The 116,123-nt window shown below is 38.8% G+C and overlaps 1 protein-coding gene across 5 annotated transcripts; it reads right to left on the bottom strand.

Annotated features, from left to right (window-relative positions):
- Positions 1-8,085: 8,085 nt before the first annotated feature.
- Positions 8,086-115,115, bottom strand: slc8a1b (solute carrier family 8 member 1b). 5 transcript variants are annotated; one of them, XM_059520216.1, is made up of 7 exons: positions 115,042-115,115; positions 97,269-99,115; positions 32,493-32,605; positions 27,648-27,793; positions 26,645-26,744; positions 22,951-23,226; positions 8,086-12,007 (listed from the first exon to the last, which is right to left on the bottom strand). In XM_059520216.1, the coding sequence occupies exons 2-7, from the start codon at positions 99,086-99,088 to the stop codon at positions 11,631-11,633; spliced, it is 2,832 nt and encodes a 943-aa protein (XP_059376199.1). In that variant the 5' UTR covers positions 99,089-99,115; positions 115,042-115,115; the 3' UTR covers positions 8,086-11,630. The 5 variants fall into 5 exon arrangements, with proteins under 5 accessions (XP_059376199.1, XP_059376200.1, XP_059376201.1 ...); XM_059520217.1 differs by lacking the exon at positions 115,042-115,115 and adding an exon at positions 113,548-113,669; XM_059520218.1 differs by lacking the exons at positions 32,493-32,605; positions 115,042-115,115 and adding exons at positions 32,849-32,955; positions 100,425-100,819.
- Positions 115,116-116,123: the final 1,008 nt, after the last annotated feature.

The raw sequence follows: 116,123 nt of genomic DNA, 5'->3' as shown, positions 1-116,123 counted from the left end.
CACATCAGATCATTTTAAACTGTAATGAAAAGCATTTAGACATACTTTGTGGACGTGTGGGTGTTTATGATTATTTGGAATATTCTGCCTCTCATATGGCAGTATTTGACTAAAGACTGGAGTAATGACTTCCTGTTTGTTGCTGTCATGTGTATTGAGTTTGGGCTCTGTCACGTTATTTTTTATTGACTGTTTTTTATATTAAAAATCTATTTTATAGACCATCATTACCATTTCTATAACGTGTGAATATTTTTATTGTAATTTTTATCTTTATCGTATTCTACAACAAAAACAATCAGAGCACCATTTTTCACCAGTTTTATTTTACAGTTTTTATTTTCAGAGTCCGCTATTTAGCTTATAGCCTGTAGCATCGCTAGCGTGGTTGCCGCTAATCCCGCTTGCATTGCTAATACTTTATTTACACATATTACCATTGCTTTATCCACTGTTACTTGCTTTAATGACGGATGTATGTCTACCTTTGAGTGCAGGTGAGGAAACTTTAGCGCTGCATTTGGTGCATCCACAGCGGAGGACACAAGCCAGGCCCCGGGTGACGAGATCTCCACCCGGGACCGCTTCGATTGTCGGAGACTCCTTCGTCCAACGTGTCCGAGTTATGCTAGCCGAGGGTAAAGTGCACACTCATTGTTTCTCTGGTGCTCGTGTCGTGTTCTCAATGTTTCTGTGCAGATACCTGCTATCCTGAAGGCTGATGAGAGCCCCAGAGCGGTCGTGCTTCATGCCGGGGTTAACAACACGACGCTGTGGCATACAGAGACACTGAAGAGGGACTTCAGGAGCCTGATCGAAACATTCACGGACCACTGCCAACGTTTTGACGAGGTCACTGTTGTTTAAATTAATGGTTGCTGTCATGGTGTAAAGAGCAGAAACTGCTCTTTGTTAATAACTGGAATCTTTTCTGGGAGCGTCCTAGGCTTTTTCGCACTGATGGCCTGCACCCCAGCAGAGTCAGAGCAGAACTCCTGTCGATCAACATCTCCAGGACACTTCGCTCCATGTGACTAGTAAGACAATTAACTACTCAAATAACTACTGTGATGACTTTTGTTCTACTTGCTTAAATGATAAAAGTACTTGCACTGTCTAATCTATGAAGACTGTATCTGTTCCCCGAATAATGAGGTAAAAATATTAATTTAATGTAGGACCTAGAAATAATCTGATCGTGATTAAACCAGAAAAAAGTAAAATAAATGAACAAAAACAATTTTTAAAGTTTGGACTCATAAACATTAGATCACTCACACCCGAAGTGTCACATACCTGGACTCATTTTGTGTGTTTTTGCCCCTGTGTTCCAGTTTCTGTCTTCCGTGTGTGGTTTGATTAGTTCCCAGGTGTGTCTATTCATTTCTCCATGTGTTCTATTTCCCGGTTAATTTAGTGATTCCATCCACCTGTGTTTCCCCATTATCCCTTGTATAAAAGCCTTGTCCTTTCAGTTCTGTTTTGTCGGGTCTACTTGTTACTTTATCCTTCGACTTCGTGTTCCTTCCAGCAGCGTAAGCCGTGACAGAAGACCCAAAAGTTTAAAAACTGCGTGTTTTCCCTCCGTTTTGTTTTTTCGTTTTTTCAGTCTTTTTCTTTCCGTAGTGTGTCATGGATCCCCTCTATCGCCCCAAATTCCTCCTTCTCCTGCTGAAGCAGGAGGAACTTTCTCTCGAGGACCATACCAGACGGTTTTTACTGCTAGCTAATGCCACCAGCTACCCGGACAGCGCGCTCTGCTGCTTCTATCATGCCAGCCTGAACTCCAAGTGCAGAGCGTTGTCGAACGAAGATGGTCCTCAGGAGGACTTCGCCACGTTTGTAGAGTGGAATCTGGTGAGAAATGGGTCACCTCTCACGGTCTGCCCAATGGAGGATCTCGCCAGGTCCACTCTGGACCCAGAGCCCAGCCTACAATCTCCCCACGGTACGGGGCATAAGCCCGAGCCCACCAATGACGGAGAGACAGAGAGCAACCCGTCAGACCAGGTGCGAGAGCCGGCGACACTGCCCACCACGAGGGAGCAAAATGTGGAGCGCCAGATGGGTCATAATGAGGGGGTTTTCAATCCATTGAGCCCATTTCAATCCATTTTTTTCCCCCGTTGAGCCCAGGACGGGCTCCTGATCCCCCGTTGAGCCCAGGACGGGCTCCTGATCCCCCCCGTTAAGCCCAGGACGGGCTCCTGATCCCCCCCGTTAAGCCCAGGACGGGCTCCTGATCCCCCCCGTTAAGCCCAGGACGGGCTGCTGATCCCCCCCCGTTAAGCCCAGGACGGGCTCCTGATCCCCCCCGTAAAGCCCAGGACGGGCTCCTGATCCCCCGTTAAGCCCAGGTTGGGCTCCTGATCCCCCGTTAAGCCCAGGACGGGCTCCTGAACCCCAGTTAAGCCCAGGAAGGGCTCCAGCCCCAGAGCTCACTCCAGTGCCTGCTCCTCCGAAATTCCCACCCACTCCTGCCTCCTCCTCCGCTGTCGTCTGGCAGCCCCTCTGCTCGCCCTCAGCCTACCATCATTGTGGTGCGAGCTCAGCGGGACCGCCATCCTCCAGCGACGCCTTGGTCGGCGTCTCCCTCACCTCCGCCTCCAGCCTCTGAGGCCTGTAGATACAAGGCTTGTATAAAAGCCTTGTCCTTTCAGTTCTGTTTTGTCGGGTCTACTTGTTACTTGTTACTTGCCACCGGTTACCAGTTACTTACTACTAACCTGTGTCTTCCTTCTGAGATCCATGTTTGGATAATGCCTATGTTGGATTTAATAAAGCCTTGTTTCGTTTATCCTTCGGCTCCGTGTTCTTTCCAGCAGCGTAAGGCGTGACACGAAGCAGTTATTGTAAATGAAATGATCACAGATAATAGTTTTAATGTACTCTGCTTGACTGAAACCTGGCTAAAACCAAATGATTATTTTTGTCTAAATGAGTCTACTCCACTGAACTACTGTTATAAGCATGAGCCCCGTCAGACTGGTCGTGGAGGAGGTGTTGCACCAATATATAATTATATTCTCAAGTTACCCAGAAAACAGGGTACAGGTTTAAATAATTTGAAATACTTCTGCTTAATGTTACACTGTCAGATGTGCAAAAGAAATCTCATGTATCTCTTGCTTTGGCTACTGCCACCAGGGCCGTATACAGAATTCCTAAAAGAATTAGCAGATTTCCTCTCAGACCGTTTGGTTACCGTTGATTTGAGATTTTAATATTCACGTTGATAATACAAATGATGCATTAGGACCTGTTTACCGACCTAATAAACTCCTTTGGAGTCAAGCAAAATGTCACCGGGCCCACTCATCTTTTTAATAATACACTAGATTTAATTTTATCGCATGGAATCGATTTTACTGCTATAGATATCGTACCTCAAAGTGATAATGTTACAGACCATTTCCTTGTATCGTGATATTAACTAAATGGCTCAGCGTTACCGTCTGGGCAGAACTATTGGTGAAGCCACCAAAGACAGATTCGCAAATAACCTGCCTGATTTATCTCTGCTATGTGTAGCCAAAAATACACACAAACTAGACGAAATGACTGGCAACATGGGCACTATTTTCTCTAATACATTAGAAGCTGTTGCCCCCATCAAATTGAAAAAGGTTAGAGAAAAATGTACTGTGCCATGGTATAAATGTTATACCCACTCTTTCTCAATAAAGAAACTTGCAGTATTGAACACAAATGGAGAAAAACGAGCTTGGATGTTTTTAGAATTGCGTGGAAAAACAGTATGTCCAGCTATAGACTGGCTCTAAAAACTGCCAGGGCTGAGAATATCCACAAACTCATTCAAAATAACCAAAACAATCCAAGGTTTTTATTTAGCACAGTGTATAGATTAACAAATAACCAGATGCCACCAGAATTAAATAAACCCTCACAGTTTAATAGTAATGTGTTTCATGAATTTCTTCACTGATAAAATAGATAGCATCAGAAATACAATATTGAATGTAGATCCTACAACGTCTAATACTTCAGTTTCATCCATCGCACCCAAAGATAAACTGCAGTGCTTTACAACTATAGGACAGGAAGAGCTAAATAAATGTATCTGCCTCTAAACCAACAAAAACTTTATTAGATCATCTACCCACTAAATTCCTGAAAGAGTTGTTACCTGTAGCAGAAGAACTGGACAAAATGCTGGACTTCTGGTAGTACCTACGATAGCAAAGTCCACTAAAGGAGGTAGAGCTTTTTTGCATTTGGCTCCCAAACTCTGGAATAGCCTTCCAGATAATGTTCAGGGTTCAGTCACATTCTCTCTGTTTAAATCTAGATTAAAAACACATCTCTTTCGCCAAGCATTCAAATAATGCATCTCATAATTTGTGACTGCAGTTGTATCTGATCAAATGTGCATTATTATTCTTTAGCCTGGGTTAAACTAACAAATTTTACTTGGTTGGGACAGCAGCTACACTAATTATGTCTCTATTTGTTTCTCTGTTTTTCTGTAACTAGGATTTACACAAGCTCCAGTCTGGATCCAGAACACCTGAGAAGAGATGATGCCAACCCCTCAGAGCACCTCAGATGATCCTAACCCTGAAACAACATACAGAACTAACAAATTTTGCTACAAGTGTGATTGCATCATATAATAATTGCTGTTAATAGTGTTCATCGTCTAGTTGACTACGTCTTGTTTTCATTTTTCTGAAAATTTCTGTCATAAGCACATAAACTGACAGTCACAACTGATAAGCTACTACTAAATATTGTAGAAACTCAATTTTCTGTAAAGTTGCTTTGCAATGATTTTTATCGTAAAAAGTGCTATACAAATAAACTTGAATTGAATTGAATTGAACCTAAATGACTTAAAAACATAAACATTCTGTAGGTTTTTGAAACATATGAGGCATAAGAGCAGAAACACAGCTGACACTTGTGTGTTCTGGATGATGGATGAATCTATGTGGATATTATGAAGTTGTACAGTCTTTAATCTGCCCTCCTGTCACATTCTACACTGCAGTGCATTTCACACCAGCTAAAGCTGATGGAAACCCAGTGAACAGCCTCGGGCTTCCCAGGCTTTCACATGAGGCCAGACGCGCTATGCGTTTCAAATGAGGGTGCTTATCAAACACAAATAAACAATGAATTTTTAAAGCATTCTGACTCCCAGTTGCAAATGCCTGTGCTACCCTCTTTAAGGGATAGTCCACCCAAAAACAAACATTCTCTCATGATTTACTCACCCTCATGCCTCTTATTATTTCTATCTATCTATCTATCTATCTATCTATCTATCTATCTATCTATCTATCTATCTATCTATCTATCTATCTATCTATCTATCTATCTATCTATCTATCTATCTATCTAGCTTTATTTGCACATTTAGTACATATACTTTATATTTTAAAATAATGTATACATTTCTGTCCAGTAGTCCCTGTGAATTACAATTTAATTATGGTCCTTCTAAGAAATAAAAAAAACACTGCAAACATTTTACGAAATACAGATAGGCATACTAATCTCCATACCAATAAAGTGTGCAACACTTTACATTTTACATATACTATGTGATATCTAATTAAATTAAACTTCACTACAAGTTTTGACATATTTCTATTTCAGAGCATCTGAATTCCTAAACGTGAATTATGGAATACAATTACCATAAAGTAGCAATCTGAAAATGCATTCGAGAGTGTGGATTTAGTATGTGTTCAGACCTGGGGTCTTACGCACTTCCTGTCGCATGTACACCAAGACAAAACCACAAGTGTGGGTACTGGGATAGGCACATAAGCCACTGTGCTTCAGCGTCACTTCTTAATTGAGCTTCAGAACACACTGACATTTACGTCAATCATGAACTCATGAATCTGCATTTAACAATTGGCAGGAAGTTTATGTTTTGAAACATTAGTATTTTTCTATCTATCTATCTATCTTCAGAAGATATTGACAAATTAACTGTAGTTGTATGGATTATCGTCATATTTACTTTGTGTGGTTTCTGAAGAGTGGGAGTACCAAACATTTATATTACAATAACTTTACACAGAGGGATATTTTTCTAAAATCTGAAAAAAAACCTAAAAAGTTCCTTAACATCTGGGATGGCTTTCTGAGTGTACTACCCCTTGGACGCCTCGTGGTACCATCACAGAGAGGCTCAAAATCACTTTCCAGAACATTCTCGTTCACCATTCCTGGCTGGTGGAATGATCTTCCCACACCATCCGGAATGCTGAAATCCTGACAATTTTCAAGCGACAGCTGAAAATTCATCTCTTTCGAAGCTACTTGACTTCATCGTAAAAAAAGAAAGAAATGTATTTATCTTTTTTTTATTCCCTCTCTTTCTAGCTTGTACTTATTTGAACAATGGGTAAAACATAGCATTACCGGGCACTTCTGGTGTCTGCTCGCCTCTTTAAGAAGAATCGCATTGTTTAGCCCAAATCTAAGTTGCTTTGGATAAAAGCATCTGCAAAATGTCTAAATGTAAATGTTAAAGAAACCACCTTCTATGTAGCTATTCAGTACAATATAAGTTGATATTTTGTCTCATATTGTTCATGCAGAACTGAAGGATGAGTGAGTGTGCCCTCTTATATTTGGTCAGTAAAGCCTTGTTTCCTTCTTGTTTGTAAAGAACTGACAAGTGAAACATTTGAATTTTATCTGTTCCCGAAGGCCATTTTTAACAGACAATGTGAGTCCAAGTTCAGTTTCACCAGAACCACCAGAACAGAATTATGGATTGACTCATGGACTGCCCCATGGGTGTCCAACAGTGACGAGAGAAAAGATTTAAGCAGTCTTGAGTGTGCATTGTTACATTAATGAATGTGTGGTTACATTAATGGCACTGCAGTGAAATTTCTTGAAAGATCGACCCATTGTCAGTAGCGATTCATGAATCACAACTCAAGTCACAAGCTAATCTGTGTGACTTCCTCCCTCAAGCATTACAGCATGGGTTTCTATTGAAATGATTAAATTTTGCATGCGAAAATCCGCTGAGGAAAATTTGGCCGTAAGGTTGTCAACCATAAGGGATTCAATAAAAAAATAAATTATATAAAATACTGAGCACCTTTAGATAGTGTAGTTAATTAATATTTGTTAGTAACTACTAAGTGTTCAGTTGCCCAAAAATTTTAATTCTGTCAATAATTATCCTCATGTTACTCTAAACCCAAAAGACCTTCATCTTCGGAACACAAATTAAGATATTTTTGTTGGAATATGAGAGCTCTCTGACCCCGACCCTTACATGAGGGTGAGTAATTACTGACTGAATTTATATTTTTGGGCAATCTACCCCTTTAAATTATGCAGCGTTGCAGTTGCAAAGAAGTTTCCACAAAACCATTAAAGATGACACCTTCTGTCTGCTGGACATCAGTAACGTATGTGTGTGTGTGCTTATTCAGAACCACAATCATAAAAAGAGACACACTGCAGCCACTTGGCTCTAAACAGGATATTCCAAACTTTATTTCCTGATTAGAGGTGTACTAGGGGAGCAATCACAGTTAGGTGGACGTCCATTTTATTAGATTGAGTGCAACACAAAAATAAATCAAAACAAAAACGAAAAAAAAAATCTCATATTTACTTATTCCAATTGAAATTAAAACAACCTAACAATCAAAACAAATCTGTGTGAAATAAAGCGAAAATTGCAAGAGAGAAAGAAGAGATAGAGAGAGAGAGAGGAGGAAAATAGTCAGCTTTACTAAGCCCATGACAGAGGACTGTGTAAGACACACTATGCCACAAGGCCACACACTCTTGCATTAACATGACTCTTAGCATTAGCTTACAGCGATCAAACACACACAATGATTTGAGCCCCTCGGTCTGTACAAGACAGATATGATAATAAAACTTACAGCCTTCATTTAGACCAGCTATTACATTACATACAATACATTCAATCCTGCTTTGGCATGGGAGCTTTCTGCCATGTTGTTTACACTGCAAAAAACTGCATTTTGTCTTGTTTTCCTGAATAAATATTATCTTCTTAACATAACATTTTTACCCTCTGGTTTTTAAGCATAAACCTCATGAAACAACAACAAAAAATAATTATTTTAGATTTCTTACTGGAAAACAAGACAAATTACTAGTTAAGAACAATATTCTCTGCAGTATAAGTGGTTTTGCAAACCTTTATACATGCTATAAATTTATACATTATAAATAAGTGATATGTAGACATTTACACACATATACGCACTGTTCAGGAATACCAGGAACATCGTTACACATATACACTGCGATTGTTTACAACATACAGCCTACATAATTTCACTGGACATATTAATGCAAGATGTTAGTGAGGCCTTGGATTAGAGAGAGAGAATGAGAGTGAAATAGAGAGGGGGAGGAGGAGGAAATAATATTATCAAAGATTAGTATTAAACCCCTGAAAGACTAGAGTCCATCTGAGCAGTGAGGAAGAGAGAGGAGATTTAGGAATGTAAGACATACACAAGGCAAACCCTGACAATTCACACACATTCTCCTAATGTTTTACAGACATTTTCCAGATGGTTCACTGATTTTTGCAAGATAGTTTACAGACTTGGAGCAGATAAATAATGGACTATATGTTCCCTTAATTCTTACAAATATCACAGATTGCTCCAGACCGACCAAACAAACACACACAGACTCGCACACACACACACACACACACACACACACATTTACACACGCTCACACTGCTCAGCGAAGAAACTAGAACAAAACAAGCTCTATGCAACAATCAATTCAAAAGGCAATATTTGTCATTCTGAAGTCTCAAATAAATACGTTGTATTCTCTCTTTGATAACGGCAGAGCTGTGACTCTGCCTTCATTCTCCTGTACAGTATATACATACATGCCTGAACGCTTCGGTGATGAAATATTTCATATTGTTAAATAATATAACCATTGGGCCTCGATATATTGCTTCCTTCGTTTGTACATGTGCTCCTGTACTAAATGACAGATACTGCCTTTTTAATATACATGTGCAAGTAAAAAAAAAACAAAAAAACTAAACCAAACATTTAAATGAAATTTATGGACAGGAAAATCAAACGAACAAGCAAACAAAACAAAAATCTGAATATCTAAACAGCTTTCAAACTTCTGTCAACTACATTAATGAAGGGGATTCTGCGTACTATATACAGACAGGTTAGCATCCATGCACTGTCAACACGAAGCACATTAACATTCCAAATATGGACATGGCAAACAAGGGGGCGGGGTAAAGGGAGGGGCTAGGTTCCACAGGGGGGCGGTTCCAATGCAGCCACACCCTGATTTACAGACCACAGAGCACAGACGCACAATTGCTGACCCCTGCTCTGCCAAAGCAAATACATATACAGTATAAACCGTAGAGACCATGTACAGTTTGAACACCCCGTACAGAGAGGCGCACCTGCGGTCGGGTGGTGTGACGGCTAGAGAGCAGCACGTACAGCAAGAGTCTGTGAAAGTTTTCTCGGCAGAACTTGGTATGGCTGTAATTCACATGATTTCACCAACTTCACTCCAACTTCACCTGTTTGTTTGTTGGTTAAATAGATATTAGGCTTCAGGAAAAAGTCTTTTATTGATGTTTTTTTTTTTACTTTCTTTGTTTGTAGTGTCTTTCTTGTGGATCTTAGAATTAGCAAGCAACAGCGGACCATCTTCATCAGGGACTGAAGGTCATCATCAAAGGCTTCTTACAGAAATGCCCTGAAGCTGGTACAGTATAGTTTCCCTTCATTCAAAATGTAAAACATAATAAAACAAGCAGAACAAGAAAGAAAGAATAAACAGCTTTTTCTTCTCTTTCTAAATCAAGCTTCTGAAACTACAAACCCCAACACAGAATCCCTTTAAAAACTCTTCCGTTACAAGAAAAGGTGTTCAGATGCAGTAAAAGAGCTGTAGGCTGGATCCCTTCAGTACAAACACCTATAACAAACGTCACCAAGGCCTCTTTATCCTTGCAAGGACATTTTTGGTGTGGGTAAAAAAAGGTACGATTGGAAATACAAAACCCACTTCAAGGGCTGTGTGGCACACTGCAGTTCTCCCTTAGAAAGATTTTTCCTTTGGCAAATTTGGCGCAAACTGCACAATAGATGAAGTTCAAAATATCAACGTCAGATCTACTGTGCTCAGTCCAGAAACACGATTTTATATATTTACTGACCCACTAAGACTGAAAATCGACCTTGGGAAAGTAGAGTGAAAAATCCTGGAATTGCATTTTTAAAAACAGAGCTAATTTTTTTTTTCTTCAGTTAGTTTGTGTTAATCCATGCTAACCTAAAGATGTTAAGAGTCAAATTCAGATTAGTTCTACAATGTCTGCTTTTAAAATCGACCTACGTCTAAAATTGTGACTACTCTATGAGATTTACCTTACATCTCCGTATGCAGCGAATCTACAAAGTACAAAGAAGCAATCTCAGCAGGGTTGGAGGGAAAGCGTGCCCTCGTAAACTCCACATAGATGAGTGACTGACTGTACCTGTATGAGCAAGTCAATCAAGCAAAAGACTACCTATTTTACATGCTTGCAAATTGTGTGTCTGAGAACTAATCGCTGAAAGAATGGCCACTGGTTTTGCGTAATTCTCATAATGTGTGTCCGTAAATGTATGCGCGTATGTTTGGACGGAAAGTAACAGTCGTAATTGTAAACTCTCGATGTGATGTTGGCAAAAGCATGTCACATGCTGGATTATCTTCACTACGCTGACCTCACACAGGGTCCATCGATTGCATAATTTAATAATCAAATCAGTAACAAACCGCAGTGTGTTTGTATCAGAAAACTGAGCTCTTTCGATAGCACTTTAGGATCTTTGAGAGTGTCAGATCAAGGCTTTTAAATCAAAGTCTTGCACTAGTGCACCTCTGGTCTCTAAAGCTTCAGCGCTGGGAGATATTAGAACTGGCATACTGCACTCTCTTTATTGTTATTCTCTTTCTGAACTGGAATGAACTGCACCAGTGCAAGAGCGGGATAAAAACTGGCCTTCACAGGAACTACAAGCTGCTCTTGAGAATAACAAAAGCTGTTTAGGACCACTCCGATTACATCATCTGTAAACACAAAGTAGTGTGTCTGAAAAAATCACCCAAGCAAAATTACAGTACCGCTCGGTCCCAGTTAAGACAACAGACCTATAACACACAGCCACATTACCTAGAGTTCCATGGCACTATGAAGGGAGCTTACAGATTCCACAGTCCCACGTGGCTTTTATACTGGTTCAGGTTAAAAAAGCACAACTACAGTAGTTAAAGGTAACAATAGTAGCTTTTATAGTCTAGATTTGATGTTTGAACATTGTGGTCAAACCCCGTCCAATCAGATGCAGTCACACAACAAACAGAGGAAGATGAGGATGAAGGAATGGCATATTGAGAGAACAGAAGAACGGGCCGATGGTCTGCAGAAAACAATTATCCTCGTGAACCCGGAATCGAGTCCGCCGCTGTTGCCTTCCTCTGCAGTCTTTAGTCTTTGCAAATTTTTCCACAGAATGCATGATGGTGTGTGTCATTGTGTGAAGGTGTGTAGTTCTGTGTGTATATGCGTGTATGAGTGCGTGTATGTGTGTTTAGAAGCCCTTGATGTGGCAGTAAGCCTCCAGAGAGGAGAACAGGATATAGAGGAGCCAGAGGCTGATGAAAAGCATGGTGGTCAGCCCTTTTGCAGTCCGTGGACCCCCCAGCTCACCACCGATGTCAGGCCGGCGACGGTACATGAGCACCGCCACGCAGATAAAGGCGAAAATGGTGAAGAGGGTGACAGAAAAGGCCAGGTTACCCGGTTCCACCTTGAATTCGTGACCCTTTGAGTTATGGTAGATGGCGGCAATGGACCAGGCCACTCCGATGCCCAAGAAGACATTCACGGCGTTGCTGCCCGTCACGTTTCCAATGGACGCATCGGCGTACTGATCCTGTATCGCTGCCACTTTACTGGCGAAGGTGTCTGAGAGGAAAATGAGGAAGAGAAAAAAAGAGAGGTATTAGTAGAGTAAATTTTTTTTATCATGATAATAAATAAAAATAATAACGTAGTATTATAATTGTTAAATAAATGATCAAATAAATAAGAAAGTAATAAGAAAAAAGGACTAAGCGCATACTGAGCAAGTTTATATTGTCTATTGTGACAGGTTTATACATACAGGTGTATAGTAACATTATACTTGTAAAATAAATAATCTAATAAACAAAATATTGCAAAATTAAGAATTTTTATGTTTATGCAAAAAAGCATAAATGCAAAATTTTGTGAGTCTTATGCTTAAAACAGGAAAGAAAGATGAAAACAAGTAATTGAAAGTATAAATTTAACATTCAATAATTAAAATGAGTAATTAAAAGAGTTTTACTTCAAGTACTTCTTGCTTGTCTAAATATATTTAGATCTTTCTTCAGAAAACGAAACAAAAATAATAGTTGAGATTTTTTTTCTCGCAGTGCACACGCAAGTATACATGTATGTACACACTGTACTCATCTTCTGTCTCTTGCTCATCTCTCCTTTTTTGGTGAGGATATAATTTTGTTATAACAGCCTGGTTAACCTCTGATTTGAGTTGAAATCAGAGGGCTGTCTGCTGTTTAAACAGTGTGGTTTCTCTTGATCAGAGACAGCTGCATGCTAACAGGGTGATCTATTGCAGACAGCTGAGAAACCATGAGGATGCTGATTGTGCGTTCTGTCTGGAAAGGCCTCTAAATAATCCTAGATGCACATACACTCCCTTACTAACTCTTTCTTCCTCTCTGTCTCATTTAATCTTCCTCTCTCTCTTTCGTTATGCTAATATAGTCCATGACACATTATCCTGCCAAAGTGCACTGGATATGTTGATATTATTCTTTGCAGCCTGTGGTCACAAAGAGCCATTATCTTCATTTAAAGGTCTTGCTATCCTGCGGATTAACACTTCAATATTCACACATTCGTATTTACATATTTGTGTTCCTGCAGTGCATCTCTATTGAAAATATATCCCCAAAAATTTGATCACTAAACATTACATCCAACAAATAAACAAACAACAACAAAAAAGATGATAAAATATATATTATATATACTAGATTTAAAGCCATTTTAGATTCCCCAAAAATATTAAGCAGCACATGTTCAACATTGATAATAATAAGAACTGTTTCTTAACATCAAATCAGTATTTCTGAAGGATCATGTGACACCTGTATCCTTGAGTAAGAATATTTTTAATTGTGAAAAAGCATTTATTTTAAAAACATAATAATATTTCACAATTCTTGTTTAAACTATGTTTTTGATCAAATAAGTACAGCTTCAGTGAGCAGAAGAAACTAAAAATCAAAATGTGTTTAATATGCATATTATTATACATAATGTCACCAAGTGCTTTTTAGTTCCCTTTCGAAGGGAACTCTACACTACGTCAGAATGACGCTTTGGGGAACGCCTCAGGCGTGACAGGTGTCTGAAATCACTATCAAATCACGGCAATCATAATGACCGGCGACAGCCCGTGAATCATTAACGTGAATGATTAACGTGCGACCTGCAAGTATAAAAGGGAGCCTTGCAAACATGACAAACATCTTTTCGTCTTCAGGGACTGTCTGTTTGATATCGCTGGAAAAGTCGGCAAAGAAAATGAAACGCACGGAGAAGGCTGAAAGCTTCAGGAAGTGTGCGGATCCGTGCCCAAGGTATTTGACGCCGGGTGATTCACACGAACTGTGCGTTCTCTGTCTGGGCAAAGAGCATGCACAGGCGGCTCTTGAGGGAGCTGTCTGTGCAAACTGTGAGCGTTTTGCTTTGAAAACGCTCCGCTCTCGTCTAGCCTTCTTCTCGAGTGAGGAGGGCTCACCATCTGTACCTCGTGGCTCAGGTCCCGCTCGCGCTGAGGCAGAGCGGCGACTCGCGTCATGGGGTTCCCAAAGGGATCTCGCCGATCGTCTTGAGAGGGGTGTTAACCTCTCAGATGATTCGGCGGATGACGAGGGTGAGTTGCAGGTGGATGACGAAGAGGATTTTTCTCCTACTGTTCCTGCAACAGATGCTCTTCAGGACGGGCAGGTGATGGATGAGGAGGAGGTCATTCAGGTGGACCCTGAACCTTCTCAGCCACCCTGCCCCGTGTATGCTGAGCTGCTGGATGTAATGGAACGCGCCACTGACAGGTTGCAACTGCCATGGCGGCGCGTTAGGGGAGAAGTTGTTCGTGGCAGGCTGGACGATAGATTTCTCCCCGGCCATAGACCACCAGCTCAGGCGAGCCTTCCATTTCTTCCTGATCTCCATACTGAGATCGAGAGGGCATGGAAGAACCAATACTCTGCTCGGATCCACCGACATCAGCGGGCTAGTTTCGCTGATGTTGAGGGGATCGGCGAGTATGGGTATGTGTCGATGCCGCCCATTGACGAGACGTTTGCGAACCATCTCGTGTCTGGGCGGGCGTCGACACTGAGTGCTCCAGCCCTGCCATCCAAACCGCTCAAGACCACAGCGCGTTTGAATGGCAGAGCATACACGGCAGCGGGTCAGGCCGGTGCTGCCCTGCACACTATGGCGGTGTTGCAGGCGTACCAGGCCGACCTGCTGGGGGATCTCGACCAGGGGGCAGGGCTGTCCCCTGAGGCGGTGGCTGAGCTGCGCCGCACCACAGATCTTGCTCTCCGGGCCACTAAACAGACTGCCGCTTCGATCGGTCGATCGATGGCGGCAATGGTGGCCACGGAGAGGCATCTGTGGTTGAACCTGACTGGCATCGGGGAGAAAGAGAAGGCCTTTCTCCTTGATGCACCGGTTTCGCCCTCTGAACTTTTTGGCACCTCCGTGGAGGCGGTGGTTGGAAATTTCAGGGAGGCAAAGGCGCGCTCAGCGGCGTTTAAGACCTGTATACCACTGAGATCCGGATCCGAGCCCAGACAGGCGGGAGAGCCTGGTCCTTCACGACCTGAGGGCCGTAGACAGGGCCAGAGAGCTAGTGTCGCCTCTCGTGCACCCCCTCCATGTAGGAGCAGGTCACAGAGGAGGCGTGACTCCCGCAGGAAAAAGAAGGATCTGAGGGAGGTGATCCAGTACAAACGATCACAGCGTTAGTGATGGATCATCTCCTGGAGGGCTGTTACTATCCTAGCCCTCTCCTCTTTTTCCCGACTCCCCAGGCGTTTCTTACACCAGGCCTGGGGCTGGGTCTAGGATGAGAACAGGGTTCTGATGGCCCGCCTCGGCTTGGTTGGTGAGAGCGCCTCTTTCAGGCATGTAAAGTGATGGCCCCCAGGTTCATAGAGAACTCTCTGGCGAGTCTTCACTCTGCACGCCGCAGGTGAACTGGTTGGTTTTTAATATAATTTCTGTGTGTATACTAACACTGATTTGTATTTCTCTACAGACCTTGTTCCCTGTATAGACCTAGGGAGTCATTCTTAGAGGAGCAATGAGGTAAGGTATTGGAACTTCAGGGCCCTGAAGCCCCCCCCCAACTTGTGGCTAGAACGATTTAGGGAGAAGCTCAAAAAAAAAGATTTGACTCCCGTGTGAGTAGGTGATGGCCTTCCTGTCATGACATTTTTATGCGTGGTGGGCCACCACTCATTTCTATGTTAGCCTTAGGGCTTTAAGCCGCCTAGGGGTAGAGTAGTTGGTCTTCCTAAAAAAAAAAACTTTTTTACTTTAGGTTTAGACTGACGCTGGCGCTTCAGATAGATCTTATGTCCTACCTTTCGGTTTGTGACATTGGTATCCTGAGTACTTCGCTCCCCTGGCAGTAGGTTGAGTGTTTCAGAGCCTCTCAATCAAGTAAGCTGTGGCTCCTCCGAGCCCTCAGGTAGATCTATGCTTGTAGGTCGGCCCTAACCCGGGCCGCCTCTGTAGCTGGCCTAGGCTATGTTTGGGATGTTGGAGGCGTTTTGCTAAGTATAGCTGCCGCATTTTATTATGTGTAGGCTTCCTCCCCGAGATTTCAGCCTCCTCCCTTAAATGGGAGTTGTTGGCCAAAGCCCGCCCCTTTCACTGCATTCAGGGGTGATAGAGTAATGCAGGGTGGTAGTTGAGGTATGATCCTTCAGGCGGGTCAGGCTGTCTTTCGCTCTGCGATGTGATAGTTTGCCAGACCCTGCCGAACAGAGCTACTTGTTTTTAGGCCTCTAGAGCTGGCTCCACTCAGCCCGTTGAGCTGAACCGCTCGGACGATGGGTGAAAGTTGGTTGGCTTGCAAGCAAGCTCCGCTCCCCCAGGCTGGGCACAGGACAAATCCCTGTCACCCTTTGGAGCCACTTGCAGGCCCGCTCCCTGTCTAACATTTCAGGGGCATATGGTGTTACTCCCCCGCTAACGCAGGGTAGTTTTGAGTAATCCATTCTCAGCTCTGTATTATCTACCTCACACCATGATGGCTCCGGTTGAGCAGGGAGTTCTAACTACATTTCATTCCGGTATTTGAACTCCGCTCCCTTGAAGCCAGAGCATTGCCATGAGCTGATGCCCTTGCATTTAGTAGGTAGGCCCTTAAAATGGGGCCTCCACTAGGCAGAGTGGCGTATGTTGTACTCCCCTGCTATGAGGGTATTGCTTTTTGCTGAGTACACTGCCTTTGGCAATGTGATTAGGTACCAGGATGCTGTAAGCGCTGTAGTAACAGTTTTTCTGCCTTGAAGGCTGCACAGTTAGGTATTAGGTCCCAGCAGGCCTCCTTGACTGGGTAACCCCTAAGATAGGGCTCCTAGGCCAGCTCACCTTTGGTGGTTGGCCCTGGTAGTTTGGGCAGAAGACTCACTACCGAGTAGTAGGTCTTAACAGGCCTCCTCGGAGGTGGGTCACAACATTGTGGAGCATACACTAGGTCAAAACTTTAGGAAAGTTTTTTATTAGTATGGTTCCAGCAGTGTTCATTAAAGTAGCAGAAAGACTCGCTATCAGCTAGTAGGCTCGACCGGGCCTCCCTGTTAGGCGAGTCCCCAGCAGCAGTACACATCCAGCTGATTAGACCGTTTCAGGAAGTAGGCCTCTTCAGGCCTCCCTGAAGATGGGCTCCCACATTTTTTGTGGAGATCAGGTAGTAGGCTTTACTAGGCCTCCCTGAGGGCTGAATCCCTCATACTGTGGTACTAAGTGGCCCTGGGGTTGAACTATCAGGTAGTAGGCCTCATAAGGCCTCCCTGAAGGCAAAGCCCCATAGACAGTCAACTGGACTGCCAGTCTGGCCCACTGTCAGCTGTGGTTTTCAGGTAGTAGGCCTCTCCAGGCCTCCCTGAAAGTAAGCTCCTTCATGTCATGGTTCTCTGGTAGTAGGCCTCACCAGGCCTCCCTGGAGTTGAGTTCCAACATACTTTGAGTTTCCACTTAATGTGGGTTTTCTGGTAATGGGTAGTAGGCCTCTCTAGGCCTCTCTGTAAGCGAACTCCTATGTACTGTGGTAGGCTTCACTAGGCCTCCCTTAAGTTGAGCTCCCAGGTTTTGTTGTTGTCATGTAGTAGGCCTCTCCAGGCCTCTCTGTAAGTGAACTCCCATGCGCTGTGGTTATCAGGTAGTAGGCCTCACTAGGCCTCCCTGAAGTTGAGCTCCCACATACTGTGGTTATCATGTAGTAGGCCTCTCCAGGCCTCCTTGGAAGGTTAGCTCCCACTTACTGTGTGTTCCACTGAGCATGGTTTTTCAGGTAGTAGGCCTCTCCAGGCCTCTCTGAAAGTGAGCTCTCACGTTTTATGGTTATCAGATAGTAGGCTGCACCAGGCCTCTCTGATGGTGAGCTCCCACATACTGTGGTTGTCAGGTAGTAGGCCTCTCCAGGTCTCCCTGAGTAGTTTCACAGTGGTGCTGGGTTTTGTAAGCTAGTGGCCGCTTACTTTCAGTTTAGCAGACCTTATCAGGCAGCTACCAAAGGTGAGCTTGCGCCCTGGCTCGACTCAAGTTTTTATTCTCTGCTACGGGTTCCCTCCTGGAACCTCTTTACCTTGCTACAGCCTGGTTGCCTACCAGGTAGATCTAATGCTCCCCTCACTGAGGGTCAGTATGAGTATGTGGTCTCCTGAGTCTGATCAGTCGGTCGTAGGCCTCTCATGAGGCCTCCCAGTTAGATCAGTCCTTAGGCCCTCACAGGCCTCCTTAGTGTTTTGAAACACAAACACTGGGTTGATCCGTGGATCGAGTAGAGAAACTCCCCTCGCTGGCAAGGGTTGTAATGCACTATGCTGAGTCATACTCTCCAGGATATCCCGTCTCTGAGATCCGATCCGAGTGGTTCACTGCCTGCTTCGCAGTCCCTCGGGTTGGATGCCTTCCTAAAGGCAAGTGTCCAGAGGCTCTGTCTTCGGACAGACAGGAAGTGGCCAGACTATAGTGTCTTGTATGGTGACACCAGGTCAGGCCTGCCTGGTGGCATTTCAGGTGGCACGTTCCCCTGAATAGTGACTGGCTGGGGTTCCCTCAGGTTCCCTAGCCACATTCCCTAGAAGGGACCCCTTCTAAGAAGTTGAAGTGTGGTCCTAGGCCCTTGAGCAGGCCCAGGTAGACCTTTCACTAAAACTATGTTTATGGAGGTTTTTCTGTGGTATCATATAGCTTGGGCTATGACCGTAGGGAGTGCTGTCACTGACAGCCCAGTGTGACCTGAGGGTGAGTGGTTCTAGCGTTTCATTTGAATTTGCTAGTTCTGTCAGTTGTCACTGCCGCTTGGCAGGCACTCCCCTTAGCATGGTGGCGTTGGTATATCGTTCCCCAAAGCGTCATTCTGACATAGTGTAGAGTTCCCTTCGAAAGGGAACGTCTCAGGTTACGACTGTAACCTATGTTCCCTGAGAACAGGGAACGAGACACTACGTCTTCCTGCCATGCCTCGGGGCCTGCCTGCAACAGTCCCTTCAGACGATAGGATGTTTGTCATGTTTGCAAGGCTCCCTTTTATACTTGCAGGTCGCACGTTAATCATTCACGTTAATGATTCACGGGCTGTCGCCGGTCATTATGATTGCCGTGATTTGATAGTGATTTCAGACACCTGTCACGCCTGAGGCGTTCCCCAAAGCGTCATTCTGACGTAGTGTCTCGTTCCCTGTTCTCAGGGAACATAGGTTACAGTCGTAACCTGAGACGTTTTTGCTGTTTATCAAAAGCTTAATGTCACCATGAGGCATCTTTCCGCACTCAACAATCAGCGTTCCCTCAGAAATGAATCAATTCTGAGTCCAAGGATGTGAACAGCTCAAAACTGTCATCTGGTAATTATGGCAGCACTCAACATCTGCCTAAAAGTGAAGGTTAGAGACTCTACCGGCAAAACTGAAAAGTATCTGAGAACAGAATCAGCCATTAAAGTGCTTAAAGGAAAAAAATTAACTCAACAACACAGCATTATAAAGTGAAAGCTGGGTTTACTGTTAAGTACTTATTTCTGAAATAACATTTTCCTTCTCGTTATTCATCACTGTCCTGTTATGTTGTTGTAAACAACAGCATGGATGGAGCTGTTTCCATAGCATTACCATGGAAATTCTCAGTTAAGGCTCAGCTAACACCCAGTCTGGTGTAAAGTCCTGCCAAAGAGCCTAGCAGCGTGCGGACGACAACTGCCGTTAATGTGGGTGTCATGGCAATGAAAAGCTTCATCCCAGAAAGACGCTCAGGAGCAGTTAATCATTATGGACTTAAACGGATCAGCGTTCCAGACTGTTATAGACTTTGAAACTGTTATAAACCTCAACCTGCTTACGTTTGCACATAGACGCAAATTTGTATTACAACAACGACCACACATATAGTTTTTTATTGACAACAAATGTCTCTGCGGCTCAGCCAAACAGCCGATGTATGTCTGCTCTGGGAAATGCAAAGCGCACTAAATAACATTTAATCATTATAATTAACTTTTTATATTACCACACTTTAGTGGCACTGCATTCAGAAGATGCACGTCAGTCATTAAACCCATTTCCATTTTAAATTAATCAAGCAAATTATTCATTCAAGATACTATATGCTGAATCTAAAGGCTTTGTGTTCTTTTTAAAAGCATTGGAGAACGTCATCTTATCACAGTCCTTGTACGTTTTCCTTTGCCTGGTTTCTGGCTGCTCACTTGGCTAATTGGAAGTTCAGTTGTTTTCCGAGGACTCAATACGGCTTTCATCTCCCACTAAAGATTGGCACATTTGCTAACTGATCAATAACGCTCCGTTCAGTATGCAATGTGCAGCATTTGTTATTTTGAATTTGTGCAGAAACAGCAGAAAAACAATTAATGGATGTGGTTGTAAATCTTTCACTAGAAGTGTTTGCTTCATTTACTTTACTAATGACTTTGATTTTTAACCTGTTACTAGTTAAATGTGTAAGTACCTCATTGTTTTTGGCACCTGAACCAGACTTTGTGACTTTATCAAGATCTAAACAAACATAATACTTAAAAAATAAAACATAATCATTCTATTACATTTTTTATTGTTTAATAGAAATTAACTAATTGGACCCTATTTTAACGATGTAAACACAGTGTAAAGCGCACGGTGCAGGTGCACTCAGGGCGTGTCCAAATCCACTTTTACTATTTTAACGACGGAAAAATGGTCCGTTCGCCAGGGCGCATTTTTGGAATCGGTTGCAGTGATTGTGTCCTCGTCTTCTGGCATCATAAGAATGGCTTTACAATGCCGAAAAAGGTACAATGATATCAGGAGACGGGAGCTGATCATTTCGCTAGATAAGACCATTATTCCTCTGCTGGGATCGTGTAGAGCCCTTTGAAACTGCAATGAGACTGAAATTTGGACCTTCAACCTGTTAGCCACCATTAAAGTCCACTGTATAGAGGAAACTCCTGAACTACTCCTTTAAATAGTTTTCAACAATTAATCAAACTTGACTATGTAGAAAACGATTTTCTAAGCTTTAGGCCCTTGAACAAATTTTTCTCTAACACTAAGGAAAAGACATCTTCTCATAGATTAAATAGTTTCTTCCTCACACATACACATACCCATAAACATACACATACACATACACATACACATACACATACACATGCTCTCTCTTTCTCTCTCTCTCTCTCTAACACACACATACACACACACACGCAGTTGTAAGCAACTAATGGTGGTTTTATCTTTTTTGGCCAACGAATAAAAGAATTTAATGAATAAAAACATTTGCCTTCAATAGCATGCAGTGATGCCTGGAATAACTTTAACAATGAAAATACATTTAAGTGCAAGATGTGCAGTACCAATCTGTCAAAAACATAACATTATAATGAGAACACTATTAAAAACTGAATGTGTTTTCAAAAAAGCTCATTCACAGCATGAATTAAAAATTGTAACTAGCACAGTTAAGTTTACTTGTGCATTTGCATTGTTTTGTGAAGATGTAGGTCCTAATATGTTTATAGTATATATCTGATTAATCTCAAACAGGATGCATTTGTGTGTTATTAATTCGCTGGCAAAACACTTCAGCAAGCTGCTGTTCATTAGCTTCCGCTCATACACATCAAATGGCAATACCCAACATTATTGGCTATGATTGAATTTAAAGCAATCATATTAATTTTAGATGTTTCTTTTTCAAAACATATCAACACATTAAAAAATGTAGCAGTGCTATTTTTTTTATATAGTCATGTGTAGTATTAACATGATATCCTATTTGATGTCAGGCCTATTTCCTTTTATAAACCCCACGCTTATTGCCAATAAACAATGTATATTGCAAAATCCCTATTATAATGATATCAATATTTAATTTCTTAAATATCAGTTAAACACTGGTATATTGCAACACTCCCAACTTCCACAGATTGTTTTGCATTAATGCAGAGAATTTGATTTTGTTACCAGAACAAATTAAACATTTATTATAAAACAGAGTTATAAAATGCTAAAAGTGATTTAAATAAATATTAAAAATGGGACACTGTTTACTAAAGTTCTTCAATACTGGTTTTAACTGTGCTACTCAATCAATATTTAATGTATGGATCTTTTTTTTTTATTGCAATACAATTTAGGGCCAACAAAATTCTTAGGGAAATTTATAATATTGTAATAATAATATAATAATAATATTAATAAGACATAGCTCACCTAAAAATAAAAAAATCCATATTTTTATGACTTTTTATTCCATTGTTGTTTTGGACCTTCAATGTATGGAACAAAAAGCATTATTCAAAAAAATCTTCTTTTGTGTTCCACAGAGTAAAGGAAGTCAAGCAGATTTGGATCGACATGAGGGTGAGTAAATAATGACAATAATAACATTTCCGGGTGCACTATCCCTTTGAGGATGTTTTGAGAAAATACCAATTAAGAAAATGATGTCCTTGTGTGTGCATGTCATTGTCCACGTATGATGGCTTTTACTGGAAAGCAAGACGCAAATGCAAGAAAATGATTTTCTGGGGTGAGATGAGAAGAGCAAAAGGGCGAGGAATAGAGGATGAAAAGAAAAGAAATGGGGTGAGTGAGGTAAAGAGGGAGAAGGACGGCATTAGAGAGAGAGAGGGGAATGCTTCTGCGTCTTGCTCTCTCAGCGTTTTCTCTATGAGCAGTCCAGTGTGTCTGGAATACTAAACATGGGGAACATGCATTGCTCTTCCAGTGTGTGTATGTGTTCTGTACATGAACATAGCTGTGTGTGTGTGTCTCCTGTTTTAAATAACAGTTATCCTGACTGATGGAGGTAATACATCGAGGTGCAATGTAGAAAGGAGCTCTACTGTGCATAATTATATGATATATCATAATCATAGCCTTGCACGTTTGCACACACACACACACACACACACACACACACACACACACACACACACACACACAAGTGCTTGGACATCCTCATTTTATGATAAATGACTATATGTAAATAAAAACATGGGTGGCTAAAACACAAAAATCGGAGGCACATATGATTTTTTTCTCTCTCACCTGGCACTGAAGTTCCCAGCGCTACAAACACCACTGCTGTGACAGAGTCCTTGAGTCCGATGGTGCAGCCGAAGTGGGATGCCAGGTCTCCAATGAAAGCCGTCAGAACGCCAATCATAATGATTGACACCACGAAACACGCCCACCCGTTCCAGTAGTCAGTGGGCGGGACAAAGGCAAAGAGAACTTTCCAGAAGACAGTGAGGAAATGCATGACATAATCGAAGCAGGAGGGGAGCTTCTCCTCTCCGCATTCTTCATCATCATCATCCTCACCTGCAAGAAGGTAATGAGAAATAAATAAATATGACTTAATAGAAGGTTAATAACCCCTAAGTGCTGAAATTTGGCACATGACTCATCCACATGACTCCACATTACCCCCTATCAATCACCCATTACTTCAGCATCCTATCAACTTTATAGAAGTGCACCTAAAATGCAGCAGCGACCTGTCAACTGCCTAAAAAAAACATCAGAGAGTTTTGCACAGACCAGGCACACTTTTCTTTCCAGAAAATATAAAAAAACGTATATTTTGTACCTTAAAGAATCACACCAGGTCAGCTGTCGTGGCAGTATAGCTGAAACCTTCACATAGACACACAAAGCCTTTATCGATATGTAGAGCACACAGCGTGTGTGTGTGTGTTCAGGAAGGTTGCAATCTGTTTGATATTCTGTTGGTGCTGCATTTCCTTGAAAGCGTAAAGAGAGCAGCTTCCAGATGCCCAACAGTGCTATCTGACAGGTGAGGCTGTTCCTTTAAAGTGTGATTAGATGCTACAGGATGTTCAGAAACCTCACCTATTCACAGCAGCACCTGAAGTCTCTGGCTGGGGATTTAGACATTGTTTTACTAAGACATTCATTCTGATCACAGGCAGAAACCTGATTGCGCACTGTGATTAAAAAGGATTACTGATAAAGTAGATGCTTAGGCTAGAACATACACAAAACACCCACACTGATCTGTATCAAAAACTAATTTAAAAGATTTAAAGAAGACTGAATCATTATGAGTCGCTATTGAAGATTCAGACAGAAATGTCAGCTGATACTAATGTATGTGTTTATGCATGTGTATATGTTTATTTCATCACAGCTCAGGAGTATTTGAAGGTCACGATGATGTTTGCTGTCACTGCAACACGTGTGTAAATATGCACACATCTGTGCTACAGAGACAGAGAAGTCCATCAGTGTGTCTGAAGGGAGTAAACACCTCATAAAAGAGCATCGGTTTGCTTTCAGACCATAGTCAGCATACATAAATACACAATTGACAATGCAATTAAAAACTTTAAACAAGATCAATTGACTTAATAAGCAAAATTGTGTAACATACTGTTCTATCTATCTAAATATAGTTTATAAAGACTGACCTTTACAGATTTCTTTACAGATTTTATTATTATTATTATTATTATTATTATTATTATTATTATTATTTTTTTTTTTTTTTTTTTTTTTTTTTTTTTTTTTTACAAATGTAAATACTGTTAGGCAATTCTTTTTCCCCTAAATGAGGACATACTATATAGACTTATAATGTAAATTTTTGAAATTATTATTGTTAGTGACCTATTATTTATATACTAAAATATAGTGTATATTAATAATTTGAATTGTAGTTGAATTGTGTGTGTGTGTAATTTTCTAGCTCAGTAGCTAACTTCACTTTTAGCATTAGTAATTTTAGCACTTCAGCTTTCTTATTATCCATTTTAAATCTAAAATTTATATTACATTTTATTTCCGCTTTATTTCAATTACTGAAAACATTTTTAAACGCTTTAGTTAACAACAACTCTGATCTTAACCTTCAAAGATTAATTTGAATGTTTTCGTTTATTATAAATTATTTATGAAGAAAATGCTTCATTTATCATTTGTCCAATTAAGGACATCCCCAAATGTCTCCAAAAGGAGGTTCGCGTCACATGTACCTTCTGGCGACAATTTTGTGTCCAATCTATAGATAAGTAAACCCCACACACTCAGTGCTCATGCTGTGTTTACTCTCTCCTTTTCTTTCGATATAAATCATCTCGCTGTGCTGTAGAGTCTGACATTTAGCAAAGCTTTTAAACTTTAAACTCTTCAATTTACTGCCATTAGCTGCAGACCTTTTATGCTTCTTTGTCCCTGTCCGTGTACAGTTGCGTATGTGTGCATGTGTATATCTGTGTGTCCTGATAAAAAGTCATGGCAAAATTTCTGTTCCGTTCTCAGTGCCAGTAGATAATAATAATAAAATAATACATTTTTCCATTTGTCATCTGTCAATGATGGAAATGATTAATGCATGTTTAATGTTAGGTAGAATGTACATGCAGCTTTTTTCCATAATAAAGGTAAATGGTGACCAGGGTGCTACCAAAGTCCATAAAATGTCTTGACACTACAAATCTGAATGAGATTTGAAGGAAAATGCTCTCAAGAACAATTCCCACTTAAATCAGATACTTCATATGTAAGTAATATGGGTTTAGAGTGACATGAGGCTGAGAAAATGATGCCAGAATTTCACCTTTCAACTAATCTACTTCCATTAAAGAATGTATAACATGCAAAAAAATAATTTATTGAAAACCTATTTTGAAAACAACCAACATCACTGTAGATACTTTATGAAAAGACTTGGTCAGTACTGGTGGTTACAGGTCAGTTCTGACAGCAGACGTGCAACATACACACACACACAGGCACACACACACACACACACACACACAGGCACACACACACACACACACACACACACACACACACACACACACACACACACACACACACAATGGCTTTTAACCTTGCTTTGCCCCAGAGCACAAATTGGCACACTGAGAGGTGTTCAAGTGTGAATCACTAAGTCACCCACACCTGATCCACACAATCAGACACACACACACACACACACACACACACACACACACACACACACGCACACACACACGCACAAACACACACACACACACACACACACGCACACACACACACACACACGCACACACGCGTACACCGCTAGAGAAGCAGCCTCTATGATCCCCAGTCTCTGTGAGGTCATGCTGCGAGTGCTAATTACTTCACAAAAAACAAACCAAAAAAAATCCCTCTCTCGTTTTTATCTTTCTCCGTCTCTATCTAATTTCTTTCTCTCCATTGCACAGAGAATGGAGACTCCTTTGTGTAGTCCTAAGAGAGGTGAAGCTGTACAACTGATTTTTTTTTTTTTTTTGAAACACCGCAGCCACCAGGGGGCGCTTTACAGTGCAGTAATTTCAACTTAAATTTTCAAACTATAAACTACAACATATTGATGCAATGTATATAACCCAAGGATGCCTGATCCTACTCCTGGAGGGCCACTTTCCAGCAGAGTTTAGCTTTAACCTTATTAAACACACTCAAACCAGCTAACCAAGCTATTTAGGATTACTAGAAATGTCAGAGCAAGCTGAACTCTACAGGAAGAAGTGCCCCAAGGAGCAGGATTGGACACCCTTGATAACCCAATCGAAACAACAGTTAGTAGTATTTAATTAAAAATGTATTTTATAACAGCAATAATAACATAAAAGTCTTGCAGGCACTTCTGGCAACACTTACAAGTGATTAGCACCTCGAACGAGATGTTCTTTTTTAATGAATCACTAAATCAGTCCTCCAAATGTTCCTCATAAACTGAAACACTCACCAGCGCTGACTGTGATGGCCTCGATGAACTGGTCCCTCCAGCTGTTGGTGCCAACCAGAAGAGCCAAGTTTGTCTTTTTGATCAGCTTATCAACTGTGTTCTATAGAGAAATGTGAGAGATGGCACACAAAGAAAATGAATGACTGCTTTATTATATTCCAGTGCAACTTAACAGGAATAAACAAACAGACACACACTTCAGACGTGGTGGACCACAGTTCATCGAGTGCTCCTGACTGCTTCTCTCTGGACTGCCCTGCTGTGTAGTGTGTGTGGGAGGAGTGTGTGTATGTTTTAACACAGCAAGTGTGTGAGGGCTAAAGTGCATGCGTGTGCATGTGGATCGTCCTGAAGTGTATGGAGGAGATTGATGAGATGCCAACGTTTAGACTTCTGCCAGAACCCTAGTATCTTGTGTTTCCATAAGCAACAAGAAGGAACCTTTTTCTACAGAAAAACTGGTTTTCTAAATCTAACAACCCAGAGTCATGTTTGTGCAATGCAAATATGAACAAACTTTCGTAACTGAAAGTGATCCTTAATAAATAATAAAAAAGTACACGTTTAAAGTATATAGCAGTTAATAACTTAATGGGAGCTTATAATTACCATTTGCCATTATAATTGGCTAAACTGGTAAATTTATACCAGTATACTATACACATGGAAATTAATAGTTCATTAAAAAATGAAACATTTTGTCATTATTCACTCAAACTTCATGTTGTTACAAACCTGTTTAACTTTTTTTTTCAGCGGAACATAACAGATATTTGGAAGAACTGTGTTTGTGCAAGCAATGAAAGCCAAGAGGGGTGCAAAACAACATTGAACACATTTTTTTACGGACAAATGTACACTATTACATTCTTCAAAATATCTTCTTTTGTGTTTTACAGGTTTAGAACAGCATGAGGTTAGTATATGTGACAGTCATTTTTGGGTGAAAGTTGCTTTAATGTGATTATGAATAAATGGGAAATGTGTAGCTAAATTAACACACCTTGAATTCATAAGATTCCTCAATGATAACCTCCAGTTTAGGGTGATCTCCAAGCATTGGCTTCCCCATTTCAGCGATGCGTCGTTCCTCTTCCTCTTCACCTGTCAGAGGCTCCGCCTCTTCCAGCCCCGCCTCTTTCTCCTCCTCTGAAAACAAAAGCTCCAGTCAGAGAGTAGAAAACAAACTTGCCAAACCAGCCACCTTATATTTCAAATGATCATCTAGAGCGTGTTTGTGGATCAGTGGGCTTCTGTGGATAAACTGGATTGTGTAAACACATTTCATGAAAATGCTACCGTGGACACAAGAATATGGCTCTGTGGTGGAAATTTCTATAAAAGGTCAAAATCACAGATCTTAGTTGATAAATGTAGAAAATTAGTCCATTTCATGAAACATACTTTTATAATAGAATACACACAGACCACACTATGACCCTGTATATGAGAAATATGTCAGGGGCAAGATTTTTCCTTCATTTCTTTCATGCAGTGAAGCTTCTATTGTCCCAGTGGGATTCTGGGTAAGTAAGTGTGTGATATAAGCAACCCCTGACCATGTGACTGGGTTTAGCCCAATCAATCACCCACATTCACACACACAATGAAATGAGAGGGTCAAAGGAAAGCAGCAGGCGCAGACCTGAGGCCAAGGAGGTATGATGAGGTTTGGAAAGGAAAACAATTAGGTTACAGTAGAGACACATGCATACACTGATGTGGACAGACAAAAGGGAAGGCCTGGGAAAGGAGAAAATGAAAATCCTTTGGGCAGCACCATAGTGATTTTAGCGGAAATGTAATTCTTTGAGTCCCATCACATGTATTATCTCTATCACTTTCTCTTTCTGTCTCATTTATTTCATATTTCTTCTCAGTTCACGAGCTCAGCTGGTATAATGGCTACGCCAACCAACAACAGCAATAGTCATAAAACAATGTTATGATGACTACATTCCCAAGCTCAACACAAACATGAGCCTCATAGACAGAAAAGGCTGCATAAACGAATGAAATATCTAATGGAACAAATAAATCTCAAGCCACAAATGAACCCTGAGGCATTGGTGGAGGATTCCAGCTCAAATCGACGGCAGAGCAACTCAGAGTCTCTCTCTCTGTCTTAATATTTTACGTTCATCTTTTCCAGGGTAATCTGTTCATCTGTTAGTTAGAGCAAGTTCTTTTTTTTAAGAATCACCACGTTTTCCTCACTCTTCTGCCTGTTGGTTTGTGAGGTGACAAAATTCTCACACACCACTTCTGTTTCTGTCCCTCTGGTTGCATTTTATCCACAAAAAATGTGTTTATTTTTTTCTTTTACACGAATTTGCCTCTGCATTGTTTAGTTCTAGCATGTAGAGTACAACAGCCTCTCCTTTTAAAAAGTTGTTTTATCTTGTTTGGCTGATTGTAAAGGACTCACTAAATCAAAAACAAGAACTAATGGGCCAAACTGTAATGGACCTGTTTGAACAATGATTAAATATTAATAATTAAATCCAATAAAATAAAATAATAGTTTTTAATTTCTTACATGTATTGGGGGTTTGAGACAACTGAGATTTGCAAGCATCACTGAGATGCGAGTGTGATACATCCACAGAAAAAAGCTGAAAGATGCATAGGAAGTAAACTGAAAGACCAACAAAAAATGTGGCACATCTTTGGTGTAATAAAGTAAGGGCAAGTAAAAATTCATTGGTTACATTTTGTTACTGTGATTAGTTTTGGTAATTAAATGAGATGCTGCAGATTTTTTCTATTGTCTGTAGATGTGAAACACAACATGAAGATTGTCTGCGTGTGTAAACTGATATTGATTTAACAGGCTAAGGTTCCCTCTTCCTTGTTTTGTCCTTGAAAACAGAGCTATCATTTTCTAACAAACACTTGGTGCTACACATCTCTCATGAGCACACACACACACACACACACACACACACACACACACACACACACACACACACACACACACACACACGTAGTCAATCCAGCCACCCGTTCCTTTCATTTTCATCCAACCATCTCTTCAGCTGTCCTTTATATTTCTAGTCTTTTCTTTTCTTTTTTCTTTCATGCTAAACAATCTATTTTCAATCTATTACAGTATGAAGGTTTCGAATCATCCAGGGTATTTTCACATGTCTTACAAGTAAAGTTACATAATCAAAGGCAACTGGACTTGATTATTAATTATTTTGAAGACGATTCGCCACTCATCTGAGTGTCTTAATCAGCTTTTTTGTTAATCATTGATGAAGTCGTATGGATGAGTGGCAAAACATCATCAAAAAATGTATAATCAAACCCAGCTGCATTTGATTTGAACTCTACCCGATGTTCCTCTCTCTTTTGTATTCCAGGCTTTAACCTCTCAATCTCTTTTTATTGTTTTTTTTTATATTAATCATGCTAAAACACAGCATTAATCAAAACAACCGAATGTCAAGAAGTAAATCTAAATATGATATAAAACATTTGATACACATCAAAACATTGAGGTGCTGGGAAAAAGAGCCGTTTTTTTGTTTCCTGGAAAATAAATGTTTATCTAAATGTGAGATGAAACACACTCGAACAGCCTTGGCTTTGAAGACAGCACACAATCTTGAGCTCAGAGTCTTTTTTAGCTCCCCTAATCTCTGCTCATGATTTACAGCCCAGCATCTGAACTCATTTGCTAGCATGTCTTGACGTTTCCTTTGTGTCTAGTTACAGTATAAGATTATTGCGAAGAAACAAAATTAAACAGTTCACTTTGAAGATTTCTTTCTCAACCTGCAAGTATCCTGAGCACACCCTATATGGTAAACTAGAAAAAATACTGCTTAAAAGATGATTATGACAATAAATTAAAGGGTCATATCATTCTTATCAAGTGTTTTGTGTACAATGCGTACAAGCATCAGAGCTCAGAACTCTCAAACACAAGACCATTCAAAAGTTTGGGGTCAGTAAACATTGCTTTTTTTTTTTTGGAAAGAAATTAAAGGATTAGTTCACTTCCAAAAAGAAAATCTTCTGAGAATTTTCTCACCCCCATGTCATTGAAGATGTTCACGTTTTACCTTCTTCAGTTCTCCATAAAGTGGACTTCAAAAGCGACCAACAGATTGAAGGTGCAAATTGCAGTTTCAATGCAGGGCTCTAGATGATCCCAGCCGAGGAATAAGAGTACTATCTAGCAAAACGATTGGTCATTTTCTAAAAAAATACAAAAACAAATGTATAATCTCTAACCACAAATGCTTATCTAGCACTAGCGCAATGTGTGTCCACAACTTCACACATTATGTAATCACGCCAGAAAGGCACAAACAAAGCAAACGCGCCAAGACTAAATCATGATTTTGAAGTTGGAGGAGAAAATAGATGGAGTTCGGTCCTCCTTCTGCCTACGTCATGCGCAAGCTTTTCAATGTGTCTATTTAATGTGTGAAGTCGTGGATGTGCATCTTAGAGCTAGAGAAAGAAAATGACCAATCTTTTGCTAAATAAGACACTTATTCCTCAGCTGAGATTTTGTAGAGCTCATTGAAGCTGCACTGAAACCGCAATTTGGATCTTCAACACGCTGGTCTCCATTAAAGTCCACTAAATAGAGACAATTGCTGGAAAGTTTACCTCGAAAACATTAATATCTTTGCAATTAAAGAAAGAAAGACATGAACATCTCGGATGACATAGGGGTGAGTAAATTATCAGGACATTTTTATTATGGATGTGAACCTATCCTTTAATACATTTATTAAGACAATAAAGCCATTTATAATGATTCAGTTTCAAATAAATGCTGTTCTACTGAACTTTCTGTTCATCAAAGAATTCTGATAAAAAGTTTCGAAATCATGGTTTCCACAAAATTATTACGCATATAAAATAATAAAACATTATCAATATTTAGAATAATAAGAAAAGTTACTTGACACTGAAGACTGGAGTAATAGATGCTGGAAATTATGTTTTGCCATCACAGGAATAAATTGTAAAATGTATGAAAATAGTGCTGTCAAATATATAGACAGTACACATACATATATTATCTAAACGAAAACTTTTGGATGTGATTAATCACAATTAATCACATTTGACAGCACTTAAACTAGAAATCAATAATCTTAAAATGTAATAATGTTTCACAATATTATATTATACAATAATATATTTCTTTTAAGAACATTATAATATAAACTTTGACTCCAAACATTAATTGGTAGTGTATACTAAAATAAAGCTGTTAATATGCACATAACAATGCCTTTTATGATACATGTTATTGCTCCCAAACACCAGAAGACAGCTTTACTTAAAAGGGTAACTAAACTAAAGTCTAACTAAAGACAAGAGCAAGATATGGAGAAGGTCTAGCAAAACGTTCTTCTGATTCTGGCAAGGCTTTTGTAAAAAAACAAAAAACAAAAACAAATTCCCTTGTTTTAGAGCAATTACTGATTGACAGGTAAGAATGCGATCCTTCATTGGATTAATAAGCACAGATTAGCACGTACATTATGAATGCGATATGGCCACATTGGTTTTCAACTACCTCTGTTTATATTTGCTTTTAGCTCTGTCCACTTCAAAACAGTGTTAACTGTGATAATGTCAGTTTTGGAGTAATAATCCTTGAGAAACATTAAAACAAGTACAATCTGGCTCCTACTGTATGTGTACGTTATATGTGTTAATGTGCTAGAAGTTGTGTGTTCAGCGAAAACAAATAAATGTCATTAAGTTAGTAAGACATTGCACCGACTCCAGGACAGAAAGAGAGAAGGTGAGACTCTGCCCAGAAGAAGAGAAGAGTAAAAAGCAAAGGAGACACTGTGAGCGGGAGAGAAACCTCTGTATACTGTCCATCCTCTCCTTCTCCAAATTGGCGTCTGTAGCTCTATGCAAAAGCTGCACTGCTTATCGTACTCCTCTCGATTGAGAACCCTGACTGATATCATCTTCCTGCAGAAACAAGACAACAGGAGGGGGGTTGGAATAATGCATGCATGATACACACACACACACACACACACACACAAGCAAGCACACGCGAGGGCCTGGCCGGAGGGCTGTCGATGGTATAGTTTGGCCTGTAGTTGATCTCGATGATGATCTAGAGCAGAGAAGGTTCAGATTGGAGTTTTGTTTAGTGTGTCTGTGTTGTATTTGTGGTTTCCTCTGCAAGGCTCAGGCCACGCCCCACACCTTTCTTCTCATTGGTCTCTACGAGCTGGGGTTCTCCGATCTCCAGGAAGAAGCTCTTGTTCTTCTCGTATTCTTCGTCATCAATTATCCTGACTTTTATTGTTTTGCTGGAGAGAGGGGGAGAGAAAGAGAAAGAGGGAGAGGAAGAAAAGAGTGAGGAAAAGACAGGCCCAGGGAAAACGAAGAAAGATAAATGGCATGCAGTCATGCACAGGCAGACCATCAGAATAAGAGGATGATGCAAGAGAGACAGAAAGAGAGAGAGAGAGAGAGAGAGAGAGAGAGAGAGAGAGAGAGAGAGAGAGAGAGAGAGAGCAGCCTCACAAGTCTGACTGTAAATACACATTCACAAACAATGATACAATCTATAGTCACTCTATTTTTCTACTCACTCCACAAAATCTATTTATGTTGGGCAGATCCTAATTTATTACATCAATAAATATTTAGAAGCAACCTCATATACTGTTTTACTACATATATCCTTTCTTGAATAATTATATAATTTCATATTTGTACATTTGTTAAATAAAAAGGGCTCATTGAATTCAAAATTCTAATTACATTATATATTTATTTTCTTGATAAGCACATTTATTTGATAAGCAAATTCATCAATATATGCTGAGGAAAGGCACCAAATGAATTGATTATTCAAATCATAATGCAAAGACATTACATTACTGTAGATGAAAGAATTGAATAAGCTTCACAAAGTGCTTTTACAAGTCAATATACTTTTTGTTTTATTTCCATTTCATTAAACATCACTGGCCAACATAATGCATTTTGCAATCCAGTTTGCCAATAAGAATTTTTAATTAATCACACAAATTTAATTTAAATCGACAGCCCTGTAATTAAATAAATAAATATTTTGTTAAATAATATATATATATATATATATATATATATATATATATATACAGTCTGTACTGTATATATATATATATATATATATATACAGTACAGACTGTATATATATATATATATACATACATACATACATATATATATACATACATATATATATATATATATATATACATATATATATATATATATATATATATATATATATACAGTACAGACCAAAAGTTTGGAAACATTACTATTTTTAATGTTTTTGAAAGAAGTTTCTTCTGCTCATCAAGCCTGCATTTATTTGATCAAAAATACAGAAAAAAAGTATAAAAAATATATATATATAATACAGTAAATATTAATATATATTCCAGCTAATAGTTATCTAGAGGCCATCATATTATTTACAAAAAGAAAATTCCAGGATGTCGTTAATATAAGAATAAAAATAATATTGCATTGCTTTTGTGGGCTTGTGTATGAATTTAAAATCTGTACTGTTCTAACATGCAGTCAGTATCTTGTGAATTAGTCAGCGCTGCATATTTACAAGATTTATAACAGCTTCAGCTTCATGTGCAGATGGACTCCAGTTTAAATGGTCATTCATATAGCTCTGACTCAAGAACTCTCAAGCTTATTCTCACATTTTTTGTTTTGCCTGAATTCTGCACATGCAGCCCTGTATGCTTGGAGGGAACACTGAATCAAAACCTCCATCTCCAAGCTAACAAAATCAACCATCATCAGAATTAGAAACAAAATCCTTCATACACACATTCAGACCATTTGCTGCTCTATGTCTGCATGACCTTTCTCCAAGAGCAACCGCAGTGCACAACATTTCCACGATAAAATCTCCACAACCAACCATATCAGATTGGCCTGATGTCATGAACAGGAAATCTAAATCAACTCTCTTGGCCTACATTTTTCTTTCTTTCACTGAATATCAAGTATCATGGCTGCATGGCTGACGTTGTAGTAATGTTTCATTAAATGTTGTTTGTGCTATACATGTAGTTTAAAATTGTGGCGACTAAAGGAGGGTGATTATGAAAAATCATTTTCGCTCAGTAAAATGTTTTTGTTATAAAACATCAGCGCCACCTGAACAATATCCAGACTCACAGAAACGCACAAGCACTTCCAACAGTCATCGATCTTCAATTAAGACACAGGTGCTACAGCAAGAAAGAAAATGCATGGAAGAATGAGGAAAGAAGACAGAAGAGTTATCAAATGCCGGCATATGCTTCAGGGAAGACTAATAAACACAAACACCCTCTATCTTTGTCTCTTTTATCTTCCGCTTCTCAAAGACAATTTCATATTCCTTCCATTCCATAGGTTGTCAAAAACACAGTGTTAGATTATTTCCAGATCCACACTGTCAGGTGCAGGAAGCTGTGTGTGTGTGTGTGAGTGTGGGAATGACCCTCTTCACTTCTCAACTGAATGTGGGTTAGGTTCAGCTGAGGTTACGGCAGCGCTTTAACGCTACATCAATAAGTCATAGAGCTGATTTTACATGCACACAAAATGACAGCACATGCCATTTTAGTATGTGTGTGTGTGGGTCGTTTTTCTATTTATTCTTTGTACCGTTTGTTCTTATGAATTGTCTTTGACATCTGTCGTTACAACTATCATCTGTAGTTACTGGACACTTGCTTTATTTAATTACTCCTCTAATATCGCCTTCACTCATTTCAAATGATGTATCACATTTATAATTGTATTAGACAATGGCTATTGAATCTGACAGAAAACAAAGTGATTTTGTAAGTGTTTGTGTTGTAGACGAGATGTTAATTAGAATTGTTCTCAAGCTCTTTTTTATTTTTTAAAAGAATGAACACATAACAGCGGATGTTTCGCAAGCAGTCAACTACTTATCAAACCCCAGTTAAAACATGTTAACAGTTTGTGCTCTGGATGAGAAAAAGTGTGACCATGTGACACATAGAAACACCTGCTAAACACTCTGTCAGATCATCCTTTTTACACCTTTCACAACTAGTGTTGGTTTTACAACTGCTTTTTACTGGCTGAACAATTTAACCAGAGTGAATCTGCAGTGTGACAGCAAAATAAATCATATTTACCTAAGTTGAGAATATCGAAGGTAAAAAATTATGCAATGAGATTCACAAATGAAGGACTCAAGTGAGTTTATTCATAAGTAAATGACTCTCAGTATGACAAAATTTTTGCTGCATGAACTCACTGTTAAAATTTCACGCGATTAATTGCAGTAAAGTTCACTAAAATTAAGCAAATTTGTATTTATTTGTTGTTTACTGACAAGTTGTTCAGTTTTTATTTTTGGTCGATAAATGGTTAGATAACTGTAAAAAGAAGGTTTTTCTTTATTGATAAAGGTTTTTCAAATAGTGTGTAGGTAAAGTGTTATTTTTTTTGGCAAATAAATTATTTCATAAATGTAATTTTAAAAAGTTTTATCATTGTGGACCTTCATAATTCTGAACTTATTTATATATTTGTTTATTTATTTTGTCATTAAATCTAACTCTCAAACAAACCAATCAAAAAATTTTAAGACATGATTTAGCAAGCACTGTATATCAAGCCTTATGCAAACCATTGACTTGTCCACACAATGAGGGCACATGTGGTGACCTGACACACACACACATACTCCAGTACACTTGATAGAATGGACATGAACACACCCACCTTGAAGCCTTTTGAATTCAATACAGCATTTCTCTCCTTGTATTCCATTACAGTAGACGACAGCTACTTTTTGTGTGTGCACCACGTTCCCCTCCAAGAGTGCCCGTCTCTCTTTAGCAGCTCAAATGTGAGCCTGCAGGAAATCAAAGCGTGCTTTAGATTAAGCCAAACGGGCAGGGGTTTGTGGGATATGCTTGGGGTCTTGAATCTCTGATCAGGGTGTTACATAAAGCTGCTCCAATTCATGCCTGACCAGAAACCAAGCACTGTGACATTCTCATGTCATGATCACACACATGCTCACGCTTATGAAAGACACAGAGAGGAACAATGCAGCACACACACACACACACACACACACACACAAATGATACGACATTATCTGATCATTACCATATCTGCATTGCAGCAGCCTTGAACGGAAGAGCTCCTGACACACACACATAATTTAAATTCACTTTCAAACAGCTCTTTAAAATACATATATATATATATATATATATATATATATATATATATATATATATGTATATATATAGCTTATACAGTTCATCAACCGCTTCCTGTTTGAAATGATCTTTGGATCGATGCTTCTAGAGGATGTGCAGACTTGTTTTATAGACCAGCTGTGGGACAGTCAGGAAGCTTGGACTCATACACTCTTGCTGCAATGCTTGCAGCTAATCGCTTGCAGCTAATCAGCTTGCTGCTGCTGCATTACAGTGAGTTAGCGAGTGCAGTGATGTGAACACACCTTTGGGTCTATCCATCATCTGCTCCATGATCAGGTTTACCAGGGTTAGGTCAGTGTAGCTGGACAGGAATGAGATCCAGACCTACTAGCTTAATTTATATGCCAAAACCACACATACACACACAGTTTGACTTACAGCGTCCAGAAACATTTGCCAGCAATTAGATCCGTGCTTAGCAACCGGGAAAGAGCCAAAATAGAGCCACTTTTCAAGTGTGATTTACCAAAGGCCACATTACACTGCATGTAAGAGAGACAGAGATCAAGAGAGAGAGAGGGAGCTAGGTAATGTAACCTCTTTAAAATTCAAATCATGTCTGCTCCTTAACACAAGGAGGAGTCACACACCAAATCAATACGAGCTGACTTTTGTATGTGTGTGAGTGGATATGGGTGGGAGCATTTTTAAAATGAATATAGAATAAATATATGGGTAATTGCTCTTTTACCTGTGCCATGGTGAGACAGAGGGAGGAGATTCACTAAGAATGATTTGCGCCCGCTGATAACGCTGCTTATTTGCACATGCTGCACAAATAAACAATATTGTTTTAGCAGCCGACTCACTGCAGGAATTATGCAAATCAGGTAACAGTGCAAATCACAGACTGTATAGAATCACTACTGCAGTATAGACACCTGAACTGGCTCCTTAGAAATGGATATAGAACTCTTTTGTCCATCTTTGATGAGTTACTGCTGCCATGGTCAATAAAAAATCATACAAACGGCTCATTTTAACCAAACTGTAACAGGTATAATAATAATTTAATTTAAATATGCCTGCTTCAGTGCTATACCAGTGCAGGTATCTTCTGGTTAAACTGTATAACAGACAATAATAATACTAATAATTTATATAACCAATATAATAATATTAATATTAGCAGTATTATTAATTAAAAAATAACATTTTATTTAATAAATAAAAAAAAAACAAGCAAAAACTAGATATGGATATGGTTAAGATTCAGCTGAAATAGAACATGCATTTCTACTCAGACTGTATGTGATAAGTGAACATAAAAACCATTAAACTATGGAAAATTAAAACAAAAATTGTGCACAAATGTGTCTCAAAGGCCAAATGAAACCCTTTACAGCGTGACCCTAAGGGCAAGGTAATGCACAAACTCGTGTAGGCAAATGCAGTCTCTATTTTTAATATATTCTGTACTTGTGTTCAAGTGTGCATGCAAAAATCGTATGACCTGTTTGCATGCTCACTTAAGCCTATCCACCCCCCCCCCCCCAACACACACACAGTGCAGGTATTGATTGTTGTGTAGTGGGGTGAAATGAGAGCTTGCTGCAGAGACCTGCTAGTGAATAATGGAAGGAGAGAGAGGGGAAGAGAGAGGAAGGGAAAAACAGGGATGGCAAACTGAGAAGACGAGCTTATGTGCCTTCAATATGAGCATTACAGGGTGCTGAAGCACAAACATCATTCCGATTCGATTCGAATTTGTTGATGTTACAAGCTGATTTGTGAGTGTTTAAAACATTTTCAAGCTCTTTAACAAAACAAGTCAGCCGGCACAATGAAGCATCACCCACTTCTGACATATTTGGTCTATTTGCTCATTGTCTTTTTACAAATGGCAATTATCACACAATGAAATGCGTCATAACTTACAATTACATTTAAAAAAATGTTTTAGCTCAAAAGTTTTTTAAAATATTTTTTATCATTTGATGGAAGTGCAAAAGTGTGCGTTCCGTGGCCTTAATTTGGAAGACGTATCTTGTATCTTTACTTTCTTTGGTTCGGTTCTCTTTTTCTGCTCTCCGAGTTCTCCGTTCCAGGTCAAGGTGAATCCAAACAGAATGGTAGATTTTTGTTCTTGACACAGTTTCTCAAGTCTGAACTGTCACAAGAGACAGAAATGACAAGAAGACCCAATTTCAGAACCACAGCACTTCAAAACCTCCATTGCTTCTGTCTACTGATATCTGGCTCACCCCGCCCCTCTCTCTATCGCTCTCTCTCTCTCTTCTCAGTGTCTTCCTCTCTCGTCCTCTCTCGGGTGAGTTTTGATGGGCAGGTCTTAAGTGAGACAGTTAATTAGATTAATGGCAACTGGCTATGTGCCTCAGGAGACTGATGTATGCTTGTGTGTGCGTATGCGTGTTCTGGTAAAGTGAAAGAACTTTTTAAACTCCTTAGTGATAAAAGCATTTCAATATTCATGAGCTTTGTTTTGCTGATCATTAATAATGTATTAATTGAAAGAGCTGCAGTATGTTCAGATGGGAGGGTGTGTAGACACAGCTCAGCATGGCAGAATGTGTTGATAGTCCTTAGAGCAAGCAGCGCAACACTCATCCATGCCTTCAAGCCTGTACATGTCACAGACACACACACACACACACACACACACACACACACACACACACACACACACACACACACACACACACACACACACACACACACACACACACACACACACACACACACACACACACACACACACAGGGGATAACACAAGACAGTGGAACAAAAAGCTGCAATAAAATTTGCCTTTGTGACCCTCATAACGTCTCTTGTCTTCTCTCTGTTCATTTACAGCCCTGCGTAGGTCTCTCCATCTCTCTCTGTGCACTTTTCTCTAACAGAAGAGCTTAAATCAAGGGCTGCTGGAACTGCAACGGCCCTGTCTGCCTTTTCTCCCTAATGAACAAAAGCTATGTGTCTGTGTGTGAGCTTCAGTGGCCTTTAATCTAGTTCACAACAAGACATTCAGACTTGTCCAGAAACGACAGACCAAACAGAAAGAAAAGTTTTTAATTTTCTATTAAATGGATAGTTCCCCCCAAAATGAAAATTCTGACATTAATTACTCTCCCTTATGTTTATGAAGTTACGAGAATACTTTTTGTTGCGCAAAGAAAACAAAAATAACAACTTTGTTCAACAATTTATTCTCTTCCATCTCAGTCTTTAACACGCATTCACGACAGACGTATGTGTGTCGAAGACAGACACAGAAGAGAAGAAATTGTTAAAGTCGTTATTTTTGTTTTCTTTGTATAAAAAAGGTATTCTCGTAGCTTCATAACATTAAGGTCGAAAAACATGGACTATTTTAATGATGTTCTTGCTACTTTTCTTGGCTTTGAAGGTGGTAGTTGCGTTTCTGTCTACGGAGGGTAAGAAAGCTCTGGGATTTCATCAGAAATATTTTAATTTGTGTTTCAAAGATGAATGAAGGTATTATGGGTTTAGAGCAACATGAAATTTCACAATGGATGGCCTATTCAGCAAGATGCTACAGAAATATAAATGAAAATGATTTAAAAAATGTCCAATATATATATCCAATAAATGTCCAACAGCACAGTACAGACAGACAGACAGATGCATATATATTCATCGCACACACTCATAGTGCTGTAGACTTTTTCTCTGCTGCATTCTCTGGATGCCCATATAAGGAGGCATTTCTCAGCACTGACCTCTTGACCTCTCCTCCTCTAAAGATCCCACATATATCAGCTCTACTGTCACTGTAGAAACAGTGTGTACCACCCAGAATAAGAGCTTTAGAACTGACTCCAATAGCTGCTCTACATACATATGGAGATGCTTGATATGTGTGAGAGGGTGTGTGTGTGTTTGATCCTCCTTATCAAGTGTCTCTAGATCAGTTTGTTGAAGGATTTGCAGAGGTTTCCAATTCTGTTTTGCTGCTCTATTGCACACACTCATACTCCTACATCCTAGCAACAAAAGTCATCATATATTTACTAGAGGTCAAATAACAGCAATCTCTCTCTCTCTCGTTCCAGCACTCACTCTGGATTTCTTTTCTGGGAAGAGCAGCGATATCCACTTTTCCTCGCATTACGTAAACTACGGAGCGGCATATTCCACTAAGCTGTCTCACACACACACACACACACACACACACACACACACACACACACACACACACACACACACACACACACACACACACACACACACACACACACACACACACACACACTTAACTGAGAGCCCAGCAGCTACTGGACATTCAGCAGAGCCTTGGCTAACCAGACAGGCTGAATTCAAGACAAACTGACAAGACACAAATCAAACAGAGTAGAGTCCCATCCCACCAGATCATTACCCACCTAATTTCCAAACAATTCAGCAAGGATCGAGAGCAGATGAGGCCCCTCAGATGATTCGAGTCACGGAGGCCTGGTTCCACCCTGCTGCTCCTGTTAGCACCAAAGATGATCCTCATGCTCACCTCAAGTCATGTCAACATCAGACAAATGTGGCTATAACACCTCTGCCACAGGAAGTAATCACTTTGTGAAGTGGAGGAAAGATAAATGAACTGAATCTTGTGCAAGGCAAGCACAACTGCTTAAGAGAAAATTCTACTAATTAGTGTGATAATAATGACAAACAGGAACAGACTGACAGGCCTGGAGACCCTGAGGCCATTCACACCGTTCTACTGATAGAGCCAATAATGCAACTGGGAGAGAAACGAGTCTACCAGAATAAACAGGTTTCTACAAACGCTCCAATCACACTTTTCATCTGACAGTTCTCTACTTCTGCCTCAAACCAGTGCCACTGGTTAAGAGATAAACTGACATAAATTGCATTTTAAAATATGTAATAAATTACTTTAATATATACTGAAATAGTAAAGTGGTATATATATATATATATATATATATATATATATATATATATATGCAACAGAGTTGAAATAATGCTGTTAAATTCATGCATTAATTTGGGGAAACTCTACATTGGCTGGCTGTTGAGTCACTCGCATTTGTGTGCGTGATATTGTGGGCGGAGTTATGTAATTACCAGCAGAGTCTCACATCTCTCACTGCTGATTTCTGAGAAACGTTGATGCTTTGATGTAGCCTACACTAACCAGGTTTTGGTCGTGTTTGTCCCAGTTTTGTCTGTCCCAGGCCCAGTAAAGCAAGATTTGAGTAACCATCCACCTGCTCTCAGTGTGATTTCATCCACACACACACACAAACAGTCATATATATATATATATATATATATATATATATATAGAGAGAGAGAGAGAGAGAGAGAGAGAGAGTACAAACTGTAGTACACTGAGTACCTATACCCAGAGGGATATGGTTTGTTTATATACATTTTTAATAACTAAATATAAAATCTAATTTTAATTATTTTATTGAAGAAAATGCAGATAATACACTTTTTTTGTGTATGTTTTTAGTTTGGAGATGACTGTTCTCCTTGCTTCTAACTGGAATATAGGAGAGCTGATATCTACAAACCGCTTAGAACGCCTCTCCTCTCATGGGTTTTCAGCCTGACTGATGTCAAAGGTCACACAATGAGAGCCGCAGAGGGAGAACGTACTCATCACCCCACCGTATATGCAAATAACCTGCAACAAGGTAATTAAAATCTCCATATAATGAAGACATGCTTGGGCAGGAATATGGAGCAGAGGAAGAGAGAGTTACAATAATGAAGAAACACAGAGGAAAAAGCAACAAGCAAGAAGAATAATACCTATAGATCCTGAGGAATCTTGTGGAAATTTATCATGTTGAAAATATACCTATTTATATGTGTCTGACATCAAAGTGAGATACCTGTGGATCTGGAAAAGGCTCATGGGATTGACCTAAACCTGCAAACCAGAGATTTTCAGAGATTCTGAATCATCGTGCCCTTGAGCAAAACACTTGACTCCAAGTTGTTCTTTAGTGTCTGTCCACTGACAGAGCTTTACAGTTCAGTATGTGGCTGTGATAATATAATATATGCCCTGAACAACTGTTTTTGATCAAATATTTTAAGTGAACAAATGACTAACTGTCATGCACTGATTCATATGTGTGTTCCTGCCTTCAAAGTCTGACTATTACCGAACGCATTAGAGATAAGGCAAATAGGCAAGCTTTTAATCGATTGGTCAAAGTTACTGAACAAATATGCCGCTTCACTGAACCAAGTTGAATCAAACATCTTTGTTAATTATATGTCCGACGATAAACCAATGGGATGGGGAATGCTGTTCAATCAGTTCGGCTGTTGAAAAGAGTGTAGCACTACAAGAAGTTTTATAGGTTTACACACAGCATAATCCCCAATTTATGAATGTATAAAAATGACTGATGACCATATATAATTTTCCTTGCAAGGATCCTACTGGAGATGCATTGCTATGGTGCCTAATGTAATTCAATATCTCAATAGCTCTCTTTAAATGCTTCAAGTACATTACTGACACTCATAAATAATTTTTAGGATATTGCTGTAATTTCTCTTTTGCTTGATAAAACATCTAGATGCCAGGAAGCTGACAAAATGGAGAAAAAAAAACAATCTGCTTCGAATCCGCACGTCACACTATTTCTCATGTCTCTTAGTAGATCACGTTGACATGCAACTTAGAATGATAAATAATGAGATCGGTCAAAAACAACTTGATTTTGAGTGAATCTCAAGCAAATGACTCAGGGATTTACTCATAATCATTTTAAAACACTCATTGGTTGTAGCCTACTGGCGTAATGATGTAATCCACAAAAAAAGTAACTAAATGAATTGCAGAATGAATCAGAGCGATTTTTGTTATTGTTGAATGGACTCAAAAGATGTAACTGAGATGAATCAAAACCCCATTACTAATATCAAATAGTTTTTTTTAAAAAACACACAAAATGGTTAATTTGACATTTAGCAAAACGTAACTTCATTGATTTAATAACAATCTGGAAAGATTGGTCACCAAGGAGGTCTGAATTACTTGGCAAAAATGGCAAAATTTTTATTTCATCTAAATACATGGTTACTTTTCAGTGGCTGATGGAAAAACATGCTTTTTTCCTTCACATGATGGTGTAATACCGACATCTACCAGCAGGGGCACACTGCAGAAGCTCTGCTTTAGAGACTGTCCACGCACTCAATGTACTGTAATGTGCTTTTGCCTTTTGGTAAAAGCATCTCCTAAATGACAAGTAATGGCACATCGGAGTGCATACTGGAGCATTTAACGCATAATTAATAGGTTATGCTAATCAGGTCCGCATTCCTCCCACTGTCTTTTTCTTTTCACAGACTACTGAACTAATTTAACCTTCTACAGAACTCTGACACCCTCCATCTCATCACGTTTAGAGAAAGATGTGCTACATGGAGTGAAAAACTGGTCTTTGTGAATCAAAGAACTGTGATGAGAGGTGGGATTTAGCAAACGTCAATCAAATCAAAGCCAATCCGATTTCGTTCTATTATGTTGATGTCATCGAGCTGTTTGTTTCCTGAAGGTTCAGTGAAGTCATAGCAACTCATTTTCCAAGGCCACCGGGGGAACTTTAAAACTTCACCACTTCAAGTTTTCAATGGAAAACTTGTAATCGCTCCCTCTTTAGTCCTTCCCTACTGGCATGTTTCAATAACTCTTTCCTCTTCTTCTCCTTCCTCCATCACTCTTTCACTGTGTGTGCGTCTTTCGAGTCTGCATCTATTACTGTACCACCCGCCCACACACACACACACACACACACACACACACACACACACACACACACACACACACACACACACACACACACACACACACACACACACACACACACACACACACACAACACTATTACTCAGAGAAATACACACACACCAATGCATTATAAAATCTTCAGTTATTTTCAGGGTTTTTTTTTCATTTCAAAAGGTTGTCTGGAAAGCCAAGGAAGCTATCAGGAGACAAAAACTAGTAGAAAAAAAAAACAACAGGAGAGGACAGATGACAAAAAACAGACCTGTACGTCAATAACAACTGCAAAAAGACAAGGCTCCTAACCTGTGTCTGTGTAAGAACACATATACAGACATTCACACACTTATATGTATTCATATCATGCACATTTCTGGAATGACAAACATACATATTAAATTACAGTTTAACAAAACTTCTTGTTCCTAGCTTAGTTTTCTTTAGAAGGAGATGAAACTATGAAGCTCCAAATTTCTATTTTACACAAATGAGTGGACACTATGGCTGTTGCCCCAAAAAGCTAAAAAAGCTGTTTTTGGGGGCATTTTTAAAACTGAAATACACCAGCCCTCTTTCTTCATTCTATGGAAAAGAGCAGCTTGAACATTTTTCCTAAAAATGTGTCATACAAAAGACAAAAGCTATATAGGTTTGGAACATATGGGTATATATATATATATATGTGTGTATGTATATATATATATATATATATATATATATATATATATTTATTTTTATATATATATGCACAATACAAGCTTTTTTTCAGTTTTTCATTCATCAATGTCCTACTCTGGGTTAAAAGATGCTGATTGGTCAAGGATGGACTATTGTTCGATAAGTGAAAAGATTGAAATATTGATTATGTAATAACCACCTCCATCCAGCTCCTAAACGACTGTCTTTGTGCTACTCAAAACCTCCATCTTAAAGGTCAAATTGCAGTGATCAACACCAGTGCCAGGCGTCTGATGCTTCTCTCTCTCCCTAATGCAGAATGAATGACAGCTCCAAACATTGTTAGGAGTCACGTAATTCATAACCTTAGACAATTATTTTTATTCACAGGCTGATCTAGCAACACCAGCCCATGGAAGAAGCCAAAATATGGATGAGAGAGAGAAAGAAATGGAAGGAGCAAAGTAATGTAATAACTGTAGGAGGTAGAAGGCTTCACAGGAGCAGGCTTTCAAAGAGGCAGAAAAGAAGAAAGAAGGAATAAAGGTAAAAGGAAGGTGCTCTGCATGAAAATGGAACCTCTGAAGCGGTTTAGCACTTTTCAATAGAGCTCCACTGAAGGTCCAATCAATCCTCCAGGAAACGTTTGGGGCACATATATCACACTAGGCTACATTTTCCATTAGCGTGTGTGTCTGTGTGTGTGTGTTAGCATGTGGACCTGTAACCTATAGAACATGTAATCATATGACAGAAGAGAAAGGCGCCTGTTTTTAACACTTGAACTAAACTCAGACCTGGTTTTACATAAACACTCTCCGGTTGACTGCACAGCTACTCTACATAAGTTACCATTGATCAGCTATAGGTAGGACTGCATAAACATTTCGGTACACACACACAGGGATACATGAAAGTACTTAAAACCCCCCAAATGACAGGTTGTAACACAGGCCAGTCATCATCCCAGCAACCATCTACATGGCCAAAACAAAACAAAACAAGCAATGAGATACTTAAAATGAACGAAAAATGGCAAAGGGTGGGATAAAACGAAGTGAGGTGAGTGTTTCACTCATTTGATTGACAGATGGCACCGGTCAGCTTTCCGGTGAAAATGCCTCCTTACTTGCATAAGCCAACCTGTTTGTTTATAGTCCATGAGTGAGAGCATCATTTTGGCACACAAACTCTTTAGGACTGATTAGTGTCTCACTCTCTGTCCATCTTACTGTCCTCAGTCAAACATCCTTGAGTACTCATTAGTTTTTACTTCTTTCCACGCTGCTGTCACTTTTACCTCACGTTCACCCAATACCAAGGCTACATCCCAAATCATATACTTCTAGTGCACTGTACTAAGCATTCTGAGAATGGGAAAGTACATGAGCATTTTTTGTATTTTTGAGTAGTTTTAATATGGTCATTACTATTGCAACATAGTGGCACATCATGATATTATATTTAAGAGATACACTTAAAGTACAATATATGTTATATGATATATTACATATTTATTACATAGGCTACCTTTCAAAAGTTGGGGTCAGTAATTTTTATTTTTTAAGAAATGACTACTTCTGTTTCATAAAGATACATTAAATTGATTAAAAGTGTTAAATAATGTTACAAAAGATTTCTATTTTAAGTAAATTATGTTCTACTGTTCAAATTTCTATTCATCAAAGAATTCCAAAAAATGATCATGGTTTCCACAAAATATAAGGCGGCATACTGTTTCTAACATTGATAATAATATGAAATGTTTCTTGAATGTTTTATAGAATGATTTCTGAAGGATCATGTGACACTGAAGACTGAAGCAAGCAGCTTTGCCATCACTTAATAAATTATTTAATTAATATATTATTAAATATATTAAGATATTTTAAAGAGAAGTTTGAAAACAGTTATTTCAAAGTGCTAAAGTATTCCACAATATTACCGTTCTTATTCTTTTTGATCAAATACATCCAGCCTAGGTGAGCATTAGAGATATACTGTATATATATATATAAACCTGACCCCAAACTTTGAAACATACATTTGTTTTATCATTTAAAATGTTGAAAAAGTACCATTATAAATGTCTTCTCTCTCAAAGCACAAAGAATTGTGTGTAATATTACCCCAAACAGCAAATATGGATCCATATCTTAAAATTCCAATCTGTAGAATCTGGCACTTTTCACAAAATTTAGGACACACTAATCATAATGATGCACAGTAAACAGTAAGTGTGCAAATTGTAAGCATGCAGCCCACAATCCCACTGCCCACATGACAGCTACATGCAGACCTAAAGCCCCCTTTTTAAGGGCAGAATATGTTCAAATTCACAAACATTATGCTTCACGGACAGAGAAAAACACTGCACTTATCCCACTTGGATGCAGCGAGCAGTGAATTCACCTCCTCACCTCCACCGTCCAGTCTGAATGAGAATTAGCTCTGACAGCTGGTTGTGGGGGCGCGTGGAACAACTGCACACTCACAGACTGCTTCCTACCAAACCTGAAATGCTACAGCCACACGCTGAGCATGTAACTGTGCCATCTGTCAGGTTTGTCGAGGACTGGCATTTTTTTTACTGTGGCTAATTAATCCAAAACTAGCTTGTTAGTCCGCTTGATAAATACAATGTAATGTTTTAGCAACATTTGTTAGCTGTCTTGTTAAGTTACATGAAGGTATCTAAGATTGAAAAACATGCACGGCATTTAAGGTCTGATTTTAGCATCTCATTTACTCTTTGAAATAAAGCTAAAATATCTTGTTTTTGCCTTTTGATAATATTTGATGTACCCTGATATCTTGAGATTTCCACTTTATCTTAATATTTGCTTTGAAGTGTCTAAAGAGGATGATGAGACGAACCATACAACTATTTTAGAAGACTCAAATTTGGCTGAAATAAATAAATAATACAATTAAAACACAAAAAACACACACACAAAATAGTTAAATATAAACCTATTTTTCACTAAATAAAGGAATGATACTTTGCTGTTTATGTGAACCAGAATATAATTTTAGAGTAAAAAAAAAGAACAATATTTCCATGCATATATTAACTAAAACATCAGTACATGAATATTTCCCCATGGAGACACCTGAAAACATTTTTGAGCAACATAACATGCATGTGCATGCATGTGGAAATTAATCATTAAAATCGACAGCTTAAACAGATTCTCAGAAAAGAATTAAATTAACCATTATATCATTCATATCAATGATGAATTTTAATGATAACCCTACACAACACTGATTTGCACCCAGTCCAATGCTTTACAAAACAAAAAAGCCAAATGTCCAGGCTGAGATATAAAAAAAGCCTATGACTATTAAAAAAAATACATCTAGAGCTCTCAAAAGTCACAATACAAAATTATGAGGCTAATTCTTTAACAGGAAAAAATTTAATTAAAAACACTGTAATATTCATGATTCATCACATATACATCTTATATCACCAGCAAAATTGTTGCCAATATCATGAATATTCAACATCCTACAGCCCTAATGCTCATTCATGCTATATTCTAACTAAATGCATTTTAAAGGCCAAACATTCTCAAACAGCTGTGATGAGCAGTAAGAAACACACAGTATATGTGTGTGTGTGTGTGTGTGTGAGTGTGTGTGTGTGTGTGTGTGTGTGTGTTTTGTTAGGCCAAACTGCTTCTCTTTTCCGCTTGGTTACAGAGGCCACAATTATCCTCCACTCATTCCTCCATCTGTTCTTACAATCCGCCACATATCTCCTTCATTCTGTTCTTTTCTGCAAAATGAGCCACCGAAGCAGTATGTTTGTAAGATGAAGTGTGTGCAGTTTAATCAGTGGATATATGCATCACAGATGACTTATTGAGAGAGAAAGAGAGAGGGGGTGAATGAGTGCACTGCCATGCTAGCATACACATTTTTTTTTTTTTGCTGACAAAAACTAATAACAAGATGTAAATTGAAATAGCTCCGTTTAGTTATTCATCCTCTATCGCAGATGGGTTTGTAATCATAAACACCCGTGGTGACACAACAAACCACAGTAATTTTTGATTTGACATGGGCATTGAAAGAGCAGAATCTGTTATGCTTCAAACGAAAATCCCAATTTGTAGCTCTGCACCCAAGATCAAAGCTTCCCATTCACACTATTTCATGAATCTGTGTCTATTGTAAAAAAATTCTACCACCGGTAAAAAGGAAATGTGGTTGAACTTTGGCCTCATCTGAAAATGATAATTCAAAAATATGTTGATGATAACTGACCTCCAGTTGCCCTTTAGCCTGTTCATTGTTTTACTGTTTTAGATCTCTTAGAACTCAACCACTTACAGCATTATGGTCATTTATGGTCAATATCTATTTATTTCTCCCTTCTGCTCTTTTTCATTCCAAATAGACCTACAGTACCATAATTGACAGATTCACAATTGACTTTCAATTCCCCTGGAGCTAGCTAAGTGTCTTGCTCCAAGCCAGAGTGATGATTTGGAAAGATGGTGACCCACTTCCTTTGTCACCCTTAGCTGGATGTTAACCTGCAATAGTTGTTGTAGCAGTGCAGATTATCAGCCATTCAAGGAATAGTTCATCCAGTTCTGTCATTTTTTTCAGTTTTCAGAAAGTCAATCTTTCGTTTGTTATCTGGCTCAGCTCGGTGTTCATCTTCAGTTCTCTCTTCACAGCAGTTCAGTCAGTGTAAATTAATGTTTGAGTAAATTAATTACTCTGGGATATTGGTTTGTTTTAACTCAGGGGGAGTGTCAGCCACATTAAAAAAGTTAACAGCTTAAGTCATTTGTGGATTAATGCGTATTGGAGATGCGAACCGTTTCAAATGATTCAGTTCAATTTGGTGAACTGGTTCAAGAAGATCCGGTTACATCGAGTGATTCATTCACGAACCGGATATCACTACACTTGAACACGCTCACAACAAATCCGGAAGAGAAGACAATGTTGAATATAGTCTGTGTTTTTGTTATTTTTGGACCAAAATTTATTTTCGATGCTTCAACAAATTCTAACTGACCCTCTGATGTCACATGGACTACTTTGATAATGTTTTTATTACCTTTCTGGACATGGACAGTATACCCTACACACAGTTTCAATGGAGGGACAGGAAGCTCTCGGACTAAATCTAAAATATCTTAAACTGTGTTCCAAAGATAAATGGAGGTCTCATGGGTTTGGAACGACATGAAGGTGAGTCATTAATGACATAATTTTCATTTTTGGGTGAACTATCCCTTTAGGGATTAAGCATAATTTCGACATTCAGCAAAATACCTTTTTTTTATTGTGTTCTACAGAAGAATGAAAGTTATACAAGTATGACATATGTTTTACAGAATTACAGAATTTCAATTTACGGTGAACTGTGCCTTTAAGAAGATAACTACTACTCTGCCTGTTGCTCTCTGTGTAAATACACACCCCTAGACTCTCTGGGAACCAAGAGATGAAGCTCGACTGTCACACACATGAAAACTCAAGCTTGTGAGGGGGAGGGGTGTATGTACATGTTTTTATTTATCATGTTGTGCTGGTGCATTATAATCTGAATGATCTTATCATGCAAATTGTTATTGTAGAAAACATAAAATGAAGAGAGAAAGAGTGAAGATGCAAAAACAGACCGACAGTGGTGCATTTCCATATCAATGCTTCTTGGGTGTATTTAAACGAACTCGACAACACACACACACACTAACACGAAGACGACCAAACATATTGGTAGTCTCATACATTCACACACCTCCGATTAACAGCTGAGAGTGACACGTTTATTAGACGTACTCTTAAAAATAAAGGTGCTTTAAAAAGTTTAAAAGGCACAACGATGCCATAGAAGAACCATTTTTGGTTCCACAAAGAACCATTCAGTCAAAAGTTCTTTAAAGAACCATCTCTTTCTTACCTTTTTATAATCTGAAGAACCTTCTTCCACCACAAAGAGCCTTTTGTGCAACAGAAAGGTTCTTCAGGTGTGAAAGGTTCTTTATGGAACCATTTAGACAAAAAGGTTCTTCTATGGCATTGGGAAGCGCCTGTATTTTTAAGAGTTTTTATCAACTCTGCATGAAGAGGCATGCATCTGGATGTTAGAAAAGGTTAATGTAAGGTCAAAAGTCCCAAAGTGACCTTCAGTCAAGTCAGAGCCATTGAAAGAAATGAGGGGATGTCACAAACACATCAACACACATTCACAAATCACAGAGTTTATAATATTTCATTCTTGTAGCTGCATGAATAAGTGTTGTGAGAGCATTAGCATTAGCATGGCTGCAACAAGCGATAAGAAGTGGAGATCAGGCTGATTGTGAAGGAACACAATCACGCTCTTTGCATTTGTTCTCTTCTGATGACTCTCTCTCCCTCTCATTCTCTTGCTGTGTCTCAGGCGGCATGGTAAAAAGACCTTTTGGAACATTCAATTCACTCCTTTGTGGCTGCTGTCAGCATTTTAATTGAACCAGGCGGCGATGAACAATACCACAGAGAGTTATGGAGTACGTGAGTGTATGTGTGTGCAGGCAGAGCCAGGAGGATAGGAACATTTAGTAAGACTAAAAGAGAGTTACTTGCTATGATTCGATGTGCATTTGTCTAAAACATACTAACAGCTAGAGTCACTTTTGAACAACTCTCATGACTTTTTGTCCAATGGTTTGATTTACTGATCCACCTTCACAAATATGACTGGATGAATGTTCTGGCATCATTTACTCACCCTTTGAAAACCCATATGACTTTTTTTCTTCCATGGAACACAAAGGGAAATATTTTGCAGAATGTCTGACTTAATTCTTTACAGAGAAATGGGAACTGGTCTGGAAACTGAGGTAACTGAGGTTTTTGGTCAATTATCCCTAAAGAAAGAGCAAAACATTTATGTCTAACCTTTTCAGTGGTGAGTTTAAAATATTCTAGCGGTCCCCCCACAGTGAGTTTTTTTTAAGATGACCGTTATTTTAGAACGTTCCCCTTACTGTTTACATGGCGACACGCCAGGCTTGTCATGTGACACACAGCGTCTACAATAACACTGAATGACAGATGGATCGCTTTTATTTAGTTTTTTCCTTTTTTATTTTAAATATTCACAAACTTGCATACCATGTCATGAACAATATGATATTCCGATTCACAAATATGTGTAAATGAGTGTGTTTTGTCGTTTAAAAACCTTTCTAAATGATCTTGATCGCGATCTGTAATGTGAGATGGGCGCCGCCATGTTTGTTCACGCTGCAGTTGGATTTACAGCACGTGAATTCATCAATCTCTCCCGAGATACAAGTAATAAGTGTGGGTGAACTGGGTGATGAATAGAGTGAACTTTATAGTTACTTACACTATGTGTATCTGATAAAATCTGAATAAAGCACATCTGCAAATTAAATTTGAATGGATTGTTACTGTTGCTTCCATAGACATATGCGTGTATTTTTCAAACTCTAAATGTATTGTTTTACTAGTATTTAAGTGTATTTAAATGTCTGAAACCTAAAATATGCATTATGTGGTTAATAACACTGCATAGTTGTGATAATATGACAAGAGCAGTGCACGTCTGTCTCTGGCTCAGCGCCAGCCAACCGCGTGAAAGCACAGTTTGAATTTGGTAGTTATGTGACGTCACCGAACGTTCTAAATCCTGTATGTGGGACCATACTCCCAGGGGCACGGAAATAAGAAACCCATATGTGGGACTGTAACGCTCAAAAGGTTAAGCTAATTCACAGTGCTAGTTTACACAGCAGTGTGTTGAGGCAGTGTGAACCCGCCTTTAGGATCAAATAAAATCATTAGTGTAAAAGAAGTTAAAGTTCAGTTAAAAAGTTTGGGGTCTTTAAGATTTTTTTAAATGTTTGTAAAAGTTCTTTTTGGCATTTATTTGATCAAAAACCAGTAATAGTGTGAAATATAATTACAGTTTTAAACAACTTTTCTATTTATAAAATATAATTTTCTATAAATGTATTTTAATTAATTTCTGTAATATCAAAACTGAAGTTTCAGCAGTCATTACTCCAGTCTTCAGCGTCACATGACATTTCAGAAATCATTCTAATATACTGATTTGGTGCTCAGGAAACATTTCTAGTTATTACCAATGTTGAACAGTCATACTGCTTAATATTGGTCAGTGGCATCAAAAACATTTAAAAACTCCTGCACTAACAGATAAATACTCACACAGGCACACATAGTATATTGAGAACATGCAGCTCAGACTCAATAATGGTAGGCAGCTGGATTGTGCTCAATATAATGGGATTATATGAAGCTGGTGTGCGATTATGACAGATAAAGATGTGGCTGTGAGTTCTGCTCTTGTGCAGCCAGATTAAGGATTAACCAGAGACAAGATGCTCTCATAGTAACCCATACTATCCAGCAGTACTGTGTGCTATAACTCTCTCTCTCTTTCTACGCACTGCCTTGACCTTTTCATTTCATCTCTTATTTTTCTTCTCTGACTCTAACAGTGGAGCTCCAGGCACAGAGAACCCATGAAATTAAACCAGTATATCATCACAAACACCCACACACACGCACACTCTCAACATTTCCTCATTTAACACTGAAATGGTTGTGGAATGATACGGAGCGTCTACCCCGGTGAGTGAGCGTGTGTCAGTGTGACATTAATGTGTGAAGTCATTGATCAACTTCATCCCAGATTCCCTCAAGCAGTCAGGCACTTTAAAGTTCCACTAAACCGGATGCCAGACGCATCCCTGCTCTCTCAGGGCCTCACACACACGCCAGCCGGTGTGAGTCCACAGTCACCCTTGTCAATTTAAAACACATGGTGGATATGAGAAAAGAGAATCAAGGTCAAAAAAATTCCCACAAATGTCACTCGTCAAACTGACGATGTGTTAATCGCTGTCGCGCACGTCATTCCGCCGCGGATGCATTCCCTGCCGACCACCCCTCAGACTTCCTCAGATCCGGAGATTTCCCATGTGGCTCGTCGGTGTGACAGCACCAATGACAGCGGAGGGGCTGAGTGGGAGGAGCTGTCATGCTGCATGACAGCTCTGAGCCAATCACGGCCCAGCAGCAGCGACTGACAGCTCTAAGAGAGCTAGGACTGTCAAACCAGGCACTTTTGTTTATGTGTTTTGTTATATTTGTGTAAGTTTTCTATATGTATCCCCTCTGTTGTTAAACGCAGCTGGTAGGCAGCTGGATTGTGCTCAATATAATGGGATTATATGAAGCTGGTGTGTGATTATGACAGATAAAGATGTAGCTTTGAGTTCTGCTCTTGTGCAGCCAGATGACACTGTTGACATTTAGCTGTTCAGTTGTGAAAGAATCATAAAACAACTGCATGAGTTTTCCAAAGCCAAATGCACACTACACAACTCACGATCTTGTTACTGTGTTTATTCTTTTGAGATGTAGTATTCAAAAAAGCTAAAAACACTTTAGTGTAGAGACCAATTCTCACTACACAGTAAAAAAATTTTAACGGTCCAGTCAGCAACTCAGCGCAGACATCAGCGGCAGCCTACCTGATTATGAAGGGTAAGTAACTGTTAATCGTTTTAAATCGTATGATGTATATAACTGTTATAACATTAAGTAATGTGTCTGATACGTTAATTTTTTTTTTTAAACGTTAAAAAAGTTTTTATTCTGTTTAGTCCGTTTGTTTCCCCCAGAGAGGAATCCTATTCCTGTTTGTTCGCCAGCATTAATACATTAAAAGATTAGCTGCAAAACTTTTTAGACAAGTATTACTTAAAGTTGATAAAAATGTCAGGTGAAATGTGAAAGTTTGACGAAATCATTAGAATTAAGCTAGAAAAGCCACACAGACCATTTATCGGATCGGACCAGTGAATGAAGCTGCTCAAGCGACCTCTGAGCTCACACACATCAGTCATGCGACAGACAGACAGCAGACTCCGCGAGAATTATTTGAATGAACATGCAATTTTCTGTTATAAAAGTTCAAAACCCAGAGGAAAGAAAAGCGCACAGTCGTGAGGCAATCCGCTCTTTCAGCGGAAATTTATACAAGTGTCCCAAATTTACATAACGTTATAGTTACTCCTACAACCAACCTATAAGAGGGGAGCGTAAAACAGAAGCCATATTCGTCTTAGCGCACCAGCACTAATTAATTTTACAGTTATAGTGTTTTTATGGTTTATTCATATTGAATATTATGCATCTATCAGAATACTCTATAATTAAAGCAATTTCTCTTATGAAGCTAGATTGATTGACATGTGTTTTTAAATGTGTTGTACTGAATGTGTTTATACTTATGTTTTAGACAATGGACTTTTTCGTGAAGGAAAAATTGCAACAATAGAATTTCTGCCTGTTAATTGAAACATTTCAAGGTAAGTAACCTATTTAAATTAACGATACATAAGTTTTCAATTTTACTTAGACCTATGACTTCCAAAAATTATGAAAAAAGACAAATATTGCCACAAATTTTCTGAAAGGAGTGAAAACTGGGTTAGTCTGTCTCTTAGTGCAAATGACAGTAGATCCCCACAAAGACTGTAAAAATTTTAACTGTAAGCTTAGTTTTTTTTTTTACTTGTGCTTTCTCTGTACTTTTGTCATTTAAAGGCCTTCGTGCAGAAATTGTCTTTAAAACCCTTCCTGCCATCTGCACCATACCACATACAGTAAATGGAAAAATGGGTGTGCACATCATACACGGAAATGAAGCGGTCCTTCATTGACATTCAACCTGTAAGTAAAAGCAACAATTAAAATTACAGTGCCCTGTGTAGTCAAGTAACCTTTATTTATTTTGTATAAGACACACGTTGTACAATACAAATCGTTCCAAGAAGATATTTTGAAAAAAAAATTATGACAGAATTTTAATTTATTATCACTTTAACCAATTTAAATTCGCTATAGATTTTAACTCATTTAAATTCACTAATTTGTAAAGTGAGTGTATCAATGAAATATCATCACAATGCATGTTAACTGAACTTTTTTTTTAAATTCTTTTGGTTGGCACTAATTAGTGCTGTACTTGAATCATGAGACAATCCAGAATCCACATGTCCTGGTGCTTGGTGACAAGGAAAACTCCTCCCAAGATTTTATTATTTTAAACGGGGAGGCGATGGAACAGAAGACGATACTACACGCAGTCGATCTGTGTTTCAAACTTTTCTTTGTATATGATATCCACTACCTAAAGCCCTCTGGCCCATTTGAGAGTTTTTGGAACACACAGTCTTTAATAGTTTCTTCGGCACACTGTCTCCTCCTTAAAAACTTTTGTATTTTGTAAAACCGGCAAACCGGCAACCGGTCTAAAACAGCAAACGGTGACCTTCGGGTTACAGGTCCAACTCTCTAAACATTAGGCCACAGCTGTGAACTGTATTTGCACGTTTGTGTGTTTTGATATGAATATGAATTGACACATTTGTACATCTTGAAAATGTCAGTTGTATTTTTACACATTCTTGTACATTTAAATAAAATATTTTAAAATATATTTGTAAATGTGTTATTTGTATATTAAAATAAAATCTGTAATTTACAACAAAATAGTTTCAAAATATGGTTGTATTAAGTCATTTTTAATAAAAATACTGATGTTAATTAATATAAATAATTAACTCAACTGTTGGGTAACTTTTAACCTTTAAATAAACCTTTAAATAAAACAATCTATGGAATAGCCTTGATAAATAGGCACTGTTTTTTCTTGGACTCTCCTCCTTATATTCAAAGATTACCTTCTCAGACATTACTAACAAAAGCAAAGCACGAAACATTAATAACATGACCAACTGATCAGTCAAACACTGTCTAACTAATATCGTTGAAAGGACAACCTATCAGGGCTGTTCCCGGTAGCCACGCCTCCTCTCTCCATGGCAACTGTCAATAGGCTCTGTTTTCTGGTTAATTTACTTTTTGAGAGCAGAGGCAGGAACATCAGTCTCTTTAATGGAAAAAAAACTAACATCAAGAAATTAAGTCTCTCTCTTACACTCTCTCTCTCTCTCTCTCTAAAGCAATGCATCATCCCTGCTAAATAATAAAAATACCAAATCCCAGGCCTACAAAACAAAAATCACATCCAATAGCACAAAACAAAACCCACATCCGAACACTCACACATGCACTGTCCCAACAGAGACCAAACTTATCCAAAAAATCCACATACTCCCGCCCCCCACATGTCTTTCTCTTCACGCTTCTCTATCTCACGTCCGCATCTTCATTGTGTGTTGGTTGGACTTGTGTTAAATGTTCTAGGGTTTCATGAATAACTGAGCTAACAGGTCTTTCATTTAATTTAATTAACAGCCTACAGAGGCGTTTGGCAGAGTAACGAGACCGAAAGAGAGGCGGAAACAAGGTTCTGACCATGGCATCTCAGTACTGACTGAATAGTTGACATTTAGAGTGACTTTGTCAGCTGCTTGTTTTTAATTTTTCCAATATTTTAATAATAATCATGCTAATAAGCAGCTAGTTAATGGTGACAATTGTTCCCTATTATAAAGTATTCCCAACTAATTTCAACATTGGGCAATTGTATGTCATGGCTGGACCACAAACTAAGCTATAAAGAGTGTACTTACAGTCCACTTCAAAATAAATGGGTGCAGATTGTGAGAAGCCCTTTTGACAGCTGGAGGGTCTTGAGTTGTGTCTCATGTCTGAACAACTCCTTTACCTACAGTAACCCAAACCGGCCTATCCTTCTTCACATCCTTCTCCTAGAGTACACCACCAGATGAATTCATAAAACTATAAACAGTTCATGAAGTAGAAAAATAAACATGATGATCAATATTTCCACAAAATGTATATGGGTGTGTGTGTGTGTGTGTGTGTGCGAACAGTTATTCTGATCATTTCTCATGGGGGATTTCTTGAAGTTCCCAAAGTTAGATTTGTCTTGCGGTCTCAGGGAAACCTGCTCTGATAGTTTGCCAGGTTTGCATTTACAGAAAATCACACACACACACACACACACACACACACACACACACACACACACACACACACACACACACACACACACACACACACACACACACACACACACACACACACAAATCATCATCTTCCTGACATGGACCCACATAGAGAGTCTGGAAGTTCACTAGAGGGAGAGGAATGAAATGAAGTCTACAAATAGATAAGTGGAGGATACAGAGAGAGAGAGTTTGCCTCATATGGACTTCAACAAAACAGCAGTGCCTCGACCCCATTTTCATGTGGTGTGGAGGAGTTGCGTGTGTTTTCTCTGCTGGTCTTCTGTGACAGGGTATCATTTCTGAGACAACCATCTGGATCAAACAGCATCAGATTTTACAGGACAACACATGTTTTCTTCTCATCTGTCTACATGCTTCGATGCTTTCCACTTTTATCATCATAACACTGTATCCGTCCACCTCTCCTGCTGCTGTTCTCTATTATACTGGATATTCTCTCTCGCCTTCGCATTTTAATAGTCTTGTAATCCCTCCTGCTTCTACATCACCTGATTCAATTAGATGGTAAACCCGTGACACACACACAGACACACATACAAGCAGTCCCAAGTATTGGCATGTAAGAGCTGTGTGATTTGATTGATGTCATTTTAGGGAACCACTGAAATGAGGTTAGAAACGGTTTAGCTTTTCAAACACATTTAAGACGAAGGAGGCATTTGCGTGCTTTGAATGTTCATACACTGCAGATGGTACTCAAAAACCTTTGAAATTATTTTTGATTAAATAAACAAAGATTTTTTTGTCTGTAAATAGATGGCTATACACATACAAACATATACATACAAGCACACTGGATTCCATGTTCCATAAGGCAAAAACACTGGTCAGAGGACGAACACAGATGGGCTCTGGGGGTCTTGTTGCCCGGGTGACATTGCTCCATTATTTAAACTCAAGCACTCTGGGCAACACCAGACAAAGAAGTTTCACAGGGGGGCTGTGTGTGTGTGTGTGTGTGTGTGTGTGTGTGTGTGTGTGTGTGTGTACAAAAAAGACTGAAGTCATGGAAAAAATGCTGAAGTTTATGTAGCTTTTCAAAACAAGAAGCTGTGCCAGCAAGAGACAGAGAGACCCAGAGCGAGACAGACAGGGAGAGAGAGATTAATCAGGGTTAGTCATCTTTAAACATTCTGTAAATTGGTGAATGCCAGTGATGGTGAAGATTACTGTTCTTGTTTTGCTGCTTTTGTAGTTTTTTTTAATTAACACGGAACTCAATCAAGAAATGGACAAATTACAAACATGAAATGGCCAAAACACATTTTTTTTCCTTTTTTTTTTTTTTTGCTGTGAGAACTGTATGTGTGTATGTGTGTGTTTAGGGGATGTCTGGACATTCCTGGGGGATTCCGACATTTTCCATTCCCTCTCAAAATATCCCAGACTCTTTTCCATGAAACCGGAGCAATGGCTAATTCCAGCCCAAATGTAATCAGTCCCTGAAACATGAGTCTAATGAATGTATCAACAGAATTTAGCAATCAAATAAATCTTTCCACACACGGAGATGTTACTGAGTAACAATTACTGGGATTTGAGTGCCCACATGCATTCTCTGGCACTTAAATTATTTAAATTGCATTCTAAAGACAAGCGTTGAAAATTTTATATGGGGTCAGGTCAAATGACCTTCTTGCCGATTCACTAAAAATTCATTTGCACACACCATCTCCAGTGTTTTAATTATGCAAATCAGATAACATGGCGATAGGTCATGATAAACACAATTTGAATGGTGCAATTCACCTTCAATTTAATGCATTTACATGTATATGTGTGAATGTATAAGCACATAAATGTACATTTTGTTTTTCAGTTCACATCTTCAGTGCAAGAAGACAAAACAACAAGTAAACACATTTTTATTGACTTCTTACAGCCAGAACACAGGCTGACCCATAGAATTTGTGGTGCCTCTGAGGGCTGGCCTTAAAACTGGAAGATAAACTAATATCAGAGAGGATCTGATTCATATCTCTGCTGGTGGAGAGATAGAAATATTAAATTTCCTCTCCCTTTGTTCCAACTGGAGTGAATGGACACTTTACAGTGATGATTAGATGGCAATTTAAGCATATGCAAATGTATGCACACACAATCATGCAAGATTATGCATAATTGTTGAAATAAAGCTTTTTATTTGCAATATTATTTCAAATGTACTGTCACAAATCACATTATGTTGAAAATAAGTAGATATACAATTAGATTTACTCAATTACAATTTTAATTTATATTTAGCAGTGTCCCAGTGTTAATGTATAATTTATATATTTATACGATATTTGTGATATATATATATATATTCTGTAAATAATATTTTTTTTTCATTAAACATTTGTTGAAAAAAATTGAAAACTTTTGTGTTTTGTGTTTCAAACTGGTGTAGATTTCTTAAGGTGTTCTCACACTAGGCAATCTTTACTGTGCCCAAGCGCGTTTAACCCCCAAAACCCAGTTTGTTTGACTAGTGTGATCGCTCCGTACCACGCTTGGTTTGTTTAGCCAGCCCAGGCCAGAGCACGGTTCAATTGGGCTCGGGCATGGAACGCATATAGTGTGAGTGCTAACCACCCTGGAGCATGGAACAGCTACTATTTTGTGTGCTCTACTGTCATCATTACGACCGCAAACATATAATATTACTACCACAATACTACACTTTCAAATAATTAAGTTTATAATGGGTCTGTTTCTCAACTTATCGATGAACTGGAATAAGTCTGCGATTAAAGCTGCAAATTCATACTTTAACATCAGCTGCCTCCGTAATAATTATATGATAATGTTACTTGCAAGTGAAAATCGAGGCACCGCATAAATTACAAATTTATTAGGCAGTATATTAGCTAAAGTGCGTTTCTCCGTTATCTTGCACATGACGTAAGCATGCTCTGGCCCGGAAAGTTTAGTGCAAGTGTGAGTGCAGGCCAGCGGGGGAGTGGGGATAATCACGCTCGGGCTCGGTCCAAGGCAACCGTGCCTAGTGTGAGTACACCCTTAATGACTTTCATGTCACACCAATATTCTATCTTCTCAGTGTGTGAGCATTGTTACAGGCAGACTGGAGAAAGAGAGTGAATGACTGGAGAAGAACTACAGCAGATAAAAGGAAAAGGGAAGGAGGGAGGGAAGACATAAAAGAGTGCAAACGTGATGCGCACATCAAAGCTTCACCATAACAACCATGGCATTTACTGTATGATGACATGTACGATAAGTGTGTGTGTGCGTATTTGTGACATTCTAATGTACAATCTATGGGGGATTTTTGTCCATTACAATCAAACATCTTTTCCACCAACATTGCTCCGTTCTTCATTTAAAACACTGTTATGACCTTGACTTCTGATCTGAGACCTGCTTTAATGCTCTCAGAAGTGTTGGAATCCCATACTGGAAAATCCAGAAAAAAAACAAGCTTCTGGTGGCAGTAGATTTTACATATTTTCCAGCGGGTCTGAGCTGGTTTAGTTGATTAATCAGTTGCAGTACCAGAATTCTTCAAGCAATGAATTACTTTAATCTATGGAAAACATAAATTTATCTGTGACTAGAAAACAACATCTGGTTGCACATTAGCTGGATTAGTTTTGTACCCATTAAAGATCAGTTTAGTTTTTGATAGTTTTAATATTATAAATAAAATACACTAATAGTTATTTATTAAACCAATTTTTTTTTACATTCTATAAATTTGACATTTAAGTTGGTGTGAAGTTGCTAGAAAATAACAAAACCACACAAATGTATTTGTGAATTTAAACATTAAAGGTACAATTTGTACGATATTTGCAGTAAAATATAAAAAAACCACTAGGCTAGTGTTATATATTTATATATATAAAAATATCTCTAATGTTTTCAACTACTTGTAAATCATGAGAAAATTCCCATTCTAAACAGTGACACGGGGCAGTTCAGTCGCCTGTCAATGACGTTAGTTACCCTTTGTTACTGCCTTTACTGACGTAGAAAACACATGACAACAGTGTCGTGGACAAATGCGGAAGTTGTGTCTAGCGTCCAGCAAACACTAGCTTGCTTCAAGCAGTTCCTTATTTACTTCTTCTTCCACTTTTTATGGTGGATTGTGTTACTTATTTATGGAACATAATTACTGTTTACTGTCTGCCGCTGGTTCTGTCGACAAGGACAGCTCCCGTAAATGTAAGTGTACGGGCCAACCAAACGACCCAAGAAGAGTTTGGGACAAGAGGAGAGAAAGAGCGAGGATCAATATCGGTGTTGCATTTTCTAGATGGAGCTTCGTGACAAACTTCAACTAGAAAGAGATGCTGATCTCGCTTGTGGTTTACTCAACAGATGAGTTGTTTTGACTTGTATCTTTACAGAAAACATATGCTATAATAACGATCAACAGGATTAGTATTATGGGGCATACACGCCAAACGTGGGGCATCGCGTCTGATCCATAGTCTCATCGCGTCTTTGCATTGACTTTGTATGTAATCTACTTGTACAACCTGAAGGTACAACCTGTACCTTTAAGTACACTAGCAGATGTCTAAGATGGTCTACCAGCTTCTTGACTTGTAGACCATCTTAAGATGCGGTTGTATTTAACACTGGTGAATTTTCATGGCAAAATCCAGTAATTTCAATAGGAATCCATGTCATTGGGAATTGAAGTATGAGAGTGAAATATTTCTCTATGCAAACTTTGTAACAAATTCAGATAAGTCATGCAAATTTGCCACAATGACCAACAGAAAACTTCTAAATTTGAAACTGACTTCTAGCTATGATTCAAACACCGCTACACTATACTACACTAATGACAATCTGTATGCCAGATTTCGCTAATGTGCCCACTCCTTTGGTCAACATGGTAAAGTGGTGGAGAGATGGCTGAACTGGTTAACATACTTAACAATAATTTTAACCAAACATAACTTGACCACCTTAAAACTTCACCATGAACATCCTTCTCTCAGGACCACCTTTGAGCAAAGCAAGGCTGATCACCTCACTGCCTACCAAAATAAGCCCAACAGAATGGACAATAGCAATCTTTCACATTCTGACTTCCTGTCAATTAGACCGCGTTTCTACAGCAACGAAAGCCTCTCTGCCCACCCACCAGAACGCTTTGCTTCTTGAGACAGACGGACAAGGCGTGTGTCATAGAGCAAAGCATAAATAAGGGTGCAAAAATAAATATGGGCGTTTTTTACTAATGAAATCATGTCTTACACTGAACAGCTCAAAATGCTGTCCGCATACCATGCATCATGTCACAGCGTCACATGTCATATCATTTTCATGTGTGAAGCCTTAGAGGAGGCGTTTAACTGATCTGAGTCAGTCCAACAGACTAACCAAGCCCGTTGCACCTAAGGCTGACTTATTTCCAAACCACCTCTGTTAGCACCAGTGAACGTCTCTTGATTTGGCTGTAGTCAGAATTCCAGGATGAGTCTTTTGTCAAGAGATTGTTTGACACAGTTAACTAATAAAAGACTAATTTTTAAAAGATACAAATGAATTATGGGATCAGTTCAGTGGTGTGGGTTACAGCTCTTCTGCGGTTTAATTGGATTCTGAATATGAGAGGAAACGGAAACGGGGGATTTTCACACATACTGACATGGCATGTGCACGTATGTAAATATGTGTGTGCGAAAGGGCTCAGAAAAAGGCAGTTTTTTAAAGCAGAACACCAGAGGATTCTGGGATGTGAGTTCTGCCTTGGGTAATACATTGCAGAGGGCTGCAATGACGCACTGCAAAAGATCACACATGCTCACGCACACCAGGAGCAGTTATTTGGAGATGACGGGCTGGAATATGACAACAACGATTCAAGTGCTGACAATTTACAGCAATCTTGCTCACCTCCCTCAGCGTCACCTGTCATCCTTCTTGTTTTTCATTTAACTAGGCCTCCCTAACCATTTTCTCTGTGAAACGGCATCCAAAAAGAGAAGCCAAATATCATCAGGAGATCCAGACGGAAGAGTTAAATTGCCCTGTTCTCTATCCAAAACATGTTAACAACCTTGACTGCTGATGTCAAGAGTGTTGTGGTGGAAAATGCAGGTGTGGTAGCTGGTTTTACATGGTTTCTTGTGGTTTGGAGCCGGCCCAAATTGGTTTAATTGATCAACTGGAATAGCAGATGGTTTATTTTAAAGACCATCTTGGTCAACCTGATTAAAGACCATATTGACTAAATGGTTAAATATATGCACAACTTTTCAAATCTAAACAGATTTTAAAACAATAGGCAACTTTGGACAGCTTTGTAAAACTGTTGCTAGGAGACAAATGGCACATTAAAACAATGTGTTCTAAAATCAGCTCAAAATATCCAACATGTTTGAAATCCTCCGACTGGATGGAATCATAGTCAGAAGTGCCCTTTAATGGGTTGAAGGTCCAAGTAGCAGTTTCAATGCAGCTTCCAAGAGCACTACACGATCCCAGCAGAGGAATAAGGGTCTTATCTAACGAAACCATTGGTAAGTTTCTAAAGAAAAAGTAAAAATGTATATACTTTTTTACCACAAATGTTTGTATGTATGAAAGTGACCTTTCCAACGTGATCATGTAAATGTGAAGTCGCAGAGTCAATGCATAGTGAGCATTTGTGGTATATACATTTTTTTTTAGAATTTGACTGATCATTTCACTTTATAAGATCTTATTCTTCAGCTGGGATTTTGTAGAGCTCTTTGAGGCTGTATTGAAACAGCAATTTGGATCTTCAACCCATTGGCTCCCATTGAAGTCCACTATATGGAGAAAAATCCTGGAACGTTTTCCTAAAAAACCTTCTTTTTGACTAAAAAAAAGAAAGACATGAACAGAGCTGGAAGAACACCTTGACTGAACCAGCGAAGACCCGATTAAGCTAAACAACCTAATGTTCAAAAACAGCTCGACTATCTTTACAGTGAGCCCTGACTCTGCCCTCATGACCTTTTTGGATAGGACCAGAGCTGTTCTCCTCACTGCCTGCCAAAATCAGTCAAACAAAGAAATGGACAGCAGGGGTCTCTCACATTCAGAGTCAAGGCCATTAAACCCACTAACACCAGCAGCACTAATAAGAAAAAACGAAGATGGATATGCTAATTCTCCATCTCTTTTTTTAATTCCCTCACTCCTACTTAGTTTCTTTTCTTCTCCCCAGTTCCCCCCTGCTGTGGCCTGCTCTTACGGCAGTTCACACTCATTACTGTGGGAGCTGTAAATCCGTTTGCCATTTTCTCACTCAAGGAGGGAGAGAGAGACAGAAAAGAAGGAATGATGGAAGGACTGATGACTGAGTCAACTCCAGTAACCACAGATGGGAAAATATGCTCGGATCTGAAAAGCAGCAAAATTAATGCGACATTTTAAAGTCAAAACAGCGTTCTCAACAGATTTTCTTCTTTAATTCGACATTTTCCAGAGTGAACCGAGTGGAAATTCATTGAGATAAATATGCAGGGTGGGATGTGATTTTATTATTATTTAAAAAAAAATGTTATTATTGTTAATTATTGTTAATTTTGATTTTATTACAAGTTTATCATAATTTATATTTTTCTTGAAATAAATGAACACAGATGAATCCTGCACAATAACATTAGGAGCATGTAAGTATGTCTGATAAAAGAGTGAATTATATATTAATGTACGTAGTATTATATGTTATCCAGTGCTAATATTATTACCAATAATACAATTCTACACTATTTTGACATGGTGGCAAAGGTAATCTAAAGGCAGAAAACAAGGAAATGAGCAATCACAATTAAATATCCTAAATCAATTGATATATTTCCAGTATGACTAATACAGATATATTAAAGAAATCTCTGCTAATAACCAAATATGGTACCAAAATATAGTGTATGTAAAACAGCTCTTAATATCTTGCAGACAAAATTTTGCTTTAAGTAAATGCATCTCGTTTATATAATGTTTACTTTTACTGGAAACCAAGACAAAGTGAATGATTTCCTTCGTTCTTTAATTACAGCATCAAAGGTTAAGTCACGTTTCACTCACAGTGCAAGACTGAAGCTTAAACAAACTAAAGCTGGTCTAAGCCTCAGCTGACAGAACTGGAGATAGACCTCAGACTACAGGAACCATCGGGAAGGACACACACAAACACAGATACACACACTTATCAGTGTCTCTGTCCTCTTAGTGGATTGGACAACCTGCCCTCAGCAAACAGAGAAAGAGAGAACCAGATAGAGATAAAGCAAGGAGAGAGAGGAGGAAGATCTATGTCATTGGATGCTTTCTGACTCAGAGCAGTTTGAGTGACTGAAGGTCTCAACACATCATGACAATATTCAGATCACACAGACACAAGACCCCAAGCACAATGTGTGTGTGTGGCGGGTGGCTGTCCTTGCCTGTCCTTGCCACACCATGCAGGGAATGAGTTATAAAAGGAGCAGAGCTGTCTACACACACACAGCAAACACAGTCTCTCGGCCTCCGAGTGTTGCTCTTTTCGTGTTACACCATCCCCAGGGTGACAATGACACAATGAGCACCCTAACCTTAAATCTGTCCTCCACCTAAACCCTTAATGTAATCCCCAATCCTATCCTAAGTGAGTATGTTGTAGAAACATTAGAAAAAGTTGTGTCCACTTACACTGATGTTACCACTGTAATCGCTTTCAAATGGCTGTGATAAGCATTTTCCTAAGATTCGCAGTCTCTTTGATTTTTAAGACTGCTTAATTTACCACTTCTTTTCACAATGTCATGATTCCTTCCAACCTATCTAGGAATGATAATCAAATATTCTTTGCTAATTTGATAGCTCATTTAAATGAACCTCTTTTCGGCACATTCCTATAGAGTTAGCAGCACAAACCAAGACAGTAGGAGCTTAATAAAAGGTCAACTGCATAAAATAAACTTAACTTATACTGATAGCATCTTTCCATTACATTAGTGTTATTCTGCAGCACACCAGAAGGATCCAATTTAACACCAAAATGTTCATTACACCCATAAACATCACTGCAGCCATTGTAGGGAAACTCAAGATAACAGAGCTAGCTAAAGATAGCATGTTATTAGCAATCACAAGGCTGCTAAAAGGACAGAGAGCAACAAAAGAAATGACACTTTTCCTCCTGCTGTTGTAATCTCTGCTGATGTAACTCATGACTCTAGACTTCACTCATGAAATCTTCAAATTCCACAAATCTGTTCAAATAATCAAATTTCAAAACAATCCCACTGAATATCCACATTCGACTCAAAGGTTTAATAAGAGGTATCACTGCTGAATTTAGCGAAGCAATGCAAGTTAGTTCGGCCAGAGGACGCTTAAAATTAATGAAAGCACTTTTTCAGTCTAATTGCGTTATTGAACAGTAAAAGGACGTAGCAGCTCTTTGCTGTAATTATACAGCAGCAGTGATGGTTGTCTGGCCTCAGATCAGTAATGGAAGTAAGATTTAGTGCCGGACCTTAATCAGTCTGATTAATGGAGCATCTCAGACTTTATTGATACAGACGATACTTGTTTTAGAATAAAGCTTTTCAAAAACAGTCTTACTAGAGATCTAGAGAGGTATGTACGGTATCTGGAGACTGTGTGTATATGTAAGGGGGTTGTTTGTATTAGTCGGGCGTGTTTTTGCAGGTGATTGAGTAAACACTGCAAATTAGTTGCACGCTTGTGTGTGCATCTGAATGATTATAAAGTTGTAGTTGTGTTTGTGCTCATCAACTTATTCAAAACCCAATTTTAGCTGTAGGTAAAATAAAATCCTGCAAAATGGCCCCAGTTCTGCAGAAACAACCAGCATTTGTTGTTCTCATTGCATGCTGGTGTGCTTGTTTGTTCCCTAGTGTTGAACATTGGCAAAATGTTTTTTTGATTTTTCATTGCTAGCTGATTAATGAACACTCCAAAACATATCCTATAAAGTAAACATGAGACAATGACGTGAATGATGAAAGTAAACTTGAACTTAGGTAAAGGGATAGTTCGGCCTAAAACGAAATACTGTCATTAATTACTCACCAAACTCAAACCTGTAAGACCTTGGTTCATCTTCGGAACACAATTTAAGATATTTTTGAAGAAATCCGAGAACTTTCTGACCCTGCATAGACAGCAACATGACTAACATGTTCAAGGCCCAAAAAGGTAGTAAGGACATTGTGAAAAGTTTACAAATTCTTCTCTTCCGTGTCTATTACACACATTCACGGAAGTACAAGATGCATGCATGTGCATTCCTCTGCTTGTAAACATGGCACAGCATATCTGGGTTCTATCAGAATGCTGACTCCTGCATCTGCAGCACCAAGCGCATGCATCATGGTACTATCTTGAATGCACACTCAAATAAATTTTACTTACAAAAAGTATTCTCATAGCTTCATATCATTACGGTTGAACCACTGATGTCACATTAACTATTTTAACAATGTCCTTACTACCTTTCTGGGCCTTTAAAAATGATAGTTGCATTTCTGTCGATGGAGGGTAAGAAAGCTCTCGGACTTCAACAGAAATATCTTAATTTGTGTTCCGAAGAAGAATGAAGGTCTTACGGGTTTGGTACGACATGAGGGTGAGTAATTAATGACAAAATTTTCATTTTTTGGTAAACAATTCCTTTAAATGCAAGTAGCGTTTTTAATGTTTTCTTTCTGAAAAACAGAAAATGAATACAAAAAAGGCATATAATTAACCGTTTTTATTACAACAATCACCCATTGGCTATTTAGTTTGATTAACAAACAAAACCCTGCTGGTCTAACTATCTTGCCCATCAGTTCTTCTGGTTCACCAGCTAACACCAAAATTAAACCAGTTAGTTAGTCATCTTATACCTGCTTGAAAATTCACTGAAATTGTAGGAAGCTTTGCAACATACACGCAATAGTCACATTCAATACCATCATATCCATGTTAATGCACAGCTCAAGCGGAGCACTTGCTCACGATGCGCAGCTGACACCTGGCTTATTCTCTGCGACAGAATATGATTGATTATATTCATTGACATTAGCCGTGGGCAGCTGAAGATCCGATGAACGTCTCTTCCAACACTAATGACTGAAGGTCAATGAGACAATTAGAAGTGACGTGAACACCAGCCAGGACAAACAACAGTTAGCGCCTCAACTGATGCTCTTCTAGAAGTAGAAAAGAGCCGGGTCGCCTGGTTGGGTTTCACTTCCTCAATCAGGATCTGTCTTACGCATCGCTAGTTAGATTTTATGGTTCATCTTTTATGGTTACAATAGTTTCATGTCCTTATCGGTCCCTATGTTTTCAATGCAGTCACACATGTTTGTTTTTCCATCCCAGTAGGAACTTCCTATTGACTTTTATAGTTTTTAAACTTAGATACTGTACATACAGTACTACAGTATCTAATCTTCATAGAAACCTGTAGTTTTTACATTTTCAAGATATTACTTAGTACACACTGGTCAGCGTTGAACTTTCTTCTGCTCTTGTACATATTGTACATACAGTCAACATCAACTGTCTAATCGGTTTAAATAAAACAGATCTGAACCCCTACAGTATCTCTCTCTTTCATGGTCAATGTTTCTGTGAACTAGCATATGTGTGTGTTTGAGTACATGCATGTGTGTTTGAAATCCTGAGGGGCCGAGTTGTCTGCACAGATAACCGAGTCTACCCTTCAGCCTGTTTCATTATTTAAGACATGTTCTCCCTCATTTCTCTCTCTCCCTTAAAAACTGAAAAGCAGGATGGGCAGAATAAGGTGAATGAATGAAAGTGTGAAAAATATAAGACAGATATTAGAAATAAAAGAAAGAGTGAGTGAGAGAGAGAGTGAGTCCCTGGGATATATATCACCTTGCAGACGTTCATTTCAAGAGTGGAAGAGGAATAAACTGCCCTCTGGCTTTCCAGCATGCATCACCAATCCTAAAGTCTAGAAAGCTGAACTCAGCAACTAGATTTTCTATTTTTGTAAATTGCAAACACCCTTTGACACAACAAATTCTCAATTAAGAAATTCACATAGGTTACACATGTCCAGCTGTTTAAGTTTTCATACAGGATGTAAATTTGCATGTGCCAGGGCTCAATGTGGCCAAGCTAACTTTCAGGTCACAGCTCTGACATAAATGATTTGCTAACATGGTGTCCTAATGTGACAAGGCACAATGTTGACACATTTCCAGCAAAAGACGAATTGGGTGTCCGGGTAGAATGTGTATAAGCCTGTCACTTGCAGCAAAAGCCAATCGTAAGATATTTTTAATTTAAGTTACAATGCAGTAGTCCCCGCCCACTTTTTAATTCCTGAAGTATCCCCATTCATTTTCTCCATTGAGAAAAGTCTTCAGTTAGTGCTCTAAAGCATGAACCAAAATCAATCAGCTTTGAGATTGAGAAGTGTTTGAAAATCAAGAGACAAGACTAAGGTGAAATAATGTGTACTTGATATCTTTTGTAAAACATTGCTCAGCCGATTAAGCACTGTGAATAGCATAATCAAAGAAAAATCGATAGTACATTTAAAACAACAAAAAAAGATTGATTATTAGTATAAAAAGCAATATATTACTTAAGCAAATATGATTATGTATTATTTCCAATTGTTCATAGGAGATCACTGCACAGTTTTTGTTTCTATGGTAACAGCAGCTTCTATGATTGTTTGATTTAAAGAGTTTCCCATTTCAGGATAATGGGAGTTGTAGTTCTTCGATTCAAATCAGATACATTACTTTTTTTATATATATAAAACTGAAATCACACTGAAAGCACATTTCTGCTGCTATTTTTATGGAAACCATGATACATATTTTTTTCTAGGATTACAAAAAAAAAAAAATATTCAAACAGAAAATCTGACACAGAAATCTTTTATCAAATATTATACATGTTTTTACATTCAATTTTGATCAATTTAATGATTCCTTGCTCAATAAAAGTATAAATTTCTTTTGAAACTACAACAATAATAATAATAATAATAACAAATAAAAATCATACAGACCACAAACTTTTGAAAGGCAGTAAAACAGGGATATTTTGTGATACATTAATAAGAAAATTCATTTTTTGCTTGTGGTTGCCTCTCTACACGAACCACTTGGGTGTTCCATAGACTCTACTAAACAAAAACCAATCACACATTATCATATTTATTCCATAACCTGCTCTTGATGGTTGCGTTAGCGCTCAAACACGCCCATGCACCCCATAGAGTGCATCCTCTCCTCGCTTTCATAATTACCTTGTGTTCTATCACAGAAAGTTTGGCATTTATCGCATTTCTGCGCACAGCATGATATCCTCTCTCGCTCTCTTTCGTCCTCTCTTTGTTTCTCACTCTAATATAAGAAACTTGGCTGCACCTGTCAGGGCTCTTATATAACAATACAGTGCAATACAACATCCCTACTGCAAAACAACTGAAAGTGCACAAACATCTGATCTGATGCAGAGAACATATCGTGCCATGGCAAGACGTGAACAGATCCAACCTTGCTTTACACGTTACTGAATCAGGAGATGGTGCATCTAAGACAAAAACCAGGGGAACACGTGTGTGTTGCCAGAGGCCTGAGGAGACATCTATAAATACGTTTGTGAACCAGGCCAGAGCGGAAATAGGGAAATGAAGCAGGACAACCTCCACTGAGCCAGGACTAGAAAAGAAAGAGTAAGACAAAGACAAGACTAACAAAAAGAGAGAGATATATAAACTGTTTTATATAACACATGCCATCTATTCAAACAAAAATATCACAAATGAGATGTCTTTCATATCGCAATTTTTTCTTAAAGACAACATGGGGCCGTGGCCCCTCTAATTTTAGTCCCCTGATCCAAGTAAATAAGTATAATTTTGGAGAATCTCTATACTTTATTACAATGATTCTGAAACAGAATATTTTCCAAGGCAAATATATACCTATAATACCTGACAATTTCATTTAAACTTCTAATATACAAAGTTCATGATTTGCAAGTAATCATGACTAAAATCTGCTCTCTTTTTGTCCATGTTACTGAGCTTTCCTGATAGAGCACATTAGATACAGACCAACAAACAAAAGTAAAATCTACATTTAGGTTTGTGAATTCTGGAAGTTTCATAGATTAAGCTGGTCATTTGAACGTCTCAATTGAGGCAAAAGAATGATCTCACAAATCTACTACTAATACTACTACTGGTAAAGACTTGGCTTATGAATATTAATTCGTTTACAGGATTGGGAAGTTCCTAGATCTTACCCAGCAATGTCAGCATGACCAAATGAACCAAATATTAATAACAAGTCACATTAATTCACAAGTCCATAGGGGTTTCACAAACAAAAGAAAAAAGAAAAAGAAAAAGAAAAAATAATCTAATCTGCATCCTGCATGTTTACTGTAGTTTTCAAGAATAACTGTACTTATTTTAGCCAACATACATTTCAGATCATCAGATTATTTCAAGACTCAATTATCTGGTCTGTTCTATTTTAGAAATGTTGTAGCTTTAGTCTTACTTTATGCAAACACTGTTTCTATCTGTCTTTTCCACTGGAAAACTTGAAGCTTGAAAATAAAATAAAATAAAATAAAATAAACATTTGAATGACTTAAGTGTGAGTACTGTAACCTGGGTAAGCCAATAGGCACAACCTGATCAAATTGCAAGCAAAAGCAAAACCTCTTTTAAAAATGGCAGCAGAAACAACAACTGGCATTTCAGTGTAGCTAAAAAGCTCTTAACGATTACAAAACAGAATGAGACACTATCAGGGCATGTGCTCCCAGAATTCACTAACAACTAACCCACACACACACTCTCTCTCTCATTCACACCACTACTGGACAGTCAGTACCAAGAGACACTAACAGGATGGCAGACAGACCTCAGTGGCACCTTGATATGTTTCAACCCCCACGATTCACTGATTGCGATTCACTGATTGTGTGTGTGTGTTGACTGAAGAACAGGCTGATTGCTGTGTCTTCATTTTAACCTTTCAGACAACAGAATAAGTGGTGTTATAAGAGACTTTCCTGCTTCTGTAACAAGCCACCCATCAGTGTGAACTGACAGTACCTTATCATGTTTTTCCACTCTGCTGCCATTTGATTACCATAGAGGTACTCAAACTCAAAATATGATACATCATGAGAGAATGACAGTTAAAAACAGACAGAATTTGCCATTCAGTTATCTCTAACATGTTCTGTGTGTCACTGACTACCATACCTGGGGCGTATATTTGAATTTTTACCCAGAGTGTATGTGTGTTACAGAGATAGAGATCCACACATACACACACATTTCCAATGGGAGATGTGCAATGATGTTCTGTCAATAGAGGGTGAATCTTTTTTGTCTAATCCTTTTAGAAAACTCTTCTAAAGCCAGATGAGCGGTGAATGGAGAACAGAGACTGAGAGAAAGAGACAGAGAAAAGGTGGATGAATATGCAGTTGCACAGCACATCCTTTTGAGTCCTATAGACATCCAATGAAGGTATAAACACTGATTGAATGCACACACACTCAAATGTACACACACACACAAACACAATTACCTCCCAATTTAATTAAAGATATATCATAGGCTTTAATTTTTTTTTATAGGGAAGGTGTGCAATTTCTGTATCACTACTAACCTTCAAAATCAATAACGGTTTCCAAACAGGTTTCCCAATCAATCCCACTAATGCTATTTTTAACTTCGGAGGACTATATTGTCTCTGAAATGTAGCTTTATGTAAATGTATAAAATCACAAAAATAAATTGAAGACTTCACAACCAGTTTAACTGTAAGTCGCTGGGGTATATTTTAAGCAATAGCAAAAAAAAAACATTTCATGGGTCAAAATTATCGATTTTTCTTTTATGCCAAAAACCGTTAGGATATTAAATAAAGATCATGTTCCATGAAGATATTTTGTAAATTTCCTCCCGTAAATATATAAAAACTTAATTTGTGATTAGTAATATGCATTGTTAATAATTCATTTGGACAATTTTGAAGTTGATTTTTTCAGTTTTTAGATTTTTTGCACCCTTAGATTCCAGATATTCAAATAGTTGTATCTCTGCCAAATATTGTCCGATCCTAATAAACCATAAATCAATAGAAAGCTTATTTATTCAGCTTTCAAATGTTGTATAGATCCCAATTGACTGGTTTTGTGATCCAAAGGTCACATATACAGGTGCATCTAAAAAAAAAAATAATTATATCATGGAAAAGTTGTTTATTTATTGTAATTTAATTTTTAAAAGCTAACTTTCTTATATTCTGAAATATAAAGGAAACTGAAATATAAAGGCAAAGGAAAATAAAAAATTCAGTATCTTAATACTTAATACTTGGTTGGGGCTCCTTTTGCATGAATTACTGCTTCAATGCAGCGTGGCATGGAGGCGATCAGCCTGTGGCACTGCTGAGACGTTATTGAAGCCCAGGTTGCTTTGATAGCGCCCTTCTGTTTCTCTGTATTGTTTGTCAGATGTTACTTATCTTCCTCTTCACAATACCCCATAGTTCCTATTCAGGAACTCGAGCTGCGTCGAAACGCTTTTGGGGAACGTCCCTGACGAGACGGACTCTGAATATCGTGTGCAATCAGTCCATCGGAAAGGCGTGACGTCACGGGCGGGGTGACGTAGCGACCAGGAAGCTATAAAAGCACGTGCCGTGCAGCTGGCTTCAGCTTCGAATCTGTCAGCAAGCGCTCTGTGTGTGCATGTCAAAAGTCTGTCCTGTTGGTCCTATTTATTGTTGTCTGTCCCTTAGCTTAAAAAGATCGCTAAAACAGCTCAATATGCCTAAGCAAAAGCAAAAGACCATTTGAAGGGCGGTTCCAAGCCACGTTACAGATTGTGTGTTCCTCCCTGCCCTCGCTACATTACGAGCGGGGATACACACAGGCTGTGCGTGGCTTGCCTGGGATCGAAGCACGCTGAGTCGGCTCTCGAGGGGGCCGACTGCCCGCATTGCGAATGTTTGCCAATGCGGACGCTTCGATCCCGGAGGGCTCTCTTCGAGGAGGGAGCCTTCACCAGCGTTCCTCGCGGTGCTGGCCCCGCTTCTGCCGAGGCAGAGCGGCTGCTGCACTCGTGGGGTTCGCAGGTTGATCTGTCAGAAGGAATGGAGACGGCCAGTCCTTATCTCCTTCCTCATCTTGCCAGATCCGGCGCCCAAACCCTGGGTTCGGAAGCACGCTCGTCGGTTTCTTTCCCCCAGGGTGAGGGATCAGCTCTTCACCTCTCGTCCTCCGAGGAGGTCGATGTGGAGACTGTTGCTGGGGATTCGCCACCCCTGTCACCCCAGTATGAGGAGCTTTTGGAGGTGGTCACGCGTGCAGTAGATAAATTAAAAATCGACTGGCCTGCTGAGAAACAGACTGAGCCGCAGAGAAGCAAATTAGACGAACGCTTTCTGCGGCCGAAGCAAACACCTCCACGTCGGAGCCTTCCGTATTTTCCTGATCTCCATGATGAGTTATCGAGATCGTGGAATCACCCGTATTTGACCCGCCTCTTTGGCCCTGATTCACTATATCATGGCAACGTGATGGGGCTGGGAGAGCGTGGTTATAGAGCGATGCCACGGGTCGAACAGACGCTCGCGGGCTATCTGTCACCCGGTTCGGCCTCGTCTCTAAAGGCTCCGACATTGCCCACTAAGCCGCTTCGAGTTACATCATCGCTAGTGGGCAAAGGTTATGTGGCAGCAGGTCAGGCTGGGGCGTGCCTTCATACTATGGCAGTCCTGCAAGCTTATCAGGCTGACCTGCTGAGAGATGTCGATGAGGGGGAGGGGATTAAGTCTGAAGATATTGAAGAACTCAGAAAGACCGCTGATCTCTCCCTCCGCGCCACTAAGGAGACCGCTCGCGCAATTGGGCGTTCTATGGCAGCCTTAGTGGCCGCGGAGAGGCATTTGTGGCTGACCTTGTCAGAAATTAAAGAACGAGACAGGGTCTGCCTCCTGGACGCCCCGCTTCAAGCCTCGGGCCTGTTCGGCGACACAGTTAATACTGTCGTCGACAGGTTCCAGGAGGCACACAAGCAGGCGGCGGCGTTCCAGAGTTTCCTCCCTCGTCGCTCTCGTGGTGCATCTGGGCGGGAGATGACCACGCCACATACCGGCTCCTCACACCGGGAAGCGCAAAAGCAGAGCGTCGCCACTCGTGCTCCCCCACGTCGGGACCGAGGGCAACGACGCTCTGAGTCGGGGGCTTCTAGGGCAAAAACCGATTTAAGATCTGTCATCGAAGCCCGGAAGTCCTCGACGAAAAGATCCTGACGCCAGGATCCAGAGGGTAGCCCCTGCTGGGGTAGAGCGCGGTTCACCTCATTATACGGTGCCCGTCTCACCTCAGTACCCTCAGGAGGTCGGTCTGCCAACCCTGCCAGAGCTTCAGGGCGCAGCAGCCTCCAGCGAGCGCCACCCCCAGTTACTTCCGCCCGTGAGCGTAGCGGAGCTGGGATGCTCGCCGCCCCTTCGGGGGCCTCTTACACCAGAGGTCAGTCTCGAGAGACTGATTCCCTTAGTAGATTATTTAGCAGCGTGGAAGCTACTGCCAAATGTATCTCAAGGGTCCTGCGTACAATAGAAAGAGGCTATTGCATTCAGTTCGGTCATCCACCACCGAAGTTCAACGGGGTTACACCGACTGTGGTCGGCCCCCAGCAGGCTCTGGTTATGGAACAAGAAGTGAATACCCTATTAAGGAAAGAGGCCATCGAGGTGGTCCCTCCTCTAGACAGGGAATCCGGATTTTACAGCCGGTATTTCATAGTTCCAAAGAAGGATGGGGGGTTGCGTCCGATCTTAGACTTACGTCTCCTGAACCGCTCAGTTATGTCACTGAAGTTCAAGATGCTCACTGTCAACCAGGTTGTAGCTCAAATCAGATCCGAGGACTGGTTTGTCACAATAGATCTCAAAGACGCATACTTCCACATATCCATCCTTCCACAACACAGGAAGTTTCTGAGGTTCGCTTTCGGGGGCAAAGCTTATCAATATCGAGTACTTCCCTTTGGCCTCGCACTCTCACCCCGCACGTTCACGAAATGTATGGATGCGGCTCTGGTATCCCTCCGTATGCAGGGCATCCGCATTTTAAATTATATCGACGATTGGTTGATCCTAGCTCAATCAGAGCAGATGGCGGCTCGACATCGAGATGTCGTTCTCGCACACATGGGGGAGCTGGGTTTAGACTAAACGCCAAGAAGAGTGTACTTTCTCCAGTTCAGAGAACCACCTATCTAGGCGTAGTGTGGAATTCGACCACGATGCAGGCACGCTTGTCTCCTGCTCGGATCGAGTCGATCCTCACATCAGTCGAGAGAGTCAAAGAAGGCCAGTCACTCACTGTCAAACAATTCCAGAGATTGTTAGGGCTGATGGCAGCTGCGTCCAACGTGATACCTTTTGGCCTGCTGTACATGAGACCCCTACAGTTCCTTGTCGCCGTGTAACGCTAGCGACAGATGCGTCCCTCACCGGTTGGGGTGCGGTCATGAGCGGCCACCCTGCCCGCGGTCTGTGGAGTGGTCGCCATCTAACATGGCACATCAATTGCCTAGAGATACTAGCGGTCTATCGAGCATTGAAATATTTCCTCCCAGACCTGAGAGGTCACCATGTGTTGGTGCACACCGACAACACATCAGTGGTCTCTTATATCAATCACCAGGGGGGTCTGCGTTCGCGCCCCTTGTACAAGCTGGCACACCAGATCCTTCTGTGGTCCCAGGGCAAACTCCTCTTGATCAGAGCAGTGTATATTCCTGGGAGATTGAATGTGGGAGCAGACATACTGTCGAGACAGGGGCCGAGGCCCGGGGAATGGATGCTTCACCCCGAGGTGGTGAAGCAGATATGGAGAGTATTTGGCAGCCCAGGTGGACCTCTTTGCGACTCAGGAGACATCGCAATGTCCCCTCTGGTTCTCTCTAGTTCATCCAGCTCCTCTGGGACTGGACGCTATGGTACAGACCTGGCCGAGGCTTCGTCTGTACGCTTTTCCCCCTATCGCTCTGCTCCCGGGAGTTCTGGCGAGAGTACGCCGGGACGGGGCCCGTCTACTACTAGTAGCCCCGTTCTGGCCGGGCCGAGTATGGTTCTCAGATCTAGTCTCGCTCCTCGACGGCTCTCCGTGGGAGATACCGATCAGGACAGACCTACTCTCACAGGCGCAGGGCACGATAATTCACCCTCGCCCGGAGTTGTGGAAGCTGTGGGTGTGGCCCCTGAGGGGGCACAGCTGTTAGCAGCTGGTCTCTCAACCGAGGATGTTGAGACCCTACTCCAATCCAGAGCTCCCTCTACGAGGAAACTGTACGCCCTGAAGTGGAAGCTCTTCACTTCATGGTGCAGAGACCGCCAGCTTGACCCAGCAGACTGCCCAGTTGGTACAGTTCTGGAGTTTTTACAAGCCAGGCTCTCTGCGGGGTTATCCCACTCCACCTTAAAGGTTTACGTGGCGGCCATAGCTGCTTTCCATGTCCATTTCAATGGTCAGTCAGTGGGTAGACACCCCCTAGTTACACGTTTCCTCCGCGGTGCGCTGAGGCTGAGACCTCCAGTACGATCCCGTGTTCCCCCCTGGGATTTGGTTGTGGTTCTAGATAGAGCTGAAACAACGAATCGATTTAATCGATTAAAATCGATTATTAAAATAGTTGTCAACTAATTTAGTCATCGATTCGTTGCTAAATAACTTTTATTTGCCGTAAGCGGCTCATTTCGTGCATATTTCAAATCTGCGGTGACCAAAGTGTGGCAGTAATGAGCCACCGGAGGTTTTACTCAGCCAGTACAACAGGAGAAGTAGCGAATAGCCAATAGCTGGCCTTGTTTTATGTCACGTGCTTCCCGAGCAGCGTCTCTGTAGCCATAGACATCATATGATGTCTATGTCTGCAGCATTCAGCGTGATGTGGGAGTACTTTACATTGAGCCTTTAAAAAAGAAGAGTAACCTGTAAACTCTGCACTACTGCACTGTTTAAGGGGACGTTCACATATCGCGTCTTTTGCGCGCTCAAGTTCGTTATTTCCAACACCGCACCGCATCGAGTTAAAAACATTTAAACTTTTCAGAATGCCGCAACCGCACCGCGGGTCATGTGACAAGAACTAACCAATCAGCTTCATCCTTTCCCGTAACAACGTTAAAAGCTCAGTCAAGATGAAAGGAACAGCTGATCATAGTTGTATATGGATTTCCATTTTGAAATAAATTTAGTAGCAGAGCTACTGCAAGCGATTTTTTTGAGCTGCAAATCCATTTATCCTTTGCTGAAATTTCCGCGTCTTCAAGGAGAGAGCAAGGAGGTTGCTTAGCAAAGACAGACGCCTCAGGGGCGCTTCTGCGCGAGCGCTTTGGAAAGAAGGAGAAAGCGGTGCGCCTAGCGTTTTCCACGAGTTTTAGGCGCGATATGTGAACGGCCCCTAAGACTTTCATTTGTGCAGATTCTCCAGTACAATGTTGTTTGCAAATGTTTAGTCGTAAAAGCTGATAACATTGCTTTTTAACAGTTAACATTTAAAGCTTTACAAACATGTTCTGTGATCAGTTTGTCGTTTACCAGTTCAAAATTCAGTCGTGCAGCCTAATTATGACTGAATGAGAGAGGTAAATGTAGATATTTGAAATGCTCTTTTTCACACAGCAGGTTTTTTGTGTGTGTCCTATTTTTTTCTGGACAACCTTCTGATGGATTTTACTTTAAATTGTGAGTTCCATTCAGGTTTCATGCCATTGGCACTTTTTTTGAAGGATTGTTTACAATTTCACAGCAAAAGCTATAAAGCTGTTTCCCAGTAAATAATAAAATACAATGCACTGCAATTTTATTGTTTTATCCTTATTCTTCGTGAAAATATGTTCTGAAAGATTCCTTAATAAGCTTTGTTCAGGATGTTAAACTACTTTAGGAGCTCTAAGGACTGCCATGGTGAAAACATTATTTGAAATCTCCTTGTGAAATTTGCTAGAGTATGGGTCAGTGTTCTGATTGCAGAAGAGTTCAACAAAAGAATTACTAACACAATAAAACAACTCCAGGTATATTTTTGATGAGGATATGACAGTGCAAAATGGTTAAAATCTCTTAAATCTATGCTGAATGATAAAGACCATTTATTAATAATTTACTTGGGGAAAAAATGAAAAAAACTAAAATATAAGTACATAAACCGATTAATCGATTAATCGTAAAACTAATCGACAGATTAATCGATTATCAAAATAATCGTTAGTTGCAGCCCTAGTTCTAGAGGCTCTTTGTAAAGCTCCATTCGAGCCAATACAAGATATCTCAGATAGACATCTGACACTTAAAACTGCCCTGTTACTGGCAATCACCTCACTAAAGAGAGTTGGAGATCTTCAGGCCCTTTCGGTGGCCCCTACTTACTTAGACTTTGCCCCTGGTATGTCCAAAGCATTCTTATACCCTCGAGCGGGTTACGTTCCGAAGGTTTCCTCTGTTACACCACAACCTATCGTACTGCAGGCCTTCTGTCCTCCTCCCTTTCGGGAGCCAGACCAAGAGAAGCTAAACTGTAATGTTGCCAGTGCGAGCACTGGACGCATACGTCCACAGAGCTGCCCTGTGGAGAAAATCAGACCAATTGCTTGTTTGCTACGGTCCTTCTAACAAGGGTTCTCCTGCCACCAAGCAGACCCTTAGTCGTTGGATAGTCGAGGCTATCAACGTCTCCTATGAGTCCTCTGGTCTTCCCCCTCCTTTGGGGGCCAAGGCTCGCTCTACTCGGGGTATGGCGGCCTCCAAGGCCTTCTCAGCAGGTGTGTCCCTCTTGGACATCTGCAACGCTGCGGGGTGGTCCACGCCCTCCACATTTGTCCGATTTTACGATCTTGACATGTGAGCCACGCCGAGCTCTTCTGTTCTCTCGTCTTAGCTGTGCTCTTTTGACTACACACTAGGCAGGGATTTGGAAGTCTGGCAGCGTGGGCACATCGTTCCCCAAAAGCGTTTCGACGCAGCTCGAGTTCCTGAAAAGGAACGTCTCAAGGTTACGTATGTAACCCTAGTTCCTTGAAGGAACGAGACGCTGCGTCGCAGAGCCATACTCCCGGCACCCCTGCCGGCGCTTGCTTCCCTACTCGAAGCTGAAGCCAGCTGCACGGCACGTGCTTTTATAGCTTCCTGGTCGCTACGTCACCCCGCCCGTGACGTCACGCCTTTCTAATGGACTGATTGCACACGATATTCAGAGTCGGTCTCGTCAGGGACGCTCCCCAAAAGCGTTTCGACGCAGCGTCTCGTTCCTTCAAGGAACTAGGGTTACATACGTAACCTTGAGACGATTCTCTGTGAGGTTCAGGTCAGGTGAGTTGGCTGGCCAATCAAGCACAGTAATATCATGGTCAGCAAACCACTTGGAAGTGGTTTTGGCACTGTGGGCAGGTGCTAAAGTCCTGCTGCAAAATGAAATCAGTATCAGCATAAAGTGCTCCAAAATCTCCTGGTAGATTGCTGCATTGACTTTGGACACAATGGACCAACACCAGCAGACGTCACGGCACCCCAAATCCGCACTGACTTCAGAAACTTTATACTGGACTTTGGATTCTGTGCCTCTCCAGTCTTCCTCCAGGCTCCAGATCAGATTTCCAAATGAAATGCTAAATTTACTTTAATTTAAAAAGAGGACTGTGGACCACTAAGCAACAGTCAAGTTCTTTTTCTCCTTACCCCAGGTGAAATGCTTGTGACTTTTTTCTGGTTCAGGAGTGGCTTGGTTCTAGGATTGTGACAGCAGTAGCCATTTTCCTAAAAACTGTGGTAATATTCCAAATATTCCAAAGGCTGTGGTAATCCCTGTTGCTTGTGCACCTTTTCCTATCACACTTTTTCCTTCCAGTCAACTTTCTATGAATATATTTTGATACAGCACTCTGTGAACAGCCAGCCCTTTCAGCAATGACCTTCTGTGGCTTACCCTTCTTGTGGAGGGTGTTGATGATTGTTTTCTGGACAACTGTCAAGTCAGTAGTCTTTCCCATAATTGTGGTTGCATGTTCTAATCTAGCCCAAGAGGTACCCAGTATTTATACTCAAAATGAATCAACATTTTTCATGATATTCTATATATATATATATTTATATATTAGTGTTGGGCGATATGCTCAATTCTCATACCATCCTATCGTCAGCCTGTGAGATCTGATTCTGATATAGGATATTAGAGCTCCTCATTAGTATAGTGGACAGTATCTCTGCCTGTCACGCGGAAGACCGGGGTTCGATTCCCCGACGGGGAGAGCTAGCTCTTTGGGGAAGTCGTGGCCTGGTGGTTAGAGAATCGGACTCCCAATCGAAGGGTTGTGGGTTCGAGTCCCGGGCCGGCAGGAATTGTGGGTGGGGGGAGTGCATGTACAGTTCTCTCACCACCCTCAATACCACGACTGAGGTGCCCTTGAGCAAGGCACCTAACCCCCAACTGCTCCCCGGGCGCCGCAGCATAAATGGCTGCCCACTGCTCCGGGTGTGTGCTCACAGTGTGTGTGTGTGTTCACTGCTCTGTGTGTGTGCATTTCGGATGAGTTAAATGCAGAGCACAAATTCTGAGTATGGGTCACCATACTTGGCCGAATGTCACTTCACTTCACTTCACTTATAGTATATAAGGCTAAAAGCAGCCTAATGTTTTTAATGACTGAATTTGTATTTAACATGGAAACAAATTAGATACATCGCTGGATACAGGCTGGATTTAGAGAGGTTTTTCCTTAGCTGGTCAGGCTGGGAGACCAGCTGGAACAGCCAGCTAAAACCATCTACTTCCAATTTAAACCAGCTAAGATCAGATTAGACTGATTTTTAGCTGTTTTTTTCTTCTTCAAACGAGCAAAGAAAATCACATTACCAAAGAACATCATCACAAGCTCAGTCTAGCACATTTATGCACTTTAAAAACACACCCGTTATAATCAGTGAACCTACACTGTATTATGAATAAATAAGCCCTAATATTAATTAGATAGTACTACTACTCTGATGATGATGATGATGATGATGATGATGATAATAATCGTCTTGCTATCGTCAAAGGCATCAGCCACAGGCAGTATCTCTGACACACACTCTACTTTGCCTTAGCGACAGACACAAGTCAAACGAGCGTGGAAACAGTTCAGGTGATGAGGCAGCTTTAGTAGAACAACAGTGAACAGCAGTCAGATGAGGTTTTGTCAGGCCACATGTCAGTACAATTTTCCTGTCCTGTCAGCCGTTATACTGTGCTTGTAGTGAATGATCTACAAGTGAACACAAATTTAGTGTTTAATAACTTTATAGAATTTCTGTTTATTTCCTATTTGCTTAGATGTACAGGTAAATATGACATTTATAATAATGGGTTTATGTGAAGAATGTTTTATGTTCATCTAAATTAGAAGTGTTTTTTTTATGTCTAATAAATTTTAAAATTGATAGCTCTCAAATATACTGATATGTTGAATGGCTATAGTCAATGGTTAGATGTCAGGGGAAAAAATTATTTCCTAGAGACATCAGTAGTATGGGTATCAGTCATAAAAAAGATGACATTAAACAAATATTAAAACAATATTAAATATGAATTATCAAATGTTAAAACAAAACAAAAAATATCAAAAATATACTGTCTTTATGTTGTTTCTACATTAATAGACTGAATCTGAAATTATTGCAATATAAAAGTGTATTTAAAAACTTTAATGTTAGGTGATTAAAATAAAAAAATGTGTGATTAATTAGTTATTTTTTTAATCGACTGACAGCACTAATATATATACTGTCACAATACACACACACACACACACACACACACAAACACACAACTAAAGTAATTCAATGATTAAATGACAAAAGCACATAACAAAATTACTTAAAAATAAAATGAAAACTGAAGATATAAAGATAATTCAAAATATTAATACAACTATAATAGTATCAAAAAAAAAAACATACTAACGCATTAAATAATGTTAATACATTCAACAAGTAATGTGCTACCAGATCATTCATCCAGAGAAATGTACACAAAACACAGATGCATTTTCAAGTGTTTATGCACATTCTGGGGGAATTCAAAAAAACATGAGGGAGTTATGCAAATTATGTAACAGTATAAACATACCCAAAAGTGCTGCAATATGCACAGCACCAGTACACATTGTGCTGATTAGTTCTGGTTTGTGGAGAATGCATCAACCCAGAATCAGTCCACACCTGCAGTCAAGTCTATAGAATTACAATGACTTAACTGAAATACTCAGTGTGCATTTAGTGCATGGCTAACCTAAGATTGCAGTGAATAAAATGCAGTTTATTTCACTAAATACAGCGTGCAAAAAAGATGAATGATTTGGTTATTTTGCCCCGTCTGTATTTTTAGTGTGTGCATGCACACAAACATAAAATAGCCTTTTTAAACCAGTACACAAAACACTGTACATCTTTAAACACAGAGAGAAATATTGAAGTACCAAAAAAAGAAGAGAAGATTCATTTGACCACAATAAAACTACTAATAGGCACACAGATAAGAACACTTTGACTTTCCATAAAATGGAATACATCAGATGAAAAGTGTTTGATTCATTTAAACTGTCTATGTGACACAACGACATAAACAAGAGTTAAGGGTTTAAACATGACTCTTCTGGTTTTCTCTTTCTTTCTCATTTCTTCAATCCCCTATTACCTTCTCATCCACCTACAGTATGTGAGAAAGGACTCGTACCAGTGTGACCCATAAAAAACACACATACACACACAAACACACACACTCACAATGTCTCATCTCTCCCTCGATTATTCTTCTATAGAGGGCTGATTCTTCACTTAGGGAACTAGGATCCCCTAGAACAAAACTTTGGGAAAAAAATAATTATAGTTATAAAGTATATATTATAACGGTTCCACTTTTTATTGTGTTACTTTAATTGCCTTTTCTTCATTTTTAAGGGGTACAATTAAAGTTAAATTAAAGGTTAACTTAGACAGAAATCCACTGTTTGGGGCCTTTTAACTTTCACACTATTAAAAATTTTATAAAACGTGGCAGGAAATGTATATTTTTTTCTTTGTCCTAGGACCCTGTACAATTAAATATACTGTATATACAGCATAAACACTATTTTTCAAAAGTTTGGTATCAATAAGATTTTATTAAAGAAATTAATACTTTTATTCAGCAAGTTTAATATCAATAAGATTTTATTGAAGAACTTAATAGTTCTATTCAGCAAGTTTGGTATGAATATGAAAGCTTTAGCCTAAGTTCTGCCAGGAAGACTTATTATTTCGTCACTAATTACCTTCCTCATTATCCAATCACGTCTTTATACTTCGGTATAAAAGATCGTACTTACACATGTTTGAGTTCACAGATGCCGACGTGATAACAACCTCCACCCTCCCCACCACCACCAGGATGGTCCTGTCATTACCTTCCAGGGGGGGACGGCTGCGCCCCTGCCTTCGTCTTCAGGCAGGAAATGCAGGTCCGCTACCCTCGGATTACGAACCATGGACGGGGCCTTCCGCCAAAGAAATTTATAATTATGCTTGCTGAGTTGTCAATAAATGTATGCTTCGTACGTTTTATCTCCCGAGTCTTTCTGGTAGAACTGATTTTACTGAAGAAAGTAATATTTTTATTCAGTAAGAATGCAGGAAATTTACATTGTAAAAAAAAATTATAATAATGCTGTCCTTTTGAGCTTTCTATTCATCAAAGAATCATTAACAAATGTATCATGGTTTACACAAAAAATTTAACAGAAAAATTATTTGATAATAACAACTAATGTTTCTTGGGCAGCAAATCAGCACATAAGGATGATTTCTGAAGAATCATGTGACACTGAAGAGCGTAGTATCATAGGAATAAATTACAATTATGAAAATTGTTTACTGTATTTTTGATCACATAAATGCAGCCTTTCAAATATATTAAGAAATCTTATCATAATAATCAGGTATCACATATTACCAACATACACAACATCAAAATCCTAGCAATCTCACATAACAAAAAAAACAAAACAAAAAAACAAAAAAACATAAAATTCAAAAATACTGATTTCTACATAGATAAAAGTAAAGGCCTACATTTTCTACATCTCAAGTAGTCAAAAGTGGCTGAATTGAAGGATCACCCACACGCTGCACTGTGTGAGCATCTTGACATTGCCAAAATACTAGTTTATGAAACTAAAAGTTGATCCAACCAATAAAGGTGTAATATTACATATGAATAATAATCTAAACATTCTGCCTCTCTCTCCCTTCTCTGTCTTTTTTCTTCTCCTGCCTTTGTTCTTCTATAATGAGGATGGATCTCTTCTTGTGCTTGTTTCAACATCATGAATCTAAAGCTGAGCTCATTACTGAACCCGGGACATTTAATAACCTCCTTTTCAGAGAGTTAATAAGCATTAATGCCCCTTCCTTCGCTGCAGGCCAGAAACTGAACTGACATTCAGCAAATCACTTGTGTCGGCCAGAGGAATCGCCCTCACTTTCTGCCCAACCTTGGGAAACTTCACCGTAAAAAGTGCCACATCTAGCTGTGCCTGGATTTGTTCGGAAAGAAATGGGACCTGCGGGCCACCGTAGATTAGTGCAGGAAGTTTTAATCTTTCGAAACGTCACAGGAGAAAGATCAGCAGCTTAAAAGTTCCACTGCAGAAGGGGAAAAGGCCAACTTGAAAGAAGGATGATAGCTCAGACTTTGTGTGTTTAAGTGTGTGTGTGTCATAAGTCTGGTAAAGGTGTGTAAAATTGATCTAATCCAGGGGGATCGGTCTCCACCGGCAGCAGGATTTTCCTGCTCCACTAATCTTTAAAGAGAACCATGCCAATGTTTCCACATGCACCAGCTCATTTATAAAGCACCCCTTTTTTGCCTCCCTCTCAGTGCTATTTTCTCCCCGTTTCTCTTTCCTCATTTGTAACTTGTAGAACGGCAGCCACTCCATCACGTCTGTTGCTTAGTGATGACTTTTTGTAAGTTCTGCTCTCTCTCTTTCTTTGCACATATAGACAAACACACTAACTCACTGCTTCTGACTGAGCCTTACGCACCGCTCTGGATTTAAGGGGGTCATATCTCACACTTTTGTGGCATTTTATTATTGTTTTCCTCTGAAGTCAACTTATATTGGTTGAAAAAGGTTTCTTGCACCATAATTCAGTTTCTGATGACTATTTTCCACCCGCTTCCATCCTCAGGCTGTTTTTTCTTTCTTTCTTGTGCTGTACCTTTATGACTTCCAAAGAACTTCTGTTATGACTGGCTTACTTCTAAGCAAGTGAAAAGAATAAAGTTATTAACTTTCATCTTATGCACTGATTCATTCGAGTTGGTATTAATAGGATCAACCAAAAAGCTCACTCTGAATTACAATTCTGTCATCATGTACACACCTTTATGCCATTCCAGACCTGTATGTCTTTCCATGAAAAAATAAAAAATAATGTTTATACAATGAAAGAAATTAAATTTTAGTGTGCACAATCTTTCAATTAATTAATTTATTTATAAAGATGTTTTATTTTACTCAGTAAGTTTGCAAAGCATTTAATTATATAATCAAGATGCACCAGGTAATATGACAAAATTTGCATTAATGAGAGTATTCAAAGATGATCAAAAAAAATGAGTAACGCGGTGAAAAAATAATTGACTACTATCACTGATATTCCTCCTATTCTAATGAGTAAGCAAAAAAAAACAAAAAAAAAACAGAACAATAAATCAATAAAAAACAGTAAGCAATTCACTCAATTTTTTACAGGTCGTGCAGGTGAAAAAACAACATGTTCGATTAAAATCACAAAGTGTGCATACAAATCTACCTGACCTCCTCAGGAAAGAAAACTGGCCCCGTATGAACAGTGTTTTAGTGTATTCTTTACGCAGTACATCAAACTGCGCAAATTTCACCAGCGCAAGTAAAAGCCTGTTTTCCATGATATGCACCCTTTAACCATTTCCTTTTTAATCCAGACACATTCATTCCGAGTGACTGGATGAAGGAGTGATTTTTTTCCCCCTCATGTTCAGGCCCAGACTGAATCTGCAGAATTTTCCCAACTTTTCTGCACCTATTTTATTAAATACGTATCTGCAGGACTCTGTAAAATGGTTGTTGTTAAAACATTGCATTGAATACAGCTGAGAGTATTGCACTTGTACTGGCAACTGAAAAAAATAACAAATTATTTCATAAACAAGAATAAAAGGAACTGGCATATGCGTGCATGATGGGCATTTCAATTCATGCGGAAATCTGTGTGGGTCATGTATAAACATAACACATTTGAACAAGGCCCAGGTAGGAAAGAGAAAGCGAGAAGAAGAGACAGTGTAATGGGTCCTACTCTGTGATGTCCAACCACTATGAAACTACTTCTGTAAATCAATTCACTTCTAGCACAGGAAGCATCGGGTCTATCTGTGTGGCTACTGTTAGTGTTCTCCTGTAATATTTCAGGTCAAAAAGAAGAAACTCTTAAGGGGAATAAAGCACGCACACACAGTGTGTGTTCTCTAGTTACAGTAAATAGTAATAGCAGTGTTTTGGCAGAAGTAATCCCCACCTGTTTGCTCAGCACCTGCCAGGGAAGACGAAACACAACAAACAATCCACTGCCTTCTCCTCTTCTCATTTTCTCTTTCTTTCTCATTTCTCCAATCCCCTATTACCTTCTCACCCACCTATGTGAGAAAGGACTCGTACCAGAGTGACCCATAACAAACAAACACACACACGCACGCTCCAACACACACTGAGAGAGAAACATGAACCAGAAAGACAATAGACACTCACATTTTCACATACACACATGCAGAGAATTAACTAAAAATTAAAGTGAAAAAATATGATAATGAAAAAACTAAAAGTAGAGTAGTTAATATATAATCTCAGAAATATATTCTTATTAAACTATAAAGCTTTTATTACTTTTATTAATTTACATGTATCCATGATCAATTTCAGTAGTTAGTTAAATAATATGCTTACATTATATACTGTATCTGATCTCCAGATGTGGTATTTATTACTTAAGGACAGGTGTTTGTTCAAATCCTTAAGCACTAAATATTATAGTTCTTAAGAGTGATAGAAAGCAAGCAAGGAAGAAGGAAATGAAGGCAGAAAGCGCTGATAGAGCTGAAAGGGGACTGGAGCACGGGTGACAGTGACAGTATGTCGGGGTGTTCATTAGTGAGGCTTGACTCAGCTCTCGGGGTGAGTGAGAGTTCAGGACATCTGACAGAAACACTCCCTTCCCACCTGCACAGGAAGCTTGTGTGCTAATCGAAACATCACTGTTAATAACCCTCTCATTACAGACACACGCTCTCTGCCCAGAATGCAACCTTTTTTAATGCCACTGTCAGAGTGATAAAAAGAGACAGGGCCAGAAAGACAGACGCCAAAAGACAGAAGGCGAGAGAATAAAAAAGTATCTGAGGAGACCAATATGAAATCTTGGTTAATATTGGTTTTATTATTAGCATTTAATGGAGTTCTATTATACACAGTAACATATTACAGGCTTTCCACATCATTAAGAGCAGTAATCAACTGCACTCATTACTTTTAAATACCATAATGGCTTTCAAATGAACGAATGACACTTCCAGGTGAAGTGGGATTATTTTCTTTGCTCCATTAGTTTATGGAAAATAATATAAAAATATTTTTCCTGCAACGTTTAATTGAATAATATCACTCTTAATTGTAATTTATGAGACAGATAATAGCCTTTATGAGCTTTATTTAAAGTGTGTGCAAGCATGTCTATGTGTGTGTGTGTGTGTGTGTGTGTGTGTGTGTGTGTGTGTGTGTGTGTGTGTGTGTGTGTGTGTGTGTGTGTGTGCGTGCGTGTGTGAATGAATGGATCACTGTATTGTGTTACAAGAGGCATGTTGCAAATCTTGATGGCCTGCTCACAAAACAAGTGTTTATAAAATTGTATTGATTATAACTGTAGAAATTCAGTGATATTAACTTAATCTTGTGATCTCTTAAACATTTCTATAAATTTTGCCTTGTCTGTGCTAAAATATTTTGTTACATTTTCAAGATTTGTATCATTTTTAGACCGTTAAATCTGGTGGGCAAACATGGCAGTTCAGTGCTGATGAGCTTTGTATTTTGAGTCAATTTATAAAAAAAAGAAAAAAAATGTTGAAAAAAAAAAGATTTTTTTTATTTATATATATAAATGAATAAATAAAAGACTTATTTAAATTAAACGAAATTATTAGTACAGACACACTGCATCCCTAAAAATCTATTCCAATCTTAAATCTTGTTAAAATATTTTGTCTTTGTAACATTAAAACTATTCTGAAAACACATGGTATACACACCACAATTTAATTAAATCTAAAATCTAAGCAAATTTAACCAAAATCCTCCTTACTCATAATGGTGTGAGAATGACCCCAGTATAGGATCAGCTGTTTCCCAGTGTGTGTGAACCTGTGTCTGCATGTGGTGTTTCTGTGTGTGTGAATGTACTCGTTATGCTTTTTCTTGCAGCTGTTATTGGCTCTAATGAGAAAAGGCAGATTAACACTTCAAACCTGACCCTGTGTCTCTCTTTCTCATTCTCTCTTTACCCCGTATAGATTTCTCTCTCTTTGTATCTATCGCCCTCTTTATATCTCTTCCTATTTCTGTACTTTGTGCCAAAAGAATCGGCATTTACCAAGCAAAAACTGGCTTTGGCAGGTCAATAAAATTACTTGCAATTTAGGCAGAAAGTCAAGCTGCAAGAATGACTTTCACAAATGTTAACTCTTCTAAATAAAATCACCTAGAAAAAGAAAACGTCTTTTTAATTTGTTATTTGTGCATCTCCTAAAAACTTTTATTTTCAGAGGTGACAACATTGTTTTGTTTAACAAAATGTGGAGACATAAAATAGAAGAGCATGAACTAATATGCAAGAAAAAACAATTAGATATTTACTAAATTAATATTAACTATAAAATATTTACAATTAGCCTATTGTATTTCTAGAAAAAAAAAAGTAGAAAAAAAATTACTTATCTGTTCTCAACACATTACTATGTCCCTTATGTTTAGCCTTCATTTCTTCCATCTTTCATCTCATTCTGAGCCTGTCCAGCGGGACGGTCTGATGATTAAGATACAGATACAGATGTCATCTGTCATACCGTTTTATTACTTACACCTGCATGCTTTTTGTTTTTTCTCACACACATAATCCCATAAATTTGTCTGCTTTATCTGATCTAAACCTGATCTCAAGGACATCTTAACAATGGCTGCTTCAAAATGACATAAAATAAACCTGGATGACCATGTGCAAACCTGCAAATAACAGATGTACAAGCTTTAGCATGACTCCCCCACTGCCCTGGCATTTCATGAACACAAATGTCAAAATACCAGTTAGAGCTGATAATGCAGCGGTTCTCTGAATCTGTGTACACTGTGACCCTGTGTATTATATTTTATGTCTGTCAAATATTTTTAAAGTGAGATCTGGCGGAAATGAATATAAACCAGGGTTGAGCAAAATTCAGAACTGAATAACTGGCATCCTTTCAGTGTTGAGTTGAAGTTTGAACTTAATAGCCACATCACTCAAAGTTGAATTGGAACTGGAATGACAGGAAGAATAAAGGAAATTAAGTGTTCTTCCATTCAGTTCCACAAAAGATCATTTATTTCATAGGATTAAATAGATCAACTAAATACACATTCATAAAAGTGAACTTTTAAAACATCTACCTATCTGTCAGTAAGGTCTACAAATCTACAATATATATATATATATATATATATATATATATATATATATATATATATATATATATATATATATATATATATATATATTTTTTTTTTTTTTTTTTTCTTTTTTTTTTTCAAAACTTTAAATCAATATTCAAAATTTGCCTTGACTAAGAGTTAAATTTTGTTACATTTTAAATTGCAATTCTTCATTATATGTGATACATCAAATTACATTTATTACAATTCAGGAGTTGAATTTGAAAGTTAAAGACATTAAATGCAAAAACATGAATGACATTAAATTCAACAGAACCTGATACCGTATAAAACACTCATCAGCAGACTCAATGAGAATCTGTGAATTTTCTCAATTTTTTTGTGCTAATTTCATCTGCAGTACTGTATGTATTGTGACTGTGCGCCCTAAGAATAATCAGTAAGCCAAATATTTAATTAGCAAACAAGCAATGATCAGGGGATGCGTAGGACATTGTGTCTGACAGGTGTTCTAGCTCTGCTGAAATCTGCTTATCAGTTAATGCCCGCGCTCCTGATTCTCGAAATAAACCAATGGGAGCAAAGAAACCACAGGCCTGCGAGGAGCTCAAACTTTAGATCTGTGTTTTCTCTTTCTTTGTTCAAGGGCATCGCAGCACGATGGTGCTTCACAGCCTTGTCTCCCTTCATGAGGACTGACCTGGAATTCTTAACATCCCATGACACCACCAAAGCACAACCATTACACCCAGAAGCCACCAAAATAAAGGGCATATTGAACTGATATTTACCACATGAGTTTGAATATAGATGATCTACCGTGTGAGACGAGACCACACATGCATGTGATGAAATTAAAAGTTGTGTGACTGCAAGCACATCTGTGATGTTAACAGTTTGGCACTAAAGAGAGATTTTGGCAGTGCATTCTTCTTTCACTGATATCCAGAATGTTTCTAAGCATGGTCAAACACTGTTCTGGAGTGAATAACTTTCACAGGGCTGTATTTAGTAAACAGAGCGTCCAAACGGTTCCAAAAGGACTCAGAAAGTGCAATAAATCATGGTCCTGCACAGTGAGGTAACCCTGCATTCCAGTCTTGTTCCACACTCATATTCCAGAATGCTGAGATAATGTTCTAATTATATGTTCTGGAAATTTTTAAGATCCCAAGTAAATCAAAACATCAGAGTTTTTGAATGTGCATTGAGCTGCAAGCGGACCTAATTCTGTCTATAGTCCTGTACAGCGCACAACACACCCCCTATCCCTTCATCCTTTCATTACAGGAGTGTTATTAAAATCCACTTAAAAAGGCACGCACAGCTTTGCTCTATGGAAAGTATGCAACTGGCCAACAGGCCCCTAAAAGTCTGACTGTCAACATCTGCTTTGAATCTGGTTAAAATATACATGGTCTGTTACAATCGGTCAATCTGCTTGCCTAACGCCTTGTACTGCATTCTAGGGCAGATGGACGGTTTTCTGTTTTAGCGTATGTCTTATGCAGATGGGCTGATTATTCACTTTCAACAACCTTTGCTCAGGTGCAAGAGATATGTTTGAGATAGCTTTGAGGCTTTCCTCTCATGTCAAGCAACAGCTTGTCAGCTAACAACAAAACACACTCACACGAAGATCTGTAGACTAGAAAGTGTATGTTGTCATAATGTCAGCATGAGAAATCCATGGGTCACATGGCAAGGAACCTTTGCAATCACTGTTAAAAAAAAAAAAAAAAATAGCTTAAACCATTCTAGCTTACTGGACTTGGCTGGTTTAACCCTTTTAACCAGAGGTATCCCGCTGGCAATAAAAATTACTAAGCAACCCCATTAATGAAATAACTCAAAAAAGGTATCATTTTAAAAATGTAATTATTTTGATCAACTCTTAATGGGCGCTGAGCAGTCTCTCTAAACTGACGTGTACCAGGGCCCCCCCTCTGCGTCAATATTACTAATCATATTATTCAAACCACTGCCTTGATCAACAAAAACTGGACATCATTTGAAAGCTCAGGTTTCAAAATAGTGTTGAGTTATTTGCTAATAAATTAAAAATATATATACAGGTGCGAAGGGAAGGAAAAGATGTGGTAGAATAAAGTGTACAAGCAATAGGGATAACCGCACCCTGGAGAGGATTGTGAAACAAAACCCATTCAAAAATGTGGGGCAGATTCACAAAGAGTGGACTGCAGTTGGAGTCAGTGCTTCAAGAACCACTACCACAGACGTATGCAAGACATGGGTTTCAGCTGTCACATTCTTTGTGTCAAGCCACTCTTGAACAACAGACAGCGTCAGAAGCATCCAGGACCGGACTGCTGCTGAGTGGTCCAAAGTTATGTTCTCTGATGAAAGTAAATTTTGCATTTCCTATGGAAATCAGGGTCCCAGAGTCTGGAGGAAGAGAGGAGAGGCACACAATCTACGTTGTTTGAGGTCCAGTGTAAAGTTTCCACAGTCAGGGATGGTTTGGGGTGCCATGTCATCTGCTGGTGTTGGTCCACTGTGTTTTCTGAGGTCCAAGGTCAACGCAGCTGTATACCAGGAAGTTTTAGAGCACTTCATGCTTCCTACTGCTGACCAACTTTATGGAGATGCAGATTTCATTTTCCAACAGGACTTGGCTCCTGCACACAGTGCCAAAGCTACCAGTACCTGGTTTAAGGACCATGGTATCCCTGTTCTTAATTGGCCAGCAAACTCGCCTGACCTTAACCCCATAGAAAATCTATGGGGTATTGTGAAGAAAAAGATGTGATATGCCCGACCAAACAATGCAGAAGAGCTGAAGGCCACTATCAGAGCAACCTGGGCTCTCATAACACCTGAGCAGTGCCACAGACTGATCGACTCCATGCCATGCCGCATTGCTGCAGTAATTCAGGCAAAAGGAGCCCCAACTAAGTATTGAGTGCTGTACATGCTCATACTTTTCATGGTCATACTTTTCAGTTGGCCAAGATTTCTAAAAATACTTTCTTTGTATTGGTCTTAAGTTATATTAAAAATTTCTAAAATATTGAATTTGGGATTTTCCTTAGTTGTCAGTTATAATCATCAAAATTAAAATAAATAAACATTTGAAATATATCGGTCTGTGTAATGAATGAATATAATGTACAAGTTTCACTTTTTGAATGGAATTAGTGAAATAAATCAACTTTTTGATGATATTCTAATTTAAAAAAAAGTGACATGACATTCAGCCAAGTATGGTGACCCATACTCAGAATTCATGCTCTGCATTTAACCCATCCAAAGTGCACACACAGAGCAGTGAACACACACACACACACCCAGAGCAGTGGGCAGCCATTTATGTGTAATAAATATTAATACACGATAAATAAATATTATACAGCTCAGATAGTCATATGTCATTTGAAAGGTCTCAGTGCGTAGAATAAAACAAATATAATTATTTGGGGCTTTGACTAAACTTGAGTGAGGCATTACTTAAAATTCAAAACAACAATTTCAAAACTTTAAAGGGCTAAGAGAAGGGCTACCTTGGTTCCAAATGCTGTAACTTTTGATTACTTTAGGATATCACCCCAAAATGTCATCCACATTCAGCACACATGTTGGGGAACATCACCAAAAATGTAATTTTCTCCTACCTTATTTCTTTAATGAGATATTGAATGTCAAATAAGAGCGATATGAAAATTTCCCTTGACCACACTACTTTTTCTTACATTCCATCACCTATTTCTCAGCATGAGAATATTCAAATGCATAGAAAATATAGAAAATGTTCTATCAGATACCACCTACCTTTTGACTCTCCTTGCTATGGTCTTGGAGTTATGAGTCATTATTTTTGTGTATGGCACTCAGAAAACAAAATTTTTTTTAATTCCTTTAAAATGAATCAAGAGCTAAACAAAAAGGTCTGCTTTGTTACAAGATACTGTACTTTTTGGATACTTTATGCTATCACCACAAAATATGAAACAGATACAGCTAACATGCTGAGGAACATCATCAAAAATAATTTTCCTCCTACCTTATTTCTGTCCTGAGATACTGAATTTTTTGAAACTGTCAAAAAAAGACATATGAAAAATATCTCTTGAGCACTCAAATTTTTCTTACATTTTTCTCAGCATGAGAATGTCCAAATGAAATAATTGTAATAACATTTTTTTCACTGAAAGTACAGGAAGTTTTCTATCAAACAATACCAACCTTTTGACTCTCCTTGCTATAGTCTTCGAGTCATTATTTTTGCGTATGTCACTCAGAAAAAAACAACTTCAGTGAGGCAAAAATGGCCTCAGGGCTTAAAGGGTTAAGTTAGTCTCCCAGCCTGGTTTACCTAAAGTGCCCAAAGCCCCCATAAACCAGCCTGACCAGGACTAAACAAGACCAGCTAACCAGCTCAGTCTGGTCTAAAATGTTTTGCTTTTCAACAGGGAATATACTTATAAGATCAGCAACACGCATTCATGCATTATCTCGAGAAACAACAAACTTGAGTCAAAAGCTGTAGTCAAAAGCAAAAAGACAACTCATTAAACATTTATGAAGATTACACGAAGCATTCGATAAAATAATAAATAAGCAGAAAACAAAACAGCAAAACATCTGCCAAACAGAATATCATAATCACTATCATTCCCACTGACTGAGGAATCAGGCTTTGAGGCTGAAATATAAAGTGAGAGAATTGTAAAAGATATAGTACATAAAAAGATGGAGAAGAGAAGAAGATGAGAAGTAGATATAGGGAGTTTCTTTTTGATGACATCCTACATCGGCTGCTCTTTGCACATAATGCTTCTGATATCTCGGTGACATCACTGATGTCACACAGCAAACTACTTAGCATCAAACATGCTGCTCCATCAAGCACATACAATTAAAAAAAATCTTACATGCATTACATTCCTGTTCTGACAGGGCCCTATACTAACACAAATGAAATTCATACTGTCTTACACAGTTCTTCTTAACTATAAAATTTTAGGAGTGACCCATCAGGACAGGAACCCATATATATATATATATATATATATATATAATTTTTTTTTTTTACTGTAAATAGAGACTATGACTTACAAGATTTCGTCGTTTTGGAACTCCAGAACACCATGGGAGTCTTCAAAGTCCTCTCCCCCTCCTCGCGCAGTTCCCTCAATGGTTTTATATGGCAGTGACACCACCCCACGGGCACCAGACGTACGCAGTACCTTCACTTCCATGACACCCACACTCTCACTAATGTGGGTGACTGGCTCTTCAAATGTGAAGATTCCAGCATGGTCATCGTCAAAGATGGTGACTGTTGCTGTAGAGGGCACACCGAGAGTTGCGATGGTCTCCATGTGATTGGCTTCAGTGGTCTCTAGCTCATCACCCTCGTGAAGTACACGGACATTGCTGAGGTGGATGAGGAAGTTCTCATCCTCTTCAAAGATGTCATCGTCAATAATTCCAACTCGGATCTCCTTTTGCGTCTCACCTGACTTGAAAACGACAGTGCCTTCTGTGAATTCGTAATCTGAGCCGGCGTTTGCGGTTCCATCTTCTGTGCGGAATTCAACAGACACCATCTGATTGAGATCGCCTCCACGTCGGATCACATTCACCGCCACGGTTCCACAGTTTTCCAGGCACTGGTAAGAGCCAGGGTCAAAAAAGATCTTTGAAATCGGGTCATTCTCTCCAGTGTCACTGCGCACCTCTTGCATGCTCACCGCTTTACGAGCTTGGTCCGCCGCATGTTTCTTCAGAATGTTACCTGCTCCGGTCATTAAGCGGGTGGCTTGGCATCGGTAGAATGCACGGCTCTTCTGCTGCTGGCTAAGCACCTGGTAATTAGCGAGTTCAATCAACTGCTCCACCTCTTTATCGGGATGTTTCTGCTTCAGTTCCTTCAGGATCTTCGCCATTTCACGTCTTGCTTCCTCATCATCTAGATCTTTGTCCTCCAGTTCCAAAGCCAGAGTTCCATCCAAGAAGTCCACTGCGTGAGAGTTCAACATCTTCCCATCCATCTCGATAGCTACCTTGGACGGCAGGGGACGGTCCCCCTCTGTCTCGATGATCATGCCACGGTGCTTGCCAGCTCGGTAGCGCTTGTAAACATACTTGTAAAACAGGAGGCGGCGGTCAGCGATCCAAGCAAAGACCACGCAAATTGGAAAGAAGAAAAGAGTGAGAAGACCTTCCCACACCTGGACAACACCCGGCGAGATAACAGCCAAGATCAGGTAGAGCCACAAGTAAGCGAAGATGCTCCAAGTGGCGGTGACAAAGAAGACACGCAGGTGTTTCACTTTGCGATGCTCTCCATCGGGCACCACGTAGACACAGATTCCAATAATGACGAACATGTTGAAAGCTGCACTGCCGACAATGGTAGAGGGTCCGAGGTCACCAGCTTCAAAGTTATGGCCACACACTTCAATGACCGAGAGCAGAATCTCAGGAGCTGAAGACCCCAGAGCCATGAGGGTGAGGTTGGACACAGTTTCGTTCCAGACGCGTACAGTTGTAGTGGTCGTTTCACCATTGGATTTCTTAATGGTGATCTCCTTCTCCTGAGAGGTGATAACCTCGATGGAAGCCATGAAGCGGTCAGCAATAATCGATACTCCTAGAAACATGTATACCATTGCCACAAAGTAAACTGTGGCTCGGGCTACCTTGTCTCCAAACGAAGGATTTGGGGGCTCCCACATTGGAAGGATGACTCCTGGGGCACATGTAGCTGACCCACCACAGCTCAAAGACTTGTTGGAAGGAGAACTATGATCTTGGCTGAGGTCTGAAGCATGTTCCGCTGTCACATGGTGGACGTTGTACAGCAGTATCACCAAGATGACTAGACACTGAAAGCTCAGGAAGAGGTGTGGGGAGGTCTCACGATGCCTCATCGTTCCTTACTCGGTGGCAAACTTCTGCTATAATAGAAAGAGAAAAGTGGGATCAAGAGAAAAAAAGATCAAGCAACTATTAAAATGAAACCAGGACATTGATCAATAACTAACACCGACACACGTGTTCTCAAAAACTGTTGCATTATTACCCCACTGATTCAAGGCTGACATTTTTGGAACATTTCATCAGCATTTGCTGAAAGGCACATTCCCAAAATGTCAGGTAAAACAAACAAACAAAAACAAAAACAAAAAACTCTTTCTTGAGCATCTGTCCTTGATTAACTACGGGTCAAATTTGTTTATCAATTCAATCATCAGGTTCATTTCAACAGAATGCATAAACAAGTCCACATGCTCCCTTAAGCCTATAGTGCTCAATTACATTCTTCTAGTTGTTTCTCACTATTAGTCCAGAGCAGTTGGTTCAGATTGGGACGCTGCATGGTGCTTGATTTCAAGTAAGCAGACCTAACTTAAAACAATGCCTGCAAAATGCACCATCATACCAAGGGTGGCAATCTGCCTCTGAAGCAAGAGGAAAAAACACTTATCATGGTGCAAAACACATGCATGGGCACACACCCACAGAGTCACACACACACACACACACACACACACACACACAAACATATCTGCAGTCATCAATGGGCAGAGTGCACAGCAAAAGCTTGCGTACATTACTCACACATTCACATGAAACAAAACCACTAAGCTTTTATTATGCCTCTACATAATTATGTAATCATACGCATTTCGGTAGCTTGAACGATCGTTTAACCTCGGTCAGTTTAGCGACCTGGAATGCAAAAGAATCGAATACAGAGCGCTTTAATTCAGCACTGCTCAAATCTCGCTCACTCTCATTCACATCTACCGCAACCTACTGCTCTCATTCAGCACCTCTACCCCATCCACTGATGAAGCATCTGTTATCCCACAACTTACGCGATGCGGACACGCATCGTTTCTTATTTGGGTTTATTGCTCGGATAAACGTTGGCTACGGTTGCCTTAAGGGCTTTTTTCGTGATGTGCTCATAGATCGCGGGTGTTCTTGCAACCAGATTGTGTTTAATACAACTTTCATGTGCCCATCAGAATCCCGTAAAACGAGGTGAAGGCGAACCGCGGGTTAAAGCATCATCCGCGAGTTACAGCGGACCGGACCGGACCGCACCGGACGGGCACGAGAGCGCACCTCTGTATGGGTCACTCTCCGTAATGATGATGTGAATGTGACGGTGGCACCCTATTAACCCTCGTGCAACGATATCACCAGCATTACTACATGCAAACCCATAATATATACATATAAAGAAGGTCCTCTTACCGTAACGGTGTTCCGTGAAGTAGTCAGTCTGTGGGAAAACGGCAGCAGAAGTGTTAACGGTGACGGTGCGTGTCGGAAGCCGCCAGTAGTATCCCAGCTCTCATTAGTTTTAGGTTTTTATATAGGAGATGCAGGAAAGATTAGAGAACCACGCGAGTATTAAATGCACCCTCCGATTTCCATATACGCGTGTTTTTCCCCAAACAGACCCGTAGCGATCAAATATCTGATGCTTTATCTGCAAATCTGTGAGAGATGAAATGTGCGTGCGAGTTCTTTCTCATTCTTCCCTCTCTCTGCTGGTTCAGTGTGTGTGTCACTGGGTGAGTGAGTGTGTGTGTGTGTGTGTGTGTGTGTGTGTGTGTGTTCGCGCGTGCAGCGGAGCCTCGCGCTCTGCGTTTGGGAAGAGAAAGAGGAGAGCAGGGATCATGCTTCAACGTTTATCTTTTTTCTCGCTGTTGCCCTCTCTTATACACATGTATGAACGCAAACGGTCCTTTATCCGCGTTTCTGATGATCAATAAATGAATTATCAGTCACGGTGACCACGTGATACAATACCGGTTTCATTTGTAGTGGTGTAATACATCACACGCTCGACATCTCATTCATTTTCTGCAACCTCTCCGGCTGGCTGTATAAGCCACACTATTCCATGATGAACGGGTTTGTCTGTAAGTAGTAAAGAGGGAAATCACACTCATTCCTCGAATCAGTTTTTTTTAGGTTCAGCACGTTTAATTCGATTTTTTTTCGAAGTTCTTCAGCTTTGTTAAAATAACTTTTCGCACAATTAGGCTAATTCGAAACAAATATTATATGAACAAATTAATAGTTCACATGCATGCGCGCACACATGCACTTTAATCTCTAATTTACATCTTAATTGCATCATTTCATTAAAACCTAAACAGATTTATTTGATCTTCACCTTTTCATAAACCTTTTGCTTTAATTTTAAATTATTCCATGTGCAACACGACTGATACATACATATACACACACACACACACACACACACACACACACACACACACACACACACACACACACACACACACACACACACACACACACACACACACATATATAATATATAATATTACTGCGCATGATAAACAAAATGACAAATCATTATATATCTGCATAAAAAAACGAGAGCATTTTACAGTAATCTGTCTCTTGCTTACCTGCTGCATACCCACTTTTTTTTTTTTTTGGCTGCAATAACACATTATGTCAACAGAGGCGCCATAGAGGCATGCAGCTCTGAATTACAGCACAGGTGAGTATTCACCTTTGGTGGCCTTTAGTGAATTGCTACTTTCTTTTTCTCACGCACTCAAAATATTAGATCATTATATAGGAATAAACAAGCCTTAATTTCAGAGTCAAATCAAACAAAAGAATACATGGAATTAAACCAAAAAAAACATTGTTTAAACCAACAGAGTGATTTCTTTAAGATGATTTTTCCTCTTTGGAATCAGACAGGTGTGGCAAATAATGTCAGACTTGTGCAAATATTTGCTCAGGCTCTTTTGTTTGAAACAATTTGTTTCATTATTCTGCATTTGGCTCAGAAGTGTGTTTTTTAAGGCCACATCTGAAACCATGCAAAAACAAAGTTACAGTAGTTTTTTTTTTCTCAATAAATCTATAAGGTGAATTAAAAAAGAAGCATCAGCTGTTTTGGCTTTGCTCAGGTGTGGTACAGCGTGGCCTAGTTCTTGTTCATTTTGGCCAGAGGGAGATTTCTCTCTCTCTCTTTCTCTCCTTCCCTCTCACTGTTTCTCTACTCATCCCTCATCCACCCTCACAGTCTCTCTCAAACCTGATGTGTAAAAATGCCAGTTTAAACTACCATTATCTTTTTCACATACACAAATAGAGCTAATAGTTTTCATACAAAGACGATGATATTTGCAGTACCCAACCTTCACACAAACCTGTTGACATTACTAGATCTACAGTCAAACATGATTTATGAGCTATTCAAACAGTACAGAGTGCTTCAAATGTTTTTGTCTTGACAATAATTCAAAATTACATATATTTGTTTTGTCATATTATAAGCTCAATAAGAATCTAACATTATAATTGGCTAATTCTGCAATTGTATAATTCTATAGGCCCCACAGGGAACTTTGCAAAAATGAAAGCTTACTCATACCGAACAAAGGATGAAAAGGCCAACCACTGAATATAGTTACAGTTACTGAGTAATATTTTGTTGACAAACTGAAAAAATGCATTATACAAAGATTCTGTCATATTCTTTGGATCTGCAATTAAACAGGGAGGGGGTGTTCTAATCTCTTAACATGACAAAAATATTTCCTGTCTCTTTCTGATAACATTTGATAACTTAACAGGCTCTTCCTGTCAGCCAAGTCTCATAACTCTCAGCTGTCCTACTCTCCCACCTTTTCCACTCAGCAGTTTCATCTCACTCAGACCTAATGTGACACAAAACCTGTTTGTCTTCTGCACTGTTGGTGACATGCTGACAGTGTATATGTTCTGTGTGTGTGTGTACATGTGCATTTTCTCTTCTTTATGGATGAAAAACCTGTATAAATCTCTATGTCTGAGCAGTGTTTGATATTTTTTACACTTACGTAAATATACTATTGACTCACTGAAGCATTACCAAACCAAGAACATATATTATACTACATTACATTATATTACATTGCATTTGTCAAATTCAATGTCAAAGTCAAAGTCTGCTTTATTGTCAATTCTTCAACATGAACAGCACATACATGCAGAGAATTGAAATTGCGTTACTCTCAGACCCTTGGTGCATACAGATAACACTAACAGTAGAGCATAAAAATACAGATATACAAATATACAAATAAGGACATGTAAAAAAAATATTAAAATATTAATAAAATAAAATATAAAAGTTACTGTAAATAAAGCAGCGCAAGGCACAGGGCAGTGGTGATGCCGTCATCAGTAGAGCGGATGGACCGATATGCAAACTGGAAGGGGTCCAGGGAGGTGGGGTTTGCAAACTTGATGTGGTGCATGACTAGCCGTTCAAAGCACCTTATGAGAATAGGAGTAAGTGCAACTGGACGTTAGTCATTGAAGCAGGATGTGTCAGTGAAATTAATAAAACCTCAAGTTACGGTTTAAACAGGATTGTTTAAACTAAAATTTAAATTGTATGTTGAATGTTGAGGTTTCTCTTTTACCAAAATAATAAAAAATAAGCAAAATTTTAAACTTATCAGAGAAATCATTACAAACACGAAGAACCGACAGCGAGAGATGGTTTAGTGTTGTATGACATGTCTCCGTTGAGAAGAAGAGGTGGCTGCTTGTGGTTAGGCTACTGTGTGATGATTGAAGTGCAGAATAAACAGCAGAATGTTATATTTTCTAATGCACGCACGAATTGCATGTATTCTGACAGCACTGCACGAGCTTGCCACGCCAGGTTTCAAAGTCCAAAGCGTGAGGAAAACTTTGCTGAAACTGTGTAACTCTTCAGTTGCTTATTTTTTTTTTAAAGACATATGATGTTGGCATGCTGTTGTCAACAAAAAGAAGCACTGAGATCTTTCTGCGGGTTTCTGCTAAAATAAAAGCTGAGAAAAATCAACAACTCCATCAAAATTCATAAAGGTTTGTATTGTAATTTTACTGTTGTTCTGTAAAATAAAATTAAAAGGGCAATAATAATGATAATCATAATTACTCTACAACAGTTCTATTAATACATTCATTATAACATCCACACATAGTGTTCAAATTGGGATCTGTAATATATTCTAATGTTTTAAAATAATTCTCTTCTGCTAAGCAAGGCTGGCTTTATTTGTACAGTAAAAAAATACATGCATGATCTCAAGTCTTAAATGCAAAATGTCTTTGATGCAGGTCTCAAAAATAGCCCAAAAATATTATTTTACTTACTTATTAATTATACGTTAAATTATACTTTGGTATAATGTCTGCTTGAATGTAAAAAAAGTGTTAAGAAAATATTTTAAAATTGTTGTTTTGTAATTTATTTTTTATTTTATTTATTTATTTATTTATTTAAAGCAAGACAAAAGCAGAAAAAAAGCACATTTTGGTTATTTAATTTATGTAATGGTGACAAAAATGGCAAAATAAGCCTACAATGGTGGAAAAAAAATGTCAAAAAAATATATATATATTGCAAAAAAAAAAAACGTGTTTGTTATGCTGCCCAGTATTTAATTTTGTTCGCTTTGGCCAATAATTTTAATTTCGGGGCATTACTACTTAAAACTTTGAAAAAAAGAACAGACAGCCTAGACATTGAACTAAATAACTCCTGTGTTCTGAAGTATAGAGTAACAATCATGCAGGTTTTGAAAAAATGTCAGGGTGAGTAAATGATGCCAGAATGTTCATTTTTGGGTCAACTATTGCTACAATCACAAGTGTAGCTGTTAGTGTGCATGTTTGAGGTTCAGTGGGTCTGGCTTTGCCTTCAGGGGCGTTATGTGCTGCTCTTTTTGAGACCAAACCGTGTCGGCAGCACAGAGCGCCAGAGGTCATGACAGCAGTCACCACACTGGAGTCGTTTTGCTCATTCTGGACACACTCGTGTGTGTCAATAGATATGTGTAAATAATCAGGAAATTAATTATATTGCAATTACATCACAAATTATATTCTAATACCCTGACTTATCCTACTCTCCCAATCAACAATCATCTGAAAGATTACTGAAAAATGAAAAGGAGAATCATGTGCTCACAAATCTCATACACACAACACCATCAAAATTTAATTTACTGGTATAGTCCGAATATATTGGCATTTACTGATATAATTTACAGTACTTTGATATTTATAAGAGCTTGTCACCTGACATTGACATTAACAGGTTCACCTGCTGTAATCTTTCGTAATTAAGGTGTACTAATACTAGGCGGTAGATATGGCACAAATACCTTTACGACTAATATTTAAAGGTACAGTGGAGGTATCTTTGAGGGAACTGCCCCATTAACAAGGTGCACACAGCTGTTCAAAAGTTTGGGGACAGATATTTCAATTTATTTATTTATTTTTATTTTTATTTTTTTTAAGAAGGCACTTATGACTACCACATTTATTTGATCAAAAACAGTTATTAAAGTAAATATTAGTGGAATATTATTATAATTTAAAATCAAAAGAGGCCTAAATTTCTGCAAATGTTTCCAGACATTGGTTTTGAATATTGGTGTGCACAAACTGTGTCTGTTGTCATACATATGTATGACTGTTTACATGTTTAAGAGCCAATTAGATAATGGAAACAAACATCTATGGCCACGTCCCAGAAAAAACTTGATTATATGCCATGCGATTTGCATCCAAACAGTTTATAAAACGTTCATTTCTGCCATTCCATTAAAATGTGACCTATTTTTTAAGTTAGCTGTGAGAGATGCCAATATTTGACAAGGAAATGAGTTGGTTCAAGCATACCCAAAGACAAACCAGCAACCCAAACCAAACCGATCCAACAAGAGTGTACTCAGCTGCAAGCAATTTGAGCTTAGATCAGCTGTGGAGTCATGGGATTTAGTATTATTCCAATTACTGGGTCATTGTGTGTGTGTGTATGTGTGTGTGTGTGTGTGTGTGTGCCTAACATCTGTACTTGAACCCCTGCTGTGACTATGAGGCTTTCTGCCAATAAGTTCCATTAAGACTAACAGTAGCGATTAATCACTTCTGATGTCGTTTATTACATACTGAGTCAGATCATCATAACTAAATGTATGATGTCTTAAAAACTGCAATGATCCCCAAGATGATACTGGAGTGTTAGAACACCCAGTTAATAAACCCAAACAACACTGAGGCTGTTGTGGAAGAGTAAACAAGTATTTTCTACTACCATCAAATAACCTACAAAAAAAGGATACAAGCTAAAATTTTAAATTGAAAACATCATATTTCAAATCCAGTACATGTCCAACAGAATCTGCAGGCATGCATTGTTCATATTGGCTACGATATTAGATACTGATTTACATACTGATTAAAAAACATGTTTAGCCTGAATGCACTGTAAGTCTCTTTAGATAAAAGTGTCTGCTAAATGCATAAATGTAAATGTAAATTTGGATGTGTGTGTTTACAGAATAGTTTTTCCCAGTACACACCCATATCTGTTCCCAAAGGGCATGCTCATATCACTAGCAATTTGACCATTATTGTGGCCAAATCTGTGAAACATTTGAAGCTACAAATATGATGTACTGTACAGCTATTAATAACCCTGCACTAAACCCAACACTGCAAAACTGATTATTAATTTTATCTTTAGCTTGTCTTCCTGTAAAAATAGATAAACATTCTTAAGATATCAAGACTTGTTTTCAGTTAACTATTTTTTTTTTTACCCAAATGACAATTAGTATTTTCTTGTTTGAAACAATGTGTTGGGAACAAGATAATTCAAGATATATTCTCCAAAAACAAATTTAATCACTTTGCTCCTCAAGTAAATGTATTTTGTTTTTCCCAAGATGCTATTTTGTAGTTGAAAATGATGAAGAAAAATACAAAGTACAAAGAACAATTCAGTCAAAGGTTCTTTAAAGAACCATCTCTTTCTTACCTTTCCATAATTTGAAGAACCTTCTTTCGCCACAAAGAATCTTTTGTGAAACAGAAAGGTTCTTCAGATGTTATAGGTTCTTTATGGAACCATTTAGACAAAAAAGGTTCTTCTATGGCATCGTGAAGCACCTTAATTTAGAATAGTGTAGTTGCAAACAGTCACCATAATGCTTGATTTATGTCTCCATGTGTATTGCTTAATTCAGTTATAGATAATAAGCAGCATACTGTAAACATATCGTTTAAAATGACAATCATACAGACTAACAGATAGATGCTAAGCTCATACAGAAGCTAACCTCACAGTATCTCTCACATTGAGAGTCAGTGAGATTTCTTATCAAACATTAGAAAGCTTCTGTATGCGAGTAAACTTTCTCCACTTTGAAAAACATGCACCATGTGTATGGACAGACTTATTTATTTTTACTCAAGATCTTGCATATGATTATTTGCTTTTTTCATGTACCCTCAAACGATGCACATGTGACTGAAAACCCCAAACAAAACACTCAGACTTTTTTTTGTCTAAAGTGGTTCAACCATAGTGATGAAATTAATGTTGGTGATGGCACCACAAGAATACACACATAACCAAACTCATCACTAGCAACTATCTTGAGCTTTGCATTTGAAGGCAGCAAAAAAAGGCAGAAAATATTTATTTAATGCTTTTAAGGGCACATTTAACAATAAAATTGGCATTATAAAAATACAACAGAAATACTAATAACCTACTCAGGAAACAGACTCAATGAATGTGGGAGAAAAACTGTGTGTCTGTGCATTTCATGACTTTACTTTTTTGACCTTAGCCATCAGTAATATTGATGGTAGAGCATTAAACATAATCAGATCACTTTTTGCAAATTTGTTCTAGTAAGTAAATGCACATAACTTATATTTCATTTATTTACTGATAAAACACTTTTAAGTGTAAAATACACTTTTCTCTTCTCCATAATGTATTCACATACACCTACACAGTCCACATGACTCAACAAAACTATATCATTTTCACTGTAATCATCAAAGCATGTCTATATTGTGAGGACCATACAAACCATGTTGGTGAAACCAACACTTTGTCAAAGAATAATAGAGTTTTATATGAAACAGTTGGATTTATATTATCAGTTGGAGACCTTTCCATCTAGACCTGTCAATTGCAAATGTAGTTCATTTGAACTTTCTATTCTTTAAAGAATCCTGCAAAAATGGAACATGGTTCCCACAAAAAAATTAAGCAGCAGTGTTAAGTGGTTTAATCATATATAATAATAAGAAATGTTACTTAAGCAAAAAATCAGCATTTTGGTATGATTTCTGAAGTGACACTGAAGACTGGAGTAATGACTGCTGAAAATTGTATTAAAAAATAAAATAAAATAAAACAGATGTTATAGTTGTAATTATATATTTGTTACAGTATTACTATTTTTATTGTATTTTTAGTTAAATGTAGCCTTGGTTGAGGATAATGTTAGTGTAAGAGGCAGTTTATCTTACTTCCATCACATTTCTTTCAATATTATATTACACTCTTGAAAAGGTGATTCAAGATGCCATAGAAGAACCTTTTTGTCTAAATGGTTCCATAAAGAACCTTTAACATCTAAAAAAATCCTTTATGTTCCACAGAAGGCTCTTTGTGGCGAAAGAAGGTTCTTCAGATTCTAAAAAGCTAAGAAATAGATGATTCTTTAAAGAACCTTTGACTGAATGTTTCTTTGTGCAACCTAAAATGTGTACTTCTATGGCAGCGCTGTGAAGAACCTAAGCACTTTTATTTTTAAGAATGTATATTATATCACATTACATTACACTATATTATCGAAATGTTCAATAGTTAAAGAAACAGAACAATTCCTTTAAATAATCAAAAGCTTAATACACTTAAAATTTTGATTATCTGGATTTATGAAATACCACTTAAAAAAAAAACATCTACTTAATACATGAATGAGATAAATGATGTGATTTGCTTGGCTATTGGCAGGATTAAATGGAAAAATAAATCATTTGTTTACAACTCCATTAACATTACCCAGCAATGACCAGAAAGATGAAACAGGAAGATGAAACTCATATACACTCATGCAAATACTCCCATACCCAGGTCTTTCTATTCCAGCAACTTTATAAAAGGCGATCCATCAACCTAACAGTCTCATTGCCTTTGATAATTGCTGTGTGTGTGTGTGTATGTGTATACCAGCATGTGCATGCGAAACAAAAAGAAAGAAAAGACGGGGAGTAATGGGAACAGAACTCAAAGGCAGCTGTGGTCTGTCATGTGCAGAAGGGACCAGAGATGAATAGAGGAGAGAAGAAGATGGGATGAAGGGACAGATTTCTGTGCAACTGTCTGCGTGTGTATGTGTGAATAAAGGGCAGGGGGTTGTTGAGCAGAAAGGTTTGAGTGGGCATGCAAGACCACAGGAGCTGTCAGCTCCGCAGCACACATTGCACCAACGTTTCATATTCACGTAAGAACGTTTAATAGTCTTGGGCTCGACTACTTAAAAGGTAATTACCATAATTATCAGAAACCCTTTCGTTTAACACGACACGGGGAGTCGTTTGAATGACGTGCAGCGTTCACCAGAACATTTCATGGAAAAATTTGCCTGTGTTTGATCGCTCATCATATGAAGAGTGAGTAGAGTTCATGGGTCATTATGTCAAGATACTATTTTGTGATTTTCTGTAACATAAAATGATCTAAAGTAAAGCTTAGTTCAGCATGCTTCAGTCAGGTAACCTCTAATTGACTGGACACATACTGAGGGCCTAATGCTGATATTCAATGGAAATCAAAGACTTTGATTTAACATACTGTCTACATTCTGTGGTTATACAAATGAAGGCAGACACACATTGAATAGACCTGTTAACAGGAGTGTTATAATGGCATCAAGTTTTTGTTCTTAACCTATGTTGGCCTCTTTCAGAGAGACTCTAGCCTACGCTTTCACCTCCTTGTGAATAACACCCTGTCATTAGCATAGTGATTATGAGCATAAGCATGGCTAGACTCTCTTTACCTGTCAATCAAATGAACTCTCATTGTAAAATCTTAGATTATACAGGTGCAAGAGGCTTTTTGTATGAAATGTTAGTTGTGTTTGAGAGAAAAAAAGCATAGCTCTAATACTATTCTAACATTTTCCCACCAAGATGTGAATTATTTTGGGGTCTGACCCCCCCTAATTAAGACTTAAATCCCCTCAAAATTTGGGGGGTTTTGTCACATTTGTTTAGCATACAAGTATGTGTTTTAACAGTGTTTTCAAATAACATTTGGGTAAACCCGCTAAAAGTTCATCTGAGGAGGTTACTATAGCAACAGTAGGCTGCTCAAACCCTGTGCAATTGTATCACTATCTAAAATGATCTTCTTTGACTTTAATTAGGCCTTTTGACATTGCTTATTTATACTTAAAAACACTAATATTCAAGATATAGTCTATGAAAACAAGTCTTAATGTCTTAAGAAGTACAGTAAATAATCATATATGTCATACAGTATATTGGGAGGGGGGGTATAAGTGGCAACCCTAGGTGCTAAACTTGCTGCTGCTTGTCATTAAAGGGATAATATATTCAAAAATTTATTTAATCAAATTACTCAAAAATCATTATTTACTCACCCTTTTGTTGTCCCAAACATGTATTAATTTATTTATTGTTCTGAAAACAACAGAAGATACTTTAAAAAATGTGGGTATCCAAACTGGTCCGCAGGGACTTTGATAGTAGGAAAACCATTGTATAATTTACACAGTGAAGTGTATATAGTGTTTTATTTTTATGTTTATTCAATTTCTTGAATGCAGCTTCTAAATATACCACTGTATCTTAAAAATAAAGCACTGTTTGTTTTCTATGTTAATGACAAAGATAAAATTATGACAAAGATGTTTATCTTCACTCAATTTGGCCTAATATCTGTCAATCTTTTTTAATTTTTTATTTTGTTATCTTATAAGTCTTGGTTAATAAAAAAATGGAAATTATGTTACTCAGGCTTAACTTGAAAAATAGTAAAAACCAACATGACAAAGATGTTTTTCTTAGAATGTTCAAAATCCCATAATTTCAACAGGAATTCACACACCCAGATTTCACAATGGCTTTAAGTTGGTCATGTAGATTTGCCATGTTGACCAACAGAAAACTGATTGGGTTGAAAATTGCTTTATGTGTAACCTGTGCTTCATATATTGTTACACTGTAGACGATCTACAATAGTAATTTTTGTCTGTGTAAATTTCACTGAATTCCACTGCACCCCTGGGCTAGAATTTAAAATGTGTCAGTGAGTTGATGTTAGCTACAGTAACTGAACTAGTGGCACTTTACTGCACCTAGGAAATTACAATTAACAATTGTAATTTAATTAACCTATGAAAGGTTTTGAATAAGTCACACATTACTCATTACCACACTAAACCAAAACCACTCCTAAAACTACTCAAGAAGCACCGCGACTGTTCACACATAACTAGCAGCATATCCCAGCACCAACTCCAACATCATCTCTGTAGAACTTCACTTCAAACTTAGGCCTAGAAAGTATGCTGTTTTTTTTTTAAATGTTACTGGTTCAAGCCCACAGGGAATTCAACTACTGTGTTCTCGAAAACAACCCCTTCACTCACTAGTCTTTATCAACAGCATCCCTGAGCTTAAGAATTCAGCAATGAATTAAAAAACACTCAAACATCTAAAAAATGTGTGTGCAGAGAAACTGATGTTCAAAGCACGCCACATGTACATTTCAGCTCTTGTTATTCTCTCATAAATACAGGTACTTTCCAGATGGTCCTCAACAGTTTTTAGTGGCTTCCAATCAGATCAAAGGAATGGAAATATAGCATAGCAGATCTTCTGATATTACAAATCACACAGGCACATATTCTTATGCATAGACACGCACACTCTCAGCTGGAAAATATGCAGAATGAGAAGTTAAGCAAGCAGAAATAACAATGCTCACAGCTCATCACCAGCTCTGCACTGTCACAGTTCATGCCAATCAATTCTCAAACCAGTGAACAGCTAACAGCTAACCTTTTCCCTTAGAAAAAGGTTTCTTCAGTTACCTTTTGCCTAGTTAGGATCTTGTAAAAAATAGAAACTAAAGTTACGGTTACACAATGCCATTTCTACAGCAAGTATCTCTTTCTTTGTTGACACTATCTGTCTTTTGAAGAGCTAACATATCAAAGTTTCCTCATGGACATTTTGCCCCCTGTGACTGAGAGTGAGGAGGTCACAGCTTGTGCCTGCAGCTGTGATTTCAGAAGAAACAGCACCATGCTGACCAGACCAGGCAACCAAGCATCAAAACAACACCTTTCTCATCGGGAGATGGGGGCAAAAGACATCTGCTCAAAAGCCTGGAAAATGGCACTCTTCGTGTAAACTGTTTTACAAAATGGTTCAATATTCCATCCATATACTGTAAAAAAATCATTGTAATTTAACTATAAAACACAATAAATTTACTGTTAAATATTCACCACCTGTTATTGTGGTCATTTTTAATATATGTTAAAGGTACAAAAATGTTTTATTAGCACTGTGGTCTTAATTCAGCAGAAAAGGGCTGCTGATTTACCAGTTTAAACAAAAAGTGGCTAATTCATATGAATTTGTAAGACCTCACTTGTATGAATTCGTACGATTTGTCAAAAATTTTTATGTATGTATTTTACAAGTTGGCAAATTCGTGAGAATTGATATAAAGGACCAACCTTAGCCCCACCCCTAAACTTACTGCTCACAGAAATTTTACAAAAATGCAGTGGTTCTACAAATTCGTATGAATTAGCCACATCTTAAAATATATTTTAATTGGTGAGATAGCAATTATAAATTAGTTTTAAAATACAATATTTACAGGTTTTTCTGTAATTGTTGACATTTTTACTGTATTTTTACAAAATAAAACCATATCTGCCAGTGATTTCCTGTAAAAACTACAGGATAAAATAAAAATAAATAAATAATGTACTCAGCAGGGATGCATCAACATTACAATTCTGGCTGATATCGATTAACAGATAATTATTTTCATGCTATGCTCAATTACTAATAAATGGCAGATATTAAAATAATATATTATTTTGCCAAAACAATACAATTTTATAATAAAATAAAAATACTGTACAACTAGGTAAAGATTATGTTTAAAAGCGTTATTGATTTATTCATGTTTTAAAGATTAAATCTAAGGCATCATCAGGTGAAAGCTAATCTAAATGTAAAAATAGTGACAACAAGCATGTGGAATTAAATATCCAATATCAACAAATGATAAATTTCTAATAATGGCCAATAACTGATATGGAACCAACATCTCTAATTTTTTAACTTTTCTGCCATTGACAAGCAACTGTACAACGTCAAGCTTTTATCAACGTCTCACTGGAATGTTTGGTCTTACAAAACCCACTAAGCTGTTTAGCAGAGTTGATGTGAATGAGGCGGTTTCTTGACTTACTGAAAGTGTCTGTCTTCTCATCACAGGCAGCACTGCTTTAATTTATTCACACAGGGGTACCCTCCACTTTAAAATGCTAATTGTGTCCTCTCTTGACTGCTTTTAGCTTCAGTAAAGAAGCTAGAGCAAGAAGTACAGCAACTGTTAAAATTAGCTTACTGTGACAATATGGGGCTGGTCATGAGGAGGAAGTGTGTTTTACCGTTTAAAAGAAAAAATGAGGAATACAAAATATTGCTCCATTTTGGAGTTGCATAAAAGAGGCTTTATGTAGCACTTGGTTGCACAGAAACCAAAGTAATTCACATTAATATTGGGACACCAGAGAACCTGCTCGGTTATTTCTAGGGGCTGTGCTGTTGTTTCAGGGCCCAAAACAGACATGACTGAGAGGTTATGTTAATGGAAAGATTTTAGTGAAAGACTTTCATTAAAATGAGTTGAGTATTGCATTCCTTTCTAGTTACTACACACCCTCCTATTCGTTCTGCAGTCACAGAAATGTGAAAACAACATACGCCGCTCATACATGCACATTGATATTCACGACAGGAAGTGGATGTGTGCCAAATGGAGTTCACAGTGTTATCATTTACTCATCACTGTGTCTTTTGAATTCTGTGTGACTTACATTCTTCGGTGCAACACCAAAAGAAAAATTACGAATTTCCAAGCTCTTTTTCTATACAATGAAAGTGAATGGTGACCACAGATGTCAACCTCACTTTATGACAAGAATTTCACTAAATAATGAAACATTTCAGCCTGTTCTCTACACAACGTTACTGTATGACTTCAGAGTATAGTGCATGAGTCATATGGGGCACTTTTATGATATTTTATGTGGTAAAGATTGACAGTACTTAGTCACCAATCACTTTAACTGTATAGAAAAAGAGCCTGGAAAACTCATAGTTTTTCTACTTTGCCATTCTAGAAGAGAAAAAGAGCCACACCAGTTTGAAAACTCATGAGGGTTAATAAACTATCAAACTATTATTTTGAAGCAAACGAACACTTCTATTATTTAGCTTCATGTGGCACTTTCAGAATGACCAAAAAAGTAGAAACACGCATATACCTATTTAAACACTTTATACCATACAGTCGAGTCCACAGTTTTGGAGTTCAGCTTTATCTTTGATTTTTCTCTGACTGAGAAACCGGCCAAGGAGAAGGACGTTATAAAGAAGCAGAAAACGAAGTTACACAGTCAGCGCTCAGCTGCTGCAGTGAAACACAAAGCTGAGCTCATTTTAATGAACCCAGTAAAAGACAAGAAAGAAAGATTTGTGTAGCAAAATGATGCCTTTACCCCTTTTTTTTTTATAGGAACAGTGACGCAAAATGAGAATGAACTTCATGCTGTCCAATATGGCAAACAATAATATTCTCTTCAGGCCTTGAAACAGCCTGACTGGAAGCAGCAAATATTGCTGTATTGATGGAAAATCACACAGTCGGAGTGTAAAACGTGTGTGAAATGAGTCTCACCTGCCATGTTCTGGACAGCTCTGCAGGTTTCCTTCTCACAGCACTGGAAAATGCCTGGTAAGATGTGAGTATCGGTTAGTCACTGGAAAATACTGAATCACCTGCTTAGGTAATATTTCACGAATGGAGTGTGTGAGTGGGGGAAGTGTGCGTGTGTGTGTGTGTGTGGTGGGGGGGGGGGGTGAAATCATGTATTCAGTGTCTCACTGAGCACCACCCAAAGTGGGCCTGGGCCGTATCATATTTAAATAATAATATGGGTTTATGCATCACCTGTGTGTGTGTCTACAGTTTCAATGTGTCAAGGTCAACAGTTTCCATCTAACCGTAGAGTCCAAACCTAGTGCCAAAGACCTACAGAATTCTTTATGAGCTCAATCTTTTGAGGCCACTATAATTCTCCCTTCCTGTGTCTGTAATGGTTTTATTGAGTGAAACACATTTCATTGAGCGGCTCAGAAGAGCAGCGTGGTCAAGAATTGTCTGCTGTGTAAAGCATGTGTCCTTCAGGTTATACTAGATTATACTAGTTAATAATTGTGAAGTTGAGTTATTAATGCTGGAAAATGGTGATCCATCCATCCAGTGTTTACGATAATTTACATGGGATGCCTGTTTAGATTAAATAGTGCCGTGGCAATTTTTAATTACAGGTACTATATGAGACAAAAGTCTTTTGAATATTTATTTTCCTGCAGGAAAAGGTCTACATTCAAACAGTCAATCAGGTTTAATGTAGATTGCACCAAAGAGGAAACACTTAACATTCCCTGTCACACATGTCTTGCACATTCACATTAAATAGATTTCTTGTTATCTCTCAGCTCATCGAAAACTCAAGCATACTGAAACATGACAGTCTAAAGAACACTCTTTAGTAAAGAGAAGCAATTAATACAGAAAATAAAATTTCCTCCACAAATAGCATTTAAGATCAATGTGCAGTTAATCTAAGAATTTGATACAGTACTCAAAAATATTAAAGAAAAACATGGAAATATCCATGCCGAACCTTTAAATCTGCTTTCACACGTGTATGAATTCAACTGTGATTTTGTTGTCCATTGTGTGTGTATAAGATG

The sequence above is a fragment of the Carassius carassius genome, chromosome 32 (assembly GCF_963082965.1).
Source record: "Carassius carassius chromosome 32, fCarCar2.1, whole genome shotgun sequence".
Lineage (NCBI taxonomy): Eukaryota > Metazoa > Chordata > Actinopteri > Cypriniformes > Cyprinidae > Carassius > Carassius carassius.
This window is presented reverse-complemented; position numbering and strand designations above follow the sequence as displayed.

Coding starts and splice junctions, on each gene's coding strand:
- slc8a1b (XM_059520216.1), bottom strand. CDS start 99,088: ATGAGGCATCGTGAGACCTCCCCACACCTCTTCCTGAGCTTTCAGTGT. Junction 32,606..97,268: donor TTCCAAAACGACGAAATCTT/GTAAGTCATAGT, acceptor TTGTTTCTGCAG/GAAGATGATATCAGTCAGGG. Junction 12,008..22,950: donor GCTGGGAACTTCAGTGCCAG/GTGAGAGAGAAA, acceptor TTTTCCTCTCAG/ACACCTTCGCCAGTAAAGTG.